Consider the following 144,179-nt stretch of genomic DNA (forward strand, 5'->3'; position numbering starts at 1 on the left):
AACCTTTAGCTTCCGTTAGAACTGAAGAAGCGAAACGTTTTCAAAGAAAACACCAAGAAAGTCCAGTTGCTTTTTTGGGGGAAAAAAAACACCTTTGGAACAGCAATGGTGGATCTCTCAAAATAAAGCCAACCCTGGACTGATGCTGTCTGGACATATAGTTAAATAACCGTATCAATTTAATAAACGCCAAAAACTGTTAGGTTTTTTATCAGAAGCCCTATTGATAGTAAGAATCTATGTATTAACCCCAATCAGTGTTTGTTGCATGAAATCTTTCAAGGACATTTTAGCTCCAACGATCCTTATTTGCATAATATTGTACTGGTGTTTCAGATAGGTAGTTATTGGTGCTGTTCCTTGGATGGCTCTTGTGCTTGTTTATCACAAGATTGGAAACCCTTGCTAACAGACACCCATTGAATATGTAATAGTCCTCATGCAAATCATGGAAACTGGTGAATTTACATGCAATATAGATATTAATTTCAATTAATTTCATTTGGATGAAAGGCAACATCTCCATGAACGCCTCGGGTGCTGATAAGAACAAGGGAGCAAATGACAAAGTCTGTCATCTCATGCACTTAGTCTTGGCAGTGTTTGTAATAACGCCGCTGTTCATGTGCTCTTATTTTGGCATTGCTAGTTTCTTGCAAATATTACTGAAAAATCTTTTTTCAGATTAAGCTCAAATCTTGGGAAGTTTCATGAACACATCCAGGAAGGGGTTTGTTTGTTTTTGACAGTTGACAGCAGTCCAGAAATGCTTAATTATTTCCTTCTGGCTTTTGGATGAGAGGGTGCAAGTGTGCAATTTCTTAATTTAGCATACAACTCTAGAGACTAGGTGTCTCCCCTCTAAGAGCTAACTAGGTCTCCCCTAAAAGTAGCTTTCAGAAGGTGCGACCTGCAGCCACCATTTGGAGACAGACAGTCCAATTAAAGAACTGAAGATGGGCCTACAGGCCAACATACCCATTGCACTATTCTAGGTTGTTGTTGTTTTTTGTTGTTGTTGCAACGTCTTAATCTAGGCTATAGTCTTAGATTTCTTAATGGACTTGCTTAATTTTTTTGGATGTGGTTGATCTAAGCTGCAGCCTTGGATTCCTTAATGGACTTCCTTAATGGAATTTTTTTTCTGGCCCAGTGAAGGTTGGGTAGGTACAATTCCTTGCGGTTCTGAGATGCAACTGGGCCAGTGTAAAGGAAATTCTTGACTTACAACTATTCGCTTAGCAACCATTCAAAATTACAACTGCACTGAAATTAGTGACTTACAACCTGTTGTCGCATTTACCACCATTGTAACATCCCCATGGTCGTGTGATCAAACTTCAGGCACTTGGCAACCAGCATATATTTAGTTGAAGTGTCCCATGATTGCCATGCACAACCTTCTCTGCTGGCTTCCCACAAACAAAGTCTGTAAGGGAAGTTGGATTCACTTAATGACTGCCTGATTCATTTAACAATTGCAGCAATTTCCTTAACAGTCATGGCAAGAAAGATTATAAACTCAGGTGCAAGTCACTTAGCAAGCACCTTGCTTAGCTACAAGAATTCTGGTCCCAATTGTGATTGTTAAGGTGATGTAGAAAGTTAGCATCCATCCCTCCTAGAAGAATGAAATATTTTGAGAAATATTAAAAAGGCAGAATATTATATTTCCCTAAAGGAGAAGCATGCTCTTGGAAAGCAGCCCCCACCTTTGTTAATAGCCCCAGCAGGAGTGGGCCAGCCTATCTACAAGGCAATTAGACCTTCAGCTCCAGGGTGATGGGATTAAGACATGCATGACCCTCCAGGACATTATAGGATTATCTAGCATCAGGGCTCACTGCATTGCGAAATCACCTGGGGACATTACATCAGCCCAAGGTTCAACCAAACTTGATTCAGACAAACATGACTCCACGTGGGAGTCTGACTACAGCCAATAAATACATTTCTTGCACAGGAACAGGAAGCTCAAGGGCAAGGCCTAAAATAATGTATAAATTCCTCTCTCTCTCTCTCTGTCTCTCTCTCTCTCTCCTCCATGTGTTCAGTTGCCCAGGACCTCAAACCCATGTGGTCCTGTCCATCAATAAACCATCTTTCCAATCAGCCTCTATGTTTCCAGTGTCTTTCTCCCCACTTGGAACGGAACCAGATGGATATTTCTTCCATAAGTGAGAATTACTTATAAAGTTAAATACAAGACATGGAGCAAAAGGTGAACAAACTTCATTCTGACTTAGTACTGTATAGGGGTCCTTGGTGCTCTCTGAACTTGCTTATTTTCTTGCAGATGTTTCATTACTCAAGCTAGGCATCATCAGTGCTAGTATTACCTAGTTTGGGTAATGAAACATCTGCAAGAAAGCAAGCAAGCAAGCAAGAGAACACCAAGGAACCCTCATGTCAACCCTGAGCTACAAATATTCTCCTTTATTAGTACTGTACCGTATATACTTGCCAGGAAGAATACATGATATTAAACAGCATTTTTAGATTGTACCATTTCTAAACTTATATAATGTTTAAAAATGCTGCCAAGATGAAAGGAATAGTGGATTTTGAAGGAATCTTGCTCATTTCCACTGACAAGTGTGATCTCCATTTAAACAAGGCCTGATTTTGCCACACCCAGGTCTGAAGCAAGAGCACACAACACTAAACTTCAAAATGAAAAACAATAAGCTTCTTGCTGTATCCAAAGAAAAAGTGCCTCATTTCAAGAACTGCAGCTGTGGCCTGAATCTGTATGAATGGATTCTGTGTGATGTTAAATAACCCACTTCCTTCATGTTGAAGCAATGTATTCATTGACATTAATTGAAGCTTGCTCCGGGTGGAAATAACATAAGCAGATGAAGATGTGGACAGGTTTTGATGTGGTAGAAACATTTTATTGAAATAATTCCTAGCGAGGAACTCTCCAGGAAGTAATTACGTTCTGAGATTTGTAAAGATTTTTTGAGAAAAGGCTGGCCACACATAAGAATCAGGAAAAATAACATATAGCTGAGTAAAATTCCATGATATTTGTAGGGGATTGTTATGAGTAAGAGCTGTAGCTTAGTGGTGGAACATTTGTTTTATATGTAGAAAGTTCCAATTCAATCCCAAAACAAATCTCACAGATTAGGTAATTATTATTTTTCTTTGCCAATGGCCTAAAAAGAATTTGAATACAGATGGTTTACTCAACCTACACAGAGTAAAGCATATTTTAATTCGGAAGAAACTGTATTTACCAAACATCCATGTACCCTGTCTTTGTCTCCCAGGTTAAATTATTTTAAAACCAACAGTTTCCAATTATATATTTATTTTACCTTAATTTCACTTGTGGTCAAAAATTGTCCCTAAAGAAGCCTGTGTTACCTCAAGTTCAAAATTTATTGCAAATCAGAGAGCCCAAAAAATCCCGTGCAAGCTAATTAAACATATGGTTTAATTAATTAAACATGGTTTAATTAATTACCGGTAATTAAATTTCTTGGGAGTTACACAGTTCTCTAGAAATGAATTGGGAATTATCCTTCCTGAAACTTTATTTTATTTATATTTCATATTTCTTAACTGCTCAACTCTCTTAGATTTATTTTAAAATTTCTTTTCCCAAGAATTACCGGTAATTCTTTTCAAAAGGTGAAGAGAGGGTCTCCCCCTCTCCCGAATACACTTCCAAACTGAGAGAATAGAAAGATAAAAGTTGGCTAGATAAACTCCATTTTTACTTTAACAAATGACATTGTTCATATTAAAAAAAAATCACAGATTCTTCTAGTTCTGAAGGAGTCACAAGAAGTATCATTTCTTCCTGTTCATCCTGATGTAACTTAACCTATTTTAATATCACTGAAGCCCTTGAAAATGAATGAAAGTGGAATTAAATCCAAAGTTTTGAAAGACCTTTTTTTTTTAGTAGCAGACTATTTAAAGAATTGCTGTGGGGGGAGTAAAGTAAATCTTCAGAAGTAAATCTGAAGAAAAATGTAGCAGAAAGAAGTTACAGAAAGACAGCATAAATCCATCTAAAGCAGTTTAATATAAGTGAAATGAGGGGATGGTACACTTTGGGGGCATTGTTCAAGAACAAGGAGACCTGCTTCCCCAAAGCAAAATTATGAAATGCATCATTAAATATTCAGCTATTAAGCCTCTTGGGACATTCCAGCAAAATAACAAATGGGTGATACAGTACAGATTAACATTTAAAATAGCTGTCATAGCAAAATAGTTCAGCCAACTTAATTGAAAGATATAACTAGGGAAATCTGATGTAAATGATGGTAATGAATATCAATGGATCTAATACAACAATATGGCTCCATCCATGTTTGCAGCAAGATATTTTTTGCTGTAAAAAATTATTAGCACATCACGTTTATTTTTAAAAGTTTATTCATTACCATTGTCTTTTAAGCATTTATTTTTTTAAAATGCCAAACTATTTCAATTGTGGAAAGAATGGAGTGGTAATATCACAGGCGTTACCTAGTCAGTGCTACGAAGAGATAAAGCTTGTTGCTGTATTGACAACTTGCTAAAAATTGTTCCTGAGAAAATAATTTGCCTGGATAGAGTGTAGCAAAAAGGTTTTAAAAAAAAAGTTTTTCCATGTTACATCAGTATACACTCGAAGTGTGAGCATAGGAAGGAAAGAACATTGTGTTTTTTTCAATTATAGCATGGCTTTTAATAGACAGTCATATTTGCAAACACTTCGTAATAGTAGGCAACCAAAGATTTGTTATGAGAAAAAAACTGTACGGTTTAGACAGACATAAAATAGACTAATACAATAGCACCACCAATTGGGCACAGTTTTCTTTACTTCACAGAAGACAACAGATCTGTTCTGAAGTAAGATGGCTATTAATGCATATACTAGAAGAAAATGTGTAATACAGGTAAATTCTGCATCATAGGTAGCTCCACATTCTATGGTATTTGCCCCACAGAAATAGCTCGATTGGATAGGTTGTGTAATTTCTGACATCAGTTCTACAGCTTATAGTAATTGAGGAGGTCAACAAGGCATGTACTCATGATTTATCCCATGACTGCTAATTTGAGGTGGCAAAGTCTGGTAGATATATATAGGTTTTGAAGAGGTAGGCTCTCTCGCAAAATGTTGGCTGGCAAAATGCCTTGTCCATACACAAACGCCATTGGGGATAAAATCAGTTACAAAACACGGAATTACCAAAATCCCACCTACTACTTTTTGTATCTCTGCCCTTTCAGGTGGCTCCCTAATATTTTTGTTTTATTTGCTTGTTTTGCGTAGATAGGTGGAACTTTCACAGTAAGCAGTGGAAGTAAGTTGCCCATTGTTTTCAGTAAGTAAGCATATGGGCCTCATATTTAGAAAAAGTCAATGTAGCACGCTGATACCTTATTGCAGGGGTGTCAAACTCGATTTCATTGAGGGCTGCATCAGGGTTGTGTTTGCCCTCGGGGGGGTGGGGTGGGGCAGCATGGCCAGAACATTGTCACTCCTGTCGGGGGCGCCTGTGGTGGCCTGAGCGCTCTGCCAGTGAAAATGGGCTTCCGAGCTCCATTTTCGTCTGCGATGGCCTCCTGCAACCCTTTGCCAGCCTTCCTGAACTCTATTTTCACTGGCAGAGGCACTGCGGGCCAGTCCTTCACTGTTTCCAGGGCAGCCCCAAGGGCCAGATCTAAGCACCAAATGGGCTTGATCTGACCCCCGGGCCTTGAGTTTGACAACACTGCTTTATTGCATAGCCAGCTTCTTCTTAAGTAATTTATTTTTTTAAGAAAATCATGTGGGCAAAATGTTTGGCGAGCATTAGAATGATTTCCTATGAGCAGAAAACTTGATGAGCACCTGAAGTCTACATTGAAGACGTCATATGTTAGAGATTCCAGTTTTGGACATTGTGTCATTCCAAGTACACTGCATTGATTTCCTCTAGATACTTTACTTGATTTAATTATTGCTTTAATTAATTTAAATTCACCTTGGCTTTCTGCTCACATATTAAATCAGATGTGACTGCTGATACCCCATAACCAACAATATATTGCCTTAAAATTCAGTTGGCAATTGAAATTGGAAGAGGCTGGATAAAATGGGAAGCAGATTCCACATATCTTTGTATATGTTAGGCTCATGGCTTCTTTCATGAAAATCATATTTGTGGTTCTAATTTCTAAGTCAAGCTGTGGATTCTTGCACCTAACAGGAATCACTCTCAGTTCAATGCATTTTACCTATCAGCATTTGTCAGCCATTGTTTGAAAGATGGACAAGAATGTCCACAGTGAAAGATTTGTGAAAAATCAGCAAACTTTGGACTCTGTTTTCTCTTTGTACTACTCTTCTCCCACAGAAGCAATCACAATAACTTCTGGGCTGCAAAACAATCAGAAAAACACTAGATGGCAGCAAAGAAATATGCTTTTCTGTAACCTTTTACTACTATGGTTAGCCAAATGTCTGCAGCCCAGCTCTATTATCTTGCTTAATACTGTCCAACTGAAATTGATCCGACTAGCTAAACCCATAAGCTAATTAACCATATTCATCCTAACAAGGAATAGGACATTTTTCTCCAGCGTACTGATATTTCATGATCCCTTGGTTCATACAGACAAGTAGAAAATGGGTGGAATCGTTTCATTGTAGGCAGGAGCCTAGAATTAAATATGTGATCTCGTAAAAATCCAGGAAACAAGCTGACCAGAGAAATGGCTTCAACCCAGCCTTGCTAAAAATTGCTCTTAATTTTTAGATGTGCAAAGAGATTTTCTAGGCATCAAACATGTATCTCTTCCTTGCAGCCTATGGCTGTATCAAAGCACATCATGTTCAATATTAGCAAGACATTTTAGCTGGGCTAAAATCTTTCTACAGGTCATGCCTGCTTTCTACAAAAAAGAACATTTTCCACAGAAATGGAAACAGATATTTCATGTTGACATACTATGCAGAAATTACCAATGTGTGGTCTTATTTCTGAACGCTCAAGTTGGCATCAGAGTTTTTGTCCATACTTCAAACAATCAGTTTATGTATATTCATAATCTCCTAATGCAAAGACTCAGACAGCCGAAACCTCTTCACCCTGTGTCGAACCTTTGGCTGACAGACTCCCTGAGACATTATCTGAATCTAGCAACTCAACAATGCTATACGGAGAGCAATCTTCCAGGCCCACCTTGCTACAGAGCCAGCCACAAAATCCTTTCTCCATATCCCTCACTGCATGCCACCAATCTCCAAAGGCCCAGGAGACTTGAGTTATTGCTGTATAAACGCCCAGAGAGAAAGAAACCACCATGATGAAGATAGGATAGAAGATAATTAGAAATGGGCAGAAGGTGATCTTGTGCCAAAAGGTCCTCTCTTCATTGTACACCAAGAAGACATTGTACCAAGTAATGGTCCCATAGTAAAAAGAAACAATAAAGGACATAATGAAGATAATAGGGAGGCAGGCAAGGCTCCAGAGAAGAACGTGGGGTCCTTTATCTATCCCAACTTCACAAGCCTTCTTCCTTTCAGGCATTTCTGTTTTTGGAAGCTCCTTTGACCGAGCCAGTTCTTGCAGCTCTTTGTCGGTGAGTGTAACATGGATATCTACCATCTGTCCTTTCTTCTTTCCTCTTGTGATGGTTCCAGTTAAAGTAACATACCTGCTATCTAAAGGCATAGCCCATGAACCTGGGAACACAGAAGAGCTAAATCAATACAAGACAAAAGGAAAGCCGAGATTCACTGTTTTGATAGAAATTCTGCTGCATTTTCGGCAGATTTCTCTAACCTGGCATTCTCTGGGTTATGGTGTTGTTGGGGGGTTTAACATGATATGTGAACCTGTCTGTCAATGCATCAGTAATCCTTGTGAAGCAAGCCACTCTGGGAATGGATTTAAACAATCCTTCCTTGGCATGGGCTAAATTGGGGCTTACTTCAATAATTGCAATCACATTCATACCTGGAAACCTTATCCAGGGACATGTATCAAGCCACTAAACTAAACCGTAATATTACTATACTAGCTTGTTATGATAGTCATGAAATTATGTAGCATAGAGCTGTTGTCCATCAAAATTGGAGATCGCCAGGTTAGGGAAAGTTGGCTTAAAAAACGGTAAAAGAAATGAACAAATTGGAATGAAGAGAAGGAAAAATCAATCCAAATATTGAGGAAAGACAACTCATAAGCAGGAAAATATTTTGTTTAAAATAATATATCTATCTTAATTTAGTCCCTCAATAGTTATTTTTTCATATGTCCTTTAAAAATAGAAAGAACTTTCCACATTTTAATTAGGAGACTGTGTAAGAAAATTAACATAAGCTTCAGATATAGAATGAACTTTTAATCTAAGGCACTGACAAACATACAAAACTACATTGAAAAAAATCTGATTAAATACAGTACAGAATGTAACTGAATGACACAAAAAAAGCCAGAACACATTGTAACATGGTTTGGTAGTTCAACCTGTTTGTCGAAGTATTGTGCTTCTCATTCTAAGGCTGAAAATAAAGAGGGTCTTAAAAAATTGAATTGCAAAGTTCTTGGCTAAGGTTTCCCTCTTGTTGCTCCAAGTAGACCCTAATATTTACCCCTGTGTATCCTTTTCAGACTCTAGACAGCATACTAAAAAACAGAGACATCACCCAGCCAACAAAAGTGTGTAGAGTCAAGGCTATGGTCTTCCCAGTTGCAATGTATGGCTGAGAAAGTTGGACCATAAGGAAGGCTGAGCACCAAAAAATTGAACTATGGTGCTGGAGAAGACTCCTGCAAGTCCCTTGGACTGCAAGGCAATCAAACCAGTCAGTCCTAGAGGAGATCAACCCTGACTGTTCTTTAGAAGGCCAGATCCTGAAGATGAAACTCAAATTAATGCATTGTAAGCCGCCCTGAGTCTCCGGAGAAGGGCGGCATATAAATCGAACCAATAAATGAATAAATAAATAAATAAATACTTTGGCCACCTAATGAGAAGGAAGGACTCCCTGGAGAAGAGCCTGATGCTGGGAATGATTGAGGGCAAAAGAAGAATGGGACGACAGAGAATGAGGTGGCTGGATGGAGCCACTGAAGCAGTCGGTGTGAGCTTAATTGGACTCTGGGGGATGGTAGAGAGAAGGAAGGCCTGGAGGAACATTGTCCATGGGGTCGCAATGGGTTGGACACAACTTCGTGTCTAACAACAACAACAATCCATTTCAGACAGTATGGAGAGTTATGAAGTTGACTTTGATATAGATATGTAAGATCCATTACTAGGGCAATGAGGAATGAAAAATATTTTAAGTGCACAATGGATATATAATATTTGGAAGCATCTTAACAGACGTTTTCCCAAATCACTGAACTATAAACACAATATAATCAGACTTGCAAGATTCTGTTATTCTAGCCAATCTCAATAATAACAGTTTTAACCTTCCTATGGAGTTGATTACTGGGTCTCATCTACCTTTTGAAGTAGACAGAGAACAAAAAAAATGCAGAAATGGAAGTGAGTAGTTTTCAATAGCTTCTGAATGGAAAATATAGAAGCAAAACAATGTGTGTTATGCTCTTCTCCATTTTTTTTTTTACAAAACAGAAAGCTCTGGGAATCAAAGATCTATGGATGACTTTGTACAAAAGTCTGTAACTTCTTTGGGCTAAGCATGATGTGGGAATACAGCTGTAGTGGTTTGCAAACCATGGATGATGGCTTAGCAATGTACAAATTCAGGGACTGCAGCTTGTTCAAGCATTGACTGCAAAATAACCATGGTTTAATACAATATGTGTAGACTGTACTACTACTAGCTGTAGACTGTATTAAGTTAGCACCTGAAAACTGAGCAAAAAGATGTCATTTTCTTTCCCTAACACATCTATTGGAACAAATAAAATATGAACAACAAACGTTAAACCACTTATTCCAAGGAATTTACCATCTCCTAGAGTGTGTCCCAAAAATTTGGAGCCTTCCTCAGAAGTTTTCTCACCCCCATCCTCCTCTGCCTGTTCTTCTTCCACCTTGTTTTCCGTCCCTGACCGATAAACGATGATTGATTCTGGCCTGGACTCTTTCCTCCTCTTTTTCCTTTTTTCGGTGCTGGCTTCTCCCTCAAAGGTCACAGCCGTAGCCACAGCTCTATGTAAGGAGTTGCAAGGAGAGCTCTGCCCCTTCTTCTTGCTCTCCCCAGAAATTTGGGCTTCTGGCGCACAGTTACTCTGAACTCTTTCACTGGGCATCTTCTTGACTTTTTCTGCTATCTTCTAAAATTTTCTCTTCCTTTATGTGCCAAAAACTATGATTGGAAAAGGGACGTGTTCAGTTCAGCAGTACAAACAAATGCAGCCTTTCCAGCCTTGAATGAATTCCGTCTGCTCTGAATCCTAAAAGTGAGAAGAAAAGACAGAAAATGCTCAGGAAAATGTGACCCAATTATGAATATAAAATGAGCAGCCTTGAGATGAATTTAAATCAGCATCCAAAGTTAATACTCTTGCTGGAGTCACACTTGTCACAGAAAGACATCTGGCTTTGCACGTTGCATTAAGCTAGTTACTCTGGCTTTAGAACCACATCTGAAGTCCAATGTGTATGTTGATTTGTACAATGTTTATAAATAGCCTCTGGCTGGGGCCAAGATTTTGAGATGGGAAAGGAGATTTTATTTCTAAGGAGTCCAGAGAATTTCCTTCCCTCCCTCCCAAACCTCAGATGAATTTAGATAAGAAAGGAACAAATGAACCTGATATTTGTAGTATCTGACTGAGAGACTCTCAGGCTATTAAGAGGCCAGAATGGAAATCTTTTAAAAAAGTAAAAATCAGAAGTCAATAAATAGCAAGCCACTTTGCTAATGCTCCCAAGAAAACTGTATGGTTTGCCCAGTGCAATTCTCAGAAATCAAGTTCAACTTGAGGGCATTTTAATCTTCCTATTCAAAAAGTATATTGCAACCCTTCTAAAACTCTTTTTGTTTGGTAGCGGATAAGAAAAGCACATTGTTACCCTGCATACAAGAACTTACACTGGACTATTCAAAGCAACTGTTCCGGTTATCTGAACAGTGTTTGCGAAAATTAGATTTGGAGATCATCTTCCTGAAAATCTATTTCACTTCACTACCAAGAAATGTATAGATTTCATTTGTTCTGGAAAAGGCTGAGTTGGGCTGGGCCAGATTAGCCCTTAGATCAGTGATGGCTAACCTTTTCGGAACCGAGTGCCCAAAGTGCGTGCGTGCACACCTGATCCCCCCAAATGCAATGTGCGCACAGCCCCTGCACATACGGCCCGCTCCCACACGTGTGCATGCCCCCCGCATGCACAGCAGAGACCCGAAGACCAGGTGGCTGGCGGGAGGCGTGCGCACATGCGCAGCGGAGCTGAACTGCGGCAATGGCTTGCGTGCCATCAGAGAGGGCACTGTGCGCCACTTCTGGCACGTGTGCCATAGGTTCGCCATCACAGCTTTAGATGATAAAGCGGCAGGAGGTCGCAGGGAACTCAGAAGCTGAAAATCATCTCACAAAGCACTGACAAGCTTCTTCCATATCTAGTAAATGTATCTGTTTATATATAGATGTGTTCATGAATTCAACAAGTGGAAATGCTGAATCCAAGGATATTTTATTTTTTATCTTATTAAGCGATGTAACAAGTCAGGTTAAAGACTTGTTTCAAAAGAACACTGCCAGCAGTAAAGAGAAGAATAAAGACCAAATGAAGAATAAGACAATCACCAGAGCAACTGAATGGTATGCCATTGAATTATATGACTCAAGCAGGGGTGAAATGTAAAATTTGTTACTACCGGTTCTGTGGGCGTGGCTTGGTGGTGGTGGGGGTAATGTGACTGGGTGGGCGTAGCCAACTTTTTTTTTTTTAACTTTTCAAAGCATTTTTTCTAATGCTTTGAAAAGCCTCTGCCGATCAGGAAACTCAGCTGGGATCGTCACAGACTTTTCAAAGCATTTCTTTTACCACCTCTTCGGCCAAGAGGTTGTAGAAAAAAATGCTTTGAAAAGTCTCTGACTATCCCAACTGAGCAGTGCGATCATCAGAGGTTTTTTTTTTTTTTTCACTTTTAAAAGCATTTTTTCGTCGGAAGAGGTTGTAGAAAAAAATGCTTTTAAAAGTAAAAAAAAAGCCTCTGATGATCCTGCAGCTCAGCTGGCCATGGTGGGGGGGGGGGCAGGGATTTTTGCTACCGGTTCTCCAAACCACCCGCCGCCATCGCTACCGGATCGGCCGATCTGGTCCGAACTGGGAGCATTTCACCCCTGGACTCAAGCCAATGTGACTGGCTTAACAAATAATGACTTAGCTAATCAAGGCTCAGCATGATGCATTATCTCACTTTTGTTGCTTGACCACAGCAGAAAATTTCAACCAATTTCAAACTGACCACAGACACCAATTCCAAAACAAAGGCAAGTTTGTAAATATGGCCAGGTTTGCTGGAGCACAGCTAATTGAATCACCCATCTTGTGATTTCTAAGCAGCCTGAGCTTTAGCATGCAAGCTGCAATGTCAATGGGCATGCAATGTACTAAGCCCGAAACCAAATAAACCATATTATGCTTTGTGTAATGTGCAGAAGTGTAAGATTACCAGATGGGAGAACAACATTTTTGGGAGGTATTGTTTGTATCACTGTGCAACAGTGATATTGAAGAAATGTAAGACAATAGGAAAATGTTCACTCAAGTGATATAAAGGGCAAAAGAAAAGGTAAGCATCCTATTTAAAAAAAAAAACGTCTCAATTCCTTCCAGAATTATGGCTGTTTGATAAAAAGACCCATTTTGCACTTTCATAATCTAATCATTTGTGTCCAGTTATGTAAATCAAGACGGTCCAATCAGAGAAAATAATTTCTCTGTCACTAATATAATATTAGTCAAACTTATCCTTCAGAAATTCATTTTGCCCTTACTGTACTTTCATTGTTTTTTCTGATACTTACTTCTGGGTTTTATTTCTTTAGCCTTTGAGAATTTCCTTGTAGAAACATATCTAAACTGTTTTTTGTGTGTTCCCTATATATCTATTTGATTATCTATAAACTTTTTATGGTAGTACATTTAATCTGAACTGATTAATTTTGTTCATACATCTCTATCATTGATTTTTATTTATTTATTTTAAACCACATTCACTTGAGTTCAATATTTGCAGTAAAAGAAGGGGAAAGTAACCACTTTTTCTCTTATGAATTGAAAAAGATCTAGTTTATTTGAGTTTATGAGAGACTGATTAAAATGAAGGAGATTTAAGTTACTCGTTAGTAATTTAGAACACTTGACTTTTATTCTAACCATTCTTAAATCTGAGTTGAAACCTGTAACATGGAGATAATTTCTATGCAGAATAAAAATAATACATAAAACTGTTTTCATATACCAGGAAGCATATAAAAGCTGCCACTAAAATATAGATGCTGTATGTGGACATGTCTATTCATTTTATGCCTTTCTTTTAAATTGTCTGCTTTTACTTAAGAAATAAATTAAAGTGATAATGCTTCTAATGAATTACACAGGCTTCTCTGCTTGAGGATATTACTCAAGATCTGGCTTTCCAGTTTGTGTTCCAATGAACCTGTGCACACAAAAGCTAGGTTCTCACATTGCTATTTAAGACAACCTGAGACTCTAAGGCAAACATGCTTCGCAATCCACCTTTGGATTATAAATAATGGACAAAAAATAACAGCATAGCTTCCCACCACTTGAAATCTCCAACAAGCCCTAAAAATCAGCTTTATGAAGTTCTTTGGGGGGGGGGGGGCAGGGCTGGATTTTCCTATAGGCTAACTAGGCTTCAGCCTAGGGCCTCAAGATCAAGAGGGGCCTACATTCAAATTGTTAGCAAAATTAAAATTACACTTTCACTATAGGTGAAAGGGCCTCATAAGTGGAATAGCCTAGGGCCTCTTTTCATCTAAATCCGGCCCTGGGGGGTGGGGGGGAGAAATGGGATGCTGGTGGAGAGAACCATTTCTTAAAAGGAGAAAAATGTGGCTGTCCTTCCACAGGCAACAAAATTCTGTCCTCTTTGCATTATCACCCACTTCCTTGCTATCCACCTTTCCCTCAAATGCTATCGTTACATCCTCCAGTCATCTCTGCCTTAGTGAATTGCATGAATCCAGATTGTGTAAATGCTCCTGTGCTCATTTTGAAATCACTGCGTAGGAATACCTCTTTTTCTGTACATGTCTGTATAAATCTGTATAATAAAAGGACTAGGATTTCAAAGAAAAGAATGTGAACGAAGAGAGATACTGTAGAGACAGTAGCAGCAGCAGCCTAGTTCACAAGCAACAGACAGTAGGCTCTCTATTGCAAAAACCCCAGGGAGTGTTCGCTGTGAAAACAGGGAATTTTTAGAAATAGGGGATTGACTGTTACTATGCAGAATTCTTCCAGCGGGCTTGGTTGAAGTTCTTGCCATTTCTTTAGATAACTGCCTATTGCACAGCACAATCTGCATACATTCTTTAGAAGAATCTTGGTAAATTAGAAGTGTGTCAATATACTAAATGCAATGGACATGCTGTAATTGCCCAAAGAAACATTGAGACAATTTGCAATGAAAAAAAAAAGCAGTTAAGTGATTTCACATAGGAAAACCTATGTTTAAACCAGCATCACAATTAATTTCAAGAGAGGTTCAGCACTGGCAGAAAACCTTAGAAATAGTAATATTTATTTTTACACAAATTTGCAGATGTCAAACATCTAGGTCTCTCCCCAATTCAGCTATTACCAATGAAGACTTAAGCTGTCTTCCTCACCTGATGTCCTCCAGATGTGATGAGGTTCAACTTCCACAAGTTGGTAATGCTGAGAGGAGAAATCCTAATGCATCTAGAAAATCTCACATTGGAAAAGACTGTCTTAAACCACAAATGCCTCAAAGCACTTTTGGGGGATCTGAGTTTTAGCATGGTAGGAAACATCAGGATGGCAGGAAAACCTTAGAACGGTACAAAGAAACAATTTAAAACAGATCCAACAATGAGTTTCTAAACACAGCTAGTTTTGGGGAGTTAGTTGAATTGATGATGAATTTATGCTTATCTAATTGTTTATTTATATCATGTTTATTGTTTTTATAAATAACTTAAGATGGTGACTATACTTAATATTCCTTCTTCCTCCTATTTTCCCTACCAACAATAACCTTGTGAGGCAAGTTGGGCTGAGAGAGTATGACTGGACCAAGCTGGAAGGACAAGAATCAAGCTCCTTGTTTGTAGCCTGGTGCCTTAACCATTAGATCAAATTGGCTGTAATTGTTGAATAACCGTAGATAAAAACTACATTAAAGTTTGGTTAGATGTATGATCCCTCTTATTATGTGATATTGAGCAAAATAATACTTCTTAAGCATAATTTGTACAGATGAATCTTGTGAAGTTGAACAAACTTCTTGGAACCCAAAACTGCCTATTATTGAGATACTAGTACAAAAAATAAAGATTGGTTCCTGGTAACTTCATGGACATGACCATGTAGTGAACTTGGTATGAAAGTGATCTGCTGTTGACTTCTTCTGGAATGGTTTTTTTTTTCAATTTCCCAGTCTAGCTTCTTGCCCTGGGATTTTCATTGAACTACAAATTAGGTCTGATATTGCTTAATCTTTTGAGCCAAGATCACCTATTTTATTGCCCTTCTCTTTGGAGTTTTGTACAAAAGACTAAAATGATAATATCTCTAAGGTTTGCAAATTTTGATATAGCAAGTAAAATCACATACTGCTTGCAAAATGAACTATTACATATGAAACCTGTACAGTAGCACTTCAGTATTTTTAATGTGCTCATATACGGTATCTAAGCACAGTTCAAAGCCTATTTTTACAATATATGCCTATTGTAAATTAAAAATGATAGATTGTTCATGCATCTTCTATCAATTCAAAATACCGTATTTTTCACAGTATAAGATGCACCTTTTTTTTTCCCCAAAAAAGAGGGTGAAAATCTGGGTGTGTCTTATACTCCGAATGTAGCTCCGCCCAACTTCTCAAACGGAGGTTTCAGAGGCTGAAAAAAGCATCAGAAACGAAGCTTCAGAAAAGAAGCCCCCAAACAGAGCTTCAGAGGCTTTTTTTTTCTGAAGCTGTTTCAAAGGCAGAAAAAAAAAGTTTTTTCTGAAACTGAGTTTCAGAAGTTTGAGAGGCAGAAAAAAAAAGCAAAAAAAAGCAAGGCACAGAGCTCACAACCAAGGAACCTGTTGCTAAAATTCACCTCTGGGAACAGCTGATTGGGGATATTCTGGGAGGCTGATCCACCTGCCAATCAGCTTTTTTCTTATTTTCCTCCCCAAAAACTAAAGTGCATCTTATACTCCGAAAAATACGGTAATACTTTTCAACGGAGGTAGCTTAAACATTCATTTGAAATTCTCCAAAACTAAATTATTTTATATTATGCATGAATGTCCTGGACCATAGTCCCAATAAAGTGCAAGAAACAAGTTAATTGAAAAATAAATATAAACCAATTAATCAACAAATAGCAAAGCAATGCAAACTTGGGTAATTTACTTTATGAATACTATACTGCTGTGGAAAACAATAGAAGCACATTTAATGCAGGGCAATACCAGTAACTCTTTTTAATGCTCCTAAGCTATGAAAAGTACCATTTACATCAAGCTATGGGAACTTGCAGCTCAAAGGAAAACTAGCATTCTTAATGATAAAAGACCTAGTTTTTCTAGGCAAGATTAATGTTTCTTATGGGACTAATAAACTATGTCATATACTCCATCTGAGACGTGATGGACATACAAAAATAATAAAATAGGATTGGTATGCATTATCACAGTGTAACAGGGAAGAAGATGTAAAACATTAGTATTTCTCATCTTTAGCTACTTTAAAATGAGTGACTTCAACTCCCAGAATTCTACAGCAGCATGGTTCAAATTCACACATCTTAAGTGACTAAGGTTAAGAAACACTGCATTAATGTAGTTCAGAATAAGCAGGTTGTTGTGACCTAGGCTTACTGAGTCATTACAAGACACAATTAGTTCCAAATAAACCTATTTTATTGTAACAGCTGAGAATTACGTTAATTCCCAGCTGAGTCCCAATTAGTTGCAAAAACAAGTCCTTCGGAAGAAGTCCTTCGGGATAATCACAGCCTTTATCTTCTTTGACACCCTGCCAAAGTCCTTACTTGGCAAAGCCCCACGAAGTTCAGAAACAAACAAGAGACGCCGACTGGAAACAGAGTTAGCAATGTTGCTTTCCTGCAAAAGGCCCCAAGTGCCTTTGTTTGTCTTTTAAGCCTTATGGGAGGGGCCAATCATCTCCTGGACTTACTCCCAAATCATCCCTTTTGCTTTAGCTGCTCTTGCCTTCTGGCAGCTCTGCGGATGCGTGCACTAGGAACAGGCTCCTCCTGTTCCTCTGTCTCTCTGCTGTCCAACTCTGGGGGCTCCGGAGTCTGTGCATCACTCCCAGATGGCCCTGGCCTTGGCCCTGCCTCCAATGCAGAGCCTCGTCCGGGCCTTCCCCAGACTCCAGGACTGGCCCATGTTCCTCCCCAGCCTCCTCACTGTCCGACTCTGCTGCCAGCTCCGCAGGCTGCTGGCGGACCACAACGCAGGTAAGACTAGATAAAGCATTAGATGAAGATGGCATGTAAATATTAAATCCCAGTATCCTCAACTTTCCTTTATTAGTTAATATCAGGTAAAGGATAGTTAAACCTTTTCTACCACTCTCCGAAATAGGAAGCTCTCAGCAAAGCAAATCAGGACTTTCAAGAACCAGGTTCAGCAGTGTTGCCTTTGAGCAGATGTCAGGGGAAGTAAAATTTTTAATTGTTAAAGTTCAATCTCTTTGATAATTGGCAGGTTGCACTTGAAAAGCATCATCCACATTTTTGCATCTTCTCCTTGGTTACGTGATAATAAATAGAGGATGGTTTTTATTCCATCCTCCAATTATTTTAACCCAGATGCCTCTTCAGTATAATCATATTAATTCACTAAGATTTTGGGACTGGCTTGTATACTTTTAATATACTGTATAACTCCTTCTGTTCTTCTATTCATTGCTTCTGATTCTTTTCAACTCACTCCAAACACTCTCTTTGCTGCCATCTAGTAGTCATGCAGCTTTTTGTATCTAAACTGATATCAATTTATATTCCAGTTGTGGAAATAAATCAGAGATTTACATTATAGCCATTAAACTGCATTTGCTTCATGTACCCATATTTCGAGCTCTTGTATTTAGCTTTCATACTTCAACCAATATTGTATAGATAAAAAGACCATGATTTTTTTTCTATTTTATTTTAAATTTTATTTAATTGCATCTGAAAAGGAAAAAAAATAACATACACATCTTTTAAGTCCTAAGCAAAATTAGCTTGACACACATATCCATACCTTGTTATTCAATTATTCCAATTTAAATGAACATAATAATAGGAAAGAAATGGAAAACTGAACTTATATAATTCAAATGTTTAAATAGTCTATATTTAGTTGTATTAATGATAAATTAAAATCCACTTCAATAGAAGTCAAGAGGCTGTACAACTATGAGGGCTTGCATCACAGACAAAGCAATGGAACTACTTATTAGAAAGTAAGTGCCATTAAACTCCCTAAAACAACAGTTGGATGAATCAGACTATGGTTCACTCGACAAGCCTCCATTCAGATGAAGCTCTGGCAAGGTGACTAAGAATTCAGACTGCAACTTGGCTAGCAGACAATGTGTTTAAGCCTGTTCAGGGTGGCTTACTGCACTCTTTTAAAATACGTTTATTCAACAGAATAAGACTTTTTTATTCAGAGTATGAATGTGTCAGATAATTTATACAGCTATTGGGGGGGGATTATCAATACTGATTTATTACTACTTTGAAAAATCTACACTGTTCAATAAAATCTCAGAATTTTAGAGGATACATTGTTTGAAAATATAACAGAGGTTCCACTCTACTCCAGAGTCTGTAAACTAGAGAGGATTAATTCACTAGACTAGACCAAGCCAGTCATGATGATTAAACGATTGCATCCAATGATTTTAAAAATGACCCATGCTGTATAAAGTGTTATTATTTTTGCACACTGAACTAATTACATTGTACATGAGCAGGAGCTACTGCACATCTGGATAACATTTAGCCTGAAGCAGGCGTGATGGTTGCCAGAATCCAGTATTTGTTCATATATTGTAAGTATTCTATGCCTGGATTCATACAACACTTAGCTACAAGTAACCAACCATAGCCTAGCCTATCAAATTGAACATTTATTTTTATATTTATTTATTGTCTTTACTGTTTTGACACACAACTCAAGGCTGCTAATGCTCCTTTTTCCTCCTATTTTCCCCACAACAATTATCCCTGTGTGGTAGGCTGGGTTGAGAGAGTGACTGGGCCAAAGTAACCCAGTTGGCTTTCATGCTGAGGCCTAGAACTCACTCTCTCCTGGCTAGGCCAGCACCTTAACCATTGCACCAAATTGGCTCTCCATGTGTGGATGAATGCCACCCATGTGGTTAGTATGGTACAACGTATCGTGAAAATCCAGACAATTTGGCTAATTGAGTAAAGCAGAATTCAGTTAATCATGGGTAAATGTATGACACAAATATAGTTCATATGCGCTGCCATGTGTGGTGGAGAGTTGGCATAACAGCTGTTATAGCTTGGGTGTATATACCACTGGCATGCTAAGCAGCCTATATGTGGGCTTTGGCTGCAAAAAGTGTGTTTTGCAAGGAGCAGGGAATCTAAGAATGAACAGCTGATTAGACTCATAGCTAACCAGAAGAAAATATTGATGTCTTCTTTCTCCTTCTAGACCTCACTGCTTTCCTTTCTGTCTGACTTTGCCTGATACAACCAAAAGGAAAGACAATTATTTGAGTTTCCTTTCTCTCTCAGGAAATCCTGATCACAATCAGTTGGTTTTTCTTCAGTGGGAAATTAGAAATTTGTAAGCTGGGGGGAAAAGAGCTGGGAGGGAAAGCCTTTTGCTTTTGATTTCCTCATACTGTTCAAGACTATAAGATTATAAAGGAGGAATGAAAGAGGAATGCCACTGGTATTGCAGGAATGAACACTGCATGGTTTCCATTTTAGTAATGGATGGGGAACCATAACTGTGGTTTCCATTTCAGTAATGGATGGGGTTCTTCAGGCTGAAATAGTTATGCAGTGAATTGGCTAGCTCCCATTCGTATTATAATAAATTAGATTCTGAAGTGAGTATTCCCATTCTTTCTGGCTTTTTAATTGCACTGTATATTGCTTTGTATCAGGAGTGGGTTCTACTTACCTTTACTACCAGTTCGCAATGGGACCGAAACTTCCTGATTACGTCCGGGTCAGTGGGTGGAGCCTCCCGCCGGTTTTATTACCGGTTCGCAAGAACTGGTCCGAACTGGGGGTAACCCACCACTGCTTTGTATGTCTATTTATGTATATGAAATGTCAGTATGTTTATTTCCAGATAAGGCAACATTGTGTGATTTAGCCTCTAGGGAGTGAGAAATGGCTCTTTTGCCATTTTTCATTGGCAAACTACCTTCTACTATGCAAACAGTCCTTCCCACTCTAGCCCAGGTAGTATCTTGTTTTACACAGGAAAGGTTCATGGTAAGCAAGGACTGGTGAGAATTCACTGACTTTTCCTTCATTCTAAAACATAGCAAGTAACTCCCAATTACTGTATTTATCAACATCTGAAGAAATCAAAAGACATGCAGAGGAGCAATTATGACTAAGTTGATGTCATTAACATTAAAAGTTCAAAATATTTAATACATTTTCAAGGTTCCTCATATGAAAGAGAAATCTGACTCCCTTAAAAATATGTATATATATACGAAAGGATTGATTATGCTATCATTTCCAGACAAGCAAAACCTTGCCATCTGCAGCAGTTTGGGTTAAAAGGTCTCTGGAGGACGCCAAGTTAAAGAAGAGAAGGGAGGTTTCTCTTAAGGCAAATAATCCAGCCACGCAGGTGCTCCGACTGGCTTTTTGGAGGCTTTGCGGACTGCAGACAGGTGAGAGATTCCCGCTTTTCTCCCGCTTTTTGATAGGCTTACAGGAAAGGAGGGCGAAGTCGCGGGGCCTGTGTTCATGTTGGAAAAATCCCAATTCTCTTAAATCAAAGCCAGGCTTCCCTGTTCCCGCAAGATTGGCAAGGCCTGCAAAACGCCGGTTAAATTGCCCCCCAATTGCCTACCTTGGGGTGGCATCCGGAGCGCCGAGGACAGAGGATGCTCCGGCCCCTCCGCCTTTTCGCGGGAAGGTAGCGGCCGTCCCTGTCCCCGAACCGCTCCTCCTTTCTCCGCCGAGGTGGTTCGGAAAGGCGAAGGACCTCTCCTCCCTTCGCATCTGTAGCCGACCGGAGGGGAGAGGTGTCTTGTCTGATGGACCCTTTTCAAGGAGGACCGGGGGCTCCCCGCTTCGAGCGGCTCGGGTGCCCTGTAAGGAGCGGGGTTTGCATCGGGAGACAATGCCGGGGGCGAAATCAAAAAGCAGGGGGCGAAACCGAAGGATCTCTTCCGCTTCTTTTGGTATTATTGGGGTGGGTGGGGGTGGGGGGAATCTGGTCCACGGATCGCGAATTGCATAGAATAGAATGGGCGGAGTGGGATCTAACCCCTCCACCCACCCCCGCCTGCCTTCTCCTCCCGTGTCTCTCGTAGGGAGAGGAGGAACCCGGCGGAGACGGACCTTTTGTGCCTGCGAGGGAAAAAGGGGAGGAGGGTAAAGAATGAGGATTGTGTTCTGGCGTAACCCCCCCCCTTTTTTTTTTTTTTCTCCCCTCCCTCCCTCTCATGCAAGGAAAGGCACAATCCCGTTCGCGTGCCATTAGCTCGCATTGAGCAATTGGCGGCCAGCCTCCCTCCCCACCTCCCTCGCAAGCGGGTGGGCGTGGCGGGGAGAAGGCTGCCACTGTACTGTATACGGCGCTATTCCAGAGGCAGCGTTCCGATTTCGGGAGGGGAGGGGAGGGGAGGGGAGGGGGCGTAGCGGCTCAAGTCACGTGACCCGGAGCGCTCCCGGCGATATGAATGGCTTTAGGGTTCAGAGTCCGACTGAGAGCTGTCAAGATGGCGTCCTCGTCGTCGTTTAGTAACGGCGGTGGCCGGGGGATTCTGGCGGCTGGACTCTTTCGCAACCACGTGGCCATCGTGACGGGCGGAGGCACGGGCATCGGCAAGGCTATCGCTGCTGAGCTGCTGCATCTCGGTGGGCAACGGAGGAGAGAGCCTAGCCTCTCTGGGAGCGGGCTGATTTCTCCTCCCCTGGGGGAAATGGGAGAGGTGGAAGGGTGGAAGCTCCCTATGCCTGCGAGTCCTTCCTCCGTCTTATTGATTGTAGCTTTAGGACTTGGACAAGAGTGACAGGATGTCTATGGAGATTCTCACTCATCCAGGGGTCACGGTTGTCCCAAAGGTGCTTTCTTTCAACAGGCAACTGGACTTTCTTGATTTATTTATTTTTTTGGAAGACGTTTCACTTCTCCTGCAAGAAGCTTCTTCAGCTCTGGATGGTGGGGAATTCCATGAGAAGCGAAATGTCTTCAAAGAAAAACCAAAAAGTCCACTTGCCTCTTGAAAAACCACCTTTGTGACAACAAGAGTGACGGGAGAGGGTGCAGGTTCTCTCTCTTTAGAAGTTTGGTGTCTGGGACTGCTTTTCATAATAAGTTGTTAACCTGCTATGAAGTTACTAGAACAGGGATTTTCTTGGAAGGAAGGAAACGGGCTAGGAGGAAGAAAAAGTTGGATTTTCTTCAGATTGATTGGGTGTCGGCTCCCAATAGCCCAACTATTGTCGTCACTGAGATTATGGGACATGATCATATATGAATGGTGTATAACTGAAGGAAATACTGTAGGCGATAAAGAAAATTCAAGAAAACAGATTGTGTAATGCCTTAGGATTCTGCTTCTCTTTTTCCCTCTTCACTTGCTCAGTCTATAAAACATTAAACAAGTTTAGATTTCCAGCTGTGTTAGCTTATGTTGTAACAGGACATATTGATTATGTGACAGTTTTATCAAAAGCTGGCATTCTGCTCTATTTCTGTAAAATAAATGTAATTTTTATTTGGAAATTGTATGTGGACTCTTCTCAAATATACTCTTTTGCTATGTGCGAACTGGATCGGTGATTTAGTTGGAGTTTGGCTTTATGATGAGCATTACTTTCACAATATTCAAACTACTGACAGATGGATTAAGATAAAGCTCATGCGTGCCCATCCTTCTGCTTAGTGGTTATTGACAGGTTTTTCCTGCATATCTAGCTCAACCTGGGGAGGGCATGCTTTTCTGGAAGCTGTGACTGACTTTTAGTCAAGCATCTATAAGACTATGGGAACTAAGCAATGCAATTTGTCAGATTCCTGGAGCAGATTTGTAACTGTTAATGTTTTTCAGGAAAACAATAAAGTAAAAAATTAACGCATAGGTGCTTATATTCCTCTTCCTCTTTTCTTTAAGAAGAAAAATATAGTAGACTATTCACTGCAGTGTCCTGCTATAATTATGTAAAAACATTTTTTTAATTAAACTCTTCTTTTACTAAATCAAAAACTAGTCCCCACCTCTGTAGTGCTTTCATTGCTTTGCTTCTGCTGTTTCATATCTTCTATGATTACAGGTAGTCCTCAACTTATAACAGTTCATTTAGTGACCGTTAAAAGTTACAACAGCACTGAATAAAGTGGCTTATGACCATTTTTCACAGTTAAAATCTTTGCAGCATTCCCATGGTCACATGATCAAAATTCAGATGTTTGGCAACTGGCTTATATTTATGACTGTTACTGTGTCCCAAGGTCAGATGATCCCCTTTTGCGACCTGCCTAGCAAAGTCAATGGGAAAGCCAGACTCACTTAACAACCAGGTTACTAACTTAATAAGTTCAGTGATTCCCTTAACCACTGTGGCAAGAAAGTCATAAAATGGGGCAAAACTAACTTAACAAATGTCTCATTTAACAACAGAAATGTTGGGCTCAATTGGTTGTAAGTCGAGGACTATCTGTACTTAGTTCTTGAAGCTGAATTGTGGTTCAAATTAATGTAATTAATGGATTTTTTTCTTTCCGCTAGAATTAGTATAAGATCTTCTCACTCTTTACTGAAGTGCTGATATAAACATCTTTGAACATGTTCACCTCTAAAATATACACTTGGTCCTCTTTTTTTTTTTTTTTAATTGATTTATATGCCGCCCTTCTCTGGAGACTCAGGGCGGCTTACAATGCATTAAGCAATAGCCTTCATCCTTTTATATATTTATACAAAGTCAGCTTATTGCCCCCACAATCTGGGTCCTCATTTTACCTACCTTAGAAAGGATGGAAGGCTGAGTCAACCTTGAGCCTGGTGAGATTTGAACTTACAGTAATTGCAGACAGCTTGATGTTAATAACAGTGGTTTAGTCTGCTGCGCCACCAGGCTCCTTCTTATTTATGGATACTTTTTCTGAGGCTGTATTCATGTGAAACAGTGAGCTATAAACTAGCTATTGATAATCGGCTCCATTAGTATACCAGATAATGAAATTAACTCCCAAGGAAGGTTTAAACTACTTCTATTGAGATTGGTTATATTATAAAATCTGGCAAATCTGACTGTGCTGTAACTCTTCCCCCTTGTCATCCTCCAGTTGACTAGGGAGGTATCTATCTGAACTACTCCAAATATTGTCTGGATGTTCTGGATTTAAAAAAAACAATCAGTTCCTTTTACATAGGAATATCTGGTCAAGATCAGATATTTTGAACACTGACATTTTGTCTTGTATGTAAAGCCAGAAAATTCCACAGTCACCTTTGGGAATATGGGTTTGTGTGTGTGTGTGTTTATTTGAACAAAATAAATTTACTGAAAAAGCAGATTGTGATCTCTAAAGTCTGGTTGGCATGACATATTAAGCTACAATATGTGATTAATGGGAATGCATACGTGACATCTCTCCCTTGATGTGCATGGTCCTTTAACCATGCTTGATATCTTGTCATCTGATTTAGGAATAGCTGTGATTTTAATTAGTATTAACTATTTTTTTAAATAAACAATAATAGTGTCAAATTCCAGCTAGTGCTAACTGAGTATAATGATTTGAATGTTATAACCATAGCAAAACATTGACAAAGAACTGGATACTGGATAAAAGTGGGATAATGATAGGTGTTCTGTTAATTCTGTTGTGCAAAAAACTTCTGAAAATTAAACTATTGGATAATTGGCATTGAGTTGCAATGCATGTGATTTCCAGCTTGAAAATCACTGGGTTATACTTAATATCATATGAACACCGTTTAAACTCCAATGCTGATATTATTTGAGAAATATCCATGGGTTATACTAGGAAGTTGCAATTTGTGTTGCTTGGATTTCAATTCAAGGACATGATAAAACTACAAAGTCATTTTTATTGAAGAGTATATGTGTTTTAGTGGAATGAAATGTGTGGAAATATATTAAAGAGTATCAAAGAAGCTGAGTTCACACACTGCAATTAACTCATCATTCAAATTAGTTGGTTTTGGCTTAACCTATTACTTAAAGTAGGCATTATGGACCAGTTCAACAATGGATTTCAATAATCAATCCATTGAAGTTGTGCGTTTCCCATCTCTAGAAGTTTTTAAGAAGAATCTGGACAGCTAGTTTTGAGGATGGTTTAATTAGTTTTCCAGCACATTGCAGAAAAAAGATCTAGATGATTTTTATAGATCCCTCCAATTCCTCAGTTCTGTGATTTCTGTGATTCTGTAACTATAAAATGTAGTTAAGAAGAGTCAACTACTGTATGCAGTTTTTACTATATAACTTAGGATTCCCAGCATGCTTTTGAAATGATTAGTATTAATTTATTAATAGAACATTAAAACTGATGGGGATTTGCTCTCCTTTCTCAAGAAACTTACTTATTTATCAAATTTGTATAGCTGCCCATTTCACAAAAGGCAATTCTGAGCACCATATAACATTGAAATAAAACAACAGATATAAAAACAACAGGTATTAAAATATACAAATCCACATTAAAAATGAAGACAAAGAGAATATTAAAAATGCGAACCTCAGAAAAGGAGCGATTTAAGCATGTCTTTGGTTCTTGGGAGGCCTGATAAGATAAGCAGGTCTTGACGAACTTCTGCAATATTAAAAAGGGATTGAGCTAATTTAATATTGGGGAGGAGGGGGAGAATGCTTCATAAAAGTGGATGCCACAACTAAGAAGACACATCTAGGAGTCACCAAATGTAGGTCTGGAGCTGATGGTGTCCTTTATCACATGTCTCCTCTGCCAGATCTAATGGATGAGTTGATGTAACCAAGGAGAGACAGTTCCACAGATAGCCTTGTCCCACAGCAAAAAAAGAAAAAGAAAAGAAAAGAAAAAAGAAAAAAAGACTTTAAACCTAAAACCAGCACATTCCGATCTTAAACACAAAATACTTTTAGATGACTCCTCTTTTATTTAAATTTCAGGGCATTCTGATAGCTTTTATCTGCACTATCTGTTAAATAATCAAGATAAATGTATTTCTCCAAAAGTAATACAATTTTGCTACAATATGTGTAAGCTTCTTCCACAAATAATTGGTAATAGTTCTTGTTTCTAGGGGATAGTTTTCTGTTATTTTATTATTTTGTTTTTATTAGTCAATGACTGAACTAAAGTCTCCCTCTCCCTCTCCCTCCTCCCCCCTCTCTCCCCCCCTCCCCCCTTCGCCTTTAAGACAATATGTGGTTCTTTGGGTCAACAGGTTTTGCTGTTAACTTATTTGAAGTAATATATTAGTCAAATTCCACTATTGAGCTAGGACATTATTGAAAAGTCTTTGTTCAATCTATAAATGAAAATGCTATTTTATGACTGGAGACAAGAATAAAATTCCCTTATTCCATTCATAGGCCCTCAAAATACAGTATATTCTGGGGAAGTGAAGACTCTCTGAAGAAGATTTAGAGGGGAGCAAGTTCAGTCATGGGACAGAACCTTGGTTTATGGCAGGTTTAATTTCACTTGCATCAACAGACTTTGAAGGACAGACTAATGTAGTTTATTGTGGGAAAGCTAAAAATGGAAGGATTTAGCAAATGCAAGCCCTGTTTATAAAGAAATCAAGGTTCCATTTCTCGTCCCATTTTCTCCAAACAGTATGTGTAAAGGACTTGAAGCTACTCATTTGGGTGGGGGTGAGGTTGGACTGCTTGCTTTGATAAGCCTAGTTTGACTTGCCTAGTTTCCAACTGATTGTTTGTGATGCTCTAAGAACTAGCCCTGATACTAGGAAGAGAAGGTGCTGTTCATAAACTAAATATCAGATTAGAATAAGCACAATTTTCATGTTTTCTTTCTTTGTAGGTTTATAAGAAGCAGTAATCTCTTGATAGGCCTGAAAGTGATACTGAAGGGATGATTAGCCCAGATTTAATATTTCAGCAAGAGATCTGGTTTAATCTTTTTACAACTTGTACTGATGTTGAAATGCTTCTCATTTTGTTTTGCAGGTAGTAATGTAGTGATTGCCTCTCGTAAATTTGACAGATTAAAAGCTGCAGCGACAGAGTTAGCTGCTGAAATTCCCTCCACCAGTTCTGTCCAGGTGACTCCCATACAATGCAACATTCGCAAAGAAGAAGAGGTAAAAACGCAATAGTCTTCCATATTTGACTAGTGTATGGTTCATTGGGTTATTCTTTTTATTATTACAATGGAAAAAATGATATTTTCATCTCAATATTGGAAGATTAAACCACAAAAAAGTGATATAAATATGAGTTCCTTTGCTGGAAATGGCAAATGTTGCTGTTTCCAGTTGTTTTTACATCAGTTAGGAGTCAGTCAGCTATATTATAGAATTTTAAATAATTGTAATTTTAAATGTAGGAATAGGAGTAGGCGTTCAGTGCTTTGTAAACTCTTAAGATAGTTTACATTTATTAATATTTTTTTAATTCTATGTGCTTTGTTGGTAACATCCATCTTTAACAATTTGGAAAATATCAAAAGACATCATGTTGAGGATCCCTGCTTTAGGTGAAGTTCCATTTACTGAGATGGAAATGGAATTATAATTTGGCAATTGCTTTGATTTTAGAAAAGGAAAAAACATTCTGGTTCAATGCTATAGTATTTTGTAGCATTTGTATTGCCGGTACAGGTAGTCCTTGACTTATAACGATTCATTTAGTGACCATTCGAAGTTACAGGAACATTGAAAAAAGTGACATGATTATTTTTAACACTTATGACCATTGCAGCATCCCCGTGATCAAAATTTAGACCCTTGGCAACTGACTCATATTTATGATGGCTGCGGTATCCCAGGGTCATGTGATCACTTTTCCAACTTTCTGACAAGCAAAGTCATTTGGGAAGCCAGATTCATTTAAGAACCATGTTAAGAATTTAACAATTGGAATAATTCACTTTACAACTGTGGCAAGAATGGTCGTAAAATGGGGTAAAACTCAATTAACAACTGTCTCATTTAGCAATAGAAATTTTCGGCTCAATTTTGGTTGTAAGTCAAGGACTACCTGTATATGCAAGCAATATTGAATTATATGAGTAAGTAATCTGCCTCAATATAAGGCTTTTGTCTAGGCTTCATCTCCAACCATATGCTATTTTCAGCTATAGTACACAATTTTAAATATATGTTGTGATCTCTAGCCTGAACTTCCTGTCTAGTGCATGACAGAGCTGTTAAATAAACCAATTGGCTGGAAACGACAAAAAGGTAATTGATCCTAATTTAGGCCAAAGTGTATCCTAAAGAGTGAAACAGAAAGTGAGCTATCAAATGTACAAAACCCCAAACCAGAATCTATTGAGTCAAGAATCAATTCCAGCAAAGGATACATTAAAAATAGATTTTTAAAATGATAGTTTAACTAGATTCATATACCGTATTATAACATTTTGTTTTGTGTGGTTTTAACATCTTGTGGCGTTATTGGCAAATAATAGTTAAACAAATTATGGCTTAGCACAATATCAGAATTCACTTTTATATAGGAATACGTTAATACTTAGTTTAACTATGATTTTCTAAATTAGTGCTATCTGCTAGGTTGTATGCTATGATATATCGATCACAGATCTTTACATAGGATGCTACCAGTAACTCAAATCACTGTTTCCAAGGGGCACAAAACCTGAGAAAGCAGTACGTTACAAGTTGAATGGACTTTAATCAGAAAAATTTGGCCTGTTTCCCTTCGGTGACAGAATCAGAAAAGGGGGCCTCTTCTTCTTGAAGATGTGGCTACAAAGATGTCTCCCTCAAGAAACTAAGATAACATTATCACTCTGAAAGGGATCAATGCCCTTTTTTTAAAATTCTTTTTTATACAGCTTAAAATACCTTATTTTTCATATGTCTACATCTGTCAGCAGCTTTGTTTCTTTGAGTTACAGCAGATTCAAATAAACCACCTAGGGGAAAACTTGTTGAATACTGAGTTTTAATCTCTATCCATTAGGGCAGTGATGGCTAACCTTTTTGCCATCGCGTGCTAGAAGTGGGGGGAACGTGGGAGGTGGCAGGTGCATGTGCCCACATCCATAATTCAATGTGCCCCGCCCTCCCGCGCATACGCATGTGATTCCCCCCACACCTCCCCCTGCTTTTGGCATGCGATGGCATGGTGGGCCCCGTAAGCCCATTTTCCCCCCCTCCCCAGGTTCCAGAGGCTTTCTAGGAGCCTGGGGAGGGCAAAAACAGCATTTCCCATCCCCCCGGAGGCCTTCTGGAGGCCGGAAACAGCCAGTTTCCCAACTTCTGGTGGGACCGGAAGGCCTGAAAATCAGTTGGCTGGTGCGTGCATGCGCGCTGGAGCTGAGCTAGGGCAACACTTGCATGCCTACCAATATGGCTCCGTGTGCCACCTGTGGCACCCGTGCCATAGGTTCGCCATCATGGCACTAGGGCATCCTTGCTTTCTAATAAAGCTTTCCCATCATTGTGCTATAAATAATTCTGCTTGTTTGGCACACAGCTTCCAAGTACAGCACTGCCTGCCAGCTTTCTTTTGTTAAGAGCTGTGACTTTTAGTGCAATAGTTCTATATCAAGTACATTGCTACATATATAAATTGTTGTATTTTAACTGTGACTGGGCTTGATCATCTTTCCCAGGAAAGGAAACATCATGTTACCAGATGTTATGTGAAAACATAATTTGCTTTGTAGAGGCTTGTTCTGAAATACGCCTCTGAAATGACAGGAACGATGGTTATTAAATCACTGCCATTGGATCCCTTTCAAATAGCGGCTAAAGTCATAGATCTCTTGATCAACTTTCTGTCATTGGTAGCCAGGCAGATACAGTGAAAACACATTTTGCAGGATTATGATATATGATAAGAACCTTTTGACTACAATTTTTATTGCTTGCTTGCTTGTTTGTTTGTTTGTTTGTTTGTATTCTGCCTTTTTTCTTTTTTACAAATAACTCAGGGCGGCGAGCATATCCAACACATCTTCCTCCTATTGTACCCACAATAACAGTCATGTGAGGTGTGTTGGGCTGAGAAAGAGTGACTGACCCAAAGTCACCCAGCTGGCTTTCATGGCTAAGATGGGACTATAAAATTATATAATAACTATATAACATAATAACTACAGTATATGAGTTTTCTAAGTAATAATACTCTTGTTTTTCTTCTTTATAAATTATGTTTAAGAGTAAACTCTCAATAAACTTCTGCAGGCATACTGTAGCCAAATCACAACAGAAATTTTGTCATTGTGATGAAATCTTCAGTTGTTGTGGAATTCCCTTGTTATAGAATATTCTAGGTGATATTTTTAACTGCCATATCGTGATTTCTAACAGAACTCAAAACTATTTTGGGAAAGAATTTTCTATTAAAGAAATACCACACTTGTTTAAGTTTATAGACAAATACTCTATTTGACCTTAAACAAAAGGCCAAGCACTGATTTTAATTCTGTACAGAAATCTGCAAATGGAACATCAATCTTACCACTCTGCTTTATTTTTCCTTGTAGGTAGAGGCACTGGTGAAAGCAACTTTAGATCTTCACGGTAGGATAGATTTTTTGGTCAACAATGGAGGAGGGCAGTTTCCTAGCCCATCTGAACTAATAAGCGCAAAAGGCTGGCATGCTGTTATTGAAACCAACTTGACTGGAACTTTCTATTGCTGTAAAGCAGGTGATTGCTTACTATAACTTGAAGTTTTGTTCATACAGCCATTTGAAGCACGATTACTTTGCATTTCACATTTTCATGCCTTGACATTTTTTATATTTAGCCTTAAATATTTGCAATTACGGTTTATTGTGACATATGAATCAGTGGTGAAATTCAGCCAGTTCTATCTGGCTTGGGAGAACCGGTAGCGCCGGCGGTGGGAGGCTCCACCCACTCGCCCAGATGTCATCACGTCCTGTTTCTGAGCCTCTACACATGCACAGAAGGCTCTGCGCATGCGTGGAGGAGGCGCGCGCGCTCACATTTACAAACCAGTAGCGAAGGTAAATGAATTTCACCCCTGATATGAATTCAGCAAGCACACTCCTGCAAATGAATAAGAGATTTATCCATAGGTCTGCCAGGAAACAAATCTTTGCTGGTCACATTCTTGTTAGCTGGTATATATTTGGCTGTTGCAACGTAATTATGGTTGAGAGAATGGTTGAAAGTGAGGTATAATGATAAACCTAACTATGTAGTGGTTAGCATGTTTTGCCAATTATGTTAGGTTAAATTATAACACAACAGTTATTCAGACTGCATCTCTGACAGAGAATAGTTGGTTTTAATTATAAGTCAAAGAAGACATTTAATAAGAATTTTGGGCTCCCTGACTGGGAATTATATCAAAAGGCGGCAAAATTGATCTGGATCAAGGAGTGGATCAAACTACAAGATAGGAGAACCCTGATCTTGGAAGGACATGACCTTCTAGAAGGATGGCACTCCTACCTTTGGGATATAAAAAACAAGAAAAAATCCTATTTCCACAAACACAAAATTAGGGAGACCCTTATTCGCACGTGGGCCGAAATTAGGCAGAGGATCTATACCAAGGTACCCAACTGGCTTTCCATTATGGAAGCGTTGATGGCACCAAACAGGAGAGATGAGTATAAATGGAGCACATACAAGGACATCCTCGATGAAGAAGGAAAACTTAAATCGCTGGACCTATTGAGGGACCAGGGCCTAAACTTGGATTGGTGGAACTATTTTCAGATTAACTCAAGATTCCAAAAAGATAGAGATAAATTTGGTATAGCAGCAAAATTCGGATACTTCGACAAAATTATTTGGGGAACAGATAAGAAAATGTTATCAAAAATCTACAACTTTTTATTAGATGAAGATAAGGCAGAGTCCATAGCAAAAAACCAACTGAACATCTGGGAAAAAAATCTAGGACATAGACTAAATTTTAATGATTGGGAGATAGCTTCGAACAGAAATTACAAAATAACCAAATCGACAACGTTTAGGGAAAACCATTACAAATTGTTACACAGGTGGCATCTAGCCCCTGCGAGGCTAGCCAAGATGTTTCCAAATTTCTCTCCCACATGTTGGAAATGTGGAAAAATGGTCGGCACCTTTTATCATCTATGGTGGACTTGCCCCGAGACTAAAAAGTACTGGTCCAAAATCAGACATTGGCTCTGTGAAATAACGGGGCAAGAGGTAGTCCTAGCCCCAGAGCTTTTTCTCCTAGGCATAACTGAAGAAGGCTTTAATAACAACAAAACCCAACTGATAATCCTGATTATAACTGCGGCTAGATTAGCCTTCGCAAAATGCTGGAAAAACAAACTTATCCCCTCAGAAGAAACTCTAATAAATAAGATCCTAGAGTGTGCAGAAATGGCGAAACTGACAAGTGAGTTAAAAAATGAGGACGATTCAAAATATTATGATGTATGGGGTATTTGGTACCACTGGCTGAACAATAAGATGAAAACATGATCCTAGAATCTTGACCTGGCACATGAACCTTAGGTATATTGTATAAAATAATGTATTGTTAAGGATGAAGGTTTTTTTTTTTTTTGTTTCACTATATTGTATAAACACTGCACCTCCGAAAGGAGAGATAGATTATATATTTTCTTTTTTTGTTTTGGAAAACTCAATAAAGTATTTATAATAATAAAAAAAAAAATTTGAACTGCTTTGATGATTAGATCAGAAATACTAAAATCTATTCCTTACAGTTTGTTTGTTTGTTTAGAATATTGGTGTTTTGTTATCTGCATTTAGATTTTATAAATGTGTAAATTTGAATAACTCACCAAAATACTTATTGGTATTAATAATACTGGAATATAATTGTTTCACTTTATTTGGAGTGACTCAATGCTAGAGTGCCTGCTATGGATAGTGGTGATTGCCTAGGCAGTGACTGACATTTCCAGGTAAAACTGGAAATCATCAAGTGACGCTGCCAACTGGGATAGTAGTCTAATAGTAAATATAAAGCAGCTTCTTGTGTAAGGTTCAGAATTGTTGTTCTATAAAAGAAAGAGTTGTCAGCCATTCAGTCATGTCCAACCCTTGGCCACTCTATGAATCAGCACTCTCGTGTTGCCTCTTTCAGATCCACCATGATCATCCTGGTCTCATCCTTTATAGTGTCCACCCAACGGGTACTAGGGTGGCCCCTTCTCCTTTTTTCCACTGATCACTCCCTGCATGATTGACTTTTTGAGTGAGTCAGCTTGCATGACATGACCAAAGTATGTGAAGATCTTGGTTTCAATTGATATTTTTGGTGAGGTTTGTTCTAGGACTTCTTTGTTTGGTCTTTTTGCAATCTGTCAGAATGCGTAATAGTTGCCTCTAGCACCACAGTTCAAAGATGTCCACTCTTCTCCTATCTGCCTTTTTCAGAGGCCAGGTTTTGCAGCCATAAGTAGCAACTGGAAAAATTATTGTGTTAACTCATCTGCATTTGGTTGTGAGGCTGATGTCTTTACTCTTCCAGATGTTATTCATGCCAGACATTGCAGAACTTCCAAGTGCTATATGCCTTCTGATCTCAGGACTGCAGTCACCACTTTGGTGAATTTTAGAGCTGAGGAAAATGAATTTCTTTACTGTTTCGAAAATCTCAATATTGATTAGCACTCTGACCTGCATGTTCTCTGCAGTTGTCATTATCTTTGTTTTCTTGATGTTAAGGTGCAGTCCAAATTTTCACTTTCACCTTTGACTGTCAGGATTAGCCTCTCTAGATCCTACTTGTTTTCCATGAGCAATGTTATATTGTCTGTGTATTGGAGGTTGTTGATATTCCTACCATCAATTTTAACGCCAGTGATAGATTCCTCCAAATGTGCATTTGTCATAACTATTTCTGTGTACATGTTGAATAGTATAGGTGACAGGTGACAACCTTGCCAATTGCCTTTTCCGATTCTGAACCACTTTTTAATGTCTCCACATACAGCCAATCCAATGAAGTTCATGATGCCAAGTATATCAATGTTGAGCCTATTCATTTCGTCCTTAACAATGTTTAGCTTTCCTAGGTATAAGCCATTGACATTCCATGTTCCTGATCTGAAGATCTTTGAACAGCAGAAAGATCTCTTTTCTCTAGAATCTGTGTCAGTGGTGGGGGAGGGGGCATTAGGATTTACCTCATCTATGCCATGGATGCTCCTGCTACTAGGATACTCTCTTTGCTCTTCCCCTGTAGCTTTATTGGTACCTCCCAGCCAGGGAGACTCACTGGTCAGTACCATATCTTCCGCATCTTTGCGTCAATCCATAATTTTTTTTTGGTGGGAAGAATTGGAATAGATCTTTCTCCAAGCCACAGCTGTGTTGGCTGGTATAGTAGGCTTACACTGTTCACCCTCCATCCTCCCCACCACAACCACGGTGAGGTAGGTTTGGGCTTTGGGGTGTGTGTGACAGAGTTCACACACATTCATAGTTACTTGTGCCCTCTGGCAAATATCTGGATTTAATGTCATTGCTATTTTGTATATTACACAAACCCCCATATTGATACACTTAACTATAGATGTTGTGTGTGTGGGGGGGGGGGAAGGATTAACTCAAAGAGAGATTGCATTCTGTACAGATTCTGAAAATGTAAATAAAAATGTCACAATATTAATTACTGCTCTCCCCCCCGCCCCTTGTTTCCATATAGTGTACAATGCTTGGATGCGGGATCACGGAGGTGCCATTGTCAATATTGTGGCTAATATGTGGAAAGGGATGCCTGGCTTATCGTAAGCTGTTATTAAGTCTAAGTAAATGTATTTATTTTAATTTATTTATTAAATTCATTTGCCTCCTGTATCTTGCGGTTCAGGCAATTCTGAGCAGACACTCATTTATAGACACAGAGACACTTCCCTGCTTCTTGCAATATTGTTTTGCAGCTTGAAATTAATAGGCAGGGAAGGTTGAAGCCTCTGTTCCCTAGCTGGCTCCTTTTATCAGTATTGTACTGTGTTCTCCCTATTTTTTTTTTAATGGCCTTCTTTTTGCAAAGCCCAGGTACTATATAGTTTTCCAATGCAGAAATCAGAATATCAGAAAGTTTTGAAGAAATTAACATCTGCTACATTGGTGGATTAGGAAGAACAGAAGTAGCTAAGCCAAAAATTCTGGAGGGCCATGTGCATCTTAGAGGTTGGAGATTGCCAACTCTGGACTTTACAGATCAAGTCAGGAGTTGGAAGTCTTCAGATCCTGAGCTACCAGAACTTTTGGTGTGTTCTAAGGGCATCAACATTATCTGGAACAATGGCTGGTTCTAAATTCATTGTTTCTTGGTATATTTCCACAGATATCATAGGAATCTTTGAGAATTGTGGACTTTTGCCTATCTTTATGATCCTCAAACTTGGATCCCAGAAATAGTTCACAGCAACTGCTTGCAAAAGCATGGTTTGTTAGAGAATATTCACTCATGAAGAAAAAATGTTAATTGACTTATATATTTGGCTTATGTCCACAATTGAGCCCAAAATTTCTCATGTTAAGCAAGATATAAGGATATCTGCAAGAGGACCTAAAGGCCCTAGGAATGGACATTAACAACTGGGAAACCTTAACCTCTGATCGTTCAGTTTGGAGACTAAAGACACAGCATGGCCTTCTCCAATTTGAAGAGACACTTGTTCGGCAGGCTGAGGCAAAGAGGCAGTCCCGGAACCAGCGAAATCTGGGGGCTGGGCAGGGGACAGAATGTATCTGCCCTCAGCGTGGAAGTGATTGCCACTCTCACATTGGCCTTTTTAGTCACACCAGATGCTGTTTTAGGACCTCTTTCCAGAGCATGATACCATAGTCTCTTGAGACTGAAGGATGCAATGAATGAAGCAAGATAATTGTTAAATGAGTTTTGCCTCATTTTACGACTTTTCTTGCCACAGTTGTTAGTGAATCATTTCAGTGGTTAAGTTAGTAACACAGTTAAATGAATCCGGCTTCTCCATGGACTTTGCTTGTCAGAAGATCACAAAACATGATCCCATGACCCTGGGACACTGCAAGATATGAACCGGTTGCAAGTGCCTGAATTTCGACCAAGTGACCATGGGGGTGCTGCAATGGTTGTAAATGTGAAAAACCGTCATAAGTCACTTTTTTCAGGGCCATTGTAACTTTGAATGGTCACTAAATGAATGTTTGTAAGTCAAGGACTATCTGTAATGGGGCTAAATCATGCTCACAATGAAACCACATCATGGAGTAACGTGATAATTGAACCTTCTTATCAACCAATTGATGCAATTGTCTTTGCATAGACTTGTCTGCTGGGACTGTGTTCATGGAATTCTGATTATGAAATTGCTGCAAGCTTCCTGATTGCAGAACATTAACATGCACACAGGTGCACACAGATATTTTTTGCCTGGGAAGAGTTTCATGTAATTACAAGTTGAAAGAGAGAGAACATTTTGTTGGCCTCTAACTCCGTCCTGAGAACAATCCTAGCTGTAAGAGAAAGTTATGCCTGTTACCCCCTAAAATCTCAGAATTCTTAGAGATATTTGTATTTTGAAGATCCGTAAGGGCAAACAAGCAATTTTATTATAGCCGGGGATACAGATTGGATGCTATTTGTAAAATCTGCGCTTATACACATAAATTAGACTGGAATAACTAAACGGTGGGATTTTCAACCATCCTGACTCTGGCTAGCTAAACTATGAGTGGAAATTGATCACTATTTCTGACAACTGCCCCATGGCACCAAGATTACTGGGAGGAGGAGAGCTTCTTGAACTCTAAACCCCACTTAAGATAGCAAAGTATAGTTATAGGTATTTTATAATCACAACATCTAATTTCAGACTGGTCTAACTTAACCAGTGGAAGGAAATTAAGTCTGCCTCTTCTTTTGCTTCCTTTGCAGGCACAGTGGAGCAGCAAGAGCTGCAGTTGATAACCTGACCAAAAGTTTAGCCATTGAGTGGGCATGCAATGGAGTGAGGATTAACTCAGTTGCCCCGGTAGGTTATGAAATAAGTGATTTAGACAACAGACTGGAAATAAATGCTCCAGCTGATTCTGACAATCTTATTTGCCTAATTTAATCTTGGATGGATGAAGATAGGAGCTTTTTCATAGATCAGAAGATTTTGCTCCTAATACCGTATCTATTGGAACTGCTAAGATTTTTATATCTAAATCTTTAGCTATACCAAACACTGAGAAGGGGATTAGAGGCTGTAATCTACACTCAATGGAGTTTGTTTTTTGGGGGAAGAATGACAAATGAAGGTGAATATACGTGTCCCAGGATAATGTTGTAGGATCCAATCTGGGTCGGTCACCTGGATCAGAGGTTTTGTCTTTCAAGCTTTCGGACTCGTGCTGGAGCCCATCTTCAGGATCTCGGTGACCAACCCAGATTGAGGAAGAATGTTTACAGAAGTATTTTAATATTAGCATTGGGGATGAAATTGCTCTTCAGATGTCTATACAAAACAGGTAGATATCTTTGTGTTGCTTTATAAATGTAGTATGTGTAGTCATTCCATTTGGTAATTAATTAAATGTAATGACTACACGTACTATACTACATTTAAAAAAATAGAAACCCCAAGAGTTGTAAGCTAAATGTGGGATATGTGGGAAGAAGGCAAGAGCTACCCCGTTGTTAGTAAAATTGCATAAAGTCCACAAAGTCACCAAGAACGGAGCTTGAGTCGAATAGCACTTTACTTGCAAGGATATAATTCTTCCTTTCCAATGCAGTTTGCTTATTGGTTTATAAATCCAGGTCATTTATTTTCAGTACTGATATTCAGAGTTTATAGTGAATGTCAAAAGTGATTGGAGTTTTTATTGTTGTGAAAAACAATTACAAAATCTTAATGTTGAAGCTGTCCTTTCTTTGCAGGGAATTATATTTTCAGAAACTGCTGTTGCACACTACAAAGGTGGTGAAAATTTGTTTAAAAATAATATTAAGAGGATTCCTGCAAAGAGATTAGGACTTCCTGAAGAGGTATAGTACTATGTTGATGTAATTGTTATATTTTGAACTTCTGGGTTTTCAGGTGATTTTAAAAATTGGATTTTGTTCTCTTCATGTAATACATTTTTATTGCTAATATTCAGTGCAAACTGACAGTTATTAATTTATGTTTTAGTTTATATAATATGCTTAATCTGAATTATTGACACAGTATACTAAACCAGAACTAAGCAAATTATGTGAACCTATTCAAATAGTAAATAAAATATTGATTTAATAGATTACCATTAAATACACATTTGGATATGAAGCTAACATTCCCATTCAAAATGTGACTAAGGTTCTACACCCTAAAAACATGTATGTAAAAGATAGCGAAATAGTGGTGGCAGTACTATACTTGTCCTACACGTCACAATATCCAACTTCTTATGCTCACTTCCATCTACAGTATGTGTATGAATGTTTCAGATCTGTGTCACAATTTGCCTCGTCTGCAGAGAAAGAAACCGCATTATAAGTAAAAAAAATTATAAATAAAAAAAAAAAGTGTTGCTCTATTCTCATCATTTCTTGAGCAGGTTCTCTCATTACACTAAGCTGTACTTCATCTTTGGGGTTGTGTGAGCACAGGTTATGTGGATAACTCAAGGTTTGTGCCTTATCATAATATGAAAGCTGAGTCTGTCCACCAAACTACAGAGGATATGTGAATCCAGCAACAAGAATAAGTGAAACCTGAACTGAACATCTGAAAGGCCCTGTGCTATAATGGTTAATAGTTATTTGTTTGTTTGCTTGTTTGTTTATTGACTCTTTGGTTAATATGTTTTTATTTATTGAATTTATGTGTCTCCCATCTTGTCTGGAGGCAACTAATGTAACTGAATAATTCTATTTCCCTTTTAAGGTATCAGCTTTGGTGTGTTTCTTGCTTTCACCGGCTGCCTCCTTTATAACAGGAGAAACTGTGAAGGTTGATGGTGGACAAAGCCTATACAGTTGCTACTGGGACATTCCAGGTAAAACAATGCTTTAAAAATAGTGGTAAAATAGTATCCTGACTGTTTTAGCAGACGGTGTCTGCTTTCCTTTTTTTTTCTGATGTTTTTGCCCTAACATTAAAAATGAATTTATCTTTAGGACTTCTCCATCTTAATCAAATTCCGCTTCATTTAGGAGATTAGTCCAGAAATTATCGTATTGAACTTTCCAGATTACCGTATGTGCTTTTTTCTGTTAAAACTGCTGACTCAAATGTTTTCACATTGCCTACTAAATGTTGAATTTGCCTATAAGGCTTCTATAAACTTTAAACTCTCAATTCATACAGAAAGATAAATCAACATAATCTGGATTTTCTTTGAGCAAAGTTTTTCCTGGTGCATATAACTTTTAGGTTTCTTAGAGATATTCAAGTAATCATGCTACAAGATAGAATTTAATCATATGTTTACATGAAAGAGTTGGAAGTTTAACAATCTCTATTTAAATCCAAATTTCATTCTCCATCTTTGTGATCCCTAATTTGCTCCCGTAAAGCCAAGTTATTACTTTTTAATTTATTTTCTTTTCTGGTTAAACTCTGCTAATGAAAGGAATCTAAATTTACTTAGATTGGAATTGTAAGTGCTATAGGATCACAAGAGCTGTTTCCCCTTTGTATGATTGACTTGTTAAATTCACCCATCCATCTAGCCATCCATCCATCCATCCATCCATCCATCCAATTTCTGTAGCTGTCCACCTCTGTCAAATACTCTACCTGGCCTAGATTATTGTGATGCAAGTTTGCTTCTTGAAATCTTACATTACTTTTCATTTATTTCCTAATGTTAATAATTATTTAATCTCTCACCTTTCACATCTCTGATTTAGTTCTGGGTACATCTACTTTCTACAACAATTAGTCTCAACTCCCCTGGTAATGTCATTCCACCGTTGTTGGAATTTTCTTTTGATTTTCCCTCCAAGAGAGCTTTCATGTAATTGTTTTAATTTAGGAATCAGCAATTATTTGGTTTGTGTTACAGCCACTTACGTATTTCTATTTAATTTTGGGGTGAGCGGAGGATCCATTTCCCTCATGTGAAACAAGTTAAGGATGGGTGCAAATTGTCTCCGTTAAGGCATTTTCTTAATTTTGAATACTATCATATCTGTCATGTAACACTGTATTTCAACCAGAACTTACAGCTTGGCTTCACATATTGTGTGAAGTCCTGGTTTGCTTAATTTTGGTTGGCTAAATAAACACAGTACGCTAAGCTGCCAACCTCAGTGATTGGGGTCAAACAACACTCTTTTTTAAAGCAAAAATTACTAGAATTTTGTTGTGGATTAAAATACAAATACAAACAAAAATTGAGAAAGTTTAAAAAGAAGAAAGAGAAGGTGCAAGAAAAGATAAAGAGGAAAGAAAAAAACTAGTGACTTCTCTCTACTTCCCACTTTCAGTGCAGTAGAATACAAAAAAAAACCCTCAACCTTTTGTATTACAATTCTAAATATTTCAAGCCATTTCTCTAACAACAAAATCACTCTAATAACCAAAATCTAAAATTAGATATTTTCTCAGTTTTGAGTAAAAAAAATCCAGAAGTAGTTTCCAAGTAGAAACAAAAATAGTTAATTCTTTTCTTTAATGAAAGTAATCAATTTTGCCATGTTTACCAATTCCATCACCTTCACGGTTAATTCTTCAGTTGTGGGAATTAGTGTATCTTTCCATCTTTGCGTGCTGCTGTTAACATATGTAGTAATAGCAATAGCACTTAGATTTATATACTGCTTCACAGTGTTTTACAGCCTTTTCTAAGTGGTTTACAGAGTCAGCATATTGCCCCCAACAATCTGGGTCCTCATTTTACCGCCCTCAGAAGGATGGAAGACTGAGTATAAAGTTCCAAATTTTCTGTCAATATCTTTGTCCTTCAAATCTAAGAGGAAAATTCTGGATTCATTTTTATATTTATTTTAAGAATATTCTGAATTAGGGAAATCTGATTCCAATATTTTTTGCTGTATCACCAAACCATCAGAGATGATAAAAAGTTCCCTTTACAATTACATTTCCAGCATACGTTTGAAGTTCCTTTATACATCTTTGACAATTACTCTGGGGTTAAGACTCAAACAACATTCTTAATTGAAACTTAGCAAACAGGATTTTGAATGTAGCCAAATGCCTGAACTCTTTATTCTTCATTGAGAAGAAAATGACTATTACAATATTCTGAAATATTAAATATATTCATTTTTCTGTTTTTGAGATTATATAAAAGTAACTCTAACTCATTTTGTTTTAAGTGTTTTTCTTTGGGAAAAAAATCTTTGAAATTTAAATCAATAGCATTAGTTTTGCTTTCTGAGGCAACTTTCTCTTTTCTCCTAGATCATGACAGATGGCCCCCAGCACCAGATGGACATAATGCCAAAGCACTCAGAAGCATGCTTTCAGGAAAACCTAAATCAAAACTATAATTCAAAGAAATGGGTTTTGTTCCCATTTCATTAGAAAAAAGGTATTTTTCAGTAATTAACTGTAATTCTAAAAAACTGCCTTAGAATAAAAACACCTTTTTAATTAAGTGTTAATGAACCTTTAGAACATTCACTAAACATAATTTTATGGAACCATATTATATTAAGTTACGTTATTGAACAAATTCATTGCCTGGTAAATATTATTGGGTAAACTGAAAATCTTATAACTGTTCTGTAAATTTTTGCATCATTTTAGTGTGTTGCCTCTGTGATCCATGAATATTCTCTCAAGAAAGTGAAATTGCGGTTTGTTAAAGCATGGTAAATTAAATTCCTGTTACACAAGATTGTTGAAGAAAGTGAAACATCCATTGCTCACATGTATCGTATTCAGAGCCCTATAAATTAAAATGTGAGATTTTGGCCTTATGTTTTTTCAATAGAATGACAGAATCTTGTGCAAGATCCCGTCTGATTTTGGCACTCTCACATTATGGATGTGAAGATGCTGAAATAACTACAGCTGGAATATGACAGTTTGTTTTCCTGGACACTTTAATGGCTTTGTATTAATAACTCTTGCCATAATAATGAAAGTTAGAATGGCTAACGTTTCAACATAAAGAAAGGTAGTTTATACCTATGTTTCATAGTTGCCTTTCAGCCATGAACAGGGTGAACCCTAATTGCATGCTATACTCTGTCAGACAGAGGGTGATGGGCAGTTAAGAACTTTGACTGATTGATAAATAAATAAAAATAAATAAATACTTGTATCTATGCATATATGTCCTGGACACAGTATTGGAGACTCCCATTTTTGAGTCAGATTGCTGAGCTAAAACCTTTCTGATTGCTCTGGAGAAGATATATCAAAAGATCATATAATGGCACTTTGAATTTATGGGCTTATACTTCAAAACGTATAAATATCCATATTTATTTGTGTTATTTGAGAAAATGGTGTGATGGTGTAGCTCAGTATTGGATTATTTTAGATCCACTCTCAGTGATGAAGATCATTGGAGGACACTCTTTGTAAGACACTTTTGGAGAAAAGATTGCAGAATAAGAATGGACTTGAAATTAAGAGCCATGGTGGTGCAGTGGTTAGAATGAAGTATTGCAGGCTAATTTTGCCAACTACCAGCAGTTCAATCGTGACCAACTCAAAATTAACTCAGCCTTCCATCTTTCCAAGGTTAGTAAAATGAGAACCCAGATTGTTGGAGGCAATATACTAACTCTGTAAACCATTTAGAGAGGGTTATAAAGCACTATGAAGCAGTATATAAGTCTAAATGCTATTCCCATTGCTAAAAGTAAGCATACATCATGGAAAATGTATGAATTTTTCTAATGTATACTGCCACCAATCTCATATATATGACTGAGTAGCTTACAACAATTAAACAATGAGAAACAACAACTGAACAATACAATTTAAAACAATACAAAACAATACAAAATAATATAAAAATCATTAAAAATGAATTTGTAGTCAAAGAATCACATCTACCAATCGAATTCAATAGAATCATTATGCTGACTCCATCCATCTCCTGCATCCCCATGCCTGTTGACAAAGCCACATTTTCAGGGTCATTCCAAAGATTAGTAATGCTTTGGGCAGATAAGGCAAACACTATAACAAAACAATATCATCAAGTGATATTGAGGCCACTTTAGAGAAATGGAAGTGAGTAGTTTTCAATAGCTTCTGAATGGAAAATATAGAAGCAAAACAATGTGTGTCATGCTCTTCTCCATTTTTTTACAAAACAGAAAGCTCTGGGAATCAAAGATCTATGGATGACTTTGTACAAAAGTCTGTAACTTCTTTGGGCTAAGCATAATGTGAGAATACAGCTGTAGTGGTTTGCAAACCATGGATGATGGCTTAGCAATGTACAAATTCAGGGACTGCAGCTTGTTCAAGCATTGACTGCAAAATAACCATGGTTTAACACAATATGTGTAGACTGTACTACTACTAGCTGTAGACTGTATTAAGTTAGCACCTGAAAACTGAGCAAAAACATGTCATTTCTTTCCCTAACACATTTATTGGAACAAATAAAATCTGAACAACAAACGTTAAACCACTTATTGCAAGGAATTTACCATCTCCTAGAGTGTGTCCCAAAAACTTGGAGCCTTCCTCAGAAGTTTTCTCACCCCCATCTTCCTCTGCCTGTTCTTCTTCCACCTTCTTTTCCGTCCCTGACCGATAACAATGATTGATTCTGGCCTGGAATCTTTCCTCCTCTTTTTCCTTTTTTCAGTGCTGGCTTCTCCCTCGAAGGTCACAGCTGTAGCCACAGCTCTATGTAAGGAGTTGCAAGGAGAGCTCTGCCCCTTCTTCTTGCTCTCCCCAGAAATTTGGGCTTCTGGCGCACAGTTACTCTGAACTCTTTCACTGGGCATCTTGACTTTTTCTGCTATCTTCTAAAATGTTTTCTCTTCCCTTATGTGCCAAAAACTATGATTGGAAAAGGGACGTGTTCAGTTCAGCAGTACAAACAAATGCAGCCTTTCCAGCCTTGAATGAATTCCGTCTGCTCTGAATCCTAAAAGTGAGAAGAAAAGACAGAAAATGCTCAGGAAAATGTGACCCAATTATGAATATAAAATGAGCAGCCTTGAGATGAATTTAAATCAGCATCCAAAGTTAATACTCTTGCTGGAGTCACACTTATCACAGAAAGACATCTGGCTTTGCACGTTGCATTAAGCTAGTTACTCTGGCTTTAGAACCACATCTGAAGTCCAATGTGTATGTTGATTTGTACAATGTTTATAAATAGCCTCTGGCTGGGGCCGTTTAAGAAGATTTTGAGATGGGAAAGGAGATTTTATTTCTAAGAAGTCCAGAGAATTTCCTTCCCTCCCTCCCAAACCTCAGGTGAATTTAGGTAAAAAAGGAACAAATGGACCTGATATTTGTAGTATCTGACTGAGAGACTCTCAGGCTATTAAGAGGACAGAATGGAAATCTTTAAAAAAAATAAAAATCAGAAATCAATAAATAGCAAGCCATTTTGCTAATGCTCCCAAGAAAACTGTATGGTTTGCCCAGTGCAATTCTCAGAAATCAAGTTCAACTTGAGGGCATTTTAATCTTCTTATTGGAAAAGTATATTGCAACCCTTCTAAAACTCTTTTTGCTTGGTAGCGGATAAGAAAAGCACATTGTTACCCTGCATACAAGAACTTACACTGGACTATTCAAAGCAACTGTTCCAGTTATCTGAACAGTGTTTGCGAAAATTAGATTTGAAGATCATCTTCCTGAAAATCTATTTCACTTCACTCCCAAGAAATGTATAGATTTCATTTGTTCTGGAAAAGGCTGAGTAGGCTGAGCCAGGTTAGCCCTTAGATCAGTGATGGCTAACCTTTTCTGGACCGAGTGCCAAAAGTGTGCTGCACGTGCGCGATACCCCAAAATGCAATACGCGTGCAGCCCCCGCACATACGCCCCACCCTCTGTGCACACACCTTGCCCCTGTGCATGCGCGGCAGAGACCCAAAGACCAGCTGGCTGGTGGGATGCATGCACGCATGCGCAGCGGAACTGAACTGGGGCAACAGCTTGCGTGCCATCAGAGAATGCGCTGCGCGCCACCTCTGGCACACGTGCCATAGGTTCACCATCATGGCCTTAGATGATAAAGCAGCAAGAGGTCGCAGGGGACTCGGAAGCTGAAAAGAGACCTGGTTGGGCCAGGAGGGGGGGGTCCCCCTCGTTGAGATGTGCCCTCCAGGTTTCTATGCATTCCATCAGCCGAGGTCCCAGGGGAGGGGTGGGGGGGTGGCGGTTCTAGTAAAGGAAGGTCTCGCCCCAAGGGAGGCCACTGTACCTCAGATAGCCGGATGTGAGTCCCTCCTTGTGAAGTGGGGACAAGGGAGGCAGATGGGCTTGCTGATTACGTACCTGACTGCCTGCCACATGTCGGCGGCCCTGCCCGAGCTCCTCAACGTGATTGCCGAGGTGGCGGTGGAGACCCCCAGGCTTATGGTCATGGGGGACTTTAATCTGCCGTCTGTCAGTGAAGTGTCTGAGGCGGCTCAGGAGTTCATGGCTTCCATGACGGCCATGGACCTGACCCAATTAATTTGTGGACCCACGCACATAGGAGGACACACTCTGGATCTGATTTTTGTCTCTGGGCAGTGGAAGAATGATCTCGAGATAGGGGAGATAGTGATTAAGCCCTTGTCATGGTCGGATCATTCCCTTCTTAGGCTTGACTTTCTAACCGCCACACCCCGCCGCAAGGAGGCGGAACAGACCAGATGGTTCCGCCCCAGGCGCCTGATGGATCCTGATAGGTTCCAGACGGAGCTTGGGCCATTTCCTGAGACTCTGACTCATGGCTCGGCTGAGGATCTGGTGGCCGCCTGGGATAGGGCGGCCGCTGATGCTTTGGACCGAGTCGTGCCTGTGCGGCCTCTGACCTGTCGCCGAGTCTACCTGGCTCCTTGGTTCTCCGAGGAGCTGAGGGGGATGAAGCGCCAGAAAAGACGCCTAGAGAGCAGTTGGAGATCTAGTCGCTCCGAATCCGACCGAATACTGGTAAGATCTCATATTAAGACTTACCTAGTGGCGATAAAAGCGGCAAAATGTAACTATTTTTCCGCTCTTATCGCATCGGCAGATAATTGCCCGGCCGCCCTGTTTAGGGTGACCTGTTCCCTCCTTCATCTGGGAGCGCGGGAGGATCCCTTGCAGGGTCGTGCCAAGGATTTTGTCCAGTATCTGCACGATAAAATCACTCAGATTCGGGAAGGCTTGGTCTCTGACTGGGTAGGTACAGACGGGATGATGGGTGTCGGTCTTGAGACTGCCATCTGGGAGGAGTTCGACCCTGTTGCTCCCGAGGACATGGACAGGATACTGGGGCGGCTGAACGCGACCACATGTTTATTGGACCCGTGTCCCTCCTGGTTGGTGCTGGCCCCCCGGGAGGTTACGCGAGGCTGGCTCCAGGGTATTATCAACGCTTCCTTGAGCGAGGGTGTCTTGCCGTCCGCCTTGAAAGAGGCGGTGGTGAGGCCCCTCCTCAAGAAGCCTGCTCTGGATCCGGCTGTTTTGGCTAACTATCGTCCGGTCTCCAACCTTCCCTTCTTGGCGAAGGTTGTTGAGAGTGTGGTGGCGCAACAGCTTCCTGGGTACCTGGATGAAGCTGTCTATCTGGATCCGCTCCAGTCCGGCTTCAGGCCTGGGCACAGCACGGAAACGGCATTGGTCGCGTTGGTGGATGATCCCTGGAGGGCTCGGGATAGGGGTTGTTCCTCTGTCCTGGTCCTGTTAGATCTCTCAGCGGCTTTTGATACCATCGACCATGGTATCCTGCTGCGCCGGTTGGAGGGGTTGGGAGTGGGGGGCACTGTTTTGCAGTGGTTCTCCTCCTATCTCTCTGACCGGTCGCAGTCGGTGTTGGCAGGGGGGCAGAGGTCGACCCCGAGGCGCCTTGTTTGTGGGGTGCCTCAGGGGTCGGTCCTCTCGCCCCTTCTGTTCAACATTTATGTGAAGCCGCTGGGTGAGATCATCCGTGGCTTTGGGGTGGAGTTCCATCAGTACGCTGATGATACTCAGCTGTACATCTCCACCCCGGGCCATCCCAACGATGCCCTTGAAGTGATGTCCCAGTGCCTGGAGGCCGTGCGGATCTGGATGGGGAGTAACAGGCTCCGACTCAACCCTTCCAAGACCGAGTGGCTGTGGCTTCCGGCGTCCCGATATAGCCAGCTGGTACCATCGCTGGCTATTGGGGGCGAGTTATTGGCCCCCACGGATAGGGCTCGCAACTTGGGCGTCCTCCTGGATGCACGGCTGTCTTTAGAAGAGCATATGACGGCCGTGGCCAGGGGGGCTTTTTATCAGGTCTACCTGATTCACCAGTTGCGTCCCTTTCTGGATCGGGATTCCTTACGCACAGTCACTCAGGCACTCGTCACTTCCCGCCTGGACTACTGTAATGCTCTCTACATGGGGCTCCCCTTGAGGAGTACCCGGAGGCTCCAACTGGTGCAGAATGCGGCCGCGCGGGGGATTATGGGAGCGAGGGGTCGCTCCCATGTGACACCTCTCCTGCGTGAGCTGCATTGGCTTCCAGTGGTCTTCCGGGTGCGCTTCAAGGTGTTGGTTACCACCTTTAAAGCGCTCCATGGCATAGGACCTGGGTACTTGCGGGACCGCCTTCTGCCGCCGATAGCCTCCCACCGTCTAGTACGCTCCCACAGAGAGGGACTCCTCAGGGTGCCGTCGGCCAGGCAATGTCGGCTGGCGACCCCCCAGGGGGAGGGCCTTCTCTGTGGCAGCCCCCGCCCTCTGGAACTATTTGCCCCCGGAGATAAGAAGGATATCGGATCTTCGGGTCTTTCGCCGAGCCCTGAAAACTCTTCTTTTCCAGCAAGCAGGGCTGGCGTGAACCCTGCCCCCCTTTTTTAGTTTTTAATGGTTATTAATTGTTTAGTTTTAATTTGTTAATGGGTTTTAATTTGCACTGTTTTAATTCGGGCCAAAGTATATAATTCTTTTAATTAATTTTAAATTTTGTATTGTTATGTATTTTAGTTTTGGCTGTGCACTGCCCTGAGTCCACTAGGAGAAGGGCGGTATATAAATTGAATAAATAAATTAAATAAATAAATAAATAAATAAAATCATCTCACAAAGCACTGACAAGCTTCTTCCATATCTAGTAAATGTATCTGTTTATATATAGATGTGTTCATGAATTCAACAAGTGGAAATGCTGAATCCAAGGATATTTTATTTTTTATCTTATTAAGTGATGTAACAAGTCAGGTTAAAGACTTGTTTCAAAAGAACACTGCCAGCAGTAAAGAGAAGAATAAAGGCCAAATGAAGAATAAGACAATCACCAGAGCAACTGAATGGTATGCCATTGAGTTATATGACTCAAGCCAATGTGACTGGCTTAACAAATAATGACTTAGCTAATCAAGGCTCAGCATGATGCATTATCTCACTTTTGTTGCTTGACCACAGCAGAAAATTTCAACCAATTTCAAACTGACCACAGACACCAATTCCAAAACAAAGGCAAGTTTGTAAATATGGCCAGGTTTGCTGGAGCACAGCTAATTGAATCACCCATCTTGTGATTTCTAAGCAGCCTGAGCTTTAGCATGCAAGCTGCAATGTCAATGGGCATGCAATGTACTAAGCCCGAAACCAAATAAACCATATTATGCTTTGTGTAATGTGCAGAAGTGTAAGATTACCAGATGGGAGAACAACATTTTTGGGAGGTATTGTTTGTATCACTGTGCAACAGTGATATTGAAGAAACACAAGTCAATAGGAAAATGTTCACTCAAGTGATATAAAGGGCAAAAGAAAAGGTAAGCATCCTATTCAAAAAAAAAAAAAGAAAGAAAAAAAAACATCCCAATTCCTTCCAGAATTGTGGATGTTTGATAAAAAGACCGATTTAGTTATGTAAATCAAGACGGTCCAATCAGAGAAAATAATTTCTCTGTCACTAATATAATATTAGTCAAACTTATCCTTCAGAAATTCATTTTGCCCTTACTATACTTTCATTGTTTTTTCTGATACTTACTTCTGGGTTTTATTTCTTTACCCTTTGAGAATTTCCTTGTGGAAATATATGTAAACTGTTTTTTGTGTGTTCCCTATATATCTATTTGATTATCTGTAAACTTTTTATGGTGGTACATTTAATCTGAACTGATTAATTTTGTTCATACATCTCTATCATTGATTTTTATTTACTTTATTTATTTATTTATTTATTTATTTATTTATTTATTTATTTATTTATTTATTTATTTATTTATTTATTTATTTATTTATTTATTGAGTTCAATATTTGCAGTAAAAGAAGGGGAAAGTAACCACTCTTTCTCTTATGAATTGAAAAAGATCTAGTTTATTTGAGTTTATGAGAGACTAATTAAAACGAAGGAGATTTAAGTTATTCATTAGTAATTTAGAACACTTGACTTTTATTCTAACCATTCTTAAATCTGTGTTGAAACCTGTAACATGGAGATAATTTCTATGCAGAATAAAAATAACACATAAAACTGTTTTCATATACCAGGAAGCATATAAAAGCTGCCACTAAAATATAGATGCTGTATGTGGACATGTCTATTCATTTTATGCCTTTGTTTTAAATTGTCTGCTGTTATTTAAGAAATAAATTAAAGTGATAATACTTCTAATGAATTACACAGGCTTGTCTGCTTGAGGATATTACTCAAGATTTGGCTTTCCAGTTTGTGCTCCAATGAACCTGTGCACACAAAAGCTAGGTTCTCACATTGCTATTTAAGACAACCTGAGACTCTAAGGCAAACGTGCTTCGCAATCCACCTTTGGATTATAAATAATGGACAAAAAATAACAGCATAGCTTCCCACCACTTGAAATCTCCGACAAGCCCTAAAAATCAGCTTTATGAAGTTCTTTGGGGGTGGGGGTGGGGGTGGGAGGAAATGGGATGCTGGTGGAGAGAACCATTTCTTAAAAGGAGAAAAATGTGGCTGTCCTTCCACGGGCAACAAAATTCTGTCCTCTTTGCATTATCACCCACTTCCTTGCTATCCACCTTTCCCTCAAATGCTATCGTTACATCCTCCAGTCACCTCTGCCTTAGTGAATTGCACGAATCCAGATTGTGTAAATGCTCCTGTGCCCATTTTGAAATCCCTGCGTAGGAATACCTCTTTTTCTGTACATGTCTGTATAAATCTGTCTTTGAGAAAATAAAAGGATTAGGATTTCAAAGAAAAGAATGTGAACAAAGAGAGATACTGTAGAGACAGTAGCAGCAGCAGCTTAGTTCACAAGCAACAGACTATAGTCACTCTGTTGTAAAATAGAGAGAGTCACTCATGCCCTCGTCACATCCCGTCTGGACTACTGCAACGCTCTCTACCCGGGGCTCCTCTTGAAGAGCACTCGGAGGCTCCAACTGGTCCAGAATGCAGCCGCGCGGGTGGTTATGGGTGCGAATCGGCGAGCCCACATAACACCTCTCCTACACGAGCTGCACTGGCTCCTGGTGGTCTTGCGGGTGCGATTCAAGGTGTTGGTCACCACCTTTAAAGCGCGCCATGGCTTAGGACCGGGGTATATACAAGACCGCCTTCTGCCATCAACAACAAATTGTTTATTTATATCATATTTATTGTTTTTATAAATAACTTAAGATGGTGACTATACTTAATATTCCTTCCTCCTCCTATTTTCCCTACCGACAATAACCTTGTGAGCCAAGTTGGGCTGAGAGCGTATGACTGGACCAAGCTGGAAGGACAAGAACCAAGCTCCTTGTTTGTAGCCTGGTGCCTTAACCATTAGATCAAATTAGCTGTTATTGTTGAATAACCGTAGATAAAAACTACATTAAAGTTCGGTTAGATGTATGATCCCTATTATTATGTGATATTGAGCAAAATAATACTTCTTAAGCATAATTTTACAGATTAATTTTGTGAAGCTGAACAAACTTCTTGGAACCCAAAACTGCCTATTATTGAGATACTAGTACAAAAAATAAAGGTTGCTTCATGACATGGACATGAGCATGTAGTGAACTTGGTAAGAAAGTGATCTGCTGTTGACTTCTTCTGGAATGTTTTTTTTTTTCCAATTTCCCAGTCTAGCTTCTTGCCCTGGGATTTTCATTGGACTACAAATTAGGTCTGATATTGCTTAATCTTTTGAGCCAAGATCACCTATTTTATTGCCTTCTCTTTGGAGTTTTGTACAAAAGACTAAAATGATAATATCTCTAAGGTTTGCAAATTTTGATATAGCAAGTAAAATCACATACTGCTTGCAAAATGAACTATTACATATGAAACCTGTACAGTAGCACTTCAGTATTTTTTTAATGTGCTCATATATCTAAGCACAGCTCAAAGCCTATTTTTACAATATATGTCTATTGTAAATTAAAAATGATAGATTGTTCATGCATCTTCTATCAATTCAAAATACCGTATTTTTCGCAGTATAAGACGCACCTTTTTCCCCCCCAAAAAAGAGGGTGAAAATCTGGGTGCGTCTTATACTCAGAATGTAGCCCTGCTCAGCTTCTCAAACAGAGGTTTCAGAGGCTGAAAAAAGTATCAGAAACGAGGCTTCAGAAACGAAGCTTCAGAAAAGAAGCCCCCAAACAGAGCTTCAGAGGCTTTTTTTTTCTGAAGCTGTTTCAGAGGCAGAAAAAAAAAGTTTTTTCTGAAACAGAGTTTCAGAAGTTTGAGAGGCAGAACAAAAAGCAAAAAAAAGCAAGGCACAGAGCTCACAACCAAGGAACCTGTTGCTAAAATTCACCTCTGGGAACAGCTGATTGGGGATATTTTGGGAGGCTGATCCACCTGCCAATCAGCTTTTTTCTTATTTTCCTCCCCAAAAACTAAGGTGTGTCTTATACTCTGAAAAATACGGTAATACTTTTCAATGGAGATAGCTTAAACATTCATTTGAAATTCTCCAAAACTAAATTATTTTATATTATGCATGAATGTCCTGGACCATAGTCCCAATAAAGTGCAAGAAACATGTTAATTGAAAAATAAATATAAACCAATTAATCAACAAATAGCAAAGCAATGCAAACTTGGCCAATTTACTTTACGGATACTATACTGCTGTGGAAAACAGTAGAAGCACATTTAATGCAGGGCAATACCAGTAACTCTTTTTAATGCTCCTAAGCTATGAAAAGTACCATTTACATCAAGCTATGGGAACTTGCAGCTCAAAGGAAAACTAGCATTCTTAATGATAAAAGACCTAGTTTTTCTAGCCCAGTTTAATGTTTCTTATGGGACTAATAAACTATGTTATATACTCCATCTGAGACCTGATGGACATACAAAAATAATAAAATAGGATTGGCATGCATTATCACAGGTACAGTATATTAAAAGTATACAAGCCGATTTTTCTTCAGTGGGAAATCAGAAATTTGTAAGCTGGGGGGAAAAGGGCTGGGAGGGAAAGCCTTTTGCTTTTGTCTTCCTCATACTGTTCAAGACTATAAGATTATAAAGGAGGAACGAAAGAGGAATGCCACTGGTATTGCAGGAATGAACACATAACTTGTGGTTTCCATTTAGTAATGGACGGGGTTCTTCAGGCTGAAATAGTTAAGCAGTGAATTGGCTAGCTCCCATTCATATTATAATAAATTAGATTCTGAAGTGAGTATTCCCATTCTTTCTGGCTTTTTAATTGCACTGTATATTGCTTTGTATCAGGGGTGGGTTCTACTTACCTTTACTACCAGTTCGCAATGGGACCGAAACTTCCTGATTACGTCCGGGTCAGTGGGCGGCGCCTCCCACTGGTTTTATTACCGGTTCGCAAGAACCAGTCCGAACCGGGGGTAACCCACCACTGCTTTGTATGTCTATTTATGTATATGAAATGTCAGTATGTTTATTTCCAGATAAGGCAACATTATGTGATTTAGCCTACTGGGAGTGAGAAATGGCTCTTTTGCCATTTTTCATTGGCAAACTACCTTCTACTATGCAAACAGTCCTTCCCACTCTAGCCCAGGTAGTTATCTACCTAAATATCTTGTTTTACACAGGAAAGGTTCATGGTAAGCAAGGACTGGTGAACTTCATGCATCTTCAAAGCTAAAGGCTAATGCTTAGAAGAACATTAGAATTCACTGACTTTTCCTTCATTCTAAAGCATAGCAAGTAACTCCCAATTACTGTATTTATCAACAACTGAAGAAATCAAAAGGCATGCAGAGGAGCAATTATGACTAAGTTGATGTCATTAACATTAAAAGTTCAAAATATTTAATACATTTTCAAGGTTCCTCATATGAAAGAGAAATAGTAACGATTAACCTTTGCTGTGAGGAGGAGGAGGCTGTGAAATAAAGGCGGGGTGGGGGGAGGAATTATTCCCAATACCATAAATTGTAGTCTTTAATGACTTTAGGCCAGTCACTATCTCTCAGGGCTATTTCACAGGCTGTTGTGAGAAGACCACTATATTGTTTTGAGCTCACTAAGGTGGACATACAATTGTGGGAGAGAAAACATTAGAGACCCCCCCCCCACTTGTAAAAGGATATTCATCTGATTTCAGATATACCCATGGAATCCCAATGCTTCCTTTTAAAAACTGCTGACACACACATACACATAACGTTGCTTCCAAATAATTTCACCAGAGTTGTATTCCAAAGGGCAGCCTATATATATATATGGAAGGATTGATTATGCTATCATTTCCAGACAAGCAAAACCTTGCCATCTGCAGCAGTTTGGGTTAAAAGGTCTCTGGAGGACGCCAAGTTAAAGAAGAGAAGGGAGGTTTCTCTTAAGGCAAATAATCCAGCCACGCAGGTGCTCCGACTGGCTTTTTGGAGGCTTTGCGGACTGCAGACAGGTGAGAGATTCCCGCTTTTCTCCCGCTTTTTAATAGGCTTACAGGAAAGGATGGCGAAGTCGCGTGGCCTGTGTTCATGTTGGAAAAATCCCAATTCTCTTAAATGAAAGCCAGGCTTCCCTGTTCCCGCAAGATTGGCAAGGCCTGCAAAACGCCGGTTAAATTGCCCCCCAATTGCCTACCTTGGGGTGGCATCCGGAGCGCCGAGGAGGGAAGAGGGGTCTTGTCTGATCGATCCTACAGTGGCGGGGAGAAGGCTGCCACTGTACTGTATACGGCGGTATTCCAGAGGCAGCGTTCCGATTTCGAAAGGGGAGAGGAGGGGAGGGGAGGGGGCGTAGCGGCTCAAGTCACGTGACCCGGAGCGCCCCGGGCGACATGAATGGTTTTAAAAGGGGGTTCAGAGTCCGACTGAGAGCTGATGGCAAGATGGCGTCCTCGTCGTCGTTTAGTAACGGCGGTGGCCGGGGGATTCTGGCGGCTGGACTCTTTCGCAACCACGTGGCCATCGTGACGGGCGGAGGCACGGGCATCGGCAAGGCTATCGCTGCTGAGCTGCTGCATCTCGGTGGGCAACGGAGGAGAGAGCCTAGCCTCTCTGGGAGCGGGCTGATTTCTCCTCCCCTGGGGGAAATGGGAGAGGTGGAAGGGTGGAAGCTCCCTATGCCTGCGAGTCCTTCCTCCGTCTTATTGATTGTAGCTTTAGGACTTGGACAAGAGTGACAGGATGTCTATGGAGATTCTCACTCATCCAGGGGTCACGGTTGTCCCAAAGGTGCTTTCTTTCAACAGGCAACTGGACTTTCTTGATTTATTTATTTTTTTGGAAGACGTTTCGCTTCTCCTGCAAGAAGCTTCTTCAGCTCTGGATGGTGGGGAATTCCATGAGAAGCGAAACGTCTTCAAAGAAAAACCAAAAAGTCCACTTGCCTCTTGAAAAACCACCTTTGAGACAACAAGAGTGACGGGAGAGGGTGCAGGTTCTCTCTCTTTAGAAGTTTGGTGTCTGGGACTGCTTTTCATAATAAGTTGTTAACCTGCTATGAAGTTACTAGAACAGGGATTTTCTTGGAAGGAAGGAAACGGGCTAGGAGGAAGAAAAAGATGGATTTTCTTCAGATTGTTTGGGTGTCAGCTCCCAATAGCCCAACTATTGTTGTCACTGAGATTATGGGACATATAGTCAAAAGCTTTGGGAAGCCCTCATATTTATCCCACCATCTTTTGTCCCTTTCTATCTGTTGTGTCTATTTCCGTAAAATAAATGTAATTTTTATTTGGAAAGTGTATGTGGACTATTCTCAAATATACTCTTTTGCTATGTGCGAACTGGATCGGTGATTTAGTTGGAGTTTGGCTTTATGATGAGCATTACTTTCACAATATTCAAACTACTGACAGATGGATTAAGATAAAGCTCATGCGTGCCCATCCTTCTGCATAGTGGATATTGACAGGTTTTCCTGCATATCTAGCTCAACCTGGGGAGGGCATGCTTTTCTGGAAGCTGTGACTGACTTTTAGTCAAACATCTATAAGATAATGGGAACTAAGCAATGCAATTTGTCAGATTTCTGGAGCAGATTTGTAACTGTTAATGTTTTTCAGGAAAACAATAAAGTAAAAAATTGATGCATAGGTGGTTATATTCATTTTCCTCTTTAAGAAGAAAAATATAGTAGGCTATTCACTGCAGTGTCCTTTAATTATGTAAAAATCATTTTTTTTTATTTAAACTCTTCTTTTACTAAATCAAAAACTAGTCCCCACCTCTGTAGAGCTTTTGCGACCTGCCTAGCAAAGTCAATGGAGAAGCCAGACTCACTTAACAACCAGGTTACTAACTAAATAAGTTCAGTGATTCCCTTAACCACTGTGGCAAGAAAGGTCGTAGAATGGGGCAAAACTCACTTAACAAATGTCTCACGTAACAACAGAAATGTTGGGCTCAATTGTGGTTGTAAGTCGAGGACTACCTGTACTTAGTTCTTGAAGCTGAATTGTGGCTCAAATTAATGTAATTAATGGATTTTTTTCTTTCCGCTAGAATTAGTATAAGATCTTCTCACTCTTTACTGAAGTGCTGATATAAATATCTTTGAACATGTTCACCTCTAAAATATACACTTGGTCCTCTTATTTATGGACACTTTTTCTGAGGCCATATTCATGTGAAACAGTGAGCTATAAATTAGCCATAGATTATCAGCTCCATTAGTATACCAGATAATGAAATTAACTCCCAAGGAAGGCTTAAACTACTTCTATTGAAATTGGTTATATTATAAAATCAGGCAAGTCTGACTGTGCTATAAATCTTCCTCCTTGTCATCCTCCAGTTGACTAGGGAGGTATCTATCTGAACTACTCCAAATATTGTCTGGATGTTCTGGATTTAAAAAAAACAATCAGTTCCTTTTACATAGGAATATCTGGTCAAGATCACCTTCCTTATTTTGAACACTGACATTTTGACTTAGTCTTGTATGTAAAGCCAGAAAATTCCACAGTCACCTTTGGGAATATGGGTTTGTGTGTGTGTGTGTGTTTATTTGAATAAATAAATTTACTGAAAAAAGCAGATTGTGATCTCTAAAGCCTGGTTGGCATGATATATTAAGCTACAATATGTGATTAATGGGAATGCATACGTGACATCTCCCCCTTGATGTGCATGGTCCCATAACCATGTTTGATGTCTTGTCATCTGATTTAGGAATAGCTGTGATTTTAATTAGTATTAACTAGTCTTTTAAAATAAACAATAATAGTGTCAAATTTCAGCTAGTGCTAACCGAGTATAATGATTTGAATGTTACAACCATAGCAAAACATTGACAAAGAACTGGATACTGGATAAAAGTGGGATAATGATAGGTGTTCTGTTAATTCTGTTGTGCAAAAAACTTCTGAATTGGATAATTGGCATTGAGTTGCAATGCATGTGATTTCCAGCTTAAAAATCACGGGGTTATACTTAATATCATATGAACACCGTTTAAACTCTAATGCTGATATTATTTGAGAAATATCCATGGGTTATACTAGGAAGTTGCAATTTGTGTTGCTTGGATTTCAATTCAAGGACGTGATAAAACTACAAAGTCATTTTTATTGAAGAGTGTATGTGTTTTAGTGGAATGAAATGTGCGGAAATATATTAAAGAGTATCAAAGAAGCTGAGATCACACACTGCGATTAACTCATCATTCAAATTAGTTGGTTTTGGCTTAACCTATTACTTGAAGTAGGCATTATGGACCAGTTCAACAATGGATTTCAATAATCAATCCATTGAAGTTGTGGGTTTCCCATCTCTGGAAGTTTTTAAGAAGAATCTGGACAGCTAGTTTTGAGGATGGTTTAATTAGTTTTCCAGCACATTGCAGAAAAAAGATCTAGATGATTTTTATAGATCCCTCCAATTCCTCAATTCTGTGATTTCTGTGATTCTGTAACTATAAAATGTAATTAAGAAGAGTCGACTACTGTATGCAGTTTTTACTATATAATTTAGGATTCCCAGCATGCTTTTGAAATGATTAATATTAATTTATTAATGTAACATTAAAACTGATGGGGATTTGCTCTCCTTTCTCAAGAAACTTACTTATTTATCAAATTTGTATAGCTGTCCATTTCACAAAAGGCAATTCTGAGCACCATACAACAATGAAATAAAACAACAGATATAAAAACAACAGGTATTAAAATATACAAATCCACATTAAAAATGAAGACAAAGAGAATATTAAAAATGCGTACCTGAGAAAAGGAGTGATCTAAGCGTGTCTTTGGTTCTTGGGAGGCCCAGGCCTGATAAGATAAGCAGGTCTTGAGGAACTTCTGCAATATTAAAAAGGGATTGAGCTAATTTAATCTTGGGGAGGAGGGGGAGGAGAATGCTCCATAAAAGTCGATGCCACAACTAAGAAGACACATCTCCTAGGAGTCACCAAATGTAGGTCTGGAGCTGATGGTGTCCTTTATCACATGTCTCCTCTGCCAGATCTAATGGATGGGCTGATGTAACCAAAGAGAGACAGTTCCACAGATAGCCTTGTCCCACAGCAAAAAAAAAAAAAAAAAGACTAAACCTAAAACCAGCACATTGAATTGATCTAGAAGCAAGAAAAAGCAGCTTGGGGAACAGAAGTATAACTTGTGCTGTTTAAGGAACACACATAACTGCTCATGCTGCTGCATTCTCTACCAGCTGAAGCTTCTGGATATTCTTCAAGGGTAGCCTCAAGTAGAGTGCATTGCAGTAGTCCAATCTGATGGTGACTAAGGTATTAAATCACCAGCAGGGCCTGCTGAACCAGGAACAGATGCAACTAGCACACATACTGGGGATTGGGGGCGAATCACTCGCCCCCACGGAGAGGGCTCGTAACTTGGGTGTCCTCCTGGACGCACGGCTGTCTTTAGAAGATCATTTGACGGCCGTGGCCAGGGGGGCTTTTTATCAGGTTCGCCTGATACGCCAGTTGCGTCCTTTTCTAGATCGGGACTCTCTACGCACAGTCACTCAGGCACTAGTCACTTCTCGCCTGGACTACTGCAACGCTCTCTACATGGGGCTCCCCCTGGGGTGCACCCGGAGGCTCCAGCTGGTCCAGAACGCGGCCGCGCGGGGGATTATGGGGGCGACGAGGCACTCCCATGTGACACCTCTCCTGCGCGAGCTGCCCTGGCTTCCGGTGGTCTTCCGGGTGCGCTTCAAGGTGTTGGTGACCACCTTTAAAGCGCTCCATCGCTTAGGGCCGGGGTACTTACGAGACCGCCTTCTGCCACCAATAGCCTCCCACCGGCCAGTACGCTCGCACAGAGTGGGCCTCCTCAGGGTGCCGTCCGCCAGACAATGTCGGCTGGCGACCCCCAGGGGGAGCGCCTTCTCTGTGATGGCGCCCACCCTCTGGAACAACCTTCCCCCGGAGTTACGTACAATAACAGACCTCTGGATTTTTCGTCGGGCCCTGAAAACCTATTTATTTCAACTAGCTGGGCTGGCTTGAGTTAAATTTTAAATTGATTTTAAATTGGGTTGTTTTAATTTACGGCCAAATATTTAAATTCCCTTATTCCTTTCATAGGCCCTCAAAATACAGTATATTCTGGGGACGTGACACTCTTTGAAAACTCTCTGAAGAAGATTTAGAGGGGAGCAAGTTCAGTCATGGGACAGAACCTTGGCTCATGGCATGTTTAATTTCACTTGCATCAACAGACTTTGAAGGACAGACAAATGTGATTTATTGTGGGAAAGCTAAAAAGCCATTATGGAAGGATTTAGCAAATGCAAGCCCTGTTTATAATGAAATCAAGGTTCCAATTCTTGTCCCATTTACTCCAAACAATATGTGTAATTGATAATTGATAATTGACTTGCCTAGTTTCTGGCTGTTTGTTTGTGATGCTCTAAGAACTAGCCCTAATACTAGGAAGAGAATTCATGCTTTTCATAAACTAAATATCAGATTAGAATAAACACAAATTTCATGTTTTCTTTCTTTGTAGGTTTACAAGTAGCAGTAATCTCTTGATAGGCCTGAAAGTGATACTGAAGGGATGATTAGCCCAGATTTAATACTTCAGCAAGAGATCTGGTTTAATCTTTTTACAACTTGTACTGACGTTGAAATGCTTCTCATTTTGTTTTACAGGTAGTAATGTAGTGATTGCCTCTCGTAAATTTGACAGATTAAAAGCTGCAGCGACAGAGTTAGCTGCTGAAATTCCCTCCACCAGTTCTGTCCAGGTGACTCCCATACAATGCAATATTCGCAAAGAAGAAGAGGTAAAAATGCAATAGTCTTCCATATTTGACTAGTATATGGTTCACTGGGTAATTCTTTTCATTATTACAGTGGAAAAATGATATTTTCATCTCAATATTGGAAGATTAAACCACAAAAAAGTGATATAAATATGAGTTCCTTTGCTGGAAATGGCAAATGTTGTTGTTTCCAGTTGTTTTTACCTCAGTTAGGAGTCAGTCAGCTATATTATACAATTTTAAATAATTGTAATTTTAAATGTAGGAAGAGGTGTTCAGTGCTTTGTAAACTCTAAGATAGTTTACATTTATTAATATTTTTTTTAAATCCTATGTTTTTTGGTAACATCCATCTTTTTTTTTATTGAAAAGTTTTACAAATACATTTTCTCCCCAATTTCCCCCCTAACCCTCCCTAACCCCCCCTAGCCCTCCCCTCCCCCCAGGACTTCCAGAAAATATAATCCAAATCAAAATCACATTTTATAAAACTTGAACCCCTCCACCCCCTGTATATTTTTCACATCTTCACAAAGTTCAATTATTCTATCCCTATATAATACTTTCAGTTAAAATCTATCTGATATTTCCTAGTTTGATATTTATTCTGCACATAGTCTATCCACTTTTTCCACTCCCATACATAAGTCTCTTGTGTCCGATCTTTTAAATATGCTGAAATCTTCGCCATCTCTGCAAAACTGGCCATCTTCAAAGTCCATTCTTCAATAGTGGGCATAGCTTCATTTTTCCAATATTGACCTATCAGTAATCTCGCTGCTGTTATCATATACAATATCAGCTTTACTTCACCTAATGTAAAACCCTTAACTATACCCAATAAAAACAATTGTGGAGAAAACTGAATTTTTTTCTTCAAAACATTTTGCATAACCCACCAAATTTTTATCCAAAAAGCCTTCACTTTCTTACAAGTCCACCACATATGGTAATATGTGGCATCTAGGCAATCACATCTCCAGCATTTTGGTTGAACATTAGGATACATACACGATAATTTCTTAGGATCTAAATGCCACCTATAAAACATTTTATAAAAATTTTCCCTCAGGTTCTGCGACTGTGTAAATTTAACAGTAACATCCATCTTTAACAATTTGGAAAATATCAAAAGACATCATGTTGAGGATCCCTGCTTTAGGTGAAGTTCCATTTACTGAGATGGAAATGGAATTATAATTTGGCAATTGCTTTGATTTTAGAAAAGGCAAAAAACATTCTGGTTCAATGCTATAGTATTTTGCAGCATTTGTATTGCCGGTACAGGTAGTCCTTGACTTATAACAATTCATTTAGTGACCATTCGAAGTTACAGCAGCACTGAAAAAAGTGACATGATTATTTTTCACACTTATGACCATTGCAGCATCCCCGTGATCAAAATTTAGACCCTTGGCAACTGACTCATATTTATGATGGCTGCGGTATCCCAGGGTCATGTGATCACTTTTCCAACCTTCTGACAAGCAAAATCAATTGGGAAGCCAGATTCATTTAAGAACCATATTACTAACTTAACAATTGGAATAATAATTCACTTTACAACTGTGGCAAGAATGGTCGTAAAATGGGGTAAAACTCACTTAACAACTGTTTCATTTAGCAACAGAGATTTTGGGCTCAATTGTGGTTGTAAGTCAAGGACTACCTGTATATGCAAGCAATATTGAATTATATGAGTAAGTAATCTGCTTCAATATAGGGCTTTTGTCTAGGCTTCATCTCCAACCATATGCTATTTTCAGCTATACTACACAATTTTAAATATATGTTGTGAGCTCTAGCCTGAACTTCCTGTCTAGTGCATGACAGAACTGTTAAATAAACAAATTGAGTATTAGACTGGAAATGACAAAAAGGTAATTGATCCTAATTTAGGCTAGATTCATATACCGTATTATAACACATTTTGCTCTGTGTGGTTCAGCATCTTGGGCGTTATTGGCAAATAATAGAATTCACTTTTATGTAGGATTGACCAATACTTGAATGCTTAGTTTAACTATGATTTTCTAAATTAGTGCGATCTGCTAGGTTGTATGCTGTGATTTAAAAATCACGGATCTTTACATAGGATGCTACCGGTAACTCAAATCACTGTTTCCAAGAACAAGGGGCACAAAACCTGAGAGAGAAGTACGTTGCAAGTTGAATGCACTTTAATCAGAAAAATTTGGCCTGTATTTCCCTTCGGTGACAGAATCAGAAAAGGGGGTCTCTTCTTCCTGAAGATGTGGCTACAAAGATGTCTCCCTCAAGGAACTAAGATAACATTATCACTCTGAAAGGGATAAATGCCCTTTTTTAAAAATTCTTTTTTATACAGCTTAAAATACCTTATTTTTCATATGTCTACATCTGTCAGCAGCTTTGTTTCTCTGAGAAATCTGTTACAGCAGATTCAAATAAACCACCTAGGGGAAAACTTGTTGAATGCTGAGTTTTAATCTCTATCCACTAGGGCATCTTGCTTTCTAATAAAGCTTTCCCATCATTGTTCTATAAATAATTCTGCTTGTTTGGCACACAGCTTCCAAGTACAGCACTGCCTGCCAGCTTTCTTTTGTTAAGAACTGTGACTTTTAGCGCAATAGCTCTATATCAAGTACATTGCTACATATATAAATTGTTGTATTTTAACTGTGACTGGTCTTGAACATCATGTTACCAGCATAATTTGCTTTGTAGAGGCTTGTTCTGAAATACGCCTCTGAAATGACAGGAATGATGGTTATTAAACCACTGCCATTGGATTCCTTTCAAAGAGTGGCTAAAGTCATAGACCTCTTGATCAACTTTCTGTCATTGGTAGCCAGGCAGATATGTAAAAAATTTATGACAGAATTTTTCACTATGAATATGCACAAGGGTACATCTATGGAAATGGTGTGGGACGCAAGTAAAGCATATATGAGAGGTATTTTGATATATTTGAACAATAAATATAGAAATAAGCAGGGGGGGGAAGGAAGAATTTAGAAGAAGAAATTTTTAAAAAAGAACAAGCTTTGATAGCGAACCCAGCAGATAAGAAAATAAAAGAGGCAACTAATTTACTGAAAGGGCAATTTAAGATGTTAATGGCAGACCAGGTTGCAACTAATCTACAATAACATAATACCTTTTGTAATGCTAATAAACCAGGTAGATGGTTAGCATATTTGTTAAGGAAGAAACAAAAGTCACGGACCATAGAGAAAATAAAATATAAAGGTAAAGAGGTTTATCAGCAAGAGATGATTAAAAAATCATTCTTAGAATTTTATACTAGGTTGTATACTGGTAATAAAATCCAAGATATAGATATAGATAGATACTTACAGAAAGAGAATATTTATATAATTTCAAAAGAGCAAAGGGAGAGTTTAAATCAACCAATAACTTCTGAGGAAATTATGTTTGCAATTAAGCAGTTGAAAGTGGGTAAAGCTCCGGGGACGGATGGTTTGACAGCTGTTTACTATAAAAATCTACAATTGGAAATGGTGGAACCACTTAAGGAATTATTTAATAGTATACAATTTGGAGGAGGGGTACCTCCGTCTTGGAAGACAGCTTTTATTTCTTTGATCCCAAAGGATGATCAAGATCACACGTAACCAAAAAACTACAGGCCGATATCACTTTTAAATACAGATTACAAGATTTTTGCTAAAATACTAGCAAATAGATTAATGACAGTTATGCAACAAATGATTCATCATGATCAAACCGGTTTTATAAGTGGTAGACAAATGAAAAGTAATGTAAGGCAAATTGTTAACCTGTTAGAGTATCTGGGGAAGAACAACCAAGTCCCTGCAGTGTTAATATTTCTCGATGTGGAGAAAGCATTTGATTGATTGAATTGGCACTTTTTATTGAAATTAATAGAAAGGATGCAATTTGGAGAATATTTTACACAAGCTATTAAGGCAATATATCAGAAACAAACAGCGCAAATAATAATCAATGGTGGTCTAAAAGATACTTTCAATATAGAAAAAGGAACAAGGAAGGATGTCCCTTGTCTCCATTATTGTTTATTTTGTCGCTGGAACTTTTGTTGAGTAAAATACGTGGGTCAGATAAAATAAAGGGAATTAAAATTAGGCAGCATGAGTATAAATTACGAGCATTCGCAGATGACTTGGTTGTTACTTTAACCCAACCAGCACAATCGGTTACAGGTTTAATGGATATAATTAATCAATATGGACAAGTATCCGGATTTAAAATAAATGCAGGTAAAACAAAGATAATAACTAAAAACATGACTATAAATCAAAAAGAAGAAGTAGAAAGACTAACAGGATTTGAAATAGTAAAGAAGGTCAAATACCTAGGGGTTTATATTATGACTTCAAATGTGAAATTATACAAGTATAATTATGAACCGTTGTGGCAAAAAATACAGAAAGAGATGGAAAATTGGAAAAAACACAACTGTCCTTGTTGGGAAGAATAGCTGCAGTAAAAATGAATGTTTTGCCAAGGTTTTTATTTCTTTTTCAAATGATACCAATACTTAAAAAAGATGCAAACTTGAAGGAATGGCAGAAGGGTATTAGTAACTTTGTTTGGGCAGGAAAGAGACTGCGAGTAAAGCAAAAGATAATGCAAGATATACGTGAAAGAGGAGGTCTCAAAATGCCCAATTTAAGATTGTATTATGAAGCAGCTGCCCTTTCAGCAGTTAGTGATTGGATGAATTTAACAGAGGAAAGAATACTAAACATTGAAGGATATGGTTTGGTTTACGGTTGGCATGCTTATCTATTTTATGATAAAAGAGTGGATAAGACTTTTAAAAGTCACATATTAAGGAATGCTTTATTGCGTGTCTGGAAAAAGTATCAATATAAATTAAATGATAAGTTACCAATGTGGACAGCACCCAGACACACGATAGAGAATATAAGTGTAGAGCAAAAACAAGATGAGATTATATATAAGGAGCTTCTTTATAAAGAAAGAGGTATACTACAATTAAAATCTATGAATCAATTAAGAGAAGAAAGAATAATTAAAACATGGTTTCAGTATGGTCAACTGCAAGCCAGATGGAGAGAAGATCAAAAAATTGGTATTTTGCAAGAGGATGAGAACTTGGTAAAACAAATTAGAGATAAAGGCCAAATGCATATAAAAAGGTTGTATAATGCATTGGTTGAAATAGATTCAGAAACAGAGCTAGTTAAGGATTGTATGATAAAATGGGCACAAAATATTGGAGAACCAATAATGATGGAAACGTGGGAAAAAATATGGGTTAGAAATACAAGATTTACGCAAGCCCAAAACTTAAGAGATATTTTTTATAAAATGTTTTATAGATGGCATTTAGGTCCTAAAAAACTAGCCTGTATGTACCCAAGTTTACAACCTAAGTGTTGGAGATGTGAATGTGAAGATGCTACGTATTATCATATATGGTGGACATGTAAAAAAATTAAGGCTTTTTGGATAAAAATATGGTGGATTATCCAAAATATTTTAAAGAAAAAGATAAAATTTACTCCACAGTTCTTTTTGTTGGGTATATTTACAGACTGTACGGTTATAGAGACTAAGCTGATTTTAAATTTAATAACAGCAGCTAGACTTTTGGTGGTGCAGTACTGGAAGAAGGAAGATTTACCTACTATTGAGGAATGGACGTTAAAAGTAGTGAATTTGGCAGAGATGGCAAAAATTTCAGTGTACTTGAAAGACCATTCAAATGAAAGATATGTACTGGAGTGGAGAAGATGGATCGACTATATTCAAAACAAGTATCAGACTAAAAAGCTTCAAATAGCCTATGAATGAAATATTTAATCTAATTTTTAGTTTATGTTTATAGTTTTTTTTTGAACTATGTGGAGTTAAAGACCAAGGGAGAATTTGGAGTCTATAAAATGTTAGCATATTTTAATTTATGATTGTTAAATGCTATACCCTGTATTTGCTCTGGGAAGTCCGGGGAGGGGGGTGGGGGGAAGGGGCAGGAGGGGGTGGGTGGGAGGGAGACAGGGAGAAAATGTTTGTATCTTTGATAAAACTTTTTAATTAAAAAAAATAAACTTGTAAAAATCCTTCTGCAGGCATACTGTAGCCAAATCACAACAGAAATTTTGTCATTGTGATGAAATCTTCGGTTGTTGTGGAATTCCTTTGTTATAGAATATTCTAGGTGATATTTTTGACTGCCATATCGTGATTTCTAACAGTACTCAAAACTATTTTGGGAAAGGATTTTCTATTAAAGAAACACCACACTTATTTAAGTTTATAGACAAATACTATATTTGACCTTAGACAAAAGGCCAAGTACTGATTTTAATCCTGTACAGAAATCTGCAAATGGAACATCAATTTTACCACTCCACTTTCTTTTTCCTTGTAGGTAGAGGCACTGGTGAAAGCAACATTAGATCTTCACGGTAGGATAGATTTTTTGGTCAACAATGGAGGAGGGCAGTTTCCTAGCCCATCTGAACTAATAAGCGCAAAAGGCTGGCATGCTGTTATTGAAACCAACTTGACTGGAACTTTCTATTGCTGTAAAGCAGGTGATTGCTTACTATAACTTGAAGTTTTGTTCATACAGCCATTTGAAGCACGATTACTTTGCATTTCACATTTTTATGCCTTGACATTTTTTATATTTAGCCTTAAATATTCACAATTACGGATTATTGTGACATATAAATCAGTGGTGAAATTCAGCCGGTTCTATCCGGCTTGGGCGAATTGATAGCAATGGTGGCGGGAGGCTCCACTCACCCACCCAGATGTCATCACGTCCTGTTTCTGACCCTCTACACATGCGCAGAAGTCTCTGTGCATGCGTGTAGGAGGCGTGTGCGCTCACATTTGCGAACCAGTAGCGAAAGTAAGTGAATTTCACCCCTGATATGAATCCAGCAAGCACACTCCTGCAAATGAATAAGAGATTTATCCATAGGTCTGCCGGGAAACAAATCTTTGCTGGTCACATTCTTGTTGGCTGGTATATATTTGGCTGTTGCAATGTAATTATGGTTGAGAGAATGGTTGAAAGTGAGGTATAATGATAAACCTAACTATGTAGTGGTTAGCATGTTTTTCCAATTATGTTAGGTTAAATTATAACACAACAGTTATTCAGACTGCATCTCTGACAGAGAATAGTTGGTTCTCCTCAGCGTGAGGAACGTCTGTCAGACTGGGGCTTGGACTCCACTATGCAGCATATGACCGAGTCTGCAGAATTTAAATAGCTCCGCCCTCTCCTGGATAATCCCAGTGTTTCGACTCGGTCCTATGCTGGACAGTGGTGTCTTTCTGAGCCTCGTCTTTGACTAGCCTTTTTATAACTATTTTTTGATCAAAATTCCCCCTTTTTTATTTTGATAATTGGACTGCTTTTAAAATTCTTCTATTTTTCGTTTGGACTCGAGCTGCGTGAAGAGTCCTTACTCAACACCGCCAACGGCCGCTTTTGCGGCAGAGGGGACTCTCCTCAAATCCCCCCTGAGGGATTACTCATCGGCCACCCTCCTTGCCTCCCCTCGATCATACTGCTGCGTTCTAACGGCTTTCGCCAAGCAGCTTGCAGGCGCCCCCTTTTTTCGAGCGGGCAATTCAAACGGCGCCGTTTTAGATTTTATAAATGTGTAAATTTGAATAACTCACCAAAATACTTATTGGTTTTAATAATACTGGAATATAATTGTTTCACTTTATTTGGAGTGACTCAATGCTAGAGTGCCTGCTATGGATAGTGGTGATTGCCTAGGCAGTGACTGACATTTCCAGGGAAAGCTGGAAATCATCAAGTGACGCTGCCAACTGGGATAGTAGTCTAGGAGTAAATATAAAGCAGCTTCTTGTGTAAGGTTCAGGGTTGTTGTTCTATAAAAGAAAGAGTTGTCAGCCATTCAGTCATGTCCAACCCTTGGCCACTCTATGAATCAGCACTCTCGTGTTGCCTCTTTCAGATCCACCATGATCATCCTGGTCTCATCCTTTATAGTGTCCACCCAACGGGTACTAGGGTGGCCCCTTCTCCTTTTTTCCACTGATCACTCCCTGCATGATTGACTTTTTGAGTGAGTCAGCTTGCATGACATGACCAAAGTATGTGAAGATCTTGGTTTCAATTGATATTTTTGGTGAGGTTTGTTCTAGGACTTCTTTGTTTGGTCTTTTTGCAATCTGTCAGAATGCGTAATAGTTGCCTCTAGCACCACAGTTCAAAGATGTCCACTCTTCTCCTATCTGCCTTTTTCAGAGGCCAGGTTTTGCAGCCATAAGTAGCAACTGGAAAAATTATTGTGTTAACTCATCTGCATTTGGTTGTGAGGCTGATGTCTTTACTCTTCCAGATGTTATTCATGCCAGACATTGCAGAACTTCCAAGTGCTATATGCCTTCTGATCTCAGGACTGCAGTCACCACTTTGGTGAATTTTAGAGCTGAGGAAAATGAATTTCTTTACTGTTTCGAAAATCTCAATATTGATTAGCATTCTGACCTGCATGTTCTCTGCAGTTGTCATTATCTTTGTTTTCTTGATGTTAAGGTGCAGTCCAAATTTTCACTTTCACCTTTGACTGTCAGGATTAGCCTCTCTAGATCCTACTTGTTTTCCATGAGCAATGTTATATTGTCTGTGTATTGGAGGTTGTTGATATTCCTACCACCAATTTTAACGCCAGTGATAGATTCCTCCAAATGTGCATTTGTCATAACTATTTCTGTGTACATGTTGAATAGTATAGGTGACAGGTGACAACCTTGCCAATTGCCTTTTCCGATTCTGAACCACTTTTTAATGTCTCCACATACAGCCAGTCCAATGAAGTTCATGATGCCAAGTATATCAATGTTGAGCCTATTCATTTCGTCCTTAACAATGTTTAGCTTTCCTAGGTATAAGCCATTGACATTCCATGTTCCTGATCTGAAGATCTTTGAACAGCAGAAAGATCTCTTTTCTCTAGAATCTGTGTCAGTGGCGGGGGGGAGGGGCATTAGGATTGACCTCATCTATGCCATGGATGCTCCTGCTACTAGGATACTCTCTTTGCTCTTCTCTTGTAGCTTTATTGGTACCTTCCAGCCAGGGAGACTCACTGCTCAGTACCATATCTTCCGCATCTTTGAGTCAATCCATAATTTTTTTGGGTGGGAAGAATTGGAATAGATCTTTCTCCAAGCCACAGCCATGTTGGCTGCTATAGTAGGCTTACACTGTTTACCCTCCACCCCACCCCCCCACCACCATGGTGAGGTAGGTTTGGGCTTTGGGGTGTGTGTGACAGAGTGGATTTATATGTTTTCAGTAATGTGGGGAATGAACCTCCATTCATAGTTACTTGTGCCCTCTGGCAAATATCTGGATTTAATGTCATTGCTATCTTGTATATTACACAAACCCCCATATTGATACACTTAGCTATAGATGTTGTGTGTTGGGGGGGGATTAACTAAAAAGAGACTGCATTCTGTACAGATTCTGAAAATGTAAATAAAAATGTCACAATATTAATTACTGCTCCCCCCCCCCTTGTTTCCATATAGTATACAATGCTTGGATGCGGGATCACGGAGGTGCCATTGTCAATATTCTGGGTGATATATGGAAAGGGGTGCCTGGCTTATCGTAAGCTGTTATTAATATCCAAATGCATGCTTGTTGTCACTTAAGTCTAAGTAAATGTATTTATTTTAATTTATTTATTAAATTCATTTGCCTCCTGTATCTTGCGGTTCAGGCAATTCTGAGCAGACACTCATTTATAGACACAGAGACCTTTTCCTGCTTCTTGCAATATTGTTTTGCAGCTTGAAGTTAATAGGCAGGGAAGGTTGAAGCCTCTGTTCCCTAGCTGGCTCCCTTTTTATCAGTATTGTACTGTGTTCTCCCTATTTTTTTTTTTAAATGGCCTTGTTTTTGCAAAGCCCAGTTACTGTATAGATTTCCAGTGCAGAAATCAGAATATCAGAAAGTTTTGAAGAAATTAACATCTGCTACATTGGTGGATTAGGAAGAACAGAAGTAGCTAAGCCAAAAATTCTGGAGGGCCATGTGCATCTTAGAGGTTGGAGATTACCAACTCTGGACTTTACAGATCAAGTCAGGAGTTGGAAGTCTTCAGATCCTGAGCTACCAGAACTTTTGGTGTGTTCTAAGGGCATCAACATTATCTGGAACAATGGCTGGTTCTAAATCCATTGTTTCTTGATATATTTCCACAGATATCATAGGAATCTTTGAGAATTGTGGACTTTTGCCTATCTTTATGATCCTCAAACTTCACAGCAACTGCTTGCAAAAGCATGGTTTGTTAGAGAATATTCACTCATGAAGAAAAAATGTTAATTGACTTATATATTTGGCTTATGTCCACAATTGAGCCCAAAATTTCTCATGTTAAGCAAGATATAAGGATATCTGCAAGAGGACCTAAAGGCCCTGGGAATGGACATTAACAACTGGGAAACCTTAACCTCTGATCGTTCAGTTTGGAGGCTAAAGACACAGCATGGCCTTCTCCAATTCGAAGAGACCCTTGTTCGGCAGGCTGAGGCAAAGAGGCAGTCCCGGAACCAGCGAAATCTGGGGGCTGGGCAGGGGACAGAATGTATGTTCCCCTCACTGTGGAAGGGATTGCCACTCTCGCATTGGCCTTTTTAGTCACACTAGATGTTGTTTTAGGACCTCTTTCCAGAGCACTATACCATAGTCTCTTGAGACTGAAGGATGCAATGAATGAAGCAAGATAATTGTTAAATGAGTTTTGCCTCATTTTATGACTTTTCTTGCCACAGTTGTTAGTGAATCATTTCAGAGGTTAAGTTAGTAACACAGTTAAATGAATCTGGCTTCTCCATGGACTTTGCTTGTCAGAAGATCAGAAAACATGATCCCATGATCCTGGGACACTGCAAGATATGAACCGGTTGCCAAGTGCCTGAATTTTGATCATGTGACCATGGGGGTGCTGCAATGGTTGTAAATGTGAAAAACCGTCATAAGTCACTTTTTTCAGGGCCATTGTAACTTTGAATGGTCACTAAATGAATGATTGTAAGTCAAGGACTATCTGTAATGGGGCTAAATCATGCTCACAATGAAACCACATCATGGAGTAACATGATATTTGAACCTTCTTATCAATCAATTGATGCAATTGTCTTTGCATAGACTTGTCTGCTGGGACTGTGTTCATGGAATTCTGATTATGAAATTGCTGCAAGCTTCCTGATTGCAGAACATTAACATGCACACAGGTGCACACAGATATTTTTTGCCTGGGAAGAGTTTCATGTAATTAAAGTTGAAAGAGAGAGAACATTTTGTTGCCTCTAACTCCGTCCTGAGAACAATCCTAGCTGTAAGAGAAAGTTATGCCTGTTACCCCCTAAAATCTCAGAAATCTTAGAGATATTTGTATTTCGAAGATCCGTAAGGGCAAACAAGCAATTTTATTATAGCTGGGGATACAGATTGGATGCTATTTGTAAAATCTGTGCTTATACACATAAATTAGACTGGAATAACTAAACGGTGGGATTTTCAACCATCCTGACTCTACTAGCTAAACTATGAGTGGAAATTGATCACTATTTATGACAACTGCCCAATGGCACCAAGATTACTGGGAGGAGGAGAGCTTCTTGAACTCTAAACCCCACTTAAGATAGCAAAGTATAGTTATAGGTATTTTATAATCACAACATCTAATTTCAGACTGGTCTAACTTAACCAGTGGAAGGAAATTAAGTCTGCCTCTTCTTTTGCTTCCTTTGCAGGCACAGTGGAGCAGCAAGAGCTGCAGTTGATAACCTGACCAAAAGTTTAGCCATTGAGTGGGCATGTAATGGAGTGAGGATTAACTCAGTTGCCCCGGTAGGTTATGAAATAAGTGATTTAGACAACAGACTGGAACCAAATGCTCAAGCTGATTCTGACAATCTTATTTGCCTAATTTAATCTTGGATGGATGAAGATAGGAGCTTTTTCATAGATCAGAAGATTTTGCTCCTAATACCGTATCTATTGGAACTGCTAAGATTTTTATATCTAAATCTTTAACTATACCAAAGACTGAGAAGGGGATTAGAGGCTGTAATCTACACTCAATGGAGTTTGTTTTTTGGGGGAAGAATGACAAATGAAGGCGAATATACGTGTCCCAGGATAATGTTGCAGAATCCAATCTGGGTCGGTCACCTGGACCAGAGGTTTTGTCTTTTGGGCTTTCGGACTTGTGCTGGAGCCCATCTTCAGGGTCTCGGTGACCAACCCAGATTGAGGAAGAATGTTTACAGAAGTATTTTAATATTAGCATTGGGAATGAAATTGCCCTTCAGATGTCTATACAAAACAGGCAGATATCTTTGTGTTGCTTTATAAATGTAATATGTGTAGTAATTCCATTTGGTAATTAATTAAATGTAATTACTACACGTACTATACTACATTTAAAAAAATAGAAATCCCAAGAGTTGTAAGCTCAATGTGGGATATGTGGGAAGAAGGAAAGAGCTACCCCCTTGCTAGTAAAATTACATAAAGTCCACGAAGTCTCCAAGAACGGAGCTTGAGTCGAATACCACTTTACTTGCAAGGATATCATTCTTCCTTTCCAATGCAGTTTGCTTGTTGGTTTATAAATCCAGGTCATTTATTTTCCGTACTGATACTCAGAATTTATAGTCAATGTCAAAAGTGATTGGAGTTTTTATTGCTGTGAAAAAGAATTACAAAATCTTAATGTTGAAGCTGTCCTTTCTTTGCAGGGATTTATATTTTCAGAAACTGCTGTTGCACACTACAAAGATGGTGAAAATTTGTTTAAAAATAATATTAAGAGGATTCCTGCAAAGAGATTAGGACTTCCTGAAGAGGTATAGTACTATGTTGATGTAATTGTTATATTTTGAACTTCTGGGTTTTCAGGTGATTTTAAAAATTGGATTTTGTTCTCTTCATGTTATACATTTTTATTGCTAATATTCAGTGCAAACTGACGTGTTATTAATTAGTGTTTTGGTTTACACAATACACTTAACCTGAATTATTGACACAGTATACTAAACCAGAACTAAGCAAATTATGTGAACCTATTCAATGAGTAAATAAAATCTTGATTTAATAGATTACCATTAAATACACATTTGGATATGAAGCTAACATTCCCATTCAAAATGTGACTAAGGTTCTACACCCTAAAAAACATGTATGTAAAAGATAGCAAAATATTGCTGGCAGTACTATACTTGTCCTACACGTCACAATATCCAACTTCTTATGCTCACTTGCATCTACAGTATGTGTATGAATGTTTCAGATCTGTGTCACAATTTGCCTCGTCTGCAGAGAAAAAAACTGCATTATAAGTAAAAAAATTATAAATAAAAAAAATAAGTGTTGCTCTATTCTCATCATTTCTTGAGCAGGTTCTCTCATTACACTAAGCTGTACTTCATCTTTTTGTGTTTTGTGAGCACAGGCTTTGTGGATAACTCATGGTTTGTTCCTTAACATAATATGAAAGCTGAGTCTGTCCACCAAACTACAGACAATATGTGAATCCAGCAACAAGAATAAGTGAAACCTGAATTGAACATCTGAAAGGCCCTGTGCTATAATGGTTAATAGTTATTTATTTGTTTGTTTGTTTGTTTGTTTGTTTATTGACTCTTTGGTTAATATGTTTTTATTTATTGAATTTATGTGTCTCCCATCTTGTCTGGAGGCAACTAATGTAACAATGAATAATTCTATTTCCCTTTTAAGGTATCAGCTTTGGTGTGTTTTCTGCTTTCACCGGCTGCCTCCTTTATAACAGGAGAAACTGTGAAGGTTGATGGTGGACAAAGCCTATACAGTTGCCTCTGGGACATTCCAGGTAAAACAATGCTTTAAAAATAGTGGTAAAATAGTAACCTGACTGTTTTAGCAGATGGTGTCTGCTTTCCTTTTTTTCCTGATGTTTTTGCCCTGACATTAAAAACAAATTTATCTTTAGGACTTCTCCATCTTAATCAATGTGAATTAATCAATTAATTAATGTGAAACAAGTTAAGAATGTGTGTAAATTGTCTCTGTTAAGGCATTTTCTTAATTTTGAATACTATCATATCTGTCATGTAACACTGTATTTCAACCAGAACTTACAGCTTGGTTTCACATATTGTATGAAGTCTTGGTTTGCTTAATTTTGATTGGCTAAAACAAAACTGGCTCAATAAACACAGTACGCTAAGCTGCCAACCTCAGTGATTGGGGTCAAACAACATTCTTTTTTAAAGCAAAAATTACTAGAATTTATTGTGGGTTAAAATACAAATACAAACAAAAATTAAGAAAGTTTAAAAAGAAGAAAGAGAAGGTGCAAGAGAAGATAAAGAGGAAAGAAAAAAAAGTAGTGACTTCTTTCTACTTCCCACTTTTAGTGCAGTAGAATACAAAAAAAAAACCAAACCTCAACCTTTTGTATTAGAATTCTAAATATTTCAAGCCATTTCTCTAACAACAAAATCACTCTAATAACCAAAACCTAAAATTAGATATTTTCTCAGTTTTGAGTAAAAAAAATCCAGAAGTAGTTTCCAAGTAGAAACAAAAATAGTTAATTCTTCTCTTTAGTAAAAGTAATCAATTTTGCCATATTTACCAATTCCATCACCTTCACCTTCTTCAATTGTGGGAATTAGTGTATCTTTCCATCTTTGCGTGCTGCTGTTAACATATGTAGTAATAGCAATAGCACTTAGATTTATATACTGCTTCACAGTGTTTTACAGCCTTTTCTAAGTGGTTTACAGAGTCAGCATATTGCCCCCAACAATCTGAGTCCTCATTTTACCGTCCTCAGAAGGATGGAAAACTGAGTAAAAAGTTCCAAATTTTCTGTCAATATCTTTGTCCAACAAATCTAAGAGGAAAATTCTGGATTCATTTTAATATTTATTTTAAGAATATTCTGAATTAGGGAAATCTGATTCCAATATTTTTTGCTTTATCACCAAACCATCAGAGATGATAAAAAGTTCCCTTGACAATTACATTTCCAGCATATATTTGAAGTTCCTTTATACATCTTTGACAATTACTCTGGGATTAAGACTCAAACAACATTCTTAATTGAAATTTAGCAAACAGGATTTTGAATGTAGCCAAATGCCTGAACTCTTTATTCTTCATTGAGAAGAAAATGACTATCACAATATTCTGAAATATTAAATATATTCATTTTTCTGTTTTTGAAATTATATAAAAGTAACTCTAACTCATTTTGTTTTAAGTGTTTTTGTTTTGGGAAAAAAATCTTTGAAATTTAAATCAATAGCATTAGTTTTGCTTTCTGAGGCAACTTTCTCTTTTCTCCTAGATCATGACAGATGGCCCCCAGCACCAGATGGACATAATGCCAAAGCACTCAGAAGCATGCTTTCAGGAAAATCTAAATCAAAACTATAATTCAAAGAAATGGGTTTTGTTCCCATTTCATTAGAAAAAAGGTATTTTTCAGTAATTAACGGCAATTCTAAAAAACTGTGCCTTAGAATAAAAACACCTTTTTAATTAAGGGTTAATGAACCTTTAGAACATTCACTAAGCATAATTAAATGGAACCATATTATATTGAATTACATTATTGAACAAATTCATTGCCTGGTAAACATTATTGGGTAAACTGAAAATATTGTAACTGTTCTGTAAATTTTTGCATCATATTAGTGTATTGCCTCTGTGATCCATGAATATTCTCTCAAGAAAGTGAAATGGCTGTTTGTTAAAGCATGGTAAATTAAATTCCTGTTACACAAGATTGTTGAAGAAAGTGAAACATCCATAGCTCACCTGTATCGTATTCAGAGCCCTATAAATTAAAATGTGAGATTTTGGCCTTATGTTTTTTCAATAGAATGACAGAATCTTGTGCAAGATCCCGTCTGATTTGGCACTCTCACATTATGGATGTGAAGATGCTGAAATAACTACAGCTGGAATATGACAGTTTGTTTTCCTGGACACTTTAATGGCTTTGTATTAATAACTCTTGCCATAATAATGAAAGTTAGAATGGCTAACGTTTCAACATAAAGAAATAGGTAGTTTATACCTATGTTTCATAGTTGCCTTTCGGCCATGAACAGGGTGAATCCTAATTGCATGCTATACTCTGTCAGACAGAGGGTGATGGGCAGTTAAGTACTTTGAGTGATTGATAAATAAATAAAAATAAATAAATACTTGTATCTATGCATATATGTCCTGGACACAGTATTGGAGACTTTGATGTAACATTATCTCACATCATCAGTAAGAAACTGAAGTATAGACATTTTGCTTTATCTTTTCAACACTTGGATAGCTGCCAGCTGGATTCAGACTCCCATTTTTGAGTCAGATTGCTGAGCTAAAACCTTTCTGATTGCTCTGGAGAAGATACATCAAAAGATCATATAATGGCACTTTGAATTTATGGGCTTATACTTCAAAACGCATAAATATCCATATTTATTTGTGTTATTTGAGAAGATGGTGTGGTGGTGTAGCTCAGTATTGGATTATCTTAGATCCACTCTCAGTGATGAAGATCATTTGAGGACACTCTTTGTAAGACACTTTTGGAGAAAAGATAGGATATACATCGCCATCATTATCATAATCCATTGCTGGGATTGGGGATTAGACTAACTAAGCAATCAAATCTAGTTAACATTGCAGAATAAGAATGGACTTGAAATTAAGAGCCGTGGTGGTGCAGTGGTTAGAATGAAGTATTGCAGGCTAATTCTGCCAACTACCAGCAGTTCAATCGTGACCAACTCAAAATTAACTCAGTCTTCCATCTTTCCAAGAATTAGTAAAATGAGAACCCAGATTATTGGAGGCAATATACTGACTCTGTAGACCACTTAGATAGGGCTGTAAAGCACTATAAAGCAGTATATAAATCTAAGTGCTATTGCCATTGCTAAAAGTAAGCATACCATGAAAAATGTATGAATTTTTCTAATGTACACTGCCACCAATCTCATATATATGACTGAGTATCTTACAACAATTAAACAATGAGAAACAACAACTGAACAATACAATTTAAAACAATACAAAACAATACAAAATAATATAAAAATCATTAAAAATGAATTTGTAGCCAAATAATCACATCTACCAATAGAATTCAATAGAACCATTATGCTGACTCCATCCATCTCCTGCGTCCCCATGCCTGTTGACAAAGCCACATTTTCAGGGTCATTCCAAAGATTAGTAATGCTTTGGGCAGATAAGGCAAACACTATAACAAAACAATATCATCAAGTGATATTGAGGCCACTTTAGAGAAATGGAAGTGAGTAGTTTTCAATAGCTTCTGAATGGAAAATATAGAAGCAAAACAATGTGTGTCATGCTCTTCTCCATTTTTTTACAAAACAGAAAGCTCTGGGAATCAAAGATCTATGGATGACTTTGTACAAAAGTCTGTAACTTCTTTGGGCTAAGCATAATGTGAGAATACAGCTGTAGTGGTTTGCAAACCATGGATGATGGCTTAGCAATGTACAAATTCAGGGACTGCAGCTTGTTCAAGCATTGACTGCAAAATAACCATGGTTTAACACAATATGTGTAGACTGTACTACTACTAGCTGTAGACTGTATTAAGTTAGCACCTGAAAACTGAGCAAAAACATGTCATTTCTTTCCCTAACACATTTATTGGAACAAATAAAATCTGAACAACAAACGTTAAACCACTTATTGCAAGGAATTTACCATCTCCTAGAGTGTGTCCCAAAAACTTGGAGCCTTCCTCAGAAGTTTTCTCACCCCCATCTTCCTCTGCCTGTTCTTCTTCCACCTTCTTTTCCGTCCCTGACCGATAAACAATGATTGATTCTGGCCTGGAATCTTTCCTCCTCTTTTTCCTTTTTTCAGTGCTGGCTTCTCCCTCGAAGGTCACAGCTGTAGCCACAGCTCTATGTAAGGAGTTGCAAGGAGAGCTCTGCCCCTCCTTGCTCTCCCCAGAAATTTGGGCTTCTGGCGCACAGTTACTCTGAACTCTTTCACTGGGCATCTTCTTGACTTTTTCTGCTATCTTCTAAAATGTTTTCTCTTCCCTTATGTGCCAAAAACTATGATTGGAAAAGGGACGTGTTCAGTTCAGCAGTACAAACAAATGCAGCCTTTCCAGCCTTGAATGAATTCCGTCTGCTCTGAATCCTAAAAGTGAGAAGAAAAGACAGAAAATGCTCAGGAAAATGTGACCCAATTATGAATATAAAATGAGCAGCCTTGAGATGAATTTAAATCAGCATCCAAAGTTAATACTCTTGCTGGAGTCACACTTGTCACAGAAAGACATCTGGCTTTGCACGTTGCATTAAGCCAGTTACTCTGGCTTTAGAACCACATCTGAAGTCCAATGTGTATGTTGATTTGTACAATGTTTATAAATAGCCTCTGGCTGGGGCCAAGATTTTGAGATGGGAAAGGAGATTTTATTTCTAAGGAGTCCAGAGAATTTCCTTCCCTCCCTCCCAAACCTCAGGTGAATTTAGGTAAGAAAGGAACAAATGAACCTGATATTTGTAGTATCTGACTGAGCGACTCTCAGGCTATTAAGAGGCCAGAATGGAAATCTTTAAAAAAAAAAAAAATCAGAAGTCAATAAATAGCAAGCCACTTTGCTAATGCTCCCAAGAAAACTGTATGGTTTGCCCAGTGCAATTCTCAGAAATCAAGTTCAACTTGAGGGCATTTTAATCTTTTTATTGGAAAAGTATATTGCAACCCTTCTAAAACTCTTTTTGTTTGGTAGCGGATAAGAAAAGCACATTGTTACCCTGCATACAAGAACTTACACTGGACTATTCAAAGCAACTGTTCCAGTTATCTGAACAGTGTTTGCGAAAATTAGATTTGGAGATCATCTTCCTGAAAATCTATTTCACTTTACTACCAAAAAATGTATAGATTTCATTTGTTCTGGAAAAGGATGAGTTGGGCTGAGCCAGGTTAGCCCTTACATCAGTGATGGCTAACCTTTTCTGGACCGAGTGCCGAAAGTGTGCTGCACGTGCACGTGCGCGATCCCCCCAAATGCAATGCGCATACAGCCCCCGCACATAGTGCCCGCATACGCCCCACCCTCTGTGCACACATCTTGCCCCTGCACATGCGCAGCAGAGACCCAAAGACCAGCTGGCTGGTGGGAGGCATGCACGCATGCGCAGCGGAGCTGAACTGGGGCAATGGCTTGCGTGCCATCAGAGAGGGCACTGTGCGCCACTTCTGGCACGTGTGCCATAGGTTCACCATCATGGCCTTAGATGATAAAGCAGCAGGAGGTCGCAGGGGACTCGGAAGCTGAAAATCATCTCACAAAGCACTGACAAGCTTCTTCCATATCTAGTAAATGTATCTGTTTATATATAGATGTGTTCATGAATTCAACAAGTGGAAATGCTGAATCCAAGGATATTTTATTTTTTATCTTATTAAGTGATGTAACAAGTCAGGTTAAAGACTTGTTTCAAAAGAACACTGCCAGCAGTAAAGAGAAGAATAAAGGCCAAATGAAGAATAAGACAATCACCAGAGCAACTGAATGGTATGCCACTGAGTTATATGACTCAAGCCAATGTGACTGGCTTAACAAATAATGACTTAGCTAATCAAGGCTCAGCATGATGCATTATCTCACTTTTGTTGCTTGACCACAGCAGAAAATTTCAACCAATTTCAAACTGACCACAGACACCAATTCCAAAACAAAGGCAAGTTTGTAAATATGGCCAGGTTTGCTGGAGCACAGCTAATTGAATCACCCATCTTGTGATTTCTAAGCAGCCTGAGCTTTAGCATGCAAGCTGCAATGTCAATGGGCATGCAATGTACTAAGCCCGAAACCAAATAAACCATATTATGCTTTGTGTAATGTGCAGAAGTGTAAGATTACCAGATGGGAGAACAACATTTTTGGGAGGTATTGTTTGTATCACTGTGCAACAGTGATATTGAAGAAATGTAAGACAATAGGAAAATGTTCACTCAAGTGATATAAAGGGCAAAAGAAAAGGTAAGCATCCTATTTAAAAAAAAAAACAACACGTCCCAATTCCTTCCAGAATTGTGGATGTTTGATAAAAAGACCCATTTTGCACTTTCATAATCTAATCATTAGTGTCCAGTTACGTAAATCAAGACGGTCCAATCAGAGAAAATAATTTCTCTGTCACTAATATAATATTAGTCAAACTTATCCTTCAGAAATTCATTTTGCCCTTACTGTACTTTCATTGTTTTTTCTGATACTTACTTCTGGGTTTTATTTCTTTAGCCTTTGAGAATTTCCTTGTGGAAATATATGTAAACTGTTTTTTGTGTGTTCCCTATATATCTATTTGATTATCTGTAAACTTTTTATGGTGGTACATTTAATCTGAACTGATTAATTTTGTTCATACATCTCTATCATTGATTTTTATTTACTTTATTTATTTATTTATTTATTTATTTATTTATTTATTTATTTATTTATTTATTTATTTATTTATTTATTTATTTATTTATTTATTGAGTTCAATATTTGCAGTAAAAGAAGGGGAAAGTAACCACTCTTTCTCTTATGAATTGAAAAAGATCTAGTTTATTTGAGTTTATGAGAGACTAATTAAAACGAAGGAGATTTAAGTTATTCATTAGTAATTTAGAACACTTGACTTTTATTCTAACCATTCTTAAATCTGTGTTGAAACCTGTAACATGGAGATAATTTCTATGCAGAATAAAAATAACACATAAAACTGTTTTCATATACCAGGAAGCATATAAAAGCTGCCACTAAAATATAGATGCTGTATGTGGACATGTCTATTCATTTTATGCCTTTGTTTTAAATTGTCTGCTGTTATTTAAGAAATAAATTAAAGTGATAATACTTCTAATGAATTACACAGGCTTGTCTGCTTGAGGATATTACTCAAGATTTGGCTTTCCAGTTTGTGCTCCAATGAACCTGTGCACACAAAAGCTAGGTTCTCACATTGCTATTTAAGACAACCTGAGACTCTAAGGCAAACGTGCTTCGCAATCCACCTTTGGATTATAAATAATGGACAAAAAATAACAGCATAGCTTCCCACCACTTGAAATCTCCGACAAGCCCTAAAAATCAGCTTTATGAAATTCTTTGGGGGTGGGGGTGGGGGTGGGAGGAAATGGGATGCTGGTGGAGAGAACCATTTCTTAAAAGGAGAAAAATGTGGCTGTCCTTCCACGGGCAACAAAATTCTGTCCTCTTTGCATTATCACCCACTTCCTTGCTATCCACCTTTCCCTCAAATGCTATCGTTACATCCTCCAGTCACCTCTGCCTTAGTGAATTGCACGAATCCAGATTGTGTAAATGCTCCTGTGCCCATTTTGAAATCCCTGCGTAGGAATACCTCTTTTTCTGTACATGTCTGTATAAATCTGTCTTTGAGAAAATAAAAGGATTAGGATTTCAAAGAAAAGAATGTGAACAAAGAGAGATACTGTAGAGACAGTAGCAGCAGTAGCTTAGTTCACAAGCAACAGACTATAGTCACTCTGTTGTAAAATAGAGAGAGTCACTCATGCCCTCGTCACATCCCGTTTGGACTACTGCAACGCTCTCTACCCGGGGCTCCTCTTGAAGAGCACTCGGAGGCTCCAACTGGTGCAGATTGCAGCCGCGCGGGTGGTTATGGGTGCGAATCGGCGAGCCCACATAACACCTCTCCTGCACGAGCTACACTGGCTCCTGGTGGTCTTCCGGGTGCGATTCAAGGTGTTGGTCACCACCTTTAAAGCGCGCCATGGCTTAGGACCGGGGTATATACGAGACCGCCTTCTGCCATCAACAACAAATTGTTTATTTATATCATGTTTATTGTTTTTATAAATAACTTAAGATGGTGACTATACTTAATATTCCTTCCTCCTCCTATTTTCCCTACCGACAATAACCTTGTGAGCCAAGTTGGGCTGAGAGCGTATGACTGGACCAAGCTGGAAGGACAAGAACCAAGCTCCTTGTTTGTAGCCTGGTGCCTTAACCATTAGATCAAATTAGCTGTTATTGTTGAATAACCGTAGATAAAAACTACATTAAAGTTCGGTTAGATGTATGATCCCTATTATTATGTGATATTGAGCAAAATAATACTTCTTAAGCATAATTTTACAGATTAATTTTGTGAAGCTGAACAAACTTCTTGGAACCCAAAACTGCCTATTATTGAGATACTAGTACAAAAAATAAAGGTTGCTTCATGACATGGACATGAGCATGTAGTGAACTTGGTAAGAAAGTGATCTGCTGTTGACTTCTTCTGGAATGTTTTTTTTTTTCCAATTTCCCAGTCTAGCTTCTTGCCCTGGGATTTTCATTGGACTACAAATTAGGTCTGATATTGCTTAATCTTTTGAGCCAAGATCACCTATTTTATTGCCTTCTCTTTGGAGTTTTGTACAAAAGACTAAAATGATAATATCTCTAAGGTTTGCAAATTTTGATATAGCAAGTAAAATCACATACTGCTTGCAAAATAAACTATTACATATGAAACCTGTACAGTAGCACTTCAGTATTTTTTTAATGTGCTCATATATCTAAGCACAGCTCAAAGCCTATTTTTACAATATATGTCTATTGTAAATTAAAAATGATAGATTGTTCATGCATCTTCTATCAATTCAAAATACCGTATTTTTCGCAGTATAAGACGCACCTTTTTCCCCCCCAAAAAAGAGGGTGAAAATCTGGGTGCGTCTTATACTCAGAATGTAGCCCTGCTCAGCTTCTCAAACAGAGGTTTCAGAGGCTGAAAAAAGTATCAGAAACGAGGCTTCAGAAAAGAAGCCCCCAAACAGAGCTTCAGAGGCTTTTTTTTTTCTGAAGCTGTTTCAGAGGCAGAAAAAAAAAGTTTTTTCTGAAACAGAGTTTCAGAAGTTTGAGAGGCAGAACAAAAAGCAAAAAAAAGCAAGGCACAGAGCTCACAACCAAGGAACCTGTTGCTAAGATTCACCTCTGGGAACAGCTGATTGGGGATATTTTGGGAGGCTGATCCACCTGCCAATCAGCTTTTTTCTTATTTTCCTCCCCAAAAACTAAGGTGTGTCTTATACTCTGAAAAATACGGTAATACTTTTCAATGGAGATAGCTTAAACATTCATTTGAAATTCTCCAAAACTAAATTATTTTATATTATGCATGAATGTCCTGGACCATAGTCCCAATAAAGTGCAAGAAACATGTTAATTGAAAAATAAATATAAACCAATTAATCAACAAATAGCAAAGCAATGCAAACTTGGCCAATTTACTTTACGGATACTATACTGCTGTGGAAAACAGTAGAAGCACATTTAATGCAGGGCAATACCAGTAACTCTTTTTAATGCTCCTAAGCTATGAAAAGTACCATTTACATCAAGCTATGGGAACTTGCAGCTCAAAGGAAAACTAGCATTCTTAATGATAAAAGACCTAGTTTTTCTAGCCCAGTTTAATGTTTCTTATGGGACTAATAAACTATGTTATATACTCCATCTGAGACCTGATGGACATACAAAAATAATAAAATAGGATTGGCATGCATTATCACAGGTACAGTATATTAAAAGTATACAAGCCGATTTTTCTTCAGTGGGAAATCAGAAATTTGTAAGCTGGGGGGAAAAGGGCTGGGAGGGAAAGCCTTTTGCTTTTGTCTTCCTCATACTGTTCAAGACTATAAGATTATAAAGGAGGAACGAAAGAGGAATGCCACTGGTCTTGCAGGAATGAACACATAACTTGTGGTTTCCATTTAGTAATGGACGGGGTTCTTCAGGCTGAAATAGTTAAGCAGTGAATTGGCTAGCTCCCATTCATATTATAATAAATTAGATTCTGAAGTGAGTATTCCCATTCTTTCTGGCTTTTTAATTGCACTGTATATTGCTTTGTATCGGGGTGGGTTATACTTACCTTTACTACCAGTTCGCAATGGGACCGAAACTTCCTGATTACGTCCGGGTCAGTGGGCGGCGCCTCCCGCCGGTTTTATTACCGGTTCGCAAGAACCGGTCCGAACCGGGGATAACCCACCACTGCTTTGTATGTCTATTTATGTATATGAAATGTCAGTATGTTTATTTCCAGATAAGGCAACATTATGTGATTTAGCCTACTGGGAGTGAGAAATGGCTCTTTTGCCATTTTTCATTGGCAAACTACCTTCTACTATGCAAACAGTCCTTCCCACTCTAGCCCAGGTAGTTATCTACCTAAATATCTTGTTTTACACAGGAAAGGTTCATGGTAAGCAAGGACTGGTGAACTTCATGCATCTTCAAAGCTAAAGGCTAATGCTTAGAAGAACATTAGAATTCACTGACTTTTCCTTCATTCTAAAGCATAGCAAGTAACTCCCAATTACTGTATTTATCAACAACTGAAGAAATCAAAAGACATGCAGAGGAGCACTTATGACTAAGTTGATGTCATTAACATTAAAAGTTCAAAATATTTAATACATTTTCAAGGTTCCTCATATGAAAGAGAAATAGTAACGATTAACCTTTGCTGTAGAGGAGGCTGTGAATAAAGGCGGGGTGGGGGGAGGAATTATTCCCAATACCATAAATTGTAGTCTTTAATGACTTTAGGCCAGTCACTATCTCTCAGGGCTATTTCACAGGCTGTTGTGACAAGACCACTATATTGTTTTGAGCTCACTAAAGTGGACATACAATTGTGGGAGAGAAAACATTAGAGACCACCCCCCCAATTGTAAAAGGATATTCATCTGATTTCAGATATACCCATGGAATCCCAATGCTTCCTTTTAAAAACTGCTGACACACACATACACACAACGTTGCTTCCAAATAATTTCACCAGAATTGTATTCCAAAGGGCAGCCTATATATATATATGGAAGGATTGATTATGCTATCATTTCCAGACAAGCAAAACCTCGCCATCTGCAGCAGTTTGGGTTAAAAGGTCTCTGGAGGACGCCAAGTTAAAGAAGAGAAGGGAGGTTTCTCTTAAGGCAAATAATCCAGCCACGCAGGTGCTCCGACTGGCTTTTTGGAGGCTTTGCGGACTGCAGACAGGTGAGAGATTCCCGCTTTTCTCCCGCTTTTTAATAGGCTTACAGGAAAGGATGGCGAAGTCATCCCAGAGGCAGCGTTCCGATTTCGAAAGGGGAGGGGAGGGGGCGTAGCGGCTCAAGTCACGTGACCCGGAGCGCCCCGGGCGACATGAATGGCTTTAGGGTTTAGAGTCCGACTGAGAGCTGTCAAGATGGCGTCCTCGTCCTCGTTTAGTAACGGCGGTGGCCGGGGGATTCTGGCGGCTGGACTCTTTCGCAACCACGTGGCCATCGTGACGGGCGGGGGCACCGGCATCGGCAAGGCTATCGCTGCTGAGCTGCTGCATCTCGGTGGGCAACGGAGGAGAGAGCCTAGCCTCTCTGGGAGCGGGCTGATTTCTCCTCCCCTGGGGGAAATGGGAGAGGTGGAAGGGTGGAAGCTCCCTATGCCTGCGAGTCCTTCCTCCGTCTTATTGATTGTAGCTTTAGGACTTGGACAAGAGTGACAGGATGTCTATGGAGATTCTCACTCATCCAGGGGTCACGGTTGTCCCAAAGGTGCTTTCTTTCAACAGGCAACTGGACTTTCTTGATTTATTTATTTTTTTGGAAGACGTTTCGCTTCTCCTGCAAGAAGCTTCTTCAGCTCTGGATGGTGGGGAATTCCATGAGAAGCGAAATGTCTTCAAAGAAAAACCAAAAAGTCCACTTGCCTCTTGAAAAACCACCTTTGAGACAACAAGAGTGACGGGAGAGGGTGCAGGTTCTCTCTCTTTAGAAGTTTGGTGTCTGGGACTGCTTTTCATAATAAGTTGTTAACCTGCTATGAAGTTACTAGAACAGGCCCGGGGATTTTCTTGGAAGGAAAGAAACGGGCTAGGAGGAAGAAAAAGTTGGATTTTCTTCGGATTGTTTGGGTGTCAGCTCCCAATAGCCCAACTATTGTCGTCACTGAGATTATGGGACATATAATCGAAAGCTTTGGGAAGCCCTCATATTTATCCCACCATCTTTTGTCCCTTTCTATCTGTTGTGTCTGTGCCCATTTTGGTGAATATCAAGAGGAATCGTTTTGAAGACATCTCAGAATAAGAGAGAGAGAAAAAGTATCGGTAGGAAGCGTAATTTAATGAGAAGCTGATCATGTATGAATGGTGTATAACTGAAGGAAATACTGTAGGCGATAAAGAAAATTTAAGAAAACAGATTTGCTTTAGGATTCTGCTTCTCTTTTTCCCTCTTCATTTCCCAGTCTATAAAACATTAAACAAGTTTAGATTTCCAGCTGTGTTAGCTTATGTTGTAACAGGACATAGTGATTATGTGACAGTTTTATCAAAAGCTGGCATTCTGCTCTATTTCTGTAAAATAAATGTAATTTTTATTTGGAAAATGTATGTGGACTATTCTCAAATATACTATTTTGCTATGTTTGAACTGGATCGGTGATTTAGTTGGAGTTTGGCTTTATGGATGAGCATTACTTTCACAATATTCAAACTACTGACAGATGGATTAAGATAAAGCTCATGCGTGCCCATCCTTCTGCATAGTGGATATTGACAGGTTTTCTGCATATCTAGCTCAACCTGGGGAGGGAATGTTTTTCTGGAAGCTGTGACTGACTTTTAGTCAAGCATCTATACGATTATTGGAACTAAGCAATACAATTTGTCAGATTCCTGGAGCAGATTTGTAAGTGTTAATGTTTTTCAGGAAAACAATAAAATAAAAAATTAATGCATAGGTGCTTATATTCCTCTTCCTCTTTAAAAAGAAAAATATAGTAGGCTATTCACTGCAGTGTCCTGCTTTAATTATGTAAAAATCATTTTTTTAAATTAAATTCTTCTTTTACTAAATCAAAAACTAGTCCCCACCTCTGTAGTGCTTTCATTGTTTGTGCTTCTGCTGTTTCATATCTTCTATGATTACAGGTAGTCCTCAACTTACAACAGTTCATTAGTGACAGTTAAAAGTTACAACAGAACTGAATAAAATGGCTTATGACCATTTTTCACAGTTACAATCTTTGCAGCATTCCCATGGTCACATGATCAAAATTCAGATGTTTGGCAAATGGCTCATATTTATGACCGTTGCTGTGTCCCAAGGTTGTGGATGGTCTTGATGTGCATGGTCTTTTAACCATGTTTGATGTCTTGTCATTTGATTTAGGAATAGCTGTGATTTTAGTTAGTATTAACTATCTTTTTAAATAAACAATAATAGTGTCAAATTTCAGCTAGAGCTAACTGAGTATAATGATTTGAATGTTATAACCATAGCAAAACATTGACAAAGAACTGGATACTGGATAGAAGTGGGATAATGATAGGTGTTCTGTTAATTCTATTGTGCAAAATACTTCTGAAAATTAAACTATTGGATAATTGGCATTGAGTTGCAATGCATGTGATTTCCAGCTTGAAAATCACTGGGTTATACTTAATATCATATGAACACCGTTTAAACTCCAATGCTGATATTATTTGAGAAATATCCATGGGTTATACTAGGAAGTTGCAATTTGTGTTGCTTGGATTTCAATTCAAGGACGTGATAAAACTACAAAGTCATTTTTATTGAAGAGTGTATGTGTTTTAGTGGAATGAAATGTGCGGAAATATATTAAAGAGTATCAAAGAAGCTGAGTTCAACACTGCAATTAACTCATCATTCAAATTAGTTGGTTTTGGCTTAACCTATTACTTAAAGTAGGCATTATGGACCAGTTCAACAATGGATTTCAATAATCAGTCCATTGAAGTTGTGGGTTTCCCATCTCTAGAAGTTTTTAAGAAGAATCTGGACAGCTAGTTTTGAGGATGGTTTAATTAGTTTTCCAGCACATTGCAGAAAAAAGATCTAGATGATTTTTATAGATCTCTCCAGTTCCGCAATTTTGTGATTTCTGTGATTCTGTAACTATAAAATGTAGTTAAGAAGAGTCGACTACTATATGCAGTTTTTACTATATAATTTAGGATTCCCAGCATGCTTTTGAAATGATTAGTATTAATTTATTAATGTAACATTAAAACTGATGGGGATTTGCTCTCCTTTCTCAAGAAATTTACTTATTTATCAAATTTGTATAGCTGCCCATTTCACAAAAGGCAATTCTGAGCACCATATAACAATGAAATAAAACAACAGATATAAAAACAACAGGTATTAAAATATACAAATCCACATTAAAAATGAAGACAAAGAGAATATTAAAAATGCGTACCTCAGAAAAAGAGTGATCTAAGCATGTCTTTGGTTCTTGGGAGGCCCAGGCCTGATAAGATAAGCAGGTCTTGAGGAACTTCTGCAATATTAAAAAGGGATTGAGCTAATCTAATCTTGGGGGGAGCGGGAGGAGAATGCTCCATTAAAGTGGATGCCACAACTAAGAAGACACATCTAGGATTCACCAAATTTAGGTCTGGAGCTGATGGTGTCCTTTATCGCATGTCTCCTCTGCCAGATCTAATGGATGAGTTGATGTAACCAAGGAGAGACAGTTCCACAACCTTGTCCCACAGCAAAAAAGAAAAAAGAAAAAAAAGACTTTAAACCTAAAACCAGCACATTGAATTGATCTAGAAGCAAGAAAAAGCAGCTTGGGGAACAGAAGTATAACTTGTGCTGTTCTAGGAACACACATAACTGCTGCATTCTCTACCAGCTGAAGCTTCTGGATATTCTTCGAGGGTAGCCTCAAGTAGAGTGCATTGCAGTAGTCCAATCTGATGGTGACTAAGGTATTAAATCACCACCAGGGCCTGCTGAACCAGGAACAGATGCAACTGGCACACATACAAAACTGTACAAAGGCTTTCTAGCCACAACTGCTACTTGCTCATCAGGCAAGAGTTGTGAGTCTAGGATGACTCCCAGGTTGCACATGGGGTCTGTCTGAGGCAGTGCAACTCTATCCAGCATCAAAGATGGCATAGTCTCGGAACCAGTGCCCCCCCCCCAAATCCAGTGCCATTCAGTCTTGCCAAGATTCAGCTGAAGTCCATTCTCTATCCAGACCCTTTCAGTCTTCAAACACTGAACTAAGGCATTGATGGGATTCCCAAGGGTAGAGACATATAAGTGGCAATGGATAAATTTACCATTGTTGTTCAGATCTTAAACACAAAATATTTTTAGATGACTCCTCTTTTATTTAAATTTCAGGGCATTCTGATAGCTTTTATCTGCACTATCTGTTAAATAATCAAGATAAATGTATTTCTCCAAAACTAATACAATTTTGCTACAGTATATGTAAGCTACTTCCACAAATAGTTGCTAATAGTTCTTGTTTCTAGGGGATAGTTTTCTGTTATTCATTTTATTATTTTCTTTTTACTGGTCAATGACTGAACTAAAGTTCTCTCCCTCTCCCTCTCCCTCTCCCTCTCCCTCTCCCTCCCTCCCTCTCTCTCGTTTAGTCTTTGAGACAAGATATGTTTCTTTAGGGCAACAGGTTTTGCTGTTAATTTATTTGAAGTAATATATTAGTCAAATTCCACTATTGAGCTAGGACATTATTGAAAAGTCTTTGTTCAATCTATAAATGAAAACAACTGCAGAAAATTGCTATCTTATGAATGGAGACAAGAATAAAATTCCCTTATTCCTTTTATAGGCCCTCAAAATACAGTATATTCTGGGGACGTGACACTTTTTGAAAACTCTCTGAAGAAGATTTAGAGGGGAGCAAGTTCAGTCATGGGACAGAACCTTGGCTCATGGCACATTTAATTTCACTTGCATCAACAGACTTTGAAGGACAGACTAATGTGATTTATTGTGGGAAAGCTAAAAAGCCATTATGGAAGGATTTAGCAAATGCAAGCCCTGTTTATAATGAAATCAAGGTTCCAATTCTTGTCCCATTTACTCCAAACAATATGTGTAATTGATAATTGATAATTGACTTGCCTAGTTTCCGGCTGTTTGTTTGTGATGCTCTAAGAACTAGCCCTAATACTAGGAAGAGAATTCATGCTTTTCATAAACTAAATATCAGATTAAAATAAGCACAATTTTCATGTTTTCTTTCTTTGTAGGTTTATAAGTAGCAGTAATCTCTTGATAGGCCTGAAATTGATACTGAAGGGATGATTAGCCCAGATTTAATACTTCAGCAAGAGATCTGGTTTAATCTTTTTACAACTTATACTGATGTTGAAATGCTTCTCATTTTGTTTTACAGGTAGTAATGTAGTGATTGCCTCTCGTAAATTTGACAGATTAAAAGCTGCAGCAACAGAGTTAGCTGCTGAAATTCCCTCCACCAGTTCTGTCCAGGTGACTCCCATACTATGCAACATTCGCAAAGAAGAAGAGGTAAAAACGCAATAGTCTTCCATATTTGACTAGTGTTTGGTTCACTGGGTTAATCTTTTTATTGTTATGGAAAAAATGATATTTTCATCTCAATATTGGAAGATTAAACCATAAAAAAGTGATCTAAATATGAGTTCCTTTGCTGGAAATGGCAAAAGTTGCTGTTTCCAGTTGTTTTTACATCAGTTAGGAGTCAGTCAGCTATATTATACAATTTTAAATAACTGTAATTTTAAATGTAGGAATAGGAGTAGGCGTTCAGTGCTTTGTAAACTCTTAAGATAGTTTACATTTATTAATATTTTTTTTAATTCTATGTGCTTTGTTGGTAACATCCATCTTTAACAATTTGGAAAATATCAAAAGACATCATGTTGAGGATCCCTGCTTTAGGTGAAGTTCCATTTACTGAGATGGAAATGGAATTATAATTTGGCAATTGCTTTGATTTTAGAAAAGGCAAAAAACATTCTGGTTCAATGCTATAGTATTTTGTAGCATTTGTATTGCCCGTACAGGTAGTCCTTGACTGAAAACAATTCATTTAGTGACCATTCGAAGTTACAGCAGCACTGAAAAAAGTGACATGATTATTTTTCACACTTACGACTATTGCTGCATCCCCGTGATCAAAATTTAGACCCTTGGCAACTGACTCATATTTATGATGGCTGCGGTATCCCCGGGTCATATGATCACTTTTCCAACCTTCTGACAAGCAAAATCAATTGGGAAGCCAGATTCATTTAAGAACCATGTTACTAAGTTAACAATTGGAATAATTCACTTTACAACTGTGGCAAGAATGGTCGTAAAATGGGGTAAAACTCACTTAACAACTATCTCGTTTAGCAACAGAGATTTTGGGCTCAATTTTGGTTGTAAGTCAAGGACTACCTGTATATGCAAGCAATATTGAATTATATGAGTAAGTAATCTGCTTCAATATAGGGCTTTTGTCTAGGCTTCATCTCCAACCATATGCTATTTTCAGCTATACTACACAATTTTAAATATATGTTGTGAGCTCTAGCCTGAACTTCCTGTCTACTGCATGACAGAGCTGTTAAATAAACAAACTGAGTATTAGGCTGGAAATGACAAAAAGGTAATCGATCCTAATTTAGGCCAAAGTGTATCCTAAAGAGTCAAACAGAAAGTGAGCTATCAAATGTACAAAACCCCAAACCAGAATCTATTGAGTCAAGAATCAATTCCAGCAAAGAAGGATATGTTAAAAATAGCTTTTTAAATGATAGTTTAACTAGATTCATATACCGTATTATAACACATTTTGCTCTGTGTGGTTCAGCATCTTGTGGCGTTATTGGCAAATAATAGTGAAACAAAGTATGGCTTAGCACAATATCAGAATTCACTTTTATGTAGGAATACTTTAATGCTTAGTTTAACTATGATTTTCTAAATTAGTGCGATCTGCTAGGTTGTATGCTATGATTTAAAGATCACGGATCTTTACATAGCATGCTACCGGTAACTCAAATCACTGTTTCCAAGAACAAGGGACACAAAACCTGAGAGAGCAGTACGTTGCAAGTTGAATGCACTTTAATCAGAAAAATTTGGCCTGTGTTTCCCTTTGGTGACAGAATCAGAAAAGGGGGTCTCCCTCAAGGAACTAAGATAACATTAGATTAACATCACTCTGAAAGGGATTAATGCCCTTTTTTAAAAATTCTTTTTTATACAGCTTAAAATACCTTATTTTTCATATGTCTACATCTGTCAGCAGCTTTGTTTCTCTGAGTTACAGCAGATTCAAATAAACCACCTAGGGGAAAACTTGTTGAATGCTGAGTTTTAATCTTTATCCACTAGGGCATCCTTGCTTTCTAATAAAGCTTTCCCATCATTGTGCTATAAATAATTCTGCTTGTTTGGCACACAGCTTTCAAGTACAGCACTGGCTGCCAGCTTTCTGTTGTTAAGAGCTGTGACTTTTAGCGCAATAGTTCTATATCAAGTACATTGCTACATATATAAATTGTTGTATTTTAACTGTGACTGGGCTTAATCATCTTTCCCAGGAAAGGAAACATCATGTTACCAGATGTCATGTGGAAACATAATTTGCTTTGTAGAGGCTTGTTCTGAAATACACCTCTGAAATTACAGGAACAATGGTTATTAAACCACTGCCATTGGATCCGTTCCAAAGAGTGGCTAAAGTCATAGACCTCTTGATCAACTTTCTGTCATTGGTAGCCAGGCAGATACAGTGAAAACACATTTTGCAGTACTATTTAATTTAATTTAATTTAATTTAATTTAATTTCCAATTTATATACCGCCCTTCTCCCTGAGGACTCAGGGTGGTGTACAGCCAAGATAAAAGACATAGAATACAAATATTAAAACATTTAAAAATATATATAAATTTTGGCCCGAAAGTTAAGAATCACAGACTAATTAAAAGAATTTAAAAATTTCTTCTTAAGCCAACCCAGCTTATTCCAGAGGGTGGGAGCCCCCACAGAGAAGGCCCTCCCCCTGGGGGCCACCAGCCTACATTGTTTGGCTGATGGCACCCTGAGGAGGCCCTCTCTGTGGGAGCGCACTGGTCGATGGGAGGTCGTCGGTAGCAGCAGGCGGTCTCGGAGATAACTAGGCCCTATGCCATGGAACGCTTTAAAGGTGATAACCAACATCTTGAAGCGCACCCGGAAGACCACCGGGAGCCAGTGCAGCTTGCGCAGGAGCGGTGTTACATGGGAGCGCCATGTTGCTCCCATCACTACCCGCGCTGCTGCATTCTGGACCAGCTGGAGCCTCCGGGTGCTCTTCAAGGGGAGCCCCATGTAGAGAGCATTGCAGTAGTCAAGGCGAGAGGTGACGAGGGCGTGAGTGACTGTGCACAAGGAATCCCGATCAAGAAAGGGCCGCAACTGGCGAATCAGGCGAACCTGATAAAAGGTCCCCCTGGTAACAGCCGTCAGATGTTCCTCCAAAGACAGCTGCCCATCCAGGAGGACTCCCAGATTGCGAGCCCTTTCAGTGGGGGCCAAAGACTTGCCCCCAATAGTCAGTGATGGAGTCAACTGACTATATCGGGATGCCGGGAGCCACAGCCACTCAATCTTGGAAGGGTTGAGCCTGAGCCTGTTCCTCCCCATCCAGATCCGCACAGCCTCCAGGCACTGGGACATCACTTCAAGGGCATATGACATATGCCTATGACATATGATAAGGACCTTTTGACTACAATTTTTATTGCTTGCTTTTTTGTTTGTTTGTTTGTTTGCATTCTGCCTTTTTTCTTTTTTACAAATAACTCTGGGCGGCGAGCATATCCAACACATCTTCCTCCTATTGTACCCACAATAACAGTCATGTGAGATGTGTTGGGCTGAGAAGAGTGACTGACTCAAAGTCACCCAGCTGGCTTTCATGGCTAAGATGGGACTAAAACATTATATAATAACTATATAACATAATAACTACAGTATATGAGTTTTCTAAGTAATAATACTCTTGTTTTCTTCTTTATAAATTATGTTTAAGAGTAAACTCTCCATAAACTTCTGCACGCATACCATAGCCAAATCACAACAGAAATTTTGTCATTGTGATGAAATCTTCAGTTGTTGTGGAATTCCCTTGTTATAGAATATTCTAGGTGATATTTTTAACTGCCATATTGTGATTTCCAACAGTACTCAAAACTATTTTGGGAAAGAATTTTCTATTAAAGAAACACCACACTTATTTAAGTTTATAGACAAATACTCTATTTGACCTTAAACAAAAGGCCAAGCACTGATTTTAATTCTGTACAGAAATCTGCAAATGGAACATCAATTTTACCACTCCACTTTCTTTTTCCTTGTAGGTAGAGGCACTGGTGAAAGCAACTTTAGATCTTCATGGTAGGATAGATTTTTTGGTCAACAATGGAGGAGGGCAGTTTCCTAGCCCATCTGAACTAATAAGCGCAAAAGGCTGGCATGCTGTTATTGAAACCAACTTGACTGGAACTTTCTATTGCTGTAAAGCAGGTGATTGCTTACTATAACTTGAAGTTTTGTTCATAAAGCCATTTGAAGCACGATTACTTTGCATTTCACATTTGTATGCCTTGACATTTTTTATATTTAGCCTTAAATATTTGCAATTACGGTTTATTGTGACATATGAATCAGTGGTGAAATTCAGCCGGTTCTATCTGGCTGGGGTGAACTGGTAGCAACGGTGGCGGGAGGCTCCACCCACCCAGATGTCATCACGTTCTGTTTCTGACCCTCTACACATGCGCAGAAGGCTCTACGCATGCATGTAGGAGGCGTGTGCGCTCACATTTGAGAACCAGTAACGAAGGTAAATGAATTTCACCCCTGATATGAATCCAGCAAGCACACTCCTGCAAATGAATAAGAGATTTATCCATAGGTCTGCCGGGAAACAAATCTTTGCTGGTCACATTCTTGTTGGCTGTCAAAGAAGACATTTAATAAGAATTTGAACTGCTTTGATGATAAGATCAGAAATACTAAAATCTATTCCCTACAGTTTGTTTATTGTTTAGAATATTGGTGTTTTGTTATCTGCATTTAGATTTTATAAATGTGTAAATTTGAATAACTCACCAAAATACTTATTGGCATTAATAATACTGGAATATAATTGTTTCACTTTATTTGGAGTGACTCAATGCTAGAGTGCCTACTGTGGATAGTGGTGATGCCTAGGCAGTGACTGACATTTCCAGGTAAAGCTGGAAATCATCAAGTGACGCTGCCAACTGGGATAGTAGTCTAGTAGTAAATATAAAGCAGCTTCTTGTGTAAGGTTCAGGATTGTTGTTCTATAAAAGAAAGAGTTGTCAGCCATTCAGTCATGTCCAACCCTTGGCCACTCTATGGATCAGCACTCTCGTGTTGCCTCTTTCAGATCCACCATGATCATCCTGGTCTCATCCTTTATAGTGTCCACCCAACGGGTACTAGGGCAGCCCCTTCTCCTTTTTTCCACTGATCAGTCCCTGCATGATTGACTTTTTGAGTGAGTTAGCTTGCATGACATGACCAAAGTATGTGAAGATCTTGGCTTCAATTGATATTTTTGGTGAGGTTTGTTCTAGGACTTCTTTGTTTGGTCTTTTTGCAATCTGTCAGAATGTGTAATAGTTGCCTCTAACACCACAGTTCAAAGATGTCCACCCTTCTCCTATCTGCCTTTTTCAGAGGCCAGGTTTTGCAGCCATAAGTAGCAACTGGAAAAATTATTGTGTTAACTCATCTGCATTTGGTTGTGAGACTGATGTCTTTACTCTCAGATGTTATTCATGCTAGACATTGCAGAACTTCCAAGTGCTATATGCCTTCTGATCTCAGGACTGCAGTCGCCACTTTGGTGAATTTTAGAGCTAAGGAAGATGAATTTCTTTACTGTTTCGATGATCTCAATATTGATTAGCACTCTGACCTGCATGTTCTCTGCAGTTGTCATTATCTTTGTTTTCTTGATGTTAAGGTGCAGTCCAAATTTTCACTTTCACCTTTGACTGTCAGGATTAGCCTCTCTAGATCCTACTTGTTTTCCATGAGCAATGTTATATTGTCTGTGTATCGGAGGTTGTTGATATTCCTACCACCAATTTTAATGCCAGTGATAGATTCCTCCAAATGTGCATTTGTCATAACTATTTCTGTGTACATGTTGAATAGTATAGGTGACAGGATGCAACCTTGCCAATTGCCTTTTCCGATTCTGAACCAGGGTGGATTTGATTTAAATCAGACTGATTTAAATCATGATTTAAATCATGATTTAAATCACTAGTCAATAAGGCTTGATTTAAATCATAGTTTTCTACATAAAGACTAATTCTTGCTGGTATAACTTTAATATGCAAGTAGATGAAGATTTTTAGAATAACAACTTTTCATATTAGTTTTTTTATCCCCAGTTTAATAGGTTAATCATTCATATTTGGACAACTTTTCTGTTGTACTTAGGAAGGAGAAAAATAATCATTACCTTAATAATAACAATTTAAATAGATTTATTCAACTGAAACAATAACATTACAGCTTATGTTATTTGCTTAAACAAACATCCATGTTTGTTAACTAAGTTGGCTAAACAAAATATATATATTTTAAGAAACTTAGACTGTCAGCCCAGCCTACACATGAAAAACTTAAATACTGTCCTCTGTAGCTCACTCGTCATCTTCGTCTTCTTCTTTGTTCATAATCTGGAAAAGAAAAACAAGCTTTCCTGCTTTATCGGGTCCCAAACGATTTCTCAATTTAGAATGAATGAGTCCAAAGGAAGAGTATATTCTTTCAATGCCTGCAGAAGAAGCTACTGCTGTTAAAAGTGAAATCATTACTTGAACAGTCACTAAATCCAAGTGCTTAAGTGACTTCCACCAGTTCACTGGTGTGACTTTCTTTAAAATATCTTCAGCAAACATATATTTCTTGAATGGTTCCCCCTTAGCTTTGAAGTTTATTATAGTTGGCATTACAGATGGATGATTGCTGGATACCCATGTCATAGCTAACTCCTCTTCCTCAGCACTTAAGTTTTGACCCTGATACTGGATATTGACAATATTTGTCAAAAAATGAGCTGGAGACAGTACTTGTCCCATTCATTTTTTTAATGCTTGTAATTTAATTCTGTCCATGTGTAGTTCTGTTTTTAAGTGTTCACTCAGTTCCTTCCAAATTTCAACAGCATCAGCAATAAAACAGCTATTTTTCTGTATTTTGTTTAAAGCTTCAGAGATGGGTTTCAGGATGCTCAGCATATGTTCAACATTTCTCTTAAGCCCAATGTTGAGGATTTTGGCCGTGACAGTGCCATCTATTTTATCTCGATTTTCTTCACAAACTGTCATCAGAATAGGCCAGTTCTTGATATACTGCTCAAAACAGTCCACCACAGAGTTCCATCTAACATCTTGTGGGAGCATTAGCTTGGTTCCACCCATCCTTTTCAGAGCTGCTGCAGCAAAATGATTGTTACAGAAGTATTTAGCAATTTCAGCAACATTAGTCTTTATTTTTGGAACACTTATGTCTTTGGCTAAGAGGTGCAGCAAATGAGCACTGCAACCATGTGTTATTAGCTTTGTATTCCCTTCCTGCTCTTCTAAATTTCTTCTCATCTTGCAGCATTGTCTGTGACCAAACTGCGTACTAGACATTTGAATTTTTGTTCACATGTTATTATAGCTTTTACTGCCACTTCTTGTAAGTATTCTGCTGTGTGTGCATTTCCTGACGTATCAATTGTTTGTGCAAGGAAGACTTTCCCTTCTTCTGTTGTTATACAAGCACATACAATAGGATCATTGTGGACATTACTCCACCCATCAATACTTAGGTTAACAATTCTACCCTCCAGAGCTGTTGCACATTGCTCCATTTCTCTGTCATACACTTTATCCAGCAGTTTCCCTGCAACATCTGCTCTGCTGGGTGGACTGTATCCTGGTCTCAGTGACTGAACCATATTGATGAAATGTGGGTTCTCAGTCAGACGGAAAGAAGAGTCCGTTGCATAAAAAACCTGGGCAACTTTTTCATCAATTAACTCTTTTTCTAATCTGCTAGTTTTTATCACAAACTTATCTATGGTGATTCCAGGAGGGAAGGGTTTTTTCTTTCTTTTAGGTCAGTGGTTCTCAACCTTCCTAATGCTGCGACCCTTTAATACAGTTCCTCATGTTGTGGTGACCCCCAACCATAAAATTATTCCTAAAACCATTGAAAAAAATGTGTTTTCCGATGGTCTTAGGCGACCCCTGTGAAAGGGTCATTCGACCCCCAAAGGGGTCCCGACCCACAGGTTGAGAACCACTGTTTTAGGTGATAGTGATATGTGGCTGTGGGTGTCTGATGATGATGATGATGCTAATGAAGCACTATCCTGGATGGATAACTCTGAAACTGTAGAACAGGAGGATGGTGATCTTGAAGGTGGATAGTTTCCAGAATCCATGAATTCCCCTAAACAAAAAAGTCAATGCTGTCATTTTATTGTTTATTTTTGCTTATGGTACACAGCACTGCCCCAAAAGGAATATTTGCTTTTCTTCATAACTGTACCAAATGACAGTAACATGCAGTAATAATAAGAAATATAATTTTGCTCAAACATGACAGTTCAAGGCAGTCTTTAGAAATATGATTCAATAAAAATGTTTACCAACCTGAAGATCCTGCCTGTTCAAATGTGTTTCTTTGGTCGTCTTCATCACAGCACTTCTCATAATGTTGCCTCATTCGGGCCACCAGGTCTTGCATTTATTTGTTGCAGTGTTTGCAGTTTGCACGCATGCCTGCCTTACCGATAAGTAAAGGAATTTCATTAAAATATTGCCAAACTGGGTCTCTTTTACGGCCTGCTGCCATTATAGCTTTTTTCCTCCAAAGAAAGAATGTGATAAAGCTCAGGTTATACACACAAAAAGATCCAAAGACTTCTTTGTCTGTGGCTGTGCAGTATTGTGCTCAGAAAGTTTCACTTTCATTTTGTACTGCTTGTCTGCTTGCCTCTTCCTCCTCACACTTAGTTTCACTTTCTTCTTGTGCAGATCTATTCCACTCCAAACAATCAGAAAAATATTGTTTCTATTCTATTCACTGAACTTCTTGAAACTTAGCATTGAAGGGGTTGATTCTGTATTCATAGGTTTGTAGAACAATAGGATTAAGGTCTTTTTCTCAACTCTGTTCATGTTATAACATTTTTGCTGTGAAGAAGAGGCAAGTGATCTCTGCTGAGTCAAATTCAGTTTTGAGAACTGCAAAAGTAAACCAAGCATCTGTGATAATATCTTGTAGGCAGAGAAACTGCCCAATAATCTTACAAAAACCTCTGGAAGAGCATGACATTGTGAATAGATTAATGGAATTTATTTACCAAAAAAATTAAACATATACAGCCTTATTCTACATAATTAAAAAACTAATCTTTATTTCATGATGGAATAACCTTTGGATGGTAATATATTTTCCTCAAAAAGCATTTTATTTTAAAAAATCTGATTTAAATCAAATAAATCCGATTTAAATCAAATAAATCCGGTTTAAATCAAAAAAATCTGATTTTTTTGATTTTTTAAAAAAATCATTGATTTTTATTCACCCTGTTCTGAACCACTTTTTAATGTCTCCATATACAGCCAGTTTCATGATGCCAAGTATTTCAATGTTGAGCCTATTTATTTCGTCCTTAACAATGTTTAGCTTTCCTAGGTATAAGCCATTGACATTCCATGTTCCCGATCTGAAGATCTTTGAACAGCAGAAAGATCTGTTTTCTCTAGAATCTGTGTCAGTGGTGGGGGAGGGGGCATTAGGATTTACCCCATCTATGTCATGGATACTACTGCTACTAGGATACTCTCTTTGCTCTTCCCCTGTAGCTTTATTGGTACCTTCCAGCCAGGGAGACTCACTGCTCAGTACCATATCTTCCGCATCTTTGAGTCAATCGATAATTTTTTTGGGTGGGAAGAATTGGAATAGATCTTTCTCCAAGCCACAGCTGTGTTGGCTGCTATAGTAGGCTTACACTGTTCACCCTCCACCCCCCCCACCCCCCCCACCACGGTGAGATAGGTTTGGGCTTTGGGGTGTGTGTGACAGAGTGGATTTATATGTTTTCAGTAATGTGGGGAATGAACCTCCATTCATAGTTACTTGTGCCCTCTGGCAAATATCTGCATTTAATGTCATTGCTATCTTGTACATTACACAACCCCCCCATATTGATACACTTAGCTATAGAGGTTGTGTGTGTGGTGGGGGTGGTGGGATTAACTCAAACAGAGACTGCATTCTGTACAGATTCTGAAAATGTAAATAAAAATGTCACAATATTAATTACTGCTCTCCCCCCCTTGTTTCCATATAGTATACAATGCTTGGATGCAGGATCACGGAGGTACCATTGTCAATATTCTGGCTGATATGTGGAATGGGATGCCTGGTTTATCGTAAGCTGTTATTAATATCCAAGTGCATGCTTGTTGTCACTTAAGTCTAAGTAAATGTATTTATTTTAATTTATTTATTAAATTCATTTGCCTCCTGTATCTTGCAGTTCAGGCAATTCTGAGCAGACACTCATTTATAGACGCAGAGACATTTTCCTGCCTCTTGCAATATTGTTTTGCAGCTTGACGTTAATAGGCAGGGAAGGTTGAAGCCTCTGTTCCCTAGCTGGCTCCCTTTTTATCAGTATTGTACTGTGTTCTCCCTATTTTTTTTAATGGCCTTGTTTTTGCAAAGCCCAGGTACTGTATAGATTTCCAGTGCAGAAATCAGAATATCAGAAAGTTTTGAAGAAATTAACATCTGCTACATTGGTGGATTAGGAAGAACAGAAGTAGCTAAGCCAAAAATTCTGGAGAGCCATGTGCATCTTAGAGGTTGGAGATTGCCAACTGTGGACTTTACAGATCAAGTCAGGAGTTGGAAGTCTTCAGATCCTGAGCTACCAGAACTTTTGGTGTGTTCTAAGGGCATCAACATTATCTGGAACAATGGCTGGTTCTAAATCCATTGTTTCTTGGTATATTTCCACAGATATCATAGGAATCTTTGAGAATTGTGGACTTTTGCCTATCTTTATGATCCTCAAACTTGGATCCCAGAAATAGTTCACAGCAACTGCTTGCAAAAGCATGGTTTGTTAGAGAATATTCACTCATGAAGAAAAAATGTTAATTGACTTATATATTTGGCTTATGTCCACAATTGAGCCCAAAATTTCTCATGTTAAGCAAGATATAAGGATATCTGCAAGAGGACCTAAAGGCCCTGAGAACGGACATTAACAACTGGGAAACCTTAACCTCTGATCGGTCAGCTTGGAGGCTAAAGACACAGCATGGCCTTCTCCAATTCGAAGAGACCCTTGTTCGGCAGGCTGAGGCAAAGAGGCAGTCCTGGAACCAGCGAAATCTGGGGGCTGGGCAGGGGACAGAATGTATCTGCCCTCAGCGTGGAAGGGATTGCCACTCTCACATTGGCCTTTTTAGTCACACCAGATACTGTTTTAGGACCTCTTTGCAGAGCATGATACCATAGTCTCTTGAGACTGAAAGATGCAATGAATGAAGCAAGATAATTGTTAAATGAGTTTTGCCTCATTTTACGACTTTTCTTGCCACAGTTGTTAGTGAATCATTTCAGTGGTTAAGTTAGTAACACAGTTAAATGAATCCGGCTTCTCCATGGACTTTGCTTGTCAGAAGATCACAAAACATGATCCCATGACCCTGGGACACTGCAAGATATGAACCGGTTGCCAAGTGCCTGAATTTCGACCAAGTGACCATGGGGGTGCTGCAATGGTTGTAAATGTGAAAAACCGTCATAAGTCACTTTTTTCAGGGCCATTGTAACTTTGAATGGTCACTAAATGAATGGTTGTAAGTCAAGGACTACCTGTAATGGGGCTAAATCATGCTCACAATGAAACCACATCATGGAGTAACGTGATAATTGAATCTTCTTATCAACCAATTGAAATACTATTTGTCTTTGCATAGACTTGTCTGCTGGGACTGTGTTCATGGAATTCTGATTATGAAATTGCTGCAAGCTTCCTGATTGCAGAACATTAACATGCACACAGGTGCACACAGATATTTTTTGCCTGGGAAGAGTTTCATGTAATTAAAGTTGAAAGAGAGAGAACATTTTGTTACCTCTAACTCCGTCCTGAGAACAATCCTAGCTGTAAGAGAAAATTATGCCTGTTACCCCCTAAAATCTCAGAAATCTTAGAGATATTTGTATTTCGAAGATCTGTAAGGGCAAACAAGCAATTTTATTATAGCCGGGGATACAGATTGGATGCTATTTGTAAAATCTGTGCTTATACACATAAATTAGACTGGAATAACTAAACGGTGGGAATTCAATCATCCTGACTCTGGCTAGCTAAACTATGAGTGGAAATTGATCACTATTTCTGACAACTGCCCCATGGCACCAAGATTACTGGGAGGAGGAGAGCTTCTTGAACTCTACACCCCACTTAAGATAGCAAAGTATAGTTATAGGTATTTTATAATCACAACATCTAATTTCAGACTGGTCTAACTTAACCAGTGGAAGGAAATTAAATCTGCCTCTTCTTTTGCTTCCTTTGCAGGCATAGTGGAGCAGCAAGAGCTGCAGTTGATAACCTGACCAAAAGTTTAGCCATTGAGTGGGCATGCAATGGAGTGAGGATTAACTCAGTTGCCCCGGTAGGTTATGAAATAAGTGATTTAGACAACAGACTGGAAATAAATGCTCCAGCTTATTCTGACAATCTTATTTGCCTAATTCAATCTTGGATGGATGAAGATAGGAGCTTTTTCATAGATCAGAAGATTTTGCTCCTAATACCGTATCTATTGAAACTGCTAAGATTTTTATATCTAAATCTTTAGCTATACCAAACACTGAGAAGGGGATTAGAGGCTGTAATCTACACTCAATGGAGTTTGTTTTTTGGGGGAAGAATCACAAATGAAGGCGAATATACGTGTCCCAGGATAATGTTGCAGGATCCAATCTGGGTTGGTCACCTGGACCAGAGGTTTTGTCTTTCGAGCTTTCGGACTCGTGCTGGAGCCCATCTTCAGGATCTCGGTGACCAACCCAGATTGAGGAAGAATGTTTACAGAAGTATTTTAATATTAGCATTGGGGATGAAATTGCTCTTCAGATGTCTCTACAAAACAGGCAGATATCTTTGTGTTGCTTTATAAATGTAGTATGTGTAGTAATTCCATTTAGTAATTAATTAAATGTAATTACTACACATACTATACTACATTTATAAAAATAGAAACCATAAGAGTTGTAAGCTAAATGTGGGATATGTGGGAAGAAGGCAAGAGCTACCCCCTTGCTAGTAAAATTACATAAAGTCCACAAAGTCGCCAAGAACGAAGCTTGAGTCGAATAGCACTTTACTTGCAAGGATATAATTCTTCCTTTCCAATGCAGTTTGCTTGTTGGTTTATAAATCCAGGTCATTTATTTTCAGTACTGATATTCAGAGTTTATAGTGAATGTCAAAAGTGATTGGAGTTTTTATTGCTGTGAAAAACAATTACAAAATCTTAAAGTTTAAGCTGTCCTTTCTTTGCAGGGAGTTATATTTTCAGAAACTGCTGTTGCACACTACAAAGGTGGTGGAAATTTGTTTAAAAGCTATATTAAGGGGATTCCTGCAAAAAGATTAGGACTTCCTGAAGAGGTATAGTACTATGTTGATGTAATTGTTATATTTTGAACTTCTGGGTTTTCAGGAGATTTTAAAAATTGGATTTTGTTCTCTTCATGTTATACATTTTTATTGCTAATATTCAGTGCAAACTGACGTGTTATTAATTAGTGTTTTGGTTTACACAATACACTTAATCTGAATTATTGACACAGTATACTAAACCAGAACTAAGCAAATTATATGAACCTATTCAATGAGTAAATAAAATCTTGATTTAATAGATTACCATTAAATACACATTTGGATATGAAGCTCTCATTCCCATTCAAAATGTGACTAAGGTTCTACACCCTAAAAAACATGTAGTAAAATATAGCAAAATAGTGCTGGCAGTACTATACTTGTCCTACACGTCACAATATCCAACTTCTTATGCTCACTTCCATCTACAGTATGTGTATGAATGTTTCAGATCTGTATCACAATTTGCCTCGTCTGCAGAGAAAGAAACCGGATTATAAGTGTTGCTCTATTCTCATCATTTATTGAGCAGGTTCTCTCATTACACTAAGCTAAGTACTTCATCTTTTTGTGTTGTGTGAGCACAGGTTTTGTGGATAACTCAAGGTTTGTGCCTTAACATAATATGAAAGCTTACATATCGGAATGGAGAAGATAGATTGATTATACTCAAAATAAGTATCAGACAAGAAAATATCAAATAGCTTATGAATGAATGTTAAACTTTAGAAGTATTATGTTATCCATGGTCGAGTTAAGGTTTCAGGGGGGGATTTGGTAGTTTAAGAATAGTTAGGCTAATTTAGTTTATGATTGTTAATTGAAATACCCTGCATTTTGCTCTGGGAAGTCTGTGGGGGAGGGTGGCATGGGAAGGGGGAAGGGGTGGTGGGGGTGGTGGGGAGGGAAAAAGGGTAGGGGAAATATTGGGGGGGGGAATGTTTTTTGTAAAACTTTTCAATAAAAAAAAAAACGTAATATGAAAGCTGAGTCTGTCCACCAAACTACAGAGAATATGTGAATCCAACAACAAGAATAAGTGAAACCTGAACTGAACATCTGAAAGGCCCTGTGCTATAATGGTTAATAGTTATTTATTTGTTTGCTTGTTGGTTTATTGACTCTTTGGTTAATATGTTTTTATTTATTGAATTTATGTGTCTCCCATCTTGTCTGGAGGCAACTAATGTAACAATGAATAATTCTATTTCCCTTTTAAGGTATCAGCTTTGGTGTGTTTTCTGCTTTCACCGGCTGCCTCCTTTATAACAGGAGAAACTGTGAAGGTTGATGGTGGACAAAGCCTATACAGTTGCTACTGGGACATTCCAGGTAAAACAATGCTTTAAAAATAGTGGTAAAATAGTAACCTGACTGTTTTAGCAGATGGTGTCTGCTTTCCTTTTTTTCTGATGTTTTTGCCCTGACATTAAAAATGAATTTATCTTTAGGACTTCTCCATCTTAATCAAATTCTGCTTCATTTAGGAGATTAGTCCAGAAATTATCGTATTGAACTTTCCAGATTACCGTATATGCTTTTTTCTGTTAAAATTGCTGACTCAAATGTTTTCACATTGCCTACTAAATGTTGAATTTGCCTATAAGGCTTCTATAAACTTTAAAGTCTCAATCCATACAGAAAGATACACCAACATAATCTGGACTTTCTTTGAGCAAAGTTTTTCCTGGTGCATATAACTTTTAGGTTTGTTAGAGAAATTCAAGTAATCATGCTACAAGATAGAATTTAATCATACATGAAAGAAGTTTAACAATCTCTATTTAAATCCAAATTTCATTCTCCATCTTTGTGATCCCTAATTTGCTCCCTTAAAGCCAAGTTATTACTTTTTAATTTATTTTATTTTCTGGCTAAACTCTGCTAATGAAAGGAATCTAAATTTACTTAGATTGGAATTCTATAGGATCACAAGAGTTGTTTCCCCTTTGTATGATTGACTTGTTAAATTCACCCATCCATCCAATTTCTGTAGCTGTCCACTTCTGTCAAATACTCTACCTGGCCTAGATTATTGTGATGCAAGTTTGCTTCTTGAAATCTTACATTACTTTTCATTTATTTCCTAATGTTAATAATTATTTAATCTCTCACCTTTCACATCTCTGATTTAGTTCTGGGTACATCTACTTTCTACAATTAGTCTCAACTCCCCTGGTAATGTCATTCCACCGTTGTTGGAATTTTCTTTTGATTTTCCCTCCAAGAGAGCTTTCATGTAATTGTTTTAATTTAGGAATCAGCAATTATTTGGTTTGTGTTACAGCCACTTACGTATTTCTATTTAATTTTGGGGTGAGCGGAGGATCCATTTCCCTCATGTGAAACAAGTTAAGGATGTGTGCAAATTGTCTCCGTTAAGGCATTTTCTTAATTTTGAATACTATCATATCTGTCATGTAACACTGTATTTCAACCAGAACTTACAGCTTGGCTTCACATATTGTGTGAAGTCCTGGTTTGCTTAATTTTGGTTGGCTAAATAAACACAGTACGCTAAGCTGCCAACCTCAGTGATTGTGGTCAAACAATACTCTTTTTTAAAGCAAAAATTACTAGAATTTGTTGTGGGTTAAAATACAAATACAAACAAAAATTGAGAAAGTTTAAAAAGAAGAAAGAGAAGGTACAAGAGAAGATAAAGAGGAAAGAAAAAAAAGTAGTGACTTCTCTCTACTTCCCACTTTCAGTGCAGTAAAATACAAAAAAACAAAAAACAAGCCCTCAACCTTTTGTATTACAATTCTAAATATTTCAAGCCATTTCTCTAACAACAAAATCACTCTAATAACCAAAACCTAAAATTAGATATTTTCTCAGTTTTGAGTAAAAAAAATCCAGAAGTAGTTTCCAAGTAGAAACAAAAATAGTTAATTCTTCTCTTTAATAAAAGTAATTAATTTTGCCATGTTTACCAATTCCATCATCTTCACCATTGATTCTTCAGTTGTGGGAATTAGTGTATCTTTCCATCTTTGCATGTTGCTGTTAACATATGTAGTAATTGGAACAGAACTTAGATTTATATACTGCTTCACAGTGTTTTACAGCCTTTTCTAAGTGGTTTACAGAGTCAGCATATTGCCCCCAACAATCTGGATCCTCATTTTACCGCCCTCAGAAGGATGGAAGACTGAGTAAAAAGTTCCAAATTCTCTGTCAATATCTTTGTCCATCAAATCTAAGAGGAAAATTCTGGATTCATTTTAATATTTATTTTAAGAATATTCTGAATTAGGGAAATCTGATTCCAATATTTTTTGCTGTATCACCAAACCATCAGAGATGATAAAAAGTTCCCTTTACAATTACATTTCCAGCATACGTTTGAAGTTCCTTTATACATCTTTGACAATTATTCTGGGGTTAAGACTCAAACAACATTCTTAATTGAAACTTAGCAAACAGGATTTTGAATGTAGCCAAATGCCTGAACTCTTTATTCTTCATTGAGAAGAAAATGACTATCACAATATTCTGAAATATTAAATTTATTCATTTTTCTATTTTTGAGATTATATAAAAGTAACTCTAACTCATTTTGTTTTAAGTGTTTTTCTTTTGGAAAAAAAATATTTGAAATTTAAATCAATAGCATTAGTTTTGCTTTCTGAGGCAACTCTCTTTTCTCCTAGATCATGACAGATGGCCCCCAGCACCAGATGGACATAATGCCAAAGCACTCAGAAGCATGCTTTCAGGAAAACCTAAATCAAAAATATAATTGGGTTTATATATGGGTTTTGTTCCCATTTCATTAGGAAAAAGGTATTTTTCATTAATTAACTGTAATTCTAAAAAACTGTGCCTTAGAATAAAAACACCTTTTTAATTAAGTGTTAATGAACATTTAGAACATTCACTAAGCATAATTAAATGGAACCATATTATATTGAATTACATTATTGAACAAATTCATTGCCTGGTAAATATTATTGGGTAAACTGAAAATCTTGTAACTGTTCTGTAAATTTTTGCATCCTGTTAGTGTATTGCCTCTGTGATCCATTAATATTTTTTCAAGAAAGTGAAACTGCGGTTTGTTAAAGCATGGTAAATTAAATTCCTGTTACACAAGATTGTTGAAGAAAGTGAAACATCCATAGCTCACCTGTATCGTATTCAGAGCCCTATAAATTAAAATGTGAGATTTTGGCCTTATGTTTTTTCAATAGAATGACAGAATCTTGTGCAAGACCCCGTCTGATTTTGGCACTCTCACATTATGGATGTGAAGATGCTGAAATAACTACAGCTGGAATATGACAGTTTGTTTTCCTGGACACTTTAATGGCTTTGTATTAATAACTCTTGCCATAATAATGAAAGTTAGAATGGCTAAGGTTTCAACATAAAGAAATAGGTAGTTTATACCTATGTTTCATAATTGCCTTTCGGCCATGAACAGGGTGAATCCTAATTGCATGCTATACTCTGTCAGACAGAGGGTGATGGGCAGTTAAGAACTTTGAGTGATTGATAAATAAATAAAAATAAATAAATACTTGTATCTATGCATATATGTCCTGGACACAGTATTGGAGACTTTGATGTAACATTATCTCATACCATCGGTAAGAAACTGAAGTATAGACATTTTGCTTTATCTTTTCAACTCTTGGATAGCTGCCAGCTGGATTCAAACTCCTATTTTTGAGTCAGATTGCTGAGCTAAAACCTTTCTGATTGCTCTGGAGAAGATACATCAAAAGATCATATAATGGCACTTTGAATTTATGGGCTTATACTTCAAAACGCATAAATATCCATATTTATTTGTGTTATTTGAGAAGATGGTGTGGTGTAACTCAGTATTGGATTATCTTAGATCCACTCTCAGTGATGAAGATCATTGGAGGACACTCTTTGTAAGACACTTTTGGAGAAAAGATTGCAGAATAAGAATGGACTTGAAATTAAGAGCCATGGTGGTGCAGTGGTTAGAATGAAGTATTGCAGGCTAATTTTGCCAACTACCAGCAGTTCAATCGTGACCAACTCAAAATTAACTCAGCCTTCCATCTTTCCAAGGTTAGTAAAATGAGAACCCAGATTTTTGGAGGCAATATACTGACTCTGTAAACCATTTAGAGAGGGTTATAAAGCACTATGAAGCAGTATATAAGTCTTAGTGCTATTGCCATTGCTAAAAGTAAGCATACATCATGAAAAATGTATAATTTTTTTAATGTATACTGCCACCAATCTCATATATATGACTGAGTAGCTTACAACAATTAAACAATGAGAAACAACAACTGAACAATACAATTTAAAACAACACAAAACAATAATAATATAAAATCATTAAAAATGAATTTGTAGTCAAAGAATCACATCTACCAATCGAATTCAATAGAACCATTATGCTGACTCCATCCATTTCCTGCATCGCCATGCCTGTTGACAAAGCCACATTTTCAGGGTCATTCCAAAGATTAGTAGGGTCAGACCAATGTAATTTCTCGAGGGATGGTGTTCCACAGGATGGGTGTCATGCCATGGTCTCTTCCTTGACCCTGCCAGATGACACTCTGGCTGATGGAGCCCAGAATATGCCCTCCTGCTGGATCTAATGGGATGGGTAGATGTAATGAAAATGAGGCAGTCATCCTCTTCCTTAACCCTTCCTTAAATCTTGTATCTGGAATCTCAGTTTTATGAAGAAGCATAGGTATCTGATGGAGCTAAGACTTGTAGCATAACGTTGTGACCAGTGGTGGGATTCAAGTATTTTAACAACCGGTTCTCTACCCTAATTATTTCTTCCAACAACCAGTTTTCCAAATTGCTCAGAAAGTTAACAACCGATTCTCCCGAAGTGGTGCAAACTGGCTGAATCCCACCACTGGTCGTGACACTTGTCATTTTGGCACTAATGTACTGTAATTAGGAATTGATGCCTATGTGAGATATTGAGCACAGTTGCATTACTTACAAAACATATGCTTATACTTGTTAAAAGCTAAGATTTTTATAAGAAATAAAAGTTCAATTTGAAAAATATGGACTTGTATATTTGCTGCTATAGTCTTATTGAAAAGATGGAATGCTGGACTACAACTCAACAAATCTAGGGTAATAATCTATTTCAGTCTTTAAGATTCCACAAGACTCTTGTGCTGGCTGCAATGGCTTAAAATGTCTCTGACAACAGGTGTGAAATAAGCACATTGGAATCTGGCTCAGCTTTTGACAACTGCATGGATAAATGTTAGCCATCTTGACCTATTGTAATAGGTATAGCTCTTCAAATGGCATTCCTTAACCTTAAACATTCTTAACCCTATCTATCCACTTATTTGTAATTGTCATTACTTCCCTCAGCCTTGCCAACTAGATTGCTCTATTTCATTATCTATTTTCATCTCATGTCTGAAATATGTGAAGTTCTTTTTGCTGCTCATTGTCTGAAAGGAGCAATGAGTTTTATTTAGCCCAAGTCTGATCTAACAGCTCTCCTTGCAGACTGTAATACCTTTAAACCCTGACTCAAGTTTCATAACTCTTAAGACATCACTAATAGAAAGATCATCACTTTCATCACTCTGATGTCTGTTGTCACAGAAATATGTTTAACCTCCACGATCTTAACTATGTCATTGTCCGAATCCATCCTCTAGGGCAGCGGTTCTCAACCTGGGGGTCGCGACCCCTTTGGGGGTCGAACGGCCATTTCACAGGGGTCGCCAAAGCCCTCTCTCACCCCCCCCACGCCTTCACTCACCCTCACCCTCTGCCTCTGTTGGATCGCCCGGTCGCCGTTCGTTTACCCCGCCCACTCCCAATCTATTGCTGCCTCCAGAGTCCCAGCTGATGGCTAGAGGGAAAAAAAACTTTAAATTCTTGCCGTGGGGCTTCAAAGAGCTAGCTGCAAAGAGGTAAATTCCTGGAGCAAATTTTTTTCCCTCTAGCTAAAAGAGAAAGCGAAAGCAGGGTCTTTGGTGCAACGTGACAAAATGAGGCAGAGAGATTTCTTTTTCTTTTTCCTCACCCAAAAAGGTAGGTACAAAACTGCAAACAATGGGAAATTTAGGGCAAGAGGAGGTTCAAGATTTTAAAACACAAAAGAAAAAAAGCTCTATTTAACTAGGGAATTGTAATAATTGAGATACTATTAATTGTATATTGTGTTGAAAGAAATGGTTAAGTTGTGGTTTGGAGGAATATATGGGGGAAATTATTTGGTTTATTATTATTGGTAAATAATGGATTTGTAAGAAATTGGATTGCATGGAAATAATTGGAATATTCATGTTCCTATTGATAAATATACAAAAAAGATAGTTATATAATTAATTGATTTATATTAAAATGTTGAATTTGTATTAAACAACTGTATTACATAATTAACCAATGTGAGGATGGATATAAAAATAGATGACAATGCGAAGGGGTATAATATAGAATAGAAGAGAAAAATTGAATTTGATTAAGATTAGAGATGAGGATGAAGGGTAATATTGATTTTTTTAAAAAATAGATGAGGAATAAATACGGTAAAAAGGAAATATAGAAATTGTAAATTTAATTGAAATGACTAAATACTGTGTTGTGTAGGAAGTTAGCACCCACCCCTTTCCTGGAAGAGTGAAATATTTTGGGAAATATGAAAAAGGAAGAATATTATATTTCTCTGGGATAAGCATGTTTTGAAGCAGCTCCCATCTTCCTGCCCCCACCCTTTGTCAATGGGCCATTAAGGCCTGGGCCAGTCTATTCTACATAACAAAGATCTGCCTCCTTCAGGCAGAGCCATAGTAGGAATTGCCAAAGATCCAACAAAGATGGGATTAGCCCTCTACACAATAGCAGAAACTCACCACATGTGACCTGGGAAGCACATGTGACCATCAGCCAGCAAGGCCCCCACCCCCTGGGAGTCTGACAACCAATCAGGATACTCTTTCAGGGCCCCAAGAAATGCAGAGCCAGAGAGAGCATAAAAACCCAAGGATTTACTGTATCTGCCCCTTTTCTGTTCAGGAACTCAAGCCATGTGATCCTGTCCACCATTAAACCATCTTTCCAAGCGGTCTCCATGTTTCCAGTGTCTGTTTCCCCACTTGGAGCAGAACCTAGAAGGATATTTCTTCCAACAGTTGGAAGAAATATCCTTCTGGGTTCTGCTCCAAGTGGGGAAACAGACACTGGAAACATGGAGACCGCTTGGAAAGATGTTTTAATGGTGGACAGGATCACATGGCTTGATGGGGCCCATTGTGTTAGTTTCTGTTGCTATTGTGTTGCAAATGTCCTTTGACAAAGGATTGATTTTCTGCCTCTGGCCCATTAACAAAGGGTGGGGGGCAGGAAGGTGGGAGCTGCTTTGTCTGTAAAATATGCTTCTCCATTTCTCATCCAGGGAAATATAATATTCTGCCTTTTTAATATTTCCCAAAATATTTCATTCTTCTAGGAAAGGGGTGGGTGCTAACCTCCTACAACTGTTTAAATTTGTGGACCGGCCAAATACTCTGTTCAAAGAAAATACGTTGTATGTTTGTATGTGTGTTTCTAATTATTGCTATTTATTCCTATTTGTTCTCTTTTATTCTTTAAAGTTTAACAATTCATTCTTTATCTTAATATCTTTATATTTGTTTGGGGTTGGCTTTCTTCCCTTTCATCTTTTTTATTGTACAGCAATCTTTCTCCTCAAACCTACCACCTCTCTCTTTTCTTTCTTACTTACTTTCTCTTCCCCCCCCTCTTCTTCTTCTCCCTACTTTCTCTTTCTCCTTCTCCTCTCTTCCTCCCTCTCTTACCTTCACTCCTATTCTAATTTCCCTTCCCTTCCTTCATCCCTCTCTATTGCTGTATCCTTTTATGCATATGGACTACTCAGAGGGCTGAAAAAGTTATTTTTGACTGGTCCTCGCACTTTTGACAAGTCCTCGAACTTACGACCGTCCTCACAATTTATGTTTTTGCCCTATCTTGTCACCATGGTGAAGAGAAGCACTTGTGAAATGAGTGACACAGTTGTTAAGAATGGTACAATGGGCATAAATGATGACCAGTCATAACTGCGAAGACCGGTCAAAAGTGCGAGGACCTGTCAGAAATCACATTTTTCAGCCCTCTGGATAGTCCTTTTGTGCACAGGGACTACTCAGAGGGCTGAAAAAGTTATTTTTGACTGGTCCTCGCACTTTTGACCAGTCCTCGAATTTACGACTGTCCTCACATTTTACGTTTTTTGCCCTAATACCATGTTGAAGAGAAGCAGTTGTGAAATGAGTGACATGGTTGTTAAGAATGCTGCACAGGCATAAATGTGAAGATGGTCATAAGTTTGAGGACCAGTCAAAAGTGCGAGGACCTGTCAGAAATGACTTTCTTCAGCCCTCTGAGTAGTCCCTATACACATAGCCATGGCTGCCCGGTCACATGACCAGCTAGCCACGCCCACCCAGTCACATGACTTCCAAGCCACGCCCACAAAATAAGCCACGCCCACAGAACCGGTAGTAAAAAAATTTAGAACCCACCCCTGGTTGGGGGTCACCACAACATGAGGAACTGTATTAAAGGGTCGCGGCTTTAGGAATGTTGAGAACCACTGCTCTAGGGTCAAGGTAACTGTCACAAGTAAATGCCTTATTCTCTAATGTGTAAATAGTATATGAACGGGATGTCAGGGGTTAATTTATTCTTCACTTCTTAATGTATTCATACTTCACCACTCCCATATCTAGCTCCACCCATTGTATATATAAGGAGCTACACACACTCTCTTCTTTGCTTCTATCTGTGAATATTCAGTGAATATAGAATGCCTTATGTAAATAAAAGAAAATATATTTGAACTCTTAACTCTCTCATAACTTATTGAGTCTGATCCAGAAAATATTGCAACAAGCTGGTAGCAGAGGATGGTTAAATTGACTCAATAAAAACTTAAATATGTCTAAGAGAGATAGGCCCAACACCAGGGCATACAGCAAAGAAATGGAAACGGATCAAGAAATAATAGATGAGTCCACAAACGCAATTTCGAGAGAATCCGAAGAATACACAACTGAAGACGAAGAAATAATAGATGAAGATGGTGACCGAGAGGAAATTAAAATAGAAAACAACGAACTCAGGTCAGAAATATTAAAACTGTTAAAGAGCCAGAAAAACGATGAAAGCCTCATCGCGAACCTCCAAGACATGTTGAAAAACAGCGGAGCAGCGAGAGAGAAGCACATCGCCACCGAAAAGTCAAAAGACTCCAAAATAGTAAGTGATACGACTAAAGAAAAGAACGCTATAAAGAAGAAAAACGGTGATCCCGCGCAAAATTTTGAATGGCAGCCATCTTGGTTCCAACAGACCTCCAGAATGAGCGAAGCAGAGCCAATCAGAAAACTTGATTCAAAATTTCTGGCGCGAAAGGCACTACTGGATAACGAAAACGAAAAAGAAAAATCAAACACCTCAGAAGAATCAGAATCAGAAAGTGAAGGTGATTCAACAGATACTCAAATAAAGTCAGCAATGAAAACGCTTTTTGCTGCATTTGGACCAAAACTAAAAATTACCAAAAAGTCAACCAGAAAACGAACGAGCAAGCCAACGACTCAAAATCTACCCGCTCCCATCCTGACGACGAGAACACCGACGCCTGAACCAAGAGAGCCCTGCAAATACCGTCCCACACCGCAGACCGATGAAAGCACCAACGCACTCAAGAGAAGGAAAAGAACAAACGCCATCGTCAGAACCCCTAAGATCGAGCCGAAGACCGATTCATCTGAGGAGGAGCTGAACGAGCGAGCCGCAACGACGAGAACCTCTCACGACGACTCCAGGATCGAAATGAGCAACGCGCATGCGCGAGACTACGCAGATGGCCCGGGAAGACATGAGTTGCCGAAAGGACCCTGCAGACTCGTCGCGAGCATTCCCACGCCGTTTTGTAATTTTCACCATCTACGAGACCACGGACTACCTCCGGTTGTAAGTAATGGACCTAATAATGTCAGAAACTTGCCCAGTGACTTCCCAAAGCTGAGAATAGATGGCATTAATTTACAAGAATGGTATCAGCAGCTCCAGGTGGTCTTTATGAAAGAAAACTTACTGTTTTTCATCACTAATCCCCCAAAAAGACCTTGGACTTTAAAGTTAGACTGCTTACACCATAGAGCATTTTTCTTATTAATTTCTAGTGTGTCTCCTGCCATGTATCACAGTATTAAGCAAAATCTGACTGTCTCAGAAATTATTCAATGCATGTTCAATTTGTTTCACAGTGATAGTGTAGCTACCACCACAAGAATGTCTAAAGATTTCTTTTCTTCTAGGATAAAACCAGGGGTTTCCATAAGTGAACATTTAATATCTTTAAACAAAATAAGAGCTGAGCTACATTTAAGGGGGGAGGTGATTTCAGACCAAACAATGAAAAGTGTTATCATAAACTCACTTGACCCATCATGGGACAATTATATGTCACATTTAGACACAATCAATCTTGGATATTTATCCATAGAAAGTCTATCCAATAAGTTAATAGCTGAAGACAATTCAAGGAAGAGCCGCTCTAACAATCACATTGAACATAAACCATATAGAAAAGTGGTTTTCCAAGAAAGATATAATGAAACATTCAGATGCCACAATTGTGGATCCAGGGAACACAATAGAAGAGATTGTCCCAAAATTACAAAAGATAGACATAGGTCAGAACACAGAAACAAATACATCCATAGACAATCTTCCATTGATAGACATAGATATAGAAGCCCACCAAATTACAAAGAATATAGAGGGGGTAGAGATAATTCAAAGGACAGAAAATCTGGTTCACTAAATGGACTAAACAAGCAAGACAACACTAACATACAGCAAACTGAGGATAATAATTGGCTTATTGATTCTGGAGCAACCAATCATACTACTAATAATAAAAACATACTATCTTCATTTATAGAAGATAAATTTGTAATAAAGGTAGCCAACCAAGAAAAGGTCCAAGTATTAGGAAGAGGAAATGTAACCTTGCCTGGTATAGGAAAAATAGAGGGGGTATTACTGATACCTGAGATACCTCATAACATATTAAGTGCCATAAAACTAAGCAGAGATTCTGATATTAATATTGTGTTTTCAAAAGGAAAAGCAACTTTGGAGAAAAATAAAACAGATATAGGTACAGTAATGATTAAAGGAGGCCTACCTTATTTAATAACTAAAGAGAAATGGTTACACAACATTGATTCAAATATGGAAGATTGTATTGAACTAGATAATGAAAACATTAGCAACAGTGACAATGATGAATGTAAAATAGCTCATGATAACAAGGATGCACATAATGAGAAAAAACCAAAAATAGGTAAGCCAATTCATGATGAGTGTGCGCATATCTTACATAGGAAGTTAGGACATGCCAGTTTTCCTGTAGTACAGAAAATGACTGAACACGCAGAAGGTGTCAAAATAAAAAATTGTGAAAACTATTTGGAATGCTCAGTATGTAAATCTACAAAACTAAAAACTAGTCCCAGGCCTAGAAAATCTACAAGGTCAACTAACAAGATTTTTGATTTAGTACATACGGACCTGGTTGGTCCACTGACTCCATCAATCATTTATAAAAAACGTTACTTCTTAACTATTGTGGATGACTATAGTCGCTATGGATTTGTTTACACATTAAAACACAAAGATGAAACCTTTCAAAAATTTAAAGAGTTTTACAAACGCGTAGAAACACAACACAATATCAAAATAAAACAAATAATGACAGATAGGGGATGTGAATTCATGTCTAAGGAATTCTCCCAATGGTTGAAGGACAGAGGAATGTTACATTACACATCTAGCCCATTTTCCGCGTTCCAGAACGGAATTGTAGAGAGGAAGAACTCAACATTACAAACCATGATTAGATGCACATTGGAAGATGCTGGCTTAAGCAAACAATTCTGGTCAGAAGCCCTACAATATTCCAATTACACACAAAATAGAACTTGGTCCAGCATTGTGAATAAGACACCATATGAAGTGATGTATAATAGAAAACCAAAACTAGCACACATGCACATTTTTGGAGTCACCGCAGACGTACACATACCTAAACAATTAAGAAGAAAGGGAGAAAATGTGTCTAGAAGACTTAGATTTATGGGATATGAGACAGGTACAAAAGGATACAGATTCATTGATAATAATAACAAATTTATAGTTTCCAGAACAGCTGTGTTTCATGAACAGGCCAACTGGTCTAGAATACATCTTAATGAAATATTCCCAAACAACAACACAGATACTAAATCCCAAGAGAAAAGAACTGTAGAAAAGCAAAAGGACAACGAATATAAAAACAAAACCAAAACATGGACAAACAGTCAACACAAAATAAAGACAGATACATTAACAAAAAAGGAAGCAAGATATTTGCATGACAATAATAGTAAACCCGAGAAGCCAATTAGAAACACTAGAAACCAAATGCCAAATAAATATAAAGATTATATAATGCATATGGATGGAGAAACTATGACACCTAGCACATATGAGGAAGTGTTAAAACTTCCTCCTAAAGAAAAAGAAAAGTGGGAATTAGCAATGACAAAAGAGATGGAAAGCTTACAAGGATTAAATGTATTTACACCTGCGATTGCACCAAAGGACAAAACAATTATTGGCACTAGGTGGATATATAAAATTAAAAATTTAGAGGGAGGCAATACTCTATATAAGGCTAGATTAGTTGCACAAGGTTATGCACAGAAATATCCAGAGGACTATACTGACACTTACTCCCCCACAGTAAGAACTGAAAGTGTAAAAACGGCTCTAGTTGTAGCATCAGCACTCAATCTCGATGTATTCCAGTATGACATACAGACTGCGTATTTACACGCAAAATTAGATAAGGAAATATATGTAAGGGCACCTCACAGTCAATATACAAATAAGAATGAGATTTGGCTATTAAACAAAAGTCTATATGGGCTAAAACAATCTGGTAAACGATGGTATGATTGTTTAGTAAGAGTACTAAGAACTATGGAATTCAATGCTACCACTGCTGATAATTGTTTCTTTGTTAAAAAGGGTAATGATTACATAGAATTTGTATTGATCTATGTGGACGACATTTTATATATAGGTAATTGTTGCTAGTTTGGTTATCCTGGTTAGGCCCATATATAAGAGACTGTAGACTTTCTTGTAATAGTAATATTTATTTCTTTTCTTCCTCAGGAACACAATTAGAGAAGAATTGATCTGGGAGGAGCGAGAACTTATATACAGAGGAGGCGGGGCTAATGGTAAGTAGTAACCAATGGTAAGTGACACAATGACATCACACAATGACATATACACAAGCACACATATTTACAGATATCAGGTTAGGTATTTTCATCTGTAACAAATCCCCCTCTAAAATACCTAACTAATGGTGAGTTATTAAGATTATATATGTACATTAAGTTTGGAAGTCAAATACATATGTTGTTTGATTGGCAATGGCTTAGTGAGGATATCAGCAATTTGTTCACTAGTATCGCAATGGACAGCTTTAATAAATCCTATACTTGACAGTTGCCTCACATGTTTATATTTGATATCGATATGTCGAGATCGTTGACCTATTGCTTCGGAAGCTGATATATCAATTGCTGCCTTATTGTCCTCATTGATAATAATTGGATAAACAGGTTCATCCCACACATTGGATAACAAATCATCGAACCAAGTTAGATTGTTGACCGCTTTGGATAAGCAAACATATTCGGCTTCTGCTGTAGAAGTGGCAATTAAATTCTGTTTGCCTGTGTACCAGTGCACCGCACAGCCATTTATAAGAAAAACATATCCAGAAGTGCTTTTTCTGGTTTTTGAATCAGTAGCCCAATCAGCATCAGCGTAGCAGGTCAAAGTTGGTTTTTCAGAAATGAATGGTTCTAAGAATAAGCACATATCAATGCTAGATTTTAGATATTTTAGAATCCTTTTAATTCCCTCCCAGTGGTATGAGTTAGGATTGCTTACATGTCTTGACAACAAATTTACGGCAAGGGTGATATCAGGCCTGGTCCAATTAGATATGTATAATAAGGACCCAATAATTGATCGATATAAAGTGTTATCCTTGAATGGTTCGTACTCATTATACACATTCCTATAAAAATCAGTTGACATAGGAGTATCACAAATTTTTGAGTTAATTAAGTTACATTTTTGTATGAGTTCCATAATCTTGTCTTTCTGAGATAATTTGAATCCCTTATCTGTTTTGTCAATTTGGACTCCTAGATACTTATTTACCTTTCCTAATATTTTTAAGTTGAAATTTTTGCCTAGTTGTTCAGCGAAATTATCACATTTAATTTTGTCATGTCCAAAATACAATATATCATCAACATAAATCAAAACATATTCAATAGAATCATTATTTTTTTTTGTGAAAAAGCAAAAATCAGATGAAGTAGCCACAAAGCCTATATTTTTAAGTATCTTTGATAAGCACTCATACCACCGCTTACCGGACTGTTTTAGTCCATAAAGGCTCTTATTTAATAGCCAAATTTCTCCCTTTTTTGTATCCTTTCCTGGGGGTGCTTTCACATAAATTTCTTTATCTAGATCAGCGTGCAGATAGGCTGTCTGCACGTCAAATTGATATACTTCCAGATTTAAGATAGAAGCTAACACTAGTGCTGTTTTCACACTTTCTGATCTAACAGTTGGGGAGTAAGTGTCTTCATAGTCATCCGGAAATCTTTGGGCAAAGCCTTGAGCCACCAACCTGGCTTTGTATAGGAATTTACCATCCTCTAGCTCCTTGATTTTATAGATCCACCTAGTGCCAATAGGGGATTTCTCAGTGGGCAGGTCTGTTGGTGTATATACATTTAGTTCTCTCAAACTGTCCATCTCTTTTTTCATTGCTTCCTCCCACTTACTTTTTTCTTCTAGGGGTAGCTTAAGTATGTCATCATATGTGTTAGGAGTCAGGTGTTTAGCTTGGATAGACAGTACGTAATCATCTAATCTTTTAGGGATTATGCCCCTATTGGATCTAATGGGCCTATTCTGGGGATGTTCATCGCTATGCATATACTTAGCTTCTTTTTCGGTTAATTGATCTACCTTCAAAGTGGGGTGTCCTTTTTTCCATTCATCATTAACTATTACTGGGCATTTGATTCTGTTTGTAGATGTGGATTTGGGGTTCGTATCTGATGTGTGATGTTTTGCGTGCGTGTGTGTAATATTTTTTGATTCTGGGTAAATTTCATTGAGATGTAATTTTGACCAGTTCATGTGTTCATGAAACACGGCAGATCTGGATACAATGAAGTGGTTATTTTTATCAATGAAGCGATATCCCTTGGTTCCTGATTCGTACCCCATAAATATCAGTCTTTTGGATACTTTCTCTCCTTTGCGCCTTAACTGTGAGGGCACATATACATCAGCAGATACACCAAATACGTGCAAATGCCCAATTTTTGGTTTCCTTCCATACATGAGTTCGTATGGGGTCTTGTTGATTGTACTGGACCATAAGCGATTTATAGTGTAATTGGAATAAGTAAGGGCTTCAGCCCAGAATGACTGGTTTAAGCCAGCATCATCTAACACACATTTAACCATGGTTTGTAGCAAACCATTTTTCCTTTCAGAAACTCCATTTTGGAATGGGGAAAATGGACAAGATTTAAAGTGCAATATTCCTTGTGATTTTAGCCAAGTTGAAAATTCGTTGGATAGGAATTCCGACCCCCTGTCAGTCATTATTTGTTTAATTTTGGTATTGTGTTGCGTTTCTACCATCTTAAAGAACTCCTTAAATTTTTTGAAAACCTCACTTTTGTGATTAAGGGTGTATACAAAACCAAATCTACTATAGTCATCGACTATGGTCAGGAAGTATCTTTTTTTATATTTAATTGAAGGTTTTAATGGGCCTACTACATCCATATGAATTAGTTGAAAGGTTGATTGTGTGGTGCGAGTGGCTTTTTTGGGTTTTGGTTTGTTTTTAATTTTGGATGAATTGCACACAGAGCATTCTAAGTAATTTTTACAGTTCTTTATTTTTAAATCTTCGGAACACTCTAACATTTTTCGTATGACTGGAAAGCTCGCGTGTCCTAGCTTTCTGTGGAGTAAGTGACTACAATTATCGTGAACAGGTTTTCCATTGTTTAAATTTTCAGACATATTAGTATCAGTGGTTGATGCATTCTTATTATTACTTTCATCATGGCTATCTGAATTTGGCTTTTCGTTTCTTAATTGATAGTTTGCATAGACTAGTTCGTTATCTTGTGGCAGTAGGTATGTTAGTCCATCATTTGTAAATAGTTTACCTATGTTTCTGTTGTTCTTAGTCATAAATACCTTTCCACCTCTGAAAATGGTTTCTATTGCATTCTCTATGCTTAATTTTAGGGTTGCCAATATGTTATTTGGAATTTCGGGCACAAATAGTACCCCCTCTATTTTTCCTATACCCTTTATATGCGTGTCTCCTATTCCTCTCACTAGGACTTTATTTTGGTTTGCTACTTTAATATAATATTTCTTTTCAGTGAAGTTGCTTAATATTTCTCTATTGTGAGTTGTATGGCATGTGGCTCCTGAATCTATGAGCCAGGTGTTGAGTGAATCAGACACCAAAGTGTTATTGTTTCTTATTCCATATAGTGACCCTTTCTTATTTTCTTTAGGGTTATTTCTGTATGTTTGTCTTTCTCTAGAGTGTGGTGATTCTCTTCTCTTATACCTATAATCTGGGGAAGTTCTGTCTAAAAAGTGTATTCTCCTATCCTTGTGTTTATATGAGTCACTGTATCCTATATTCTTGGGGCAGTCTCTACTCTGATGTCTTTCAGATCCACATGTGAGACATTCATGTGGGTATCTGTCTCTGGCCCTGAAATCAGTCCTTCTTTGATTTCTACCTTCTCTTTGTTGTGTATATCGCTCTCTTCTAAGTCTATCTTCAGTAATAAGCTTATTGGTAAGATTTTCTAAAGTAATTTGCTCTATACTTAGGTTATCTATCAAGGTAATGTAGTTATCCCAGCTGTGATCTAATGAGTTAATTATAATGCTTTTCATGGTGTTGTCAGAAATGGTTTCTCCCCTTTGAATAAGGTCTGCTCTTACAGCGTTTAGATTCAAGATATGTTCACTCATGGATGTATCATGTTTTAGTTTGGCAGAATAGAATTCCCTAGAGATTTTTGTGGTGGTGGCTACATTTTTGCTATAGAACAGTCTGAATAATTTTTGATATACTTCAAATACAGTTAAATTATGCTCTATACTGGGGAGTATACTTTGAGAAATAGAAACAATTAATATATAATATGCTTTGTGATGGAGGCAGTCTATTTCATAGGTCCAAGGCTTATTTGGTGGGTTATCAATAAAAAATAAAACATTTTCTTTCAAATATACAATCTGTAAACACTGATCCCATTCCATTAAGTTGCTTCCATCTAATTTCAATTTTATAAAGTCTGGAGGTATTGTCCCTGAGTGTAGTGAGGTGTTATTCATGTTTAGTAGTTGTCCATGGTTTAAGACCTTAGCATACTCGCAATAAGGTCTGGGGATGGTAGATGTATGTCTGTATTTACTTATCTCTATGTTGTCTTGACTTGTATCTATGTTTCCTTTTTCCTTTTCTGCAGGCTCGTTCTGGGCATGCTCAGTCTTCATTTTCTTCCAGCAGTCGGCGAGGGAGGTTCCTTTGTTTGCAGCTCCCGGGGTGATGTCCCAGACGGCCTTCTGTTGTTCTGTTTTGTTTCCAGAGGGCCTCTGGTGGCTGGAAAATGCCTGGGACGCTGCTCTGCTCGTCGTGGAGTCTCTGGAGTCGCGAGGATCGGGGGAGAAGACACTGGAGGCTTGTCGGCCATTTTCTCTGCCACTATTGCCGGTGGAGCCGGGTTGCTCTGCGAGTCGCTCTTCGGTAGGTGAGTATGATTGCCAGCACGTCTTTCTTCGGGTGGCTAGGTCTTTGTTTAGATAGTCTGTTTCTTTTTGGCTTTTTGCTGATGGTAGTTTAGAATTTTCTATTTTATTTTCTGATAGTTCGTTTGGTATTTTTAGTTTAGTCCCGAGTGCTGCAGTCAGCACTTGTATAGCGTTGTCTATTTCTACTTCAGTAGGTTGAGCTTTGCTTTGTTTAAATAATTGTTTTTTATTTGTTTTTGGGCTCAGGTAGTCATCTTCTTGGTAGTTTTCGTTTTTCATTTCGTATTTTGAGGTTTGGGATTCTTTTAGTAATTGGTCAGGCATTTTAGAGGTATTAGGTGGGTAAGATGGCTGCCATAAAAAAGGCGGGAAGCTGTCGCCATCTTTGGTGTCGTTTTTGAAGTTAGGGGTTGAGTTTCTTACCTCGTAGTTTTCTTGTTTGTTATTTTCGTTATCTGCTGCTGTTCCGTGGTCTTTTATCATGCTGCGGATTTTCACAAGCAGATTTGATTCAGTTGTAGTTGTTTCTATTAATTGTAGTATTTTTCTTTTTACTTCATCTTCTTTGTTTGGCGTTGAGAAGGGTTCTTCTGCTTCAGCTAGTGGTTGTTCGTTTTGCGTTAGCTGTTCATATTCTTGTGATTGCGTTTGTTTCTTCATGTTTTCAATTGGTGTATATATGTCAGGAGTCAGCTGGGCTGCCATTCTTTTTGTTATGTATCTGGTGGCAGGTCTTCTTTTTTCTTTTTGTGAGTCTTGCATCTTTATGTTTGGTTGGGCCTACCAAACCATCCTCTTGCTACCAATTTGTTGCTAGTTTGGTTATCCTGGTTAGGCCCATATATAAGAGACTGTAGACTTTCTTGTAATAGTAATATTTATTTCTTTTCTTCCTCAGGAACACAATTAGAGAAGAATTGATCTGGGAGGAGCGAGAACTTATATACAGAGGAGGCGGGGCTAATGGTAAGTAGTAACCAATGGTAAGTGACACAATGACATCACACAATGACATATACACAAGCACACATATTTACAGATATCAGGTTAGGTATTTTCATCTGTAACAGTAATCACAAAGAAAGAAGAGAAACATTTGTAACAAAGTTAAATGAACATTTCTCATTGAAATCCTTAGGTAAAGTAAATAAGTATCTTGGTGTTCAAATTAGTAAGACTAAAAGGGGATTCAAGCTTTCTCAGAAAGATAAGATCACAGAACTTTTGAACAAATGTAACCTAAATGATGCTAAACCCTGTGACACTCCAATGCAAACTGATTTCCTAAGAAATGCTGATGAATCATCCCCTGAATTCAAAGATAACACGTTCTATAGATCAATCATAGGTTCACTTCTTTACATTTCTAATTGGACAAGACCTGACATCGCTTTACCCCTTAATTTATTGTCCAGACATGTCAGCAAACCAACTATGTATCACTGGGAAGCTGTTAAAAGAATATTAAGATATTTTAAAAAACACATTAGACTTTTGCTTAATGTTAGAACCTAATAATGTCAAGGAACCGAAACTCACATGTTACGCAGATGCAGATTGGGCTGGAGACACTTCATGCAGAAAAAGTACATCTGGTTACCTATTTCTCCTAAATGATTGTCCAGTTTACTGGTACACTGGCAAACAAGATTTAGTGGCCACTTCAACAACAGAAGCGGAATATGTTTGTTTATCTAAAGCAGCAAATAACCTTGTATGGTTTAATTATCTGATTTCTGATGTTTGGAAAAAACCTGCACTACCTTTTGTCATGCACGAAGACAATAAAGCAGCCATTGAAATATCTAGATCCGACGCCATTGGACAGAGATCTAGACATATAGACATAAAATTTAAACATGTAAGACAATTATCTCAAGATGGATTTATTAAGGCAGTGCATTGTGAGACATCGGAACAGTTAGCTGACATATTGACAAAGCCTTTGCCATCTAAGCAACATAAATATTTGACTTCCAAATTATATGTATTATATTGTTCTGAATCTGAATGTAATAAATGTAGCATATCGAATCGGCATTTAGAGGGGGATTTGTCACAAGTAAATGCCTTATTCTCTAATGTGTAAATAGTATATGAATGGGATGTCAGGGGTTAATTTATTCTTCACTTCTTAATGTATTCATACTTCACCACTCCCATATCTAGCTCCACCCATTGTATATATAAGGAGCTACACACTCTCTTCTTTGCTTCTATCTGTGAATATTCAGTGGATATAGAATGCCTTATGTAAATAAAAGAAAATATATTTGAACTCTTAACTCTCTCATAACTTATTGAGTCTGATCCAGAAAATATTGCAACAGTAACGTTGGCCAAAGCTAGCAATGCTAAAATGGTTTATTTTTTAAAAAAATATTTAAAAATATTTTAAAAATAATTTATTTTTATTGTTTTCATGACCGCTGCTTCTTAGAAGAAGAAAAAAGACCATTGCAATTACACAAAGCAAGTGTGTTTCAAATCAGTTTGACTGGAAAAGCCAATAAAGGTTCAGAGACTCAAGGCTCGCGATCAGATGTTTGCTCAGAAAAATTACTTGAGCGCAACGGGCATTACTCCAAGCGTGGTTTGTTGCAGCGCTGCCATCTAGAGGAACCCGGAAGGTGTACCTATCGGTGGGTTACTCCAGGATGCAAAGCGTACCGTAAAATGATTGTACTGGAGGAGGTGGGAAGCGTAGCGCTGCCGCTAGTGTTCAGACAAAACCGTGTCTGCAGAATGCTTTATTAAGTCATATAACTTAAGCATTACATATTTCATAATATATTTATATATTGCACGTGTGTGTGTGTACATGTGCGTATAATATATTCCATGTACACGCATTCTCCTAGCATCAGAGGTCTTCAAACTTGGCAGCTTTTAAGACTTGTGGACTTCAACTCCCAGAATTCTCCAGCCAGCTATGCTATGCTGGAGAATTCTGGGAGTTGAAGTCCACAAGTCTTAAAGCTGGCAAGTTTGAAGACCGTCCTAGCCGAAGAGTAGGGCATATCTGTAAACCACAACTTCCAGCATCCGTCGCTTTTTCGCCGGACCTGCCGGGAGTTGGAGTTTCAAGGCGCTTCTGAGGCGACGGGGGTTTCCCGTGGTCGCCCCACGCTAGTCCTTCCTCTTCCTTGAAAACGTTGTCTCTCAGCCGAGGCGACGGAACAGGGGGAGGGGGAAAGGCGCGCGCTTGCGCGAATGACGTTGACGTCGTCGCCGCCGGGTTCGGTGTCACGGGTTTCTGCGTGAAGGAGGCGGAGCTCTGGAGGAGGAAAAAAAAAAACTGGAGGGGGCAGGGAGAGTGGAAGGTCTGGCTGAATAAGGTGACGGCCGCGGGGTGGGGGGGCAATTGTGGTATCCTTCCCCCTGCCCCTCGCCCGCGGGAGGGTCCTTCAGCCGCCGCGTCTTCTCTGCCTCCGTCCCCCTCTCGCAACCTGCAGCTTTCGCTTTCCTGTGGGGCGAGGGGCCGCCGGGCCTGCTCCCCGTCTCCCCCTTTCAACGCCATCCTCCCGTCTTCACCCGGCAGGGCCAAGGAGCATCTCGGGTCTCCGGTGAAAATCGAGAACCTGAACCACCACTCTTCTCCCTCGGCGGCTTGGGCCCGGAGCCTCCAATCCGGGGGAATTCTCCACCTCCCTTTCTCCACACACCCCCACCCCAACCCCCACTCGCGCGCCTTAATTCTGCCTCACAGGTACGTTGGGGGGTGCGCGCGCGCGCGTATGTGTATGTGCACGCGCGCGGTGGGGGGGGCGGGTGCGCGCGACGAGCTGCGGTGGGGAGGGGGGGCGCACCGATTCCGGCGCCTGTTGAAAAAGTATGTGGGGGGGGGGGAGTTTAGAAGCAAAGCAGACGGCCTGGGGAGGTTGGTGCGCTGAGGGGGGCTCCAAGGATGGTTGTTTTATGGGCTGTCGCCGCTTTCCGCAGGTATCGGTTTTGGATTACAGAAGCGACCGCGGAGTTCTGAGGGTAGGAAGTCGCTTGAGTTGTGATTTGAGGGGAAAAGATTTGAGGGGAAGAAAGATCGAGGTTCGCTTGCGTTGCTTGAAAAGAAAGGAGAAGGGGGCTACATGAGCTGGCTGACTTGTACTTGAGGTGGTGGTGGTGGGGGGGGATGTTTGGTATGAGGAAGCAGTCCTGCTTTGCTCACTCCCAGCGTCTTTCTCAATAAATATAGGTGTCAAAAGTCCTGCCCAGGTATGTCTTGCACGTACGTTTTTTTATGTCTCATAATTGAGATCAAACTCTGCTACTAAATGGAGGAGAAAGCAATATCGGTATAATGCTTGGCTGTCAACAGTTAATAATTGTATATAAGTGGCCCTATTTATAGGGGAACCACATTTTGTTTTGGAAATGCCCTGCATGTTTTCCCTGCCTCCAGTGTCCTGCTGATTTATACATAATATATTCTGAGAGAATTATGGGCTGTTGTACCAAGAAATAACGATTTTTAATGTTTGATTATCTGCAGTTGCCTCTTGAAAAAACCTCTTTGGTGATGGGCAGGTGGTTTTGAGTATTTGAGGAAGACTGTTTAATCCATCACGAAAGAAGATGGAATTCAATTTATTAATTTAAAAACAAGATATAGAAATAGATTAAAATTAAGGCTCAACGGTGTTATAAACTACTGTGAAAGATATTTTGGGTGTATAATGAAGATTATCCATGAGAACTGTACTCGGTCAATTTTGATGGTGATTTTGACTAATAAAGTTTCACTCAGTGATTTTGGAAAACAGATTACAAGAAAAGGTTATATTTGCTTAAGTGGTTTGTGACATGATACTGCCAGTGAATACTGGTTTTATATAATTTGTGCTATTTGTGATTTGTGCTTTTAAGTGCTTTTCTCCATGTATTATTTGAAGCATACAGTCTCCGGAGACAACTGCTTGATAGATTGTCCCCAGATTTAGGAGTTTTGCCCATCATTGCATATTTGTAAATGGAAAAGAGAACACTGGGTTTCTTTTGCCGTGTGTTGTGAAATGTGGAAATACATGCAAGGAATTTCTCTGGCTTCCGCTTTTGCTTGACAAGCAAATTCTTCCAAGTTTGCCATAACATTGTGGGTTTGAGGATCAAAGTCTAGAGATGCTGACCACATTTTAAAGATATTTATATTTCAGGTTCCTTTCTCATACTCTCATAGTAAAAGACACTACTAGAAGCTCAGTTTAAGATTTTTTAAAAAAAGTATACCTAGGAAAATTAGTTTAAAAATTACATGTTGATACACTTTTGATACCTGGAATAAATATGCAAACAGTATCTACACTTCATAACGTGCACTTTAACATAGGTGGTTTTTTTTATCAAGTAACTTAGTCTTCATAGATTAGCCTATAAAGTAATTGATACTGGTTTTGGTAATTATAAGTAGGCCTATACAAGCTGGTAGCTCTTTAGAAGGGCTTCCCCTGCCAGATTGTAACATTCAATTGTTTTACAAGAACAGTACAATCCTCAGATAATCAGGCCATAAATTGTTTTATAGGTTAAACCAGCATGTGAAATTTAGTCCAGAAAGCAGTCAGTAGCTACCAGAGGTCTTTTAATAAGTATGCAATGTGATATTAGCTTTTTAGCTTTTTAAGTGTAAATTGGGTTTTAATTGGATTGTTTTAAATTGTGGGCCAAAGTTGTATAATTCTTTTAATTGATTTTAAATTTTGTATTGGTATGTTTTTTATCTTTGGCTGTGCACCGCTCTGAGTCCAACAGGAGAAGGATGGCATATAAATTGAATGAATGAATGAATGAATGAATGAATGAATGAATGAATAATACTGTCTAGGTATAGCTAAGCAGTTACCATATTTTACTGCAAAAATTTCGGTGCTCATTTCAGTGCTCTTTGAGGAGAGTTCTTTGTAGTAGTCCTTGTGTAAGCAGGGTATAGGTAACTGTTATATAATCAGATTGGCCCGCAAATGGGCACACACATAATTGTTTAAGGCCCTCTCTCCTCATTACTCTCCTAGAATAGAGTAAGATGAAAGCATCCTAAATCTTTCTCTGCAAAATGTAAATTCTTTCAGAGCAGGTGGCATCCCAGATAGAAAAAAAGCCAGTAGCTTTTTACTAATCAGCAATATTTCTGCCCAACTTGCACTAATTTATTTTTTTGAAGTCCATTATCAGATTTAGGCAATATTCAAGATAACTTTTTAATAGTTAGGAGAAAAAGAGCAATAATGTTGAGCATTCAAACAAGGAAGTATTTGGCTTATACAAATAGTCCTCAATTTACGACCACAATTGGGACCAGAATTTCCATTGTTAAGCAAGATACTTGTTAAGCAAGTTGCACCCAATTTTATCATCTGTTTTGCAATAATTCTTAAGCGATTCAATGCAGCTGTTAAGTGAATCATGTGGTCGTTAAGCAAACCCAGCTTTCCCCTTGGCTTTGCTTGTCAGAAGCCATATGGATCGTCACAGACAGCGATCACATGACCCTGGGATGCTGCAACCATCATAAATAAATGTCATAAGAGTGTGGATTGGTCATAAGTCACTTTTTTCAGTGATGTAACTTTGAACAGTTGCTAAATGAATGATTGTAAGTCTAGGATTACCTGTGATGTGAGGTTACTTTACTTACCAGTATGGAGGTTCCTTTGGCAAAGATCCCCTAACACTTCACCTGCCTACCCTGGATATGACAGTGACACAAACTAAGAATCATGTTGGCTTGGATGTCACCTGGATTAATAAGGTCCGCATCAGATATTGGAGAACCAGGACAATCTGACCATAAATGGGCTACTGGATTAAGCCATACATGGACAATAGAAGAGAACCTGAAATTGGTGGAATGCTACTACAACAGTAGACCTGATGAGATAGGATGTATGAAACATATCAGGGAACTATGGAAGGACAGAAGACCTACATATACGCTAATTGAGAAATAGCTAGTTATCCAATGCTTCATCATAAGTGAAGAGAAAGCTGCTCTCACAACTTGAGGTGGATGAATTATACATTACACCCTGATTCAAGAAGACCTAGAAGAAGAATTGGATGTGCAGCCAATACTTGAACCTAGAATGTCACTTCCACCTCCTCCATTATAAAGCATAGCAATAGATATGAGGCATAAGAGGATAAACTAGTGACAGTTGAGACCAGTTATCAAGGCTCGGTGGAAAAATAATACCAGATAGTATGCTAGAGCAGGAGTCCCCAGCCCCTAGTCCGCAGCCTGGTACCAGGTTGTGGCCCATTGAGAACCAGGCTGTACAAGTGGGGGGCAAACATGGAAGCATGCAAAGCTCCAGTTATGCAAATGGCACATGCTCATGCAAAACCATCCTCTCTCACCCCTTCCTGCTGTCGCCATTAGTCCACGGAACCGGAAAGCTTGGGGACCCTGTGCTAGAGGATGCCAATAGATCCCTCATGGCAATCCCTACTACCACCATATCTCAAACCTACTGAACTGTTATATACTACATAATTGTTTCAAGCTCCATTTTATATTATAAAATATGATTAAATCATGTTAAAATATATATTCCATATTTATATGCTTATATTTTCTGTGAGTATTCGGAACAAGTCTCTTGCAACGTTAACTCTGTACATTAAAACAGCAAATATGGTATGCAATTTTTGTATTCAAGTCCTCTTTTTCATCCTAAACGATATCTGCTAAACAGATATATCTTATTTACAAGAATATCCTTTGCATATTTTTATGATTTGGAGTAAGCCGCAAGACATTATCCTGACTTTCTTCTATATTACTTCTTCCTTATTGATGTAGTAGCACAACTGAAAATGAAGCCAACACAATTAGCTTACTCCTGCTTACCTTAGTCAAAAGTAAAAGAGTAAAAGTAAAAGAGCTTTATGTTTATAGCACCCTTCCCCAACTTGGTGCCTGGCAGCTGAAAACTGGCAGAGATTTCTGGAAGTTAATGGTCCTAAGATTTTGGAGAACTATTTCACATATTGATCTTGGTAAAAATTCATGATGATGTGACTTGCCAGTTATCACATGACCTCACAGTACACTTGATTATGTACAGTATGAACAAATCATAAGCATTACATTCATTCTTTAATATAATTGGAAGACATTTATAGTTTTCTCTTCCACTTAATGACAATTTATTGTTATCTAGATACAGCACTATGGTAAAACTCAATTATGGTTACTCTTAGAAAATCAAGTAGTATGGTTTGAAACTAGGCTTAGTTATCCTGGTTTATTTTTATGACCGTTGCAGTGTCCAGGAGTCATGTGACCTTCTGACAAGCAAAGTCAATGGAGAAGCCAGATTCACTTAACAACAATGTTATTAACAATTGCAGTGATTTACTTAACAACTGTGGCAAGAAAGGTTGTAAAATGGGGCAAAACTCAACAAATGTTTTAGTTAGCAACATAAATTTTGGGCTCAATTGTGGTCAGAAGTCAAGGACTCTGTGTGTGTGTGTGTTTGTGTGTATACAGTGCATTCAGAAAGTATTCAGACCCCCTTTACGTTTGTCAATTTTGTTATGCTGCAGCCTGATTCTACAGTTGTTGAAATTCATTTTTTCTCATTAATCTCATCAATACCCCATAATGACAGTAAAAACAGAATTTTAGAAATGTCTATACATTTATTAAAAAGAAAAAAATTGAAATATTACATTGGTATCAATATTTAGACCCTTCACTCACTACTTTGTTGAAGCACCTTTGACAGCAATTACAGCCTTGAGTCGTTTTGGGTACGATGTGACAAGCTTTGCAGACCTGGATTGGGGGATTTTTTGCCATTCTTCCTTGCAAATCCTGTGAAGTTCAGTAAGGTTGGATGGTGACCGTCAGTAGAAAGCCATTTTCAGGTTCCTCCAGAGATGTTCAATAAGGTTCAAGTCAGAGCTCTGGCTGGGCCACTCTAGGACATTCACAGAGTTGTCCCTCAGTCACTGCTGTGTTGTCTTTGTTGTGTGCTTAGGATTGTTGTCATGTTGGAAAGTGAACCTCCGACCTAGTCTGAGGTCCTGAGCACTGTGGAACAGGTTTTCATTGAGGATAACCCTGTACTTGCTCCATTCAGCTTTCCCTCAACTCTGACCAGTCTCCGTCCCTACTGCTAAAAAACACCCCCTTAGCATGATGCTGCCACCACCATGCTTTACTTTTGGGATGATATTGGACAGGTGTTGAGCGGTGCCTGGTTTCCTCCAAACATAACATTTAAAACTGAGGTCAAACAGTTTAATCTTGGTTTCATCAGACCAGAGAATCTTATTCCTCACAATCTCCTTCAAGTGCTTTTTTGCAAACTCCAAGTGAGCTTTCATGTGCTTTGCACTGAGGAGAGGCTTCTGTCTAGTCACTTGGCCATAAAGCCCAGATTGTTGGAGGGCTGCAGTGATGGTTGTTCTTCTGGAACATTGTCCCATCTCCACGCAGGATCTATGGAGCTCAGTCAGAGTGACCATCAGGTTCTTGGTCACCACTCTTACTAAGGCTTTTCTCCTCCGATTGCTCAGTTTGACGGGGCGACCAGTTCTTGGAAGAGCCCTGGTTGTGCCAGATTTCTTCCATTTGAGAATTATGGAGGCTCTTAGGAACCTTCAGTGCAGCAGGAATTTTTTTGTAGCCTTCCTCAGATTTGTGCCTTGCAATAATCCTGTCTCTGTGCTCTGCAGGTAATTCCTTTGACCTCTGGCTTTTGGTCTGCTACAGTATGCATTGTCAGCTGTGAGGCTTTCTTTAGAGAGGGATGTGCCTTTCCAAATGATGTCCAATCAATTTAATTTAACTCAGGTAGACTCCAATCAATGTGTAGAATCAGGCTGCAGCATAACAAAAGTGACAAAACTGAAGGGGTCTGAATACTTTCTGAAAGCACTGTGTATGTATGTGTATATATGTGTAGTATATGCATATTGTATATGCATATTGTATGTGTAGTATATGCATATTGTATATGCTATAATTTATGTGTGATAAATTATGATTAATATTAGTTTCATCAAGTCATGTGAATTGGTTGTTAAGTGAGGACTACCTGTACTAAGCAAATTTATTATTTTTTTAAGTATGTCTACCTAGTGGTAAAAAACAGAAAGGTAAGAAATTGGTAGACTTTCCTGGCAGTGAGTGCTGCCATTGTATTTCTTGGGCTTGTGTGCTGCCTGGAATTGCAACTCCAATGCTGACTTTAATGCTTAGACATGTTTATATGGATAACACCAGAGCTTTAAGAGGCACCCATGACATTTCTGATTGAGCAAGCGAGCAAATAGGCAACCAGTGGAAGGACATCTAGGGTGAGAAAAACATTTTTGATCTTCTGGTGCCTGAATAGCTCTCTCTGACAAATTGAAGTTTTCAGATTGACTTTAAAGAAAGACGGATGTACAGTGCATTACATTATTACAATAATTCAGTCTGAAAATAATGAGGGCATGGAAAATTGATGCCAACTCTACCTGATGTCTGGTAAGACCTTGTTCAGAGATTTGGGGGTTCCTCTTTTAAACACCTGTTTATTATATGACAGTTTGCTTGGCCTCTTTGCTTATGAGGTGAATCATCTTTGAAATTTAGATTTTTTATTTGCCAGGTAGAAAGTCTCTGGTGGCAGTTTTGATTCCTTGATATTCATATAGTGCTTTAATTGAATTGTGACCATGGTCAATTTCCTTATCTGAGTGGATTTCCACTGTGGCATTGCAAATACATATTTCAGCAAATACAAGAATTTTAATTGATATTATTGTTTTTGCCTACAATCTACAAGATAGGAAAAATTAGTAAGTGGACTGAGAAAAAACTAATTCTGTACAATTTACTTTAGAAAAAGCTTTCTCAAGAAAATGTAGTCTATTTCAGAAAAGGTGACTATTGAATTAAACTACAGTTCGCTTAACCATAATTTGCTGAGTAAACCACAGACTGCTAGGTGATAAATGATAGTTTATACATTACTATAGCTAGGTTCAAACATTATACTAAACCAAAACTAATAATATCACAATTAGCAAACTAATTGTTTATTTACTTTATTATGTAAGTGCCTCCACTAGTTTGTTTAATAATGCATATGGAATATAATATAAAATTAAGTAAATATTGGTTCACAATTCAGCTATATGTGTAGTTGCATTACTTTTTTATTTTACTGAAAGATGTTTTTAATATAACTGATATTTTGAATAAAGTAGCACTCAAGATTTAATTAAGTTTTTATGTCACTAAATCTATAAAGACTTGCAGTAGTACATAAATTCAATGACGAAAATATCTGCAGTAAGCATAACCAAATCAAATGTAAGCCACATAAGTAATCAAGTCAAATAAGCTGTAATAATAAAATGGTTGAAGTAACCATGTAAACAAAGGCTCACAGTACACAAATGAATAAACATGTTGACATAATAAATAAATGGGTTAATTATAATCTCAGAGATGCATATAAATAACCTCGTATCACAGTTCAACCACTCAGCCATTCTGAAATAGCTTGATTTTCACTGCTTTCTGGAAGGTATTGTGTGCCCCCTCTGATATCCAGAGGAAGACTGTTCCATTGGTGCCATTGTGGTAAATTATTCTCTGGATCCCAATCTTTTTGGCAGTAGGGATCAGTTTCATGAAAGACAATTTTTCCACAGACCAGGGTCGGGGGAGGTGGGGAGAGCATGCAACTGAGATCCCACGCATGTGCAGTTTACAGTAGGGTCTGCACATCTGCTGCTCACCTCTAGCTGTGTGGCCCAGTTCCTAACAGTACCGTTCTGCAGCCTGGGGATTGGGGACTCCTGCTCTACTGGTTTAATTCCTCCTGATTTTACAGAGGTATAGGATAGTTAAGACCTTCTCCCAACATAAGTGGGTAAATTCTTACTGAAAAATATGGTCATACCACAAATGGCTAAATGGAGCAGCTTCTAAAGACTATTCAGAAAAAATAAAATTAGTACAGAATATGGCAGCGCCATTGCTGCAGGTGTTAATTCCAGGAGTGTATTATACTTGTCCACAAGGCTCTGCATTAGTTGCTGAAAAGCTGTATAAGTGCAATTCAGAGTACTAGTATTAACCTATAAAGCTGTGTATGGTTGGCACTAGGGTACCTTCAGGATTGACACCTCCAAATAGCAACAGCTTATCACAAGAAACTCCTACTTACTCCACATTTTAGAGTGATAAACGTGGCCAGGTACTTTTCTATTAGATAACTAATAATGTGAATAGTCTCCCTGTAAATATTAGATTAACCTTCGCCTTAATGCTTTTCCACAAAGAAGATAAGGTTGGATTATTCAGCAGGGCCTTTGGGAATAAATAATTTTCACTGTAATTTTATTAAATCTTATTTGTTTTATGTCCCGCCTTATTATCCTTTTCTTTATAAAAAACTCAAGGTGGCAAACATACCTAATTATCTCTACCTCCTTCTATTTTTCCCACAACAACCTTGTAATGTGGGTTGGGCTGAGAGAGAGTGACTTTCAGAGATGTATGTGTGTGTGTGTGTGTAAAATTGGCACTGAAAAGATACATGACATAAAATATTTTAAAATGCGCAATATAAGACAGGAATAAACAGTTCATGTGTTGCATATGGTCTTTAAGGTAATTCTATTCAAGCAGCTTATTTCTTTGATCAGTTCTGGATTACCCTGATCTTATAAATCAGGGATAAACAACTTAGGATCCTCTACAAGATCTGAGTCATATGTCCCATAATCCCTTATCATAACCATTTTGGCAATGTGCTTTATTGGTGTTAAAGTCCAACTGCAAATGTTTTAAAACAGCAGTCTGTGGTGAATATGTTTGAAAGTATGAATGTTTATGAGCGAGAAGGAGGAGAATTACTCTTCCTTTTATAATAGTTAATTGGTGTTACAGCAGCCATTTTATAAGTATTTTTATACAAAATCAGCTTTTCTCATAGAGCTGGACAAACCATTCCATGGTATGCTTTATGAATCACTCCTCAGAACCTCCTTTTTAAAATGACAAGATAGTCTTAACTATTGAAGAATTGGTATGATTCTTTCACAGTTCTTTCAGTCTAAGCATGCTGCTTCTTTGAACAGTATAGCTTGAATGTTCTTCTGACCACAGGGTTTAAAGGGGTGTTAACAAAGAATTCTTAAGAGTGGCAGTCATGTATTATACTGGTTGCTTATTTGAGATCTTCACATTGAGCAGGGTTTTCTAATTGCAGTGCAGCCACTAAGCATGCCTGGAGGATAATTTCCTTCCTTCCGCTATTTGAAAATTGCAAATCAGTGATTTGAGATACATCCAGAACAAATAAGCAAACATTATTATTATCAAATTAAAAATAGCCAGCTATTTCCTTGATGCCGGAATAAAATTAATGTTGATGTTAGTCTGGCTTCCCAAAGAAGAATATTCTATAGTTTTAGTACCACACTTGAAACATAACTTTTCTCCTTCATGCAAATTTATGATGGACACTTTTTTTGGTGGGCTCCAGAAGAAGAACCTTTTCTGCCTTGGCCTCCACCCTTTGGGACATCTTGCCACCAGAGGTGAGATTTGCCTACTCTCTTCTGACCTTCAAGAAAAGCCTTAAAACCTGACTATGCCAGTTGGCATAGGACCTTGAAGGAGTAGCCTTAAGCTGGGGGTGGTTGGTGCAGTAACAGCAAAGGTGCCATGCTGTTCTGCTCCAAACCCATAATTGTTTTAAAATCCTTTGCAATTTTAATTTGCTTTTATATTTATAATTGTTTTTATGTCTCTGTTTTTTATACATTGTAAGCCGCCAGAGTTCTCTCAAACAATGAGATGGGTGGCGTACAAATTTCATAAATAATAAACCAAATAGTGTTCCATCCAGTTGCTGTTATCTTCTTTATTTTATTTTTATTTTATTTTTGAATTTGTATACCGCCCTTCTCCCTGAGGACTCAGGGCGGTGAACAGCCAGATAAAAATATCAAATACAAATATTAAAACACATTTAAAAATATATATAGATTTGGCCCCATTAATTAAAAACGATAAGCAAAACAGGACAATTAATAAAACCCTTAAAAAGAAATTAAGCCAGCCCGGCTTGTTGAAAAAAGAAAGTTTTAAGGGCACGGCGGAAGGCACTGACTTCTTGAAAGTCAACCAATGCATATGGTAAATTTTAGTCATCTTAAGAGGATTTATTTATTTATTTATAAGGTTTATAAGCCTGCCTAACTCAAATAGCATGACTCTGGGTAGTGCACTGCATAAACAACAATAAATTAAAAAATAAGAAAAAAAACACCATATAACAATAAATGAACAATATATAAATGTAAAATGGTGAAGAATCAAAACAAAACAACTATAGTGGGACTCCCATTCTATAAGCACCATAGAAGACCTGCGGGAAGAGGCAGGTCTTAACAGTTTTCCTAAAGGCAAGAAGAGTTGAGAATTGCATATTGGTGTGTGTCTGTGGGCTGGGTGGTGGTGGTGGTAACAGGTATGTTTCCTAGGTCACATAAGATAATAATGGCAAGATTTAAAATAAGGATCCTGGAACACACAATCTATTGTGACCATTTTCTCCGTAATCAGGAATTGCTGGGTTTGGTGAACCCAAACAAGATTGATCAAAAGCAGTATTGGTTAAGATGATTTATAGATGATATACCTGCTTTTCAAAGACGAATTCAACATCATCTGGGCTATGACACTTTTATCATACCTGTCTCATTTCATTTTCATTTATCTTTTTCTTCTTTAGGCAATAAAAGAATTCTAATGGGAGCACTGTTCTGAAATTCGGTTTTGCTGGATGCCATTATGGGTGAGTTCCAAACATATGCCTGAGACTGAATTTAAATAGTAAATGATGAGTAATATTCAAACTCAATGGGAGTTTTTAAAAATCACATAAACACATGAATTACCAGAATTACTATCTAATATCAAGCTGTTGAGATCTATATTATGAATGCTCTTAAAGTTACAATGCAAACTATCCTTAGATTCTACTCACGCTTCTTAATTTGATTAGTTTTTTATGATTTTTAAAAACTTAGCTTGACAAATATATTTCCTTGTTTCATTATTATTTAAATAGATGAACAGCAAGCTTTGAATTCAATCATGCAGGATTTGGCAGTTCTTCATAAGGCAAGTCGTCCTGCTTTGCCGCTTCAAGAAATGGGAAAGGGAAAGTTAACTTCACCCAAAAAACAGGTAATCATCTAATGTGTTTGCCCAGCACAGTGAAGATTTTTTGCCTATAATTTTTACAAAAAATTACATAACAGATTTTAAACATACGTGCTGTATATGCTACCCTGTTTCCCCCAAAATAAGACATCCCCTGATAATAAATCGAATGGGGTTTTTGAGTGCATGGCAATAAGGCCAAGCGCTTATTTCAGGGTTAAAAAAAATATAAGATGGTCTTATTTTCGGGGAAACATGGTAGTTTATTTTCTGTGTGTTCCTGTGTGTTCTAGTATAACTAATAATGCTTCAAAAGACTGGAAAAGATTCATATACAATCCTTACCTTCAGATACATATTTTTATAAGCTTGTGGAAAAGACATCTTTATCAATGCCACTGATACTATAAATAAGTTTATATAATTCTCTTACAGAATGATGTACGAGTCAAATTTGAACATCGAGGAGAAAAAAGGTAAACAATTCATTTTAGCGAATTTCTGTTATTTTCTGAATATGAGAACTTTTAAAACTTTTTCAGTGTTTCATAAGTTTATAGAATCTTGACTTAATTTAAAACTACCTAATCAATCTTTGAAAACCATAACCATTAGCTATTTTTAAAAAAAAAGTCCTGCACAGGTTATGGTTGCAGTTGGTTCAGGAACTTCCATCACTTAAACAATCAAGTCATAGATGCAATGTTACATAACTACATTATTTAGCAATGGAAGTTCCAGCAGCCCCAGGAACCATAGTAACCCCAGGATTATGTGGGTCATTAAGTGGGAAAAGTCGGGAGTCCTAGGCAAGCAGGCCAGGAGGCGAAATGAGGGATGCCGTGGGCAGAGGCTCCAAAGTGCAGGCAGGTGGGCAGGTGCGGTGGAGGACAAGGAAATGCCATAGGCAGGTACTCAAGTGCAGATTAACATGTCGTAAATAGGTACTATGGAGCACAGGAAAATGATGGGAAGGGTGTTTCATTCAGGCCATACAGAATGCGGGTGAGTGTCAGTGGGTGGCAGGGATGTGCTGGAGGCAGGCACTACAGAACTTAGGCAGGTAAAAAAGCAGCAAGAGTGACTTGATTTCTATTCAGGTTTCCCATTAGATTTGCTTCAGGGAAGCTGGCAGGGAATGTTGGAAATCATGATCATATGACCATGGGGATGCTGCGATGACTAGAATTCTGAGGACCTGTCGTTAAGTCCCCTTGTTCAGCACTTTTGTAATTTTGCACAGTCACTGAGCAAATGTTATAACCTAAAATGTATGAGGATTTTTGTTTTATTTTTAATTTCTGCTTAAAGAATAGATGAAATAATATGTCATATTGCAATCTTTAATTTTTTATTTCAGTCCAAGATAGTTAAATAGCTAGATAGCTAGACAGACAGATAGTGTTTTTTAGGATGGTTACATAAGAGGTTAATTGACTTAATAATTAACTTCAAACTACAAATATAACAACAGAAATGTGGTAAGATTCAGGTTATTCTGACAAACAAATTTTAAAATACAGGCATACTATATTCCATATGAAATTGTAAATCACATAGTACAAATTATTTTTAATATAGAAATTAATTCCTAGAACGCTTGACTGAGTTAAAATGTTGCAAATTAAAGTTTAGTTTAACTTGATTTATCCTATTATACTTGTTGCAATTCTTAGGTAGATCACTTCCTAGGATGGCTTTCTAATACTAGGAAATCTGTATAAGTTAGCAACATAATCTTTTTACTGTCAATTAGCTCATTAGTCTCCTCCTATAGTGTGAAGAAATAAGGTATAATTTGGTTATTGCACTGTGCAATATTTTGAAATACAGTTTTGTCCACAAGTAGTCATTGACTTGGGATAATTGAAGTTGAAATTTCTCCCTTTGGAAGGAAAGGAAAGGGATAAGCCTTTATTTAGTCCTTTGTAGAGGCAAAGAAAGGAACGAGAGCTCGGTTCTCCATTACAATTGAATTCAGCTCCTCTACTTTAATTGTTGGGGAAAGTGGTTTGCCTTTTCTTTTTTTCAAGATGGCACTGAAAATAAGTTGGACTTTCATAATTATAATTTATAATTTCTTTCATTTCTGTAAATTATTTCTAATAAAGTTGTATCCTACTTTATAGAATCCTACAGTTTTCTAGACCTATCAAGCTAGAAGATCTTGCATCAAAAGCTAAAGTTGCCTTTGGACAGTCCATGAATTTGTATTACAGCAATAATGAGGTAAAATAATGATTTTTAGACTGTTCTTTGTAATGTTGATATAGTGAAAACTTTAACATCTTTAACAAGTAACCTGTTTCCCCCAAAATAAGACATCCCTGATAATGAGCCCAATCGGGCTTTTGGGCGCCTGGCAATATGGCCAAGCGCTTATTTCAGGGTTCAAAAAAATATAAGATGGTCTTATTTTCGAGGAAACACGTTAGCATTTGGGATATGGGAAAACCTGGTTAATTTTTACTATGGTTTCATCTTTCTACTGCTTACAGATCCTGCTTAGCCGAATTGTCATAATGAAATATCCTTTTTATGGCTCATTTCTACCCTTTTTCTAGCATGCTATCCCTTAGTTCTGCTAAATACTAATTATTAAAGACAGTTGGTGTTGCTACAGTTAATTTTCAAGCCACAAACCGAATGGGTACATACATTATTTATATTTAACTTGCACTTGTGAATTTTTCCTATGTATAGCTGGTAATTCCATTAGCTATCCAGGATGATCTGGACAAAGCTGTGGAGCTCCTTGATCGCAGTGTTCACATGAAGAGCCTAAAGATATTGCTTGTTGCTCATGGAAACACACAGGTGTGTTAAGGCTTTGTATAAATTTGTATATTGCTATAACACTTTTCCTCTGTTGTTTGCTTGTGACCCCTAACAACCTGATCCCTCTGGAAAATTGCCATCTATCCCCTTCCTTTATGGAGGAGTATTTTTCTTTGGGTTCTAGTTCCAGAAAGCCACAGAGCACTTGTTTTCATTAACAAGTGATTTTTGATCAAATCTATAAAAAAGGTTTGAGTCAAAATTATTTTTGGAAAATGTCTGCATGAATTCTCATTTTTTGTCTTTTAACCCATTAAGTTTGGTTACTCTCATGTGCACATTATCTGTATTTGTAACTCAAAAAATCCAAGCATTTGTGGGGGGTATATGTATTATAGTAAAATTTGATAATGATAAAATATATATTGCATGTAATAAAACATGTTCTGTATGTTCACAAAGTATTCATGAAATATAAATTGCAATCACAAAACTCATTATATAATACCATGTTTTTACTTTAAAGGTTACAAATGTTATTTTTTTAATAGTTGCGTCAGTAGAACAGTAAGAGAGATAGATTATAGCCAAAGCCCAAAACAATTTAAAAGATGATGAAAAAGTTATATAGCAACTATATTTTGCTTGTCGATTGCTATCCTTAGAAAGATGTGTGCAGAAATATTCCTAGGTGTGCCAGAAACTTTTATTTTCCTGTTTCTAAATTATCTCACTTAATATATTTTAACCTTTCATTCTTGCTATAATTATAATCTTAACATTTGGAATGTGTGTATTTGGGAAATAATAGCATATTATAATATCTTACTGGAAACATGCAAACATTTGGGGAAAAGTCCAGTGTCATCAAACTGGAATTTTGTGCCATGTGGTTTTAAATAGCCCTGTCATCTGTAATTCCATTTCATAAAATTTGTACCAGAAGACCTCAATCCCTCTGAGCCAAATTTGAGGACTATGGAAGGGAGAATAATTAGCTTCTACCGATTATCATCTGTGGAAGTAGAAATGAAACATTGGATGCCATCTATATTTATGACAAAATGTTGCTTCCTTTTTTATAAGGGTAGAGATTTTCTAAAAAGCATAAATAAATAAACATACTTTTCTCCTTCTAGAATAACATGGATCCCTTGTCATCATTAGAAGATTTGGATAATACAGTTTTCAGAGTAACAGAAAAGAAAAACAGGAATTCTGTAATAGGTAACAACACTTCATATTTTTAATTTTAAACTGGTGATTATTTATTTATGAAACATTTACACTTCTTTTGATGTTGCCACAGTAATTTGCAAAAGGCAAACAATACAAATATTGCCGCACACAAAGACCAATGATTAATGTGCAGTATGAATCTTAAATAATTGAAAAGTCATAGGAACATTAAACAAGTCAAAACTAAATTCATGTAATAGGATTATAACAAGAACAAAGTACAATATCCAAAATATTTGATTATGGGAATACAGGTAGTCCTCGACTTAACAACAGTTCATTTAATGACCATTCGAAGTTACAATGGCACTGGAAAAAGTGACTTATGACCATTTTTCACACTTATGACCGTTACAGCATCCCCATAGTCACGTGATCAAAATTCAGACACTTGGCAATTGACTGTCTTGGGAACATGACCTTTTGTGGCCTTCTGGCAAGCAAAGTCAATTGGAAAGCCAGATTCACTTAACAACTGCATTATTAATTTAAAAACTGCAGTGATTCACTTAACAAATGCAGCAAGACAGTGGAGTAAAATAGAGTAAATGGAGTAAAATTCACTTAACAAATGTCTCGCTTGACAACAGAAATCTTGATGTGATAGTCTCAGTGCCTATAGCTTTTTCAAATTCAGTTTTTAATTTCTTTCATGTCCTGCCCATAATTTTCATACTTACACATCTGAAAGCTACCAAAATTAAAGCAGGCAGATTAATTGTTTTGATAGATTATAAACAAACCATCAAGAATCATTTATTAGTTTAATTTTTAAATCAAATAATATTCTTTTCTTCTGATCCTTCATGTATTTTCTATTTCAACCGATGTCAACATTCCATATCAATTAAAAAAAATCCAGAATAGGGTCAAGATGAAAAAAATGTGGAAATAGTGACTAATATTTTATATTTTCTGTGTAATTTATGTCACTTTATAGACCAGTATTCCACAATTTTGTATTCTGTGAAGGAATTACATATTTTCAGCACCAGAAGATTGTCTGAACTAAGGGAAAATGTATTTTTCTATAGCTGTAGTTTGCTGGGGAAACAGTATGTTTTGACTACTTAAAAGCAAAACATCAAAAACCACTCTGTTGGAAAACATCAATGATATTAAGGAATAAGTTTGTTTATAATCCTTTTCCTTTTTTTAAAAAAAAATTCAACAGGCTATACTCGTGACAGCAGCTCTCCTCCTCCAGGATACATTCCAGATGATCATGTGGCACGGAATGGATCATTCACTAGTATCAATAGTGAGGGCGAGTTCATTCCAGAAAAAGACTTAGTAAGCATTCTCTTGTTAAAGGATCTTCTACATGCATATCTGGTAGCTTGAGGGGTTTTTTGGGTGGTCCCCCCTTTTCTCCTTAGATTAACATTTATTGATGTTGGCTCAATATTTATTGATGTGCCTTGAACTAACGGAAATTTTAAGTACATTTTTTGTGCTTTCTTTCAGATGTTGGATCCATTATCACTGAGTAGCCCTGAAAATTCTGGCTCAGGGAGTTGTCCTTCACTTGATAGCCCTTTAGATGGGTGAGAATAATTTATAATTTGTCTTTCTGCTAAACTCTGCAAGCCATAGTTTCTTACTATATTCAGGAGGCTCTTAGTTATTAAGAATTTAATATTGCAATGTTTTGTGTTTCTAGAGAGAACTACCCTAAGTCCCGGATGCCAAGAGCTCAGAGCTATCCTGATAACCATCAAGAATTCTCTGGTAGATAAAAACAAATGGGCATTGTTTCCAATGTTATTGTTATAAAATTTTATATTTAAATATTAAGTACCTATAGCTTCACAATATAGTGTTTGAGTTGGTCAAAGACTATGGTAGCAAATGCAGAAGTATATGTAATACAGCTATATAATTAAAGAAATATCTAACAAATCAGGAAATAGCAATCATTGCTGAGATGATAAAAAGGATCTTGATCTGTTTTTTTTATTTTTAGTAGATATATTTATAATTTCAATTTTTTCAAGATCCTTTGGATTTATGCAACTATTTGTCTAGCTCTGTAAACATGATGTTTAAACATATAAAATATTGACTATATTTATTTAAGTCATTGCGAACTTCACTATTGGAGCTGCAGTACGAATTATAAAACTTTCAGGTTTTCAGATTCTTGACAAAGT

General features: G+C 38.1%; 5 protein-coding genes and 1 long non-coding RNA gene across 15 annotated transcripts in view; 5 read left to right on the forward strand and 1 right to left on the reverse strand.

Annotated features, from left to right (window-relative positions):
• Positions 1-4,023: 4,023 nt before the first annotated feature.
• Positions 4,024-54,782, reverse strand: TMEM169 (transmembrane protein 169). 6 transcript variants are annotated; one of them, XM_087881702.1, is made up of 5 exons: positions 54,597-54,782; positions 44,109-44,554; positions 26,113-26,394; positions 9,935-10,382; positions 4,024-7,687 (listed from the first exon to the last, which is right to left on the reverse strand). In XM_087881702.1, the coding sequence occupies exons 4-5, from the start codon at positions 10,236-10,238 to the stop codon at positions 7,065-7,067; spliced, it is 927 nt and encodes a 308-aa protein (XP_087737828.1). In that variant the 5' UTR covers positions 10,239-10,382; positions 26,113-26,394; positions 44,109-44,554; positions 54,597-54,782; the 3' UTR covers positions 4,024-7,064. The 6 variants fall into 6 exon arrangements, with proteins under 6 accessions (XP_087737828.1, XP_087737829.1, XP_087737833.1 ...); XM_087881703.1 differs by lacking the exon at positions 26,113-26,394; XM_087881707.1 differs by lacking the exons at positions 26,113-26,394; positions 44,109-44,554; positions 54,597-54,782 and adding an exon at positions 21,244-21,867 and having other exon boundaries at positions 9,989-10,382.
• On the forward strand, positions 22,053-42,760 carry LOC148116555 (peroxisomal trans-2-enoyl-CoA reductase-like). The gene is made up of 8 exons (XM_087881700.1): positions 22,053-22,256; positions 27,552-27,685; positions 31,063-31,228; positions 35,211-35,292; positions 37,431-37,527; positions 38,421-38,528; positions 39,409-39,520; positions 41,893-42,760. The coding sequence occupies exons 1-8, from the start codon at positions 22,079-22,081 to the stop codon at positions 41,979-41,981; spliced, it is 966 nt and encodes a 321-aa protein (XP_087737826.1). The 5' UTR covers positions 22,053-22,078; the 3' UTR covers positions 41,982-42,760.
• On the forward strand, positions 54,767-76,441 carry LOC148116556 (peroxisomal trans-2-enoyl-CoA reductase-like). The gene is made up of 8 exons (XM_087881699.1): positions 54,767-54,982; positions 60,081-60,214; positions 66,582-66,747; positions 69,743-69,824; positions 71,978-72,074; positions 72,968-73,075; positions 73,968-74,079; positions 75,565-76,441. Exons 1-8 carry the CDS (start codon positions 54,793-54,795, stop codon positions 75,651-75,653), a joined length of 978 nt encoding a protein of 325 aa, XP_087737825.1. The 5' UTR covers positions 54,767-54,792; the 3' UTR covers positions 75,654-76,441.
• A 9,012-nt stretch (positions 76,442-85,453) lies between these two features.
• LOC148116557 (peroxisomal trans-2-enoyl-CoA reductase-like) lies at positions 85,454-109,890 on the forward strand. 3 transcript variants are annotated; one of them, XM_087881708.1, is made up of 9 exons: positions 85,454-85,649; positions 90,499-90,632; positions 94,483-94,648; positions 100,527-100,608; positions 102,777-102,873; positions 103,767-103,874; positions 105,086-105,197; positions 107,522-107,654; positions 108,062-109,890. In XM_087881708.1, the coding sequence occupies exons 1-8, from the start codon at positions 85,472-85,474 to the stop codon at positions 107,608-107,610; spliced, it is 966 nt and encodes a 321-aa protein (XP_087737834.1). In that variant the 5' UTR covers positions 85,454-85,471; the 3' UTR covers positions 107,611-107,654; positions 108,062-109,890. The 3 variants fall into 3 exon arrangements, with proteins under 3 accessions (XP_087737834.1, XP_087737835.1, XP_087737836.1); XM_087881709.1 differs by having other exon boundaries at positions 108,715-109,890; XM_087881710.1 differs by lacking the exon at positions 107,522-107,654 and having other exon boundaries at positions 85,459-85,649.
• LOC148116558 (uncharacterized) lies at positions 94,985-98,818 on the forward strand. Its single transcript, XR_015731099.1, has 2 exons — positions 94,985-98,278; positions 98,474-98,818. It is a non-coding gene; the product is annotated as an uncharacterized LOC148116558 (long non-coding RNA).
• A 16,147-nt stretch (positions 109,891-126,037) lies between the features above and the next one.
• MAP3K2 (mitogen-activated protein kinase kinase kinase 2) overlaps positions 126,038-144,179 on the forward strand; it is a 32,601-nt gene continuing 14,459 nt past the window's right edge. Inside the window, exons 1-11 of one of the 3 annotated variants that reach the window (XM_034422012.3) lie at positions 126,059-126,166; positions 126,370-126,537; positions 137,576-137,638; positions 137,915-138,033; positions 138,445-138,485; positions 140,139-140,238; positions 140,713-140,826; positions 141,927-142,014; positions 143,201-143,319; positions 143,494-143,573; positions 143,690-143,757. In XM_034422012.3, the coding sequence (XP_034277903.1) occupies positions 137,635-137,638; positions 137,915-138,033; positions 138,445-138,485; positions 140,139-140,238; positions 140,713-140,826; positions 141,927-142,014; positions 143,201-143,319; positions 143,494-143,573; positions 143,690-143,757 (733 nt within the window). In that variant the 5' untranslated portion in view covers positions 126,059-126,166; positions 126,370-126,537; positions 137,576-137,634. Of the gene's footprint in view, positions 126,538-137,575; positions 137,639-137,914; positions 138,034-138,444; positions 138,486-140,138; positions 140,239-140,712; positions 140,827-141,926; positions 142,015-143,200; positions 143,320-143,493; positions 143,574-143,689; positions 143,758-144,179 lie in introns of all 3 variants that reach the window. The other 2 variants (XM_034422017.3, XM_087881711.1) reach the window with 2 other exon arrangements.

Source organism: Pantherophis guttatus, chromosome 1 (assembly GCF_059756535.1).
Source record: "Pantherophis guttatus breed Tessera chromosome 1, ASM5975653v1, whole genome shotgun sequence".
In the NCBI taxonomy this organism is placed as follows: Eukaryota; Metazoa; Chordata; class Lepidosauria; order Squamata; family Colubridae; genus Pantherophis; species Pantherophis guttatus.

Bases quoted from the DNA above. Each gene is read 5' to 3' on its own strand.
- TMEM169 (XM_087881703.1), bottom strand. From the start codon at position 10,238: ATGCCCAGTGAAAGAGTTCAGAGTAACTGTGCGCCAGAAGCCCAAATT. The intron at 7,688-9,934 runs GTAAATTCCTTG...CTGTGTTCCCAG, and splicing joins GGGACACACTCTAGGAGATG to GTTCATGGGCTATGCCTTTA.
- LOC148116555 (XM_087881700.1), top strand. From the start codon at position 22,079: ATGGCTTTAGGGTTCAGAGTCCGACTGAGAGCTGTCAAGATGGCGTCC. The intron at 22,257-27,551 runs GTGGGCAACGGA...TTTGTTTTGCAG, and splicing joins TGCTGAGCTGCTGCATCTCG to GTAGTAATGTAGTGATTGCC. The intron at 31,229-35,210 runs GTGATTGCTTAC...GTTTCCATATAG, and splicing joins TTTCTATTGCTGTAAAGCAG to TGTACAATGCTTGGATGCGG.
- LOC148116556 (XM_087881699.1), top strand. From the start codon at position 54,793: ATGAATGGTTTTAAAAGGGGGTTCAGAGTCCGACTGAGAGCTGATGGC. The intron at 69,825-71,977 runs GTAAGCTGTTAT...CTTCCTTTGCAG, and splicing joins AAAGGGGTGCCTGGCTTATC to GCACAGTGGAGCAGCAAGAG. The intron at 74,080-75,564 runs GTAAAACAATGC...CTTTTCTCCTAG, and splicing joins TTGCCTCTGGGACATTCCAG to ATCATGACAGATGGCCCCCA.
- LOC148116557 (XM_087881708.1), top strand. From the start codon at position 85,472: ATGGCTTTAGGGTTTAGAGTCCGACTGAGAGCTGTCAAGATGGCGTCC. The intron at 94,649-100,526 runs GTGATTGCTTAC...GTTTCCATATAG, and splicing joins TTTCTATTGCTGTAAAGCAG to TATACAATGCTTGGATGCAG. The intron at 102,874-103,766 runs GTAGGTTATGAA...CTTTCTTTGCAG, and splicing joins GGATTAACTCAGTTGCCCCG to GGAGTTATATTTTCAGAAAC.